Source organism: Bos taurus, chromosome 15 (assembly GCF_002263795.3).
Source record: "Bos taurus isolate L1 Dominette 01449 registration number 42190680 breed Hereford chromosome 15, ARS-UCD2.0, whole genome shotgun sequence".
NCBI classification, from domain to species: domain Eukaryota; kingdom Metazoa; phylum Chordata; class Mammalia; order Artiodactyla; family Bovidae; genus Bos; species Bos taurus.
In genome coordinates, this window is record NC_037342.1 from 15,379,805 (window position 1) to 15,507,548 (window position 127,744).

Genomic DNA, 127,744 nt, shown 5'->3' on the forward strand with positions numbered 1-127,744 from the left:
ATTACTTTACTAGTGTGTGAGATGAGTGCAATTGTGTGGTAGTTTGAGCATTCTTTGGCATTGCCTTTCTTTGGGATCGGAATGAAAACTGACCTTTTCCAGTCCTGTGGCCACTGCTGAGTTTTCCAAATTTGCTGGCATATTGAGTGCAGCACTTTCACAGCATCATCTTTCAGGATTTGGAATAACTCAACTGGAATTCCATCACCTCCACTAGCTTTGTTCATAGTGATGCTTTCTAAGGCCCACTTGACTTCACATTCCAGGATGTCTGGCTCTAGGTCAGTGATCACACCATCGTATACCTGAGTATGTGTTTATATATATATATATAACTGAATCGCTTTGCTGTACACATGAAACTAACACAATGCTGTAAAGCACCTGTAGTCTAATATAAATTAAAAAAAAATTTTAAAGGGACCTCCCTGGTGGTCCAACGGCTAAGACTGCACTCCCAGTGCAGAGGATCCGGGTTCAATCCCTGGTTAAGAAACTAGATCTCACACGTTGCAACTAAGATCAAAGATTCTGCATGCCGCAACTAGGATCCAGTGCAGCCAAATAAATAAACCAATATTTTAAAAGAAGAAGAAGTGGCAGTATAGGCTTTTCATTCGTCATTCTCCTTTCAAGTACTTCAGCAGGGACAACCCCAGGTCTATTACCTCTAAGTCCAAAAGTAGTAACTGTAATGAATAATGTAATTAAAGTAATGCAAAGTAAGTAATAATAATAGTACCAATAATAGCTAGATTTCGTTATGTGCTTCTCACCACTGTGCTAAAATCACCCTTTTTAAAAAATATTCAACCAGATGTGAAATAAGAGCTTATTTTCACTTCACACTGGTTACTACTCCGAGTTTCTTATTTATATTGAGCTGAGCTTCCACAACCACCCTGCTGTTGTGAGTACTGTTGTTATCATGCCCAGAAGCAGCTCACGAGGTCACGTGGTTTATGAGCGCAACGCTAGTGTGTGACTCAGGGTGTGTGCTGGCCCCTGCTGGCTGTCCCTGGAGCTGGGGCCTCTGTGTGCTGAGTCATTTGCCAGTCACCCTAGCAAAAGGCATTGCTGGGCTTCCAATCTCCATCTGGCTGACTCCGCAGACTGAGCCGTTGGAATGAAAATGTATGTAAACCGAAGTCAGGATTGTTGGCACGTTGTAGACTCTCATGACATGGTAATCATGTTTCCTGTCTCTAGCCTCCTTGTTTCCTCCTTACTCCTAGAATAACCAATGTGAACTATAGACAAGCTGTTAGGGCAGTGTCTTTGTGCATTTGGGCTGCTATCACAAAATACTAAAAACTGGGGGGCTTAAACAGTACTTTTTTTCATAGCTGTGGAGGCAGGAAGTTCAAGACTAGGGTATCAGCACTATCAAGTCCTTGTTTACGGCTCTTTTCCTGGTTTATAAACAGCCACCTTCTTGCCGCATTCTCGTGTGGTGAAGAGGTGAAGGGCATTAATCTCATTCATGAAGGCTCCACCCTCGTGATCTAATTACTTCCCAAAGGCCCCACCTGCAATTCCATAATTGTAGATTATGGTGTCAACATATGAATTTTAGGAGGACATATTCAGTCCGTCGGATAAGAAAATGGCAACCCACTCCAGTATTCTTGCCTGGAGAATCCCATGGACATAGGAGCCTGGCAGGCTACAGTCCACAGGGTCACAACTGAGTGACTAAGCATAGCACAGCACAGCAATGGGGAGAGAGAGTGGGAAGATAGAATAGAACGCGGGAAATGGAATTTAAATGACCCAACTCCCTAAACGAGCCAACGAATGTCAATGTCATGGGTGGAGGAAGGGAGGAATTTGACAAAAGCCACACGCGTTTCCTAGAGTGAAGCAGGCAGTGAGGACATTCAAAGCCAGCCCCAACCTCCTGCTGACTTGGCAGGAAAGGAATGCCTGAGCAGCCATCATACTCCCAAAAAGGTGACCTGTGTCCATTTGTCAGATGTGATTGAGAAAAGTGATCAAAAGACCTGCCATGAGCCCAAGAACAGACTGAAACAGCTCTGAGAGCCTCCTTGGGCTTTGGCCCTGAACTTGAGGCTGACTGTTTCCAATAAAAGATACATTTCTTCAGGGCTTCTAAAACCTGCAGTTTGGGGAAGAACCTGGCTATGATTATGGTTGCTGGGAAGAAATTGTGGCATGGTGAAGCTGCCTAATTGCTAGTCTGTCTCCAAGCGGATCATAAACTTTGTATTATGTTTCTTTAGTATGTTGTACTAGTCTGGCACAGTGAGGGAGCTTAACAACATTTGTTGAGTCAATGAATGAAAGTCTTGTATGGAATATGAGAAATAGAGGTTATTCTTTGGGTCTGTAAGTTATGTCAACCCACAGCTTAGAACTGGATGTCTTATTTTAAAAGATAATTAACATATAGGCAATAATGCTATAACAGGAACTATTCATTTATTTTAGCTGTTTCTTACGATGAAAATTCTTTTATTTGTTTCTATTATTGGTTCCAGGTCATTCACTCAATCGGCAATATTCATTGCATTCTCACTATACAGAGAAAGCCAAGAGAGATAATTACCAAGTGTACTAACCTGGTTCAATCCATGAGCTAACCACAAGTCAACAAAGTACTCAGGGTCCCAGAAGGTCATGGTGATAAGTGTAGTCAAGGTGATAAACCACAAGAGAGGTGAAATTAGGACACCTGGTTACTAAGGAGTTTCTCAGGAAAAAGACACTTAAGCAGTAAACCCTTGACATCCACAGGGAGTGGACTCTGAGCTCTTTCCTTGCACATTTTCAGTCTTGCTGCTAAGTCCCTTCAGTCGTGTCCAACTCTGTGCAACCCCATAGACGGCAGACCACTGGGCTCCGCCATCCCTGGGATTCTCCAGGCAAGAACACTGGAATGGGTTGCCATTTCCTTCTCCAATGCATGAAAGTGAAAAGTGAAAGTGAACTCGCTCAGTCGTGTATGACTCTTCACGACCCCTTGGACTGCAGCCTACCAGGCTCCTCCGTGCATGGGATTTTCCAGGCAAGAGTACTGGAGTGGGGTGCCATTGCCTTCTCCATTCTCAATCCTAGCGCTTTCCTAAAAATGATCCTTTCCTGAAACCAGGATTTCCCATGCATATCCACAAACTCTAAATCTACCACTTGCTGTTCAACTCACCCCTGATCTCTCACCTGACAGCTGTTTTTCCAGAGAATTTCTTCTGAGGTCTCCTGAGGAGCTTCTTTCATAGCCCTAATCTTCATATAATCCATGTTTGGGCCTCAGCACAGTTCTAAAATATTGACCACATGCCATTGCTTTGGGGTCTTTCATAAACAACCCAAATGGCTGCTGTCAACTTAGTGAATGTCAGAGACCTGCTGGGTCTGTTTGAGTTCCCATCCCATTCTATGTGAGTCAGACATGTGCCAGGCCATCTGATAGAGCAGGAAACCAGGGTATCCAGACCTCCTGCTTCCGGGATTCACATCTGGGAGAAAAAACAGAGCAGTGTTCAGAGATGGGTGTAAATGGAGAGTGCTTTCAAAGGCTCTGGGCCCCAAGCTCCTCCTGCCCCAGCTCACCTAAAACACCAACGGCCCCAGTCACTCAGTGGCAGGAGTTTTCATGAACTGAGTTAAGACCTTTGGTTTCCCCACCAACCAGACCCCTGTCTCAGCTCCCACTGCCTCTCCCACAGCCTCTCTGCTAACCTGGGGGCGCCTGAGGGTGCCCCCGCCGAGGGTGTTTTCACGTGTCACCCCTCGGACTGGAATGATGCCCCCACTCCCGTGTCCACAGGCCACACTCTAAAACCACACCTTCAAGAGCCGACTGTCCCCAGGACAGCCGCCCTGTCACTCTTGAACTCTGCTTTATTTTTTTCTCATAGTTCTTATGACTACTTGACTTGCTATGTCTCTCTGTATAATGAGAATAGAAGCTCCGGGAGAATTGGAATGTTGCCTTTTTCACAGTGTGTCTCCAACTCCAAGAACAGTGCCTGGTACACGGTTAGTGCTCGGTAAAGCACATGCTGAATGAATGAATGAGTGAACGGGCCCTGAGATACAAAGACTCCACATGAATCCTTGAGAAGAGGCACTGAGAGATTGGACAGAGAAAAGATGCTTCCTGAGGTCTACAAGCCTGGATGTAGCCCTTTTTAGCTCTCCCTAATAGGCAGAAAATGAAAGTGAAAGTTGCTCAGTCATGTCCAACTCTTTGCAACCTCATGGACTATACAGTCCACAGACTTCTCCAGGCCAGAATACCGGAGTGGGTAACCTTTGTCTTCTCCAGGGGATCTTCCCAACCCAGGAATCAAACCCAGGTCTCCCGCATTGCAGGCAGATTCTTTACCAGCTGAACCAACAGGGAAGCCCAAGAATACTGGAGTGGGTAGCCTATCCCTTCTCCAGAAGATCTTCCTGACCCAGGAATCGAACTGGCTGTCCTGCATTGCATGTGGATTCTTTACCAGCTGAGCTACCAGGGAAGCCCTCTAATAGGCAGAGGGGCCTGACAATTAGGGTTCAAGGATGCTGAATGCCAGGGACCAAATCCAGAAACCAAGCCACACAAATACTCCTTTTTAGTAGGGTGGCACCTTCAAAATGCTCCCCATGCCTAGCAGAGCTCAGCTCTGCCATCCTCTGTCCTCCCCATAACACCCACCACTCACTGAGGACCAATGAGAAGGGTCTTTCTATCACCCTGTAGTCCCTGCAGGTCGGTGACAAGGAGCTTGTGAGATATTTCACTTTGAGAGGCTGGTGAGCAGAGAGTGATGGGAAAGGGCTATCCTCACCAAAGACTGTTCAGTTCAGATCAGTATCCTTTCCACTTATCTCTGAAGCCAATTCCTAGCAACGGTTTGCAGTTTCCTATTTAAAGTGGCGATAGGTAACACAAACCCTGGGGGGAATGGCAACTTCAAAACCCACATATGGCCAGTCTCATGACATAAATATCAAGGTGAAGTTATTTCTAAATATCTGGAAAGGATTCCTTACACACACAGAAACTGTATTGGTATAACAGTCAATCTCTATGAACAATTCGGCATAGCCAGATAGTCAGACAAATCCATGACTGAAGCTTTTTATAAATCTTAGAGTCCCAAGAACTGACACCAGCCTCTGTAAGTTACATTTAAGTACAGGTTCTAATGTCTGTCTTACAAGTTTCAGCTTCTAAGTAACAATGATACTAGCTAATATTTATTTACCACAAATTATGTTTGCCCTGGTCTGAACCTGTTACATGCAAACTTTAGCACAGGTGCAGTGTGGTTAAGGGCTCTTTTTGCCTAAACTGAGAAGTGGAGAGCCAGCAAAAAGACCTGATTTGTTGAAAGACTACCCAACAAATCAGTGTAGGAGTCTGAAAAAAGCCTGGCTCCTCTGGCTGTTGACTGACTGTGAAACCTTGACCTTGCCTTGGGACCACAACAAAGACAAACATGACAAGGAGTGGAAATTGCAAATACGAATGTGTGACCTTTTGTCCAAATATGTGGTAGATCATGAAAGAAAAAAAAAAAAAAACAGTTTTCTACTGGTAACAATCATTGCAATTGTGACTCAGCTGGTTAAGAATCCACTTGCAATGCGGGAGACCTGGGTTTGATCCCTGGGTTTGGAAGATCCTGTGGAGAAGGGAAAGGCTACCCACTCCAGTATTCTGGCCTGGTGAATTCCATGGACTGTATAGTCCATGGGGTTGCAAAGAGTCAGACACAGCTGGGTGACTTTCACTTTCACAAAACTAAATATAGTCTTACCATGCTGCTGCTGCTGCTAAGTCGCTTCAGTCGTTTCTGACTCTGTGCGACCCCATAGATGGCAGACCACCGGGCTCCGCCATCCCTGGGATTCTCCAGGCAAGAACACTGGAGTGGGTTGCCATTTCCTTCTCCAATGCATGAAAGTGAAAAGTTAAAGTGAAGTCGCTCAGTCGTGTCTGACCCTCAGCGACCCCAAGGACTCCAGCCTTCCTGGCTCCTCCATCCATGGGATTTTCCAGGCAAGAGTACTGGAGTGGGATGCCATTGCCTTCTCTGATAGTCTTACCATACAATCCAGCAATTGTCCTCTGTGGTATTTACTCAGATGAGTTGAAACTTATATTCACACCAAAACCTGTACACAAATGTTTGTAGCAGTTTTATTCATAACTGGAAAAAAAAAAAAAAAGCTTGGAAGCAACTAGGAGAGCAAACTGTGGTACATCGTGCAGTGGAATATTATTCAGCAGTAAAAAGAAAACCACAAAGACATGGAGGAAACTTAAAGGCGGATGACTAACTGAAAGAAGTCATTCAGAAAAGGCCACAGACTGCAGGAGTCCAGCTAATGACATTCTGGAAAAAAACAAACTATGGTGATGTAAAAAAAGATCAGAGATGGTCAGGGGCTTGAGAGGAGGGCGAGATGAACACATAGAACACAGAGGATTTTCAGGTAATGAAACTATTCTGTACGGTACTCTAAGTCTAGATACTATAAATGTCATTGTACAATTGTCAGATCCACAGAATGGACACCAAGAGTTGAACCATAAATTAACCTACGACTCTGGGTGATAATGAGGTGTCAGCATGGCTTTTTCGGTTGTAACAATTGTGGATGCAGGTAGAGGAGTCTGGGGAGGAGCACATGGAAATTCTCTGTAGTTTCCACTAATTTTGCTGTGAACGACTCTTAAAAAAGAAGTCTATTAATGAAAAGAAAAGCAATAGGTCAGCCTGTGTGGATGGTGAGGAAAACAACAGTAGAACTGAGCATCAGAGAAAGAATATGAGCATATGTCCTTGGCCTCTGGCTTGCTTGAGGTCGGGAGAGTGCGTGAGGATACACAAGCCTCCACGCCCGTCACATTCACATGCCCCAGTATCTTCACAAACTCTTGCACTGTAATTTGGCCTCAGAGAAAATCAATGATTTCTTGCTGAAGATCCCACAACTACAAAGCAGCAAAGTGCCAGTCTGAATGCCCTTCTGCTGGCTCTAGTCCAGCTCTCCCCTCTAAGGAACTGCTGGAAAGGTCAAAGCAGTGACTACAGAAAGGTTTTCTTTACTAAACATGTTATGTTTCAGAATCAACTTTGCACATATGCATACAGAGCAAGTCATCGATGGACTGAGTCTGAAGATACAGGGAACACACAATACCAACAGCATCGCGTTTATTGACTTCACCATTAAAAGGAAAGAAGAGGCTGTGGGGGAGGAGATAGGGAAGGAATAATGAATAGAGAACCATTATTACTCTCCAGAGTAACAGCTTTTCTGGAATTTCCCACACCAAGGACAAAAATTCCTAAAGTACAGAGTCAGGCTCTCTCGGGAGTCACCCTCTCTGCCTTGGTGAGGAAGGAAGAAAAGCTTCAGCAGCTCTGGTACAGAGCTAGGGGAGGTGGCCACGCAGCCTGGTGACAAGGCAGGCCTCCCCAAGTCTCCTTGCTCTCTACACTGCGTCCCTGACGCCCTATCCACCTCTCTCACCTCTTCATGGACATGCTCATCTTATGCTTGTACCGCCAGGTCTGGCTGGAAAGGAAGACAAACTCTCCCATCTCCCTACTTCTTTGCTGCTCCAAGAAAATAAAGTCTTTATCCCTTATTGCTGCTGGAAAACAGAAGGCACTCTTCCCCCCACCACACCCCCTAACCCCCCTCCATCCTGGCCAGGCGTTTTCAGTTCAGTTCAGTCTCTCAGTTGTGTCTGACTCTTTGTGACCCCATGGACTGCAGCACACCAGGCCTCCCTGTCCATCACCAATTCCCGGAGTTTACTCAAACTCATGTCCATCAAGTTGGTGATGCTAGCCCCCCATCTCATCCTCTGTTGTCCCCTTCTCCTCCCATCTTCAATATTTCCCAGTATCAGGGTCTTTTCAAATGAGTCAGCTCTTCACATCAGGTGGCCAAAGTATTGGAGTTTCAGCTTCAACATCAGTCCTTCCAAGGAACACTTAGGATTGATCCCCTTTAGGATGGACTGGTTGGATCTCCTTGCAGTCCAAGGGACTCTCAAGAGTCTTCTCCAACATCACAGTTCAAAGGCAGCAATTCTTCAGCGCTCAACTTTCTTTATAGTCCAACTCTCACATCCATACATGACCACTGGAAAAACCATAGCCTTGACTAGACAGACCTTTGTTGGCAAAGTTATGTCTCTGCTTTTTAATATGCTGTCTAGGTTGGTCATAACTTTCCTTGTAAGCGTCTTTTAATTTCATGGACGCAGTCACCATCTGCAGTGATTTTGGAGCCCCCCAAAATAAAGGCTGCCACTGTTTCCACTGTTTCCCCATCAGGGGCTTTCAGTACCTTACAAAGTTCCGCTGTTAACGTCACTAGCATAACGTCGGATTCCCTTCCCAGCTGGTAATTGCAGGTCTCCATCTGACTTTCCCCTCGATTTTTAATCTCTTAAAGGTGCTGGCCTGAAATCGCCCTTATTCTGACCCAGATTTCCCCCCAAAGTCATGCAGAGTCCCATTCCCAGGCCGCTTTGCCATAATCGATCCAGCGCGGGGTGGCGAAATTGATGGCCTCGGCGCAGTTGAAGCCGTGGTTGAAGCCCGAGTGGTAGCCGTAGGGGAAGGTCATCATGAACTTGCCCGCCTCCTGCGTGACCCGACCGAAGGGGATGCCGTTGTCCCGGAGCACCGTGGGCGAGATGAGCGCCGCCTTGTGGCGCAGGAAGGCCTCGCAGCTCCGCGAGCTCTCCGGGAAGAGCGCGCTGGCCAGGCGTTCCAGGCGCCGGCCGTGCTCGGGCGGCACCGCGTACCAGGTCAGGTCTTGGGCTCCCCGAAGTGCAGGAAGTTGATGCTGTAAAGGTCCATGTCCTCCGTGTGCCCGGCGAAAGCGATCTTCCACATGCCGAAGTACAGGTAGGGGGTGTTGACGCCCTCGATGACCACCCCGCACTCCTGCTCCAGCAGGTCCACAGCGCTTGTTCTCATAGACGGACTCATCGATTTTAACACGATAACAGAGGCATATGCGTGTGTTTCTTCGAATGTTTTCCATCCAAATTTTCAAAATCCACGTCTGCCCGAGTCGGATGCTTTCAGCTCTTCCCTAAACCTGGCGATGCTCGCTCACTGCCAGGGCTCTGCTTTTCTCCCTTTTAGTAGACACACCTGCCTCCCTCTCACCCTCTGCTGGACTGACCGGCAATTACAATTCGTATCAGACACTGATTTTTCCCTTTCTTCCCCGGGCCTGTCCTGTGCCTGTCTTAGGATTCCTTGTAAGCAATATATTTGTGAAATACTTTCCCCCACCGCCCCCCAAGACTGGACGATATGTCGTTATTTGAAAATTTAGATTCTAGATGTCATGTTCCTCACATGCTATGAATTTAAATTAATAAGCCTCATAAACTCCGAAATCCTAAATTCTATTCTGCATATATTCTGACTCATTTGAAAAGACCCTGATGCTGGCAAAGATTGAAGGTGGGAGGAGAAGGGGACAACAGAGGATGAGATGGTTGGATGGCATCACCGACTTGATGTATGTGAGTTTGAGTAAACTCTGGGAGTTGGTGATGGACAGGGAGGCCTGGTGTGCTGCAGTCCATGGGGTTACAAAGAGTCGGACACAACTGAGCAGCTGAACTGAACTGATTCTGCATATAGCTGAAGTTGCTAGAGATCCTTGTGAATCATCATAGAAAACATAAGCATTAAGTACTACAACAGTTGTTGTTTTGCTTAGTTGCTAAGCCGTGTCTATCTCTTTGGGGGCTCCAAGGACTATAGCCCAGCAGGCTCCTGCATCCATGGGATTTCCCAGGTGAGAATACTGGAGTGGATTGCCCTTTCCTTGTCTAGTGCATCTTCCCAACCCAGAGATGGAACCCTTGTCTTCTGTATTGGCAGGCAGATTCTTTATCTCTGAGCCACCAGGGAAACCCTACAATAACAGCAAAACCTCCCAATATGTCACTCACCACCAACAGTTCTCACCTGAACTCCAAGGAACTAAAATTATAAAAATATCTCCCAACTTTCCAGTTCATTCAGGAACTGAATCCTAGAGTCAGCAGTTTCTCTCACAAAGGAAACAGGATTTCAATTAAAAAAAAAATTAGTGAAGATTTTATATTATGGATATGACTGAGGGAATAATTTCATTTAGTCAGCTCTGATATAATTCCATTGCCAGCAGAGCAATCACAGACTCAAAACTGTTCTTTTCAGTTTAGTCAGTTCAGTCGCTCACTTCTGTCCAATTCTTTGAGACCCCATGGACTGCAGCACACCAGGCCTCCCTGTCCATCACCAATGCCTGGAGTTTACTCAAACTCATGTCCATTGAGTTTGATGGCATTGATGCCATCCCCCCATCTCATCCTCTGTCATCCCCTTCTCCTCCTGCCTTCCATCTTTCCCAGCGTCAGGGTCTTTTCAAATGAGTCAGCTCTTTGCATCAGGTAGCCAAATATTGGAGAAGGAAATGGCAACCCGCTCCAGTGTTCTTGCCTGGAGAATCCCATGGATGGAGAAGCCTGGTAGGCTGTAGTCCATGGGGTCGCACAGAGTCAGACACGACTGAAGCGACTTAGCAGCAGCAGCAGCAGCAACCAAATATTGGAGTTTCAGCTTCAGCATCAGTCCTTCAGAATTGATTTCCTTTAGGATGGACTGGTTGGATCTCCTTACAGTCCAAGGGACTCCCAAGAGTCTTCTCCAACAGCACACTTCAAAAGCATCAGTTCTTTGGCGCTCAGCATTCTTTATAGTCCAACTCTCACATCCATACATGACCACAGGAAAAACCACAGCCTTGACTAGAGGGACCTTTGTTGGCAAAGTTATGTCTCTGCTTTTTAATATGCTGTCTAGGTTGGTCATAACTTTTCTTTCAAAGAGCAAACATCTTTTAATTTCATGGCTTCAGTCACCATCTGCAGTGATTTGGAAGCCAAAAAAAATAAAGTCTGTTACTGTTTCCACTGTTTCCCCATCTATTTGCCATGAAGTGATGGGACCAGATGCCATGATCTTAGGTTGCTTAATGTTGAGTTTTAAGCCAACTTTTTCACTCTCCTCTTTCACTCTCATCAAGAGGCTCTTTAGTTCTTCTTCACTTTCTGCCATGAGGATGGTGTCATCTGCATATCTGAGGTTGTTGATATTTCTCCCAGAAATTTTGATTCCAGCTTGTGCTTCATCCAGCCCAGCATTTCTCATGATGTACTCTGCATAGAAGCTAAATAAGCAGGGTGACAATATATACAGCCTTGATGTACTCCTTTCCCAATTTGGAACCAGTCTGTTGTCCCATGTCCAGTTCTAACTGTTGCTTCTTGACCTGCATACAGATTTCTCAAGAGGCAGCTAAGGTGGTCTGGTATGCCCATCTCTCGAAGAATTTTCCAGAGTTTGTTGTGGTCCACACAGTGAAAGGCTTTGGCATAGTTGATCAAGCAGAATTTTGTAATTCTTGTGCTTTTTCTATGATCCAACGGATATTGACAGTTTGATCTCTGGTTCCTCTGCCAGCTTGAACATCTGGAAGTTCACGATTCACATACCATTGAAGTCTGGCTTGGAGAATTTTGAGCATTACTTTACTAGTGTGTGAGATGAGTGCAATTTTGTGGTAGTTTGAGCTTTCTCTGGCATTGCCTTTCTTTGGGATTGAAATGAAAACTGACCTTTTCCAGTCCTGTGGCCACTGCTGAGTTTTCCAAATTTGCAGACATATTGATTGCAACACTTTCCACTGCTAGCAAACCTCAGTTTGTTATCATTTCACTAAAAGAAAATATTTTGATTGAAAATATTTCTTTGAAACTGGAACATGAAAAGATCTCTTAATAAAACTTTTAAAAATTTAATCACCAAAATAAAAAGTAAAGATTTTAAAAAAAATTTAATGGCACCATGGACTCAATAGACATGAGTTTAAGCAAACTCCAGAGGGTTGCAAAGAGTCGGACTTGACTTAGTGACTGAGTAACAACAACAGTGAAAGTGTTAGTCGTGTCCAACTCTTTGTGACCCCGTGGACTGTAGCCCACCAGGCTTCTCTGTCCCTGGAATTCTCCAGGCAAGAATACTGGAGTTGGTTGCCATTACCTTCTCCAGGGGATCTTCCCGACCCAGGGATTGAGCCCATGTCTGCTGGGTCTCCTGCTTTGCAGGTAGATTCTTTACAGTCTGAAACACCAGGGAAGCCCAACAACAACAACTCCATCTCAAAAGTAAATAGTTCTTGCCTTAATTTCTTTTACATATTTTTTATTTAAATAAGAAACAAGAGTGGAGAACTAAACAGGCAATTGTTCAATAAATGTGAAATCCTAACTTCACACGAACATTTTTCAAGAGCCAGAAGTATGCTTTCCCTTTTGGACTCCACCTCAAAATGAAGAAGCATGGACTGATGGTCTGCATCTGTGTCCCACCAAAAATTGGATTCTCTCAGCACCGTTCCTTTCCAATTCCTCAGCATCTTCCAAAATCATTCAACTCTAGCTCTGGCCCACTCCTTCAGTTTCCCATAAGAAGAAAATATTTTTGCCTGATACAAATCTGTTTTTAAAACATTTAACTTGACAACATAGCAAAACTATCTATCACTCATGAGACCACTGTATATTACATACATATTTGTGTATATTCATGTGTAAATAATATGTATTTGGGGTTTTCATGTATATTTATACATATATACTTTTTTTCAATCTAGGAGAAATAAGAACTCCATTTATCACAGCTTCTGATGTAGAAATCATAAAAGATATTCCCAGAACTGAAAAACAAATGCTTTAAACTTTTAACAGAAAAGCTTCTCCCTATCAATTTCACACATTTAGCAAGAAAATAAGAATATAATTAGGCAGCAAATCTTCCACGAAGCTCAAATCCTAATTTCAAATGAGACACTCCCAGCTCCATAAAATGTTTTCTCCCAGTCCCGTAAAATGCTTTCTCGGTAGTGTTTCGTTCATGCTCAGTAACTAAGTCGTGTCCAACTCTTGGTGACCCTGTGGACTGTAGCCTACCAGTCCAAGGAATTCCCCAGGCAAGAATACTAGAGTGGGATGCCATTTCCTTCTCCAGGGGATCTTCCCGACCCAGGGATTGGACCTGAGTCTCCTGCTTGGCAGGCAGGTTCTTTACCACTGAGCCACACTGGAGCTATTCTCAAAATAAAAGAGAATGATCTGATAGGCCAAAATATTTTAATTCAATCAGATATATCCTAATCCATTTCCATGACTTCTCACTAAAATTCAAAATAGAATTAATCCTAAAATTGAAAGCCACAGAAAGATTGAAAGGTGAGGACTCAGAAAAATGTTTAGTAAGGAGAGAAAAAGATAAGAAATGTTAGCTAGATGATTTAACTTAATCATTTATTCAAATAAATATGAATCGAGTGACCACTATGCTTAAGGTAACACAACAGGCTCAATGGGGAATATAAAAATCAATCAAGACTTAGACCTTCCTGAAAAGAGGTTTATTTCCATAGGGATGATAATTCAAATGCAGAATTAGCCTTAATCAATAATCTGGATTTGAATATTCAGCCCAACATTTACTACATGGAGACCTTAAGTATTTTATTCAATTTTTCTATATTCTATATCTTCATCTCTTTAAAGAGAATATTAGTAGTTTCTGCTTCATAGAGTGAGTTTGTGTATTGTGCTGATCTTGAGGCTTGGTGTGGTGCCCGGCATATTGTCTGTGCTCAGTGGAGTAATATAATATCCATAGTGCACCACACAAGATCAGAGAGGGTGGGACAATGAGAGAATCTTGCCCGGTCAGTAGGAGTCATTATCACCTGCCAAAAGAGAAAGAAGTGATAAAACGGAAGTTCCAGGAAAGGTAGAAGTAGTGACTATGTATGGGTGACGGTTGACATAAGCAAGAAAAATGTGAAAGGTCTCTATAGACAGTTCTTACATTGTTCAGCAAGGTGACCTCTGTTTCTTTACCTCCTCTCCTTCCTTAAATGATTATCCTCCTCACTCCAACTAAGTCACCCTTGTCCTCTGACCTTTTCTGAAATCTTGATTTTAGGAACCCTCCTCATGAACCAACTCTGACTACCCTTCTGCACACAGCAGTGCCCAACAATTTACCCAGATGAGACTTTCTGAATGTCTGGCCCTTCTTTCCTTTTATTTTTACTCATTTTAGATGGACAAAAAAGTTCTGATTCAATCCCACCCTCCTGATTTAAGATTAATGTCTGCCTCTTCCATGAAGAAGTGCCCTTCACCATTGGTAAAAAGTCCCAAGAAGTAAAATCTAGGCAGCAATGAGCCCTGCTAGGGTCAAGAGTGGAGAAGGCAATGGCACCCCACTCCAGTACTCTTGCCTGGAAAATCCCATGGGCGGAGGAGCCTGGTGGGCTGCGGTCCATGGGGTTGCTGTGAGTCAGGCACGACTGAGCGACTTCACTCTCACTTTTCACTTTCCTACATTGGGAAAGGAAATGGCAACCCACTCCAGTGTTCTTGCCTGGAGAATCCCGGGGATGGGGGAGCCTGGCAGGCTGCCGTCTTTGGGGTCGCACAGAGTCGGACACGACTGAAGCGACTTAGCAGCAGCAGCAGCAGGGTCAAGAGAAGGAGAAAAAAAGATAGGTGTAAATAGCCGCTTTCTTGAGTTTTCCAGGAACCAAGGTTTTCATACCAATTTTAATAAAAGGAAATATTGTTTCTTCCTTTCCATCACTTATAACTCTAGTATTTTGCATTGGTTAATACCTCTAATTCTAATTACTGGCAGAAATGTCTCAATTATTTCCCGCTTAACCAAAATGCTGGCTTTGGGGATAAAATATTTAACTAGATAAATAGAGGAAATGTTTTCAGTTTAAGGAAATATTCAGTGGGGCCATGTCTTAAACATAACTGTTGAATTCTGTCGTATGTCCATTTGAATTTATGAAAGCGATCATATAACTTTCCTTCTTGGATCTATTAGTCATATTATCAGGTTTCCTTATTTTAAACCATCATTGTTTCCCTGCAATAAACATTTAATCATTGTTATTCTCTAAATAGGGGCTTCTTGGGTGTTGAAGTGGTAAAGAATGAGCCTGCCAATGCAGGCCTCACAGGAGACGTGGGTTCAACGTGGGGTCAGGAAGATCCCCTGGAGGAGGAAATGGCAACCCACTCTAGTGTTCCTACCTGAAAAATCCCATGGACAAAGGAACTTGGTGGGCTAATGTCCATTGGGTTGCGAAGAGCTGGACACAACTGAGCTAATTTTAATTTAAAACCTGGTAGCTCAGATGGTAAAGAATCCACCTGCAATGCAGGAGACCTGAGTTCAATCGCTGGGTTGGGAAGATCCCTTGGAGAAGGGAAAAGCTACCCACCCCAGTATTCTGGCCTGGAGAATTCCCTGGACAGAGGAGCCTGGTGGGCTACAATCTATGGGGTCACAAAGAGTCAGACACTACTTCGTGACTTTCACTTTCATCTAATTTTAGAGCTTTGGTGGTGGCTCAGTGGTAAAGAATCTGCCTGCAAGGCAGGAGAGGCTGGTTCGATCCCTGGGTCAGGAAGATCCCCTGGAGGACGGCATGGAGACCCACTCCATTATTCTTGCCTGGAGAATCCCCATGGACAGAGGAGCCTGGCGGGCTATGGTCCATGGGGCCACAAAGAGTTGGAAATGACTGCAGCAATTAAGCACAGTACAGCTAGTTTTAATTTAAAACTTTAACATCAATATTCACAAATAACTTTTGACTATTACATAATTTGTCAGGTTTTTCTATCAATATTATGCTTACTCTAAAACTTTGAATTTTTTCTTCTTTTTGAATGCCTAAATCAATTTGAAAAGATCTGTGGGTTAAAGGTTTCACACACTTTCCCCATGAAACTACCTAATACTAGTGATTATTGAAGAGACATACCTTTTGACATCTTTCTGCATGTCTTACTTGGAAATTTATATCTTAGGTTTTCTATCTCTTCTGAAATCTGTTTTAGTTAATTAATTTTTCCTTAAAAAGTATCCAGTTGAGCTTTTTGTTGATTTAGTTATATTATATTACAATTTTTCTAATTCATTTATTTCTGCATATATATTTATTTATTCCTTCCTGCTACTTACTTTCTGTTTGTTTTTCCCTAACTTTGAGACAGGAGCAAAGTCAATTGAATTGCATTCTTTTAATTTTATTGATTAAAAAAATTAATCCTGTAAATTTTACCCATTACTATTTCAATTGAATCTCATATATTCTTATGTATTTCATTCATTTTTATATCTAAAAACATTCCAGTCATGCTTATTATGTCCCAGGCATCCTTCGTAGAACTTACAAATACTGATTCATAGAATCGTATCAGGTACTATTACTATCTCATTTCACAAGTGAGGAAACTGATTCAGCATGAAGTTAAATAATTTAGGAAGGTCAGTCAAACAAACTGGGAAGAGGGAAGCCGGGATTCAAAATCAGGCAGTCTGGTTCCAGAGTTTATATAGTTGCTATGAGCTGTGCTTAGTTGCCCAGCCATGTGACTCTGCAACCCCATGGACTGTAGCCCACCAGGCTCCTCTGTCCATGGGGATTCTGCAGGCGAGAATACTGGAGTGGGTTGCCATGCCCTCCTCCAGGGAATCTTCCCAACCTAGAGACTGAACCCATGTGTCCCACGTTGCAGGCAGATTCTTTACTGGCTGGGCTACCAGGGAAGCCCCAATCTTTAGCAGCTGAGCTACCAGGGAAGCCCGTTTATACAGCTAACAAATATTTATCCTGTGTCCTTGTCTCCAGGGAATTTAACTATTGTGGTTTATATCCCTCTAACCTACAGGTCTTTTAGTTGAGAATTTTTTACTTTCCAGGAAAGACTTCTGTATTTCCTGATTTTTACAGTTAATTTCTAGTTTTATTGCGTGATAGAGTTTGACCTTCTTTCTTACTTAAGAATTTATTAATGTTTTCTATTCACCTAAATGTATTTATTGTCAATTTTTGTGATTGATCCTTTTGCATTGACAAAAGGGAGTCCTCTATTACTAGATACATAAATTCTACCTTATGGTTAATGCTGTTGAAGTTTTCTACATCCTTGAAGTGAAGTCGCTCAGTTGTGTCCGACTCTTTGCCACCCCATGGACTGTAGCCCGCCAGGCTGCTCTGTTTATGGGATTTTCCAGGCAAGAATATTGGAGTGGGTTGTCATTTCCTTCTCCAGGGGATCTTCCCGACCCAGGGATGGAACCTGCATCACAGGCAGATGCTTTACCCTCTAAGCCACCTAAGTCTGTCCATTTTTTTCCTCTCTTGCACAACATAAGGTGAAATGGGGTTCCAGGCCCTCTCTAGGTGCAATACTGTCCCCAGTTCTCTTTAGAGAATTGCTGGGTTTACTGACCCAGCAGCTCCCCAAACTTTGTCCTTTTTTGGTGGGGGTGGGGGGTTATGGAGGTTTTATTACATATGCATGATTGATTAAATGATTGGCCATTGGTGATTGGCTCAATTTCCAGCCCCTCCTCCTCCCTGAAAGTCTAGGGTGGGGCTGAAAATTCCAATCCTCTAATTGTAGGGTTGGTCCCCCTAGCAACCAGCTAGGGGAAACATGCTTAAGTGACTTAAGGGCAGTTTAATAGCTACCACAGTAAGGTAACAAAATCATAAAACGTAACTTTATTTACTTCGGAAATTCCAAGGGTTTTAGGAGCTATCAATCAGAAACTGAGATGAGGACCAAACATATATTTCATATTATAAATCAAAATATCACATTAAGTAATTTAAATTCTATTTTTAATGTTTCTTCCAACTTGTTTGATTTTCTATAATTTAAACTTTATCAAAGTTGCCTGGGCATTCATGACTGTTATACATTTATGGTGAGATGTAGCCTTTAGAGCCCTTTCATATACCTTTGAGATTCAATTCTATTTTCTCTGACACTAAGATTCATGACTTCTGCTTTCTGTTTGTATTTTTCTTGGTATAATTTTGTTCATTCGTTTACTTTTAACTTTTCTGGATTACTCTGCTTTAGATTGTTGAAAGATAAACTGAGGCATATTAAAAAATTGAAGAGTTTACTTATGCAAAATACAATTCAAACTTGGCAGCATTCAGTCTAGCAGAAAGCACCAAGAAGCTGTACAAAATAAAAAATGTGGGCAGAAGGGAGTGTAAATAGGGAAGTTATACTAGGCAAAAGAGGGGATTGAGTTACTGAAAGAGTTATTGAAAGGTCACTTTCCTTTAGGAGATAATGCTGAATTTAAAAATATATTTTAAGGATTGTACCTTTGTTTTGTGGATATACATCGGGATAACAGCTTTAACAAATATCAATATAGTTACAAAGGGCTTCCCTGGTGGTTCAGACAGTAAAGAATCTGTCTGTAATGCAGGAGACCTGGGTTCAATTCCTGGGTCAGGAAGATCCGTTGGAGAAAGGAACAGCAACTCACTTCAATATCCTTGCCTGGAGAATTCCATGGACAGAGGAGCCTGGTGGGCTACAGTCCATGAGGTCACAAAGAGATGGACAGGACTGAGAAACTAAGCAGACAGACACAGAGTTAAAAAAAAATCCCCGAGAGTCACATTTGGCAAATTCTTCAGTAGTCATGGGCTCACAGATTGAAGACCATCCATTAGTGGAGAACTCGTCCCAGGACTCAAGAGATGCAAGTGCCTCCAGCTTTAGCCCCAGGGGATCACAGTCAAGGGTGCTGGAGACTCTGGTCTCTGCAGCTGGTGCCAGACTCCTAGAGGCATAAGAGTGGTCCAACCTTACCACCTCACCCAGGTTTATGGGGGCCCTGCAGGTCCTAGCAGCGTCTCTGGGGAACGCGGTCAGAGTCTCACTGACGTTGGGAGGAATCAAGGGGGCGCCATAAAGGTCACCGGCCGCAATACCCTCCAGCGATTGCAGGCACGGGCCGGGGTGCATTGGATTTCCAGGATCCAAAGGGGGACCCAAGGGTTGAAGATCAGGAGCACAGCAGCATCCGGAAGCTTTAGCAGGATGCTGGAGCCAAGGGCTCAGCAGGGCAGGGCTGTCCATCGAAGGGGCGTCAGCAAACGGGAACTGAGCTTCGAGCTCCAGAGATGCGTGCGCCGTGTCTGATGAGAGGCTCCTCCTAACCCGGGCCCAGACAGTCGCTTCCCTGGGTCCCTCTTCCCGAGGACACTGATGAGACCCACACCTGGGTCAGAGTACTGAGATCCCACAGGCTGTGTGGCTCAGCCAAAAAACAAAAAGGAAATATATGAGGTAATTGTGTTAACTAGATGCCGGGGGTAATCCTTTCACAATGTATATCAAATCACCACAATCAAATCTTGATATTTTACAATTTTATATGTCAATTATAGAGTAATAAAGCTGAAAATTAAAAGTAATGAATTAGGGCAAATCATAAGACAATAAAAGAGAAATATCTAACTGAACTAAAAGGAAATTAAGCAAGTCTGAAAATAAATGAGTTAAACCCTCAATTCAAGAAATTGGATGGTTTAACCTGAAAGAAATGAGGGAAAAGAAAACAAAGATATAAGCTGAAACATTTGCAAAAGAAAACATAAACCCAATAGAAATAGATGACTGAAACCAAAAAGCAATTCATAGACCATTAAAAGTGTAAAACCATGAAGGTGAAGAATAAACAGAAAAGTACAAGCAAATCGCAAATCGTATTATGGTAAACTAGGGGATGCAGCAAAAATCTACCATGAACAGAAAGAGTGCCTATGTCAACAAAAGCAGGCAAAACAGTACAGAACACAAATTTATACATTCCTAACTAGCATTATCCTTAATGGGTACACATTTGAAACATTCTAATTAAAATCTAATCAGTAATTTGCTTTGTTAGACAAATTACTAGAAATAAAAATTCAACCAAGTTTCTAGATACTGATTAGCATTCAAAATCTATAGATCATATACTCCAGTTAATAATCAATTATAAAGTGAAACAGTAAAAAGATTTCAATCCCTTTAATAATAGAAATGCATAATTCCAATGAAGAAATCTAAAAATTACATGCATTTAATACTTGTACTTTAAATGCATAAATAGATGCGAATTTTATCAGGGAAAAAGTTGCTTTCTGATATAAAATGTCATCTTTTCCATCTTTATTCTTCAAAGGAAAAAAAGATAGTCAAAAAGTTCTTGCTTTCGTCTAGTCTAAAATCTTAATTCCAAATGATGTTACACTACAACGCAGAAAATGTTTTCCTTGAAGGATTCGACCTTTAAATGAAACATGCTGAATTCTATATGCCTCACTCCAATTTCAATTCAATCAGCACCACCCTAATTCTAATACCCTTATAGCCAATCTCTAATTTGATCACACATGTTTTTCAGAAAGTGTTAGTCAATTCAGTTGTGTCTGACTCTTTGCAAAACCATAGACAGTAGCCTTCCAGGCTCCTCTGTCCAAGGAATTCTCCAGGCAAGGATACTGGAGTGGGTTGCCATTCCCTTCTCCAGGGGATCTTCCTGACACAGGGATCGAACCCAGGTCTCCTTCAGTGCAGGCGGGTTCTTTACCCTCTGAACCAGGGAAGCCACATGCTTTTCAAGTCTCTTCCAATTGACTCACCCCTTGCCCAGTTCTTGAAACCCTCTTATTCCCATTGGATCAACAAATCAGGTGTTTTTTTTTTTTCCTGAAAATCTTTGCAATTTACTAGGAAAATATTAAGAAGAAAATTAACTCCACAAGTTGGAAAATTGTTTAAAAATAAAACTCAAGGAAACAATATCCCAGTGTATAATTTTCTCTTTCCGTCTATGTGCGTGTATGTGCATAACTAAAGTTGCTTTTTAAAACTTGTGGTAAGAAAATAACTCCTTCCCTCAGAAGCACAAATAACACAAGTAAAGGGACCTACCTTCTATCAACAAAATCCTGATTCCAACTGCAGCTATACAAGGACCCAGAGAGACTCTTCTCCTGGCAACTGGACTCCAAATGCAGGCCCATGTCCTGATGGCTCTAGCTTTATACCTGGGAAACAGTATAATTTCATCAGCAGCAATCAACAGTAATTATGTGATTAGGGCTCTGATTGGTCAACACTTTTTTCTGTCCCTTTTTGATTTTTAAACCAATCTTGCCAGGAACAAAGAAACTTGGTTAAAAGTCAAACCAAGCAAATATCCTAAGAAATAGCAAAAAAGAAATTAGCAATTTGTTTAGCAGCAATTGAAGAGTACCTTATAGTTAGTCTTACCTGATGACTCAACACAAGCTGGAATCCAGATTGCTGGGAGATGTATCAACAACCTCAGATATGTAGATAATACTACTCTAATGCAAGAAAGCAAAGAGGAATAAAAGGGCCCCTTGATAAGGATGAAAAGGGAAAGGGAAAAAGCTGACTTGAAACTCAACATTCTAAAAACTAAGATCTTGGCATCCTGTCCCATCACTTCATGGCAAATAGATGAGGGAAAAATGGAAGCAGTGACAGATTTAATTTTCTTGGGCTTCAAAATCACTGCAGATGGTGACTGCAGCCATGAAATTAAAAGATACTTGCTCCTTGGAAGAAAAGCTTTGACAAATCTAGAAGAAAAAAGTGAAAGTGTTAGTCACTCAGTCTTGTCCATCTCTTTGTGACCCCATAGACTGTAGCCTGTCAGGCTCCTCTGTCTGTGGAATTCTCCAGGCAAGAATACTGGAGTGGGTAGCCATTCCCTTCTTCAGGGGATCTTCCTTACCCAGGAATCAAACCTGGGTCTTCCATATTGCAGGCAGATTCTTTACTGTCTGAGCTACCAGGGAAGCACCAGGGTAGGGGCTAGACAGTGTACTAAATAGCAGAGATATTACTTTGTGAACAAAGGTCCATATAGTCAAAGCTATGACTTTTCCAGTAGTCATGTACAGATGTGAGAGTTGGGCCATAAACAAGGCTGAGCACCAAAGAATTGATGCTTTCAAATTGTGGTGCTGGAGAAGACTCCTGAGAGTCCCTTTGGACAGCAAAGAGATCAAACCAGTCAATCCTAAAGGACGTCAACCCAGATGCCCAGATTGCTGGTAAAGCATCATTTCTGCTGTGTCCACCTGGCTGTCCCAGGAAGAGGTTACCATTTGCAGCAGTAGACTGAGTAAAGATTGCCTTCACCAACAGATGGGACCATGAGAGCCTGAAACCACAGAGAGCCTGAATAGAACCACAGAGAGCCTGAATAGAACAGAGCAGAAGAAAGGCAAGTTTGCTCTCTCTGCTGAGCAGACACATCCATTTACCTGCTGTGGGGCACTTGACATGGGCACTCCTGGTCCCCAAGCTTTTGAACCCAGACCCAGGTCATATTCCTGGTACGGCCTGTTGCAGATGATCCATCTGACAGATCAGCGGATGTCTCGTACTGGGTAAACACATTCCTCTAATAAGAGCTGTATGCATCTCATATCAGTTTTACTAATCTGAAGAACCCTGACAAAACGACGTAAAAAAATTAAAAGAAATTACATTCTAGAAGTTTTTCATCATACATGAAACTGACAGTGAATTAGTATCCTAAATATCACATATGTCTTACATAGCAACAACAAAATATAGTCAAACCAAGAAAAAATTGGGCAGAGCCATGGTCGTTCACAACAGAGGAAATCCAGATGGCCAATCAACACAAGGTGTGCAGTATCTCTAGTAGTCAGGGGAAAGCAATGAAATGCTATCCGTTGCCCATTTAGATTAGGTCTGACAGTGTAGAATGTGGGTCAAGAGATGGAGAAACCAGAACCCTCCTGTACTGCCAACAGTGATGGAAACTGGAGGGTAATCTGGCTTTTCCTAGAAAGTTCAAGATGAGCATGAATACAAACCAGTAATCCTAGGTACAAAGCTGTTGTGTAAAAAGCATTGTCTGAATTCACAAAGCTTTAGAAATTATCATCCTGTCTATCAGCAGCACCGTGAATAAAATTTAAAAAATTAAACCAATCTAGTTGACTCTATTGAACTGACTAGGATCTATATATAATAATTTAGGCCTTGTAACTGTAATATTGACTTTTAAAAATATTTGTTTAGTATTTTTGGCTGCACGGGGTCTTCATTGCCGCATGGGCTTTCTCTAGTTGCTAATCTTCACTGCCCCGTGCAGGCTTCTCAATGGGCAGGTTTCAGCAGTTGGGGCGCATGGGCTTAGTTGCCCGGTGGCATGTGGGATCTTCCCAGACCAGGGACTGATCCCGTGTTCCCTGCATTACAAGGCAGATTCTTAACCCCTGAACAACCGGAGAAGTCCCTGCAACACTGACAGTTTAAAGAGGTGATGGTGAGGATACATTGACAAAACCATGTGAAACATACTGCTTTTGATGTCCTAGACATCTGTTAAACATCTGATAAATATACACTGAATTCGTGGTTATTTCTCAGAAGTGGCTGCTGCTGCTGCTGCTGCTGAGTCACTTCAGCCGTGTCTGACTCTGTGCGACCCCCATAGACAGCAGCCCACCAGGCTTCCCCGTCCCTGGGATTCTCCAGGCAAGAACATTGGAGTGGGTTGCCATTTCCTTCTCCAATGCATGAAAGTGAAAAGTGAAAGGGAAGTCGCTCAGCTGTGTCCGACTCTTCACGACCCCATGGACCGCAGCCCACCAGGCTCCTCTGTCCATGGGATTTTCCAGGCAAGAGTACTAGAGTGGGGTCATTGCCTTCTGCAGGAATGGAAAGGAGCCTAAAAGATCATGGCAATAAGAACAAAGGTGGCTCTATTCTTGCTTGTATATAATTTCATTTTCAGTGGTCTTGTTTTTCCAAGATTAAGTTTAGCAAAAACCTCTTGGACATGGAGAAACAGCTGGCTATGGGCATCTTGTCCTGAGAAGAGCAGTCCAGATTGAGAGTGTCCAAATTGAATGTGTCCATCCACATGAAGTAAAACAGAATTTTGAATAGAATCACTTGATGAGTCCCATTCATTACCACTCCCAGCTCCTGATCCTTTCAAGATTAATTTTTTTAATTTAAATGTAATGGTTGATGTGCAATGTTGTGTTAGACTCACATGTACAGCAAAGTGAATGTTATACATGTTTTTTTCAGATTATTTGTCTTCATGTTATTTCAAGATATTGAATATTGTTCCCTGTGTGTGAGTGCTCAGTTGCTTCAGTCGTGCCCAACTTTTTGTGACCCTATGGACTGTAGCCTGTCAGGCTCCTCTGTCCATGGGATTCTCCAGGCAAGAATACTGGAGGGGGTTGCCATGCCTTTCTCCAAGGCATCTTCCCAATCCAGGGGTCGAACGCACAGCTCTGAGTGTCCTGCATTGCAGGCGGATTCTGCAGTACAGTTCCAGGTACTATGCAGCAAATCCTTGTTGCTTATCTATTTTATGTACAGTTGTGTGTATCTTTGACCCCGTACCCCTAATCCATCCCTCTCCTGCTTCTTTTCCACTTTACTAGCGACAAGTTTGTTTTCTGTTTTGTATATAGATTCACTTGTATTGTTTTTATATTACACATGTGATATATTTGTCTTTCTCTGTGTGTTCACTTAATATGATATTCTCGAGGTCCATCCATGTTATTGCAAGTGACAATACTTCATTCTTTTGTGGCTGAGTAATATCCCATTGTGTGTATATATGTGTCTATACACACACTACTTCTTTAACCTTTCATCTGTTGATGGGAACTGGATTGTTTCCCTGTCTTCTGTGCTTAGTCGCTCAGTTGTGTCAGACTCTTTGCAACCCCACGACTGCAGCCTGAAAGGTTCCTCTGTCCATGGAAATTTTCCAGGCCTGAATACTGGAGTGGGTTGCCATGCCCTCCTCCAGGGGATCTTCCCAACCTAGGGATCGAACCCAGGTCTCCCGCATTGCAGGCAGATTCTTTACCAGCTGAGCCATGAGGGAAGCCCTATCTTGGCTATTGTAAATAGTGCTACTATAAACACTGGGGGGCATGCATCTTTTCCAATTAGTTTTTCTCTTTTCTGGATGTATGTTTAAGAGTGTGATTGCTGGATCATATGGTAGTTCTAGTCTTGTTTTTTTAAGGAACTTCCATACTGTTCTCCATAGTGGCTGAAGCACTTTACATTCCCACCAAATGTGTAAGAGGGTTACACTCTCTCCAGCTTTTATTATTTGTAGATATTTTGATGATGGCCATTCTGACAGGCGTGAAGTGATCTCATTGTAGTTTTGATTTGCATTTCTCTAATAAACAGAAATGTCGAGCATCTTTTCTTTTGCCTATTGGCCATTTGTATGTCTTCTTTGGAGAAATGCCTACTTAGGTCAGGAAGACTAATTTAGGAACCAGTATATTGGTAAAGCTAAACTGTATTTTTTATATTTCTTGTCTTCATTGGGCAAGGAAAATTGTCTTTTAAGTATGAGAGTGAAAAACATAAGGAGTACAACGGGAGCAATATTTTCTGAAAATCGCTTTTGTTTCTTTTCCTTCAAAACTCCCAATTTTGTTAGCTTAGGTTTTCCAGGATATGCATCTACAGGGGAAGAGATCATAATATTCCTGAAATATAGCAAGAGAATTTCAGCTTCTAAAGTTTAAAATAGCAATATGAACCAGGCTCATAGAGACTTTTCAGAATCCCTTATTACTCTGCAGTACTGTATCCAAAACTTTCCTACATTAAAGGACCAAAATCCCTCAATACTGCAGTTACTTATCACATCAAAGTTTACTCCCTGCTCATAAAGATCTACTCTGGTCCTGCTGCTTTCTAGGGCTGCTGTCTTCCAAGTAATCCCAGTCTGCATCCATCCTGTGGTTCCACCATCTCAAAACAAGCCTTAATCATCTTGTCAGCCAAGCATCTTACTACCATCCTTCACTGTGCCCGGGTCCATGAATTCACTCTCTCAACTTTCACAGAACAAGCAACCACAAAGTTGCCTAGCTGCATGTTGATAAGAATGAAACATGGGCTTTTGTGCATGCGTGCTCAGTCACTTCAGTCATGCCCAACTCTTTGCAACCCCGTGGACTATAGCCCACCAGGCTTCTCTGTCCATGGGATTCTCCAGGCAAGAATACTAGAGTGGGTCACCATGCCCTCCTCTGGGAATCAAACCCGCGTCTCCTGCATTGCAGGCTTATTCTTTACCACTGAGCCACTGAGGAAGCCCTATGGGCTTTTGCTACTCCTCAGAGTTTCAAACAAGCCTTACTTTTTCATGACTCCCCTTTAGTTTTATATGGTGCTTCAAATTCCAAAGTCTTACTGAAATTCTCTGGGGCAGAGTGGGAGGGAAGAGAGCTGTGGTTTGTATCTCTGAAATGTTTCCTTCTGCATCCAAACTACCATTTTCAATTTCCAGGAATGATTCTGACCACTTCTGTACGTTTTCGTAATTAGGGCCTAACTGAGTAAACATCAACTACCACCTGTACTATTTAGATGTTCTAACTACATTCTGGACTTCCCAGGTGTCTCAGTGGTAAAGCATCCACATGCCAATGCAGGAGACCTGCTCCAGTATTCTTGCTTGGAAAATCCCATGGACAGAAAATCCTGGAAGACTCCAACCCACAGAGTGGCAAAGAGTTGGACATGACTGAGCATTCATACACTCACAACTACATTTTCCTGCCCCTAACATGGTCCACAGAACAATGAAGGTGATTATTTAAATGGAGAAATGGTATCATGTCAAGTGCTGTTTTAAACTTCCAATGACTTCTCATTTCAAGTTAAACAAACTCAAATACTTGACATAAGCTACAAGGTCCTACATACCCCAGATCCTGCCTCCTGCTTTGTCTGCCCCAGATACAAAGGAGTGTCCGATAATTTTCTATCCTGCAAAAACAATACCAAGCTCTATGGTAAGTCTGTTACACGGCTGTTTCTTCCAAGTGGAAATCAGCTCTGGATCTCCCTTCTTGTCATTTGGGACTGGGAAATGTCTCCTGCTCTAGGAAGTATTTCCTTACCACTCGAACTAGACTTTCATTGCTGGACAGAATGTATGCCCACTTGAAACTGTCCTGTTCATTTACGTGTGGATTCATTTACTGGGATGTATCCATGACTTAACCACGTGAAATAGACACACAGCATTGAAAAGGCAGGGGAGAGTTAGAAGATTTTCAGATGATGGCTTTTTTATCCTATGTTGGCTCATCTCTCCTAGCAACTTGGGTCAGACAAGTACCAGGTGATTTCCACCAAGTCCTCATCCTTAATATATGGCTGCAAATCAAATCCCCCAACCCATCCAGTCAGCCTGAACCCAACAATCAACCCCAAACTCATTCATCAACACCACACAATGCAACAAGCTCATAAAAATAACTTTTACTTAAAATGTTTTGATACAGTAATTCAGAAAAGTGCCTAAACACCTCCCAAATGATTGAACAACACCAGAAATCAAGTCAGATGTTAACATCCTAGTTACCTTTAATATAGCTGCGAACAAATACTGGCAGAGAACACTTTTCCAATATATCAAAGACTCAAAATACCCAGTATACTTCCAGGAGCAACACAGGAGGGACCCTCCTGCAAGACTAATGACCTGCTAATACCCAAAGCTCTGAAATGTAAGTGTTGACCAGTCTTGAGGATCGTCCACACCCAAGAACAGTGGGGTACAAAGGCTTCTCCTAAGAGCAGTCATACTCGGAGGCCTTAGCAAGACGTTGGAGCCCACCGGCTGGGTTGTTCCATCCAGGGTTCCTCTGCAGGGCAGGGCTGCGTCTCATATCTGAGTCTTTGGAGAGGCTCCTCTTCGCCCGGGTCGGACAGTCAGCTCTGGAGTACCCCTTTTCCGAGGACGACGACGACGAGAAACACATCTGCCAGTTGGGTGGTGATCTGGAGGAGATGGACCTGGCGTCCGCGGCGGGGTCTGGCGCGGCTCCTGGGAATTGCAGGCGAGCCGGGTTCCCCAGGGCGAGTGCACCTCCCTCCAGGCACTCAGCTCCTGGCCGCCCGGCGCCGCGGGCTCGGCGTGGTTCACCACCGCCCGGTCCTGCCCGCGCTTCCACAGCTCATAGCGCTCGGGCTGCAGGATGCGCACGAAGGCGTCCATGGAGAAGGCCACCTGCGCCTCGCCGCAGCTGCACTGCGAGGCCACTTTGCCATAATCGATCCAGCGCGGGGTGGCGAAATTGATGGCCTCGGCGCAGTTGAAGCCGTGGTTGAAGCCCGAGTGGTAGCCGTAGGGGAAGGTCACCATGAACTCGCCCGCCTCCTGCGTGACCCGACCGAAGGGGATGCCGTTGTCCCGGAGCACCGTGGGCGAGATGAGCGCCGCCTTGTGGCGCAGGAAGGCCTCGCAGCCCCTCGAGCTGCCCGGGAAGAGCGCGCCGGCCAGGCGTTCCAGGCGCCGGCCGTGCTCGGGTGGCACCGCGTACCAGGTCTTGGGCTCCCCGAAGTGCAGGAAGTTGATGCTATAAAGGTCCATGTCCTCCGTGTGCCAGGCGAAGGCGGTCTTCCACATGCCGAAGTACAGGTAGGGGGTGTTGACGCCCTCGATGACCACCCCGCACTCCTGCTCCAGCAGGTCCTGGATGGTCCCCAGGCGTCCCAGGTTCCACTGCTTCGTGTTTTCATCAAATAAAGAGCCACTGATGTCCGCGCCGTATATTGGGGACTCAAAGAGGCGGGTTTTCCAATATTTTCGCTCCAATTCCTCAAAATCGGAGTAGAATGGAGTCTGGTATTTTTCAGTATTTGCTAAGTGGCGGTACTCTGCCACGGTCATGGCTTTCTTCTTTTTGTGGTATTGAGTAAACACACCTGCCCGCCCAGAGACCACCTGCTGGAGCGGAGCGGCTATTAAGATGTCATCGATATCGTCGTAGGTCTGTCTGGCTTTCCATTCCTTGGGTGGCACTATCTTAGCCAAGCCTGCTCGGTGGGCCCCTTGCGATTCTATGTAAGCAATGTATTTGTTGAAATCCGCATATTCTTCCATAGTTGGGTGGAAGGTCATGATCTTACAACTTGGGTTCTGGGAACCAAAGTGCTTAGCCTGCATGGCTGCAGTATAATCAGCAGTGGCTTCTCGGGGTCTTAGGTATGCTGTGGGTACCTGAGAGTATTAGGGAGTAACCTCTTCCCTATGCTTTATTCTGTAGCCAAAGGAAAGAGGGTGTTTCCCAGAGGGGAAGGCTCCCTGAACCAAGTCCTGCCTCAGTCTGCAGCTCTGTGACTTTCTTTGGTTGGAGATGTAAGTGCCTGGGAGGCCTCCCTGGATTCACAGGCTTGAGTGCCTGGCAGTTTCTCAGCTCACTGTGGCAAAAAGTGTCTTCACGGAAGTTTCAAAGCCAAACCTAAAGAAAATACAGAATATCTGAAGATGAGTAGATGACAAAAGGAACTGATTTAAAGCAAAATTTTATAGCAATCTTAATTTCGAAATCTGAATTTAAGGGCAAAAATATACTTTGTAAACAGGAATGTAAATTGGTGCAGTTATGGTACATACTATGGAAAACTGTAGAGAGGTTCTTTAAAATTTTATATAGAACTATTATATAATCCAGCAATCTCATTTCTGGGTATATATCCAAATGAAATAAAAACAGAATATCAAAATAATATCTGCCCTTCTAGGTTCCTTGAGGCATTACTCACAATAGCCAAGATATGCAAACAACCATAGTGTCCATCCATGGTTAAATGAATACAGAAGATGTGATATAGATATTTGGTGTAATACTACTCAGTGATAAACAAGAATGAAATTTTTCCATTCGCAATAGCATTGGTTGACATGGAGGGTATTATTCCAAATGAAATAAGGCAGAGAAAGAAATAAAGTACAGATACCAATGTGCACATATAATAAGGATAATAACAAGCATTATCCTTAACAGATACATCTGAAACATTCCAACTAAAGTACAATTATTAAATTGCATTCACAAACAGATTATTAGAAATATATGGATCAACTAAGTTTCTGAACACTGATTAGCATACAATATCTATAGATCCCATATACAAATTAACATCAATTATGAAGTGAAATAGTAAAAAGGTTTCAATTCCTTTAATAACAAATAGATGCCTCCAAAGAAGAAGTCAAAATCATATGCATTTAATACTTGTACTTAAAATGCATAAAATGAGAATTTTACCAAGGGGAAAAAGTTGCTTTCTAATATAAAATGTCTTTTTCATCTTTGTATTTTAAAGGACAAACATCAAAAAAAAGTGCTTGCCTTCTGCTAATCTAAAACCTTAATTCCAAATGAGGAAACACTACAGCCCAGAAAATGGTTTCCTTGAAGAATTCAGCCTCTAAATAAAAAAGGTTGTGCTCGGAGTCTGGCTCTGTCTGTCCCACCTTGGTCTCAGCTCAGTCAGCACCACCCTAATTCTAATACCCTCAAATCCAATCAAAGTCTTTAATTTGATCCTACACATTTTTCAAGTTCCTTCTAATCGACTTACTCCTTACCCAATTCTAGAAACCATCTTATTTCCATTGGATCCCAGTTAACTAAATGAGGTGCTTTTTCCTGAAAATCTTTGTGATTTTTACCAAAAAAAAAATTAAGAAAAAAATTAGCTCCTTTTGTCAGAAAATAGTTTAATAATAAAAACACAAGGAAATGATATCCCAATGTATCTCTCTCTCTCACTCTCTCTCTATATATATGTATACAGTATATATACATATATAGTGACTTTAAAAAACTTGTAATAGAAAAAATACCTCTTTTGCTTACAAGCACAAATAGAAATAAAATGACATACCTCTGATCAACAAAATCCTGATTCCAATTGGAGCTATTCAAGGATTCAGAGAGACAGTGTTCTCTCAGCAGCTGGTCTCCAAATGCAGACCAATGTCCTGATGGCTCTGGCTTTATACCTAGGCAAAGGTATAATTTGATTAGGACCAATCAACAGTAATCATGGGATGAGGGCTCTGATTGGTCAACCCAGGTAGTCTGTGCCCTTTTGATTTTTAAACCAATCAACAGATAACTGAGAGGTTGAAAATTATAAGAGTGGCACTTCCCTGGTGGCTTGGATGGTAAAGAATCTGCCTGCAGTGCAGGAGACTGGGGTTTGATCCCTGGGTTGGGAAGATCCCTTGGAGAAGGCAATGGCAACCCACTCCAGTATTCTTACCTGGGAAATCCCATGGACAGAGGAGCCTGGGGGGCTACAGTCCATAGGGTCGCAAAGAGCTGGACATGACTGAGTGAACACGACAAATTCATATCAGCTCACCATACCATCATGGTTATCCAGGCCTTTAAGACCTGTCTTGTATGTTCTTCTGTGTATTCTTTCCACTTCTTAATCTCTTCTGCTTCTATTAGGTCCTTACCGTTTCTGTCCTTTATTGTGCCCATCCTAGAAATTAATGAATGTTTCCTCTCTATCTCCAATTTTCTTAAAGAGATCTACTTTTTCTGATTCTATTACTTTCCTCTGTTTCTTTGCATTGTTTATTTAGGAAGACCTTCCTCTCTCTCTCTCCATGCTATTCTCTGGAACTCTGCATTCAGATGGGTGTATCTTCCCCTCTCTCCCTTGCCTTTCACTTCTCTTTCCTAACTACAGGTAAAGCCTCCTCAGACAACCACTATGCCTTCTTGCATTTCTTTTTCTTTGGGATGGTTTTCGTCATTGCCTCTTGTACAATGTTATGAACCTTCTTCCATAGTTCCTCAAGTACTCTGTCTACCAGATCTAATCCCTCAAAACTATTTGTCACCTCCAATGTATAATCATAAGGAAATTGATTTAGGTCATATTTAGGTGTATGGCCTAGTGGTTTCCCCTACTTCAATTTAACCCTGAATTTTGCAATAAGAGCTCATGATATGAGCTACAGTCAGATCCAGGTCTTGTTTTTACTAATGATATAGGGCTTCTTCATCTTTGGCTGCAAAGAATATTATCTCATTTCGGTATTGACCATCTGATGATATCCGTGTGTACAGTCATCTCTTGGATTGTTAGAAAAGGATGTTTGCTATGACCAGCATGTGCTCTTGACAAAACTGTTAGCCAATGCCCTGCTTCATTTTGTACTCCAAGGCCAAACTTGCCTATTATTCCAGCTATCTCTTAACTTCCCGCTTCTGCATTCCAATCTCTTATGATAAAAAGGACATCTATTTTTGGTGTTAGTTCTAGAAGGTCTTGTAGGTCTTCATAGATCTGGTCAACTGAAGCTTCTTTAGCATTAGTGGTTGGGGCATAGACTTGGATTACCATGATATTGAATGGTTTGCCTTGGAAATGAACAGAGATCATTCTGTCGTTTCTGAGATTGCACCCAAGTACTGCATTTTGGACTCTTCTGTTGACTATGAGGACTACTCCATTTTTTTCTAAGGGATTCTTGCCCACAGTGGTAGATATAATGGTCATCTGAATTAAATTAGCACATTCCCATCCATTTTATGTTGGATCATATGGTAGCTCTATTATTTTGGTTTTTTAAAAATACCTCCATACTGTTCTCCATAGTGGCTGCACCAATTTACATTCCCCCTCAAGGTGTAAAAAGGTTCCCTTTTATCCATACCCTCTGCAGCATTTATTTGTATACTTTTTGAGATGGCCATTCTGACAGGTGTGAGGTGATGTCATTGTGGTTTTGATTTGCATTTCTCTAATAATTAGCAGTGTTGAGAATCTTCATGTGCCTATTGGCTATTTGTATATTTTCTTTGGAGAAATGCCTACTTAGGACAAGAAGACTAATTTAGAAACCAGTTTATTGGTACGGCTAACCTGTATACTTAACACTGCTTGTCCTGTTTGGGTAAGGAAATTTTTTCATTTTCTTTAAAAAAGCATAACACTTTTTTAAAAGATTTATTGATTTTACTTATTTATTTTTGCATGTGCTGGGTCTTCATTGCTGCACAAGCTTTTCTGGTAGTTGCAGCAAATGGGGGCTACTCTCTAGCTGTGGTGCTCAGGCTTCTCATCTGGTTGACTTCTCTTGTTGCTAAGTACAGGATCTAGGGCTCACGGGCTTCAGTCGTTGACATTCCATGGCTCTAGAGCACAGACTCAATAGTTGTGGCACACGGGTTCGGTTGCTCCAAGGCATGTGGGATCTTCCGGGATCAGAAATTGAACCCAAGTCTCCTGCATTATCAGGCAGACTCTTTACCACTGAGTCATCAGGGAAGCCTGGGAAATATTTTAAGTATGCAAGTAACCGAGTGAAAACATAAGGAGTACAATGGCAGCAATATTTGCTGAAAACTGCTTTTGTTTCTTTTTCTTCCAGTCCCTCAATTTTGTTATCCTAGGCTCTCCAGGACATCTGTATGCCAGAGAGGAGACTGGGATATTCCTGAACTATAACAAGGAGAAGTTCTGTTTGTAAAATGGAAAAGAGCAATATGAGCCAGGCTACTGTCTTCATAGAGACTTTTCAGAGTTCTTTTATTTCTCTGCACTGCCATACCCACAACTGACCTATATTAAAGGACCAAACCCCCCAACATCTCAGGCACTAAAAGTTACCCCCTGCTCGAATAAGATCTACTGTTATGGTCCAAGGGACCTCTAGGGCTGCTACCTGCCCAGTAATGCCCATCAGCTTCCATCCTGTGGTCCCACCATCTCAGTACAGGACCTAATCATCTTTTCAGCCAAGCATTTCACTGCCATCCTCCACTGTGCCTGGAATCCCCAAGTTCAGTTGCTCAATCTCAATTTTCCACAGAATACGCTACCACAAATTTGCCTCGCTGCATGGTGACAGGAATGAGACGTGAGCTTTTGCCATTCCTCAATCAGAAATTCAAAGAAGGCTTACTTGTTCATGACTGTCCCCTTTTGTTTTACATGGTGCTTCAGATTCCAAAGTCTTCTGGAAATTCTGTGGGGGCAGAGCTGGAGGGAAGAAAGATGTGCTTTGTATCTCTGAAATGTTTCCTTCTGCATCCAGTTTTCAAAATTTATTCTGTTTGGCCACTTCTGTGAATTTTCAACACTAAGGCCTGAGTCAATAACCATCAACTCTCACCTGTTTGGGGACTTCTCTGGTGGCTCAGACAGTAAAGAATACACCTGCAATGCAGGAGACATGAGTTCGATCCCTGGGTCAGGAAGATCCCCTGGAGAAGGGAATGGCAACCCACTCCAGTATTCTTGCCTGGAGAATTCCATAGACAGAGGAACCTCGTGGGCTCCAGTCCATGCAGTTGCAAAGAGTTGGACACTACTGAGCGACTAACTCTCACCTGTTTTAACTATTTCTCTTGTCCCCATGTGGTGCACAGAACAACGGATGTGGTTATTTAAATATGCAAATTGTATCATGTCAAGTGCTGGTGTTTTTTGCTTAATATCTTTAATAATTCTTATTAAAGATATTAAGCAAAAAAAAAAACACAGCACTTTCTATTATCTGTAAATCCTTCCACAAAATGTGTTACAGTTCTTCAGTTTACTGCAAACATATCTTTAAAAATATGTCAGCCCTACAGTTGAAGCTATAATGCAAAGTTTTAATTATTGGCACTATACTAAAAAAGCACAATGGAAAACATTTTATTTAAATAAAATGAGGATAATATTTTACTGGTGAATACATCCAACAATTCATTTTCCCTCCATATCTACATCCAATAGTAGTGTTTTATAGGCAAATTTTAAACAAATACAAATTCTTAAAAAATAATGAAAGCCATATTTTGCTCAGGGATACTATTATCCACATACCATACAGGTTATTTTATAGCAGATACTAGTCTGCTAAATTTCAGATGGCAAAATGCTAAGCAGTGAGTTGGGTATTGTCCAGCTAGTGGTTTCTTGTCATCCTGGAAAATCTGTCAATGTGTAATGATGAGACCATCTTGTCACCACCACTTCTCTTCTCAGAGGTGACTTCACTGTGACACAACATTCATATTCTTAAGATGCAAGGCCTAGCAAAAAGCCTCCCACAAATCCACTGCATATCACAATGTTCTGCTTGACAAATTCTGTTGCTTCTTCTATTATGTCATTGACTTCAGGTGCTGCCTTATTTGCTCGGTTTTTAACCTGTCGTTTTGCTTTGTTTACATCTTTTCCCACTCTCTTCCAGTCGATCTGCACATAGCCACTGTGACTGGCAATCTGAAGGAGAAGAAAGCCACCACCTACTGCAGTTGCTGCAAGTTTTCCAACTTTCTGGAACAAAAATCCCACACACCAGCCACTCACTCCACCCATTACAATCTGGGTGGCTACCGAGTATTTTTCTACCATAGGTCCGAACTGTGGCCAAACACTCGATTCCACCAGTGATGTCTTCTGGCATACTCAGTTAAATCCAACACTTCATAAGAATCATCATCACTTTCATATTCTTGGGGAGGGGGGTCCTGGGTCACCATGATACCGCTGGTGGCCTGTACTGAGGCGGTCCCAACCCGCCCGCCTCTCGCCCCTCCTTTAAAAACTGCTCTAGCCCTCAAGTGCTGTTTTAAACTTCCAAAGCCTTCTCATTTCAAGTTGAATAAACTCAAATACTCATCATGAGCTACAAGGTCCTATATACCTTGCACCCTGTCTCTCCCCTTTCTATGCCCCAGACACAAAGGAGCTTCCTTTCTATCTCTGTAAAAACAACAACCCCAAGCTCTATGTTACATCTGTTACACTTGCTGTTTCTTCCAAGGAGAAATCAGCTCTGGACATCCCTTCTTGTCATTTGGGACAGGGAAAGATCTCCTGCTCTAGGAAGTATTTCCTGACCACTGGAACCAGACTACGCATTCTGCTGTCTCATCCCACCCCCTTTCATTGCTTCATAGAACATATGCCCACTTGAAATTCTTGTTCATTTATGTGTGGATTCATTTGTTGGGATGTATCATGACTTAACCATGTGAAATAGACTCACAACATTGAGAAGACAGTGGAGAGCAGGCACTCTTCGTCCCATGTTGGCTCATATCTCCCAGGTGATTTCCACCAAGTCATCCTTAACATATGGCTGCAGACCAAATCCCCCAACCCAGCCAGTCAGCCAGAACCCAACAATCAACCCCCAACTCATTCATCAACACCACACAATGCAATAAGCTCATAAAAATAAGTTTTGCTTTAAATGTTTTGATATAACTATTCAGAAAAGTGCATAAAAGCATTCAGCTCAGTTCAGTTCAGTTCAGTCACTCAGTCGTGTCCGACTCTGCGACCCCATGAATCGCAGCATGCCAGGCTTCCCTGTCCATCACCAGCTCCCGGAGTTCACTCAGACTCACGTCCATCAAGTCAGCGATGCCATCCAGCATTACCACCTCTCAAATGACTGAATGAACAATCCCAGAAATCAAGTCAGATGTTAACTTTCTGGTTGCCTTTAATATAGTTGCAAACAAATACTGGAAAATAACACTTTTTCAATACATTAAAGACTCAGAAATATTATATATTGTTATCTGAGCCTCTACTGACCTAATTGGTCAAAAGAGCTTTGTGTGGCAGAACCAAGGGATGGGTGAAAAGGAAGTAGGAAGAAGAACAGGAGAAAAGTTGGAGAGTATTCAAAACTCAGGATTCTTCAGAAGCTATGCAGTATCCAGAGTTGGCCCACAGGATGGGATCTGAGGTAGATCGGCTCTGGTGACCTCAGCAGGACCTAGTTCACGGGTCACTAGAGTGTCCAGTGGATGAAGCTTCAGCTGGTGACACAGGAGTTAGCAGTGTCTGAAGATTCCAGGTTCTGGGAGAAAGAACAAACACTGGAGAATTGGGTAAGCACCATGGACCCAGCACTTCCAGGGGCAACACAGGAGGGACCCTCATGCAAGACTGCACATGTGCTCAGTTGCTTTGGTCATGTCCAACTCTTTGCAACCCTATGGATCCTAGCCCACCAGGCTCCTCCATGCATGGGATTTTTCAGGCAAGAATACTGGAGTGGATTGCTACGCCCTCCCCCAGGCATCTTCCCTACCTAGGAATCGAACCCATGTCTCCAGAGTCTCCTATGTTGGTAAGTGGGTTCTGTGTCACTGTTGCTGCTGCTGCTAAGTTGCTTCAGTCGTGTCCGACTCTGTGCAATCCCACGGATGGCAGCCCACCAGGCTCCCCCGTCCCTGGGATTCTCCAGGCAAGAACACTGGAGTGGGTTGCCATTTCCTTCTCCAATGCATGAAAGGAAAAGTGAAAGTGAAGTCTCTCAGTCGTGCCCTACTCTTAGTGACCCCATGGACTGCCGCCTACCAGGCTCCTCAGTCCATGGGATTTTCCAGGCAAGAGTACTGGAGTGGGGTGCCATTGCCTTCTTCACCAGCCACCTGGAAAGCCCCCATGCAAGATTAATGACCTGAAAATACCCAAGCCTCTGAAATGTCAATGTGACCACTCTTGAGGATCCTCCACACCCAAGAGCAGTGGGGTACAAAGGCTGGGTTATGGGACAGGGCCACAGTCATACCTGCAGGCCTTAGCAGGAGGCTAGAGTCCAGGGCTCGTTGGGGCAGGATTGTCCATCCGTCCCTCTGCAGACAGGGGTTGAGCCTTGGGGTCCTGAGCCTTGCGGTCTAAGGCAAGGCCCCTCTTAGCTCCGATGGGGGCAGTCAGCTCTTGAGTGCCTTTTTCCTGAGGGCGACGACGAGAACCACATCTGCCAACTGGGTGGAGGCACGACGCCACCGACGGACCTGGCAACAGCGGAGGGGTCTGGCTGGGCTTCCGTGAGCTGCTGCCGGCGACAGCGTCAAACTGGGAAGCCGAGCAGGAACCCCGGGCAGGCAAGGGTCGCAGGGACACGGCCCGCACAGGGGCTCTGGGGTCAGTGCCCTCGCTTGAGGACACGGGCTGACGCAGGCGGGCGGAGCGGCGAGGCGGGAAGTACTTGGGGCCCAGCGTCTGCACCTCCTTCCAGGCTCTCAGCTCCTGGCCGCCCGGCGCCGCGGGCTCGGCGTGGTTCACCACCGCCCGGTCCTGCCCGCGCTTCCACAGCTCATAGCGCTCGGGCTGCAGGATGCGCACGAAGGCGTCCATGGAGAAGGCCACCTGCGCCTCGCCGCAGCTGCACTGCGAGGCCACTTTGCCATAATCGATCCAGCGCGGGGTGGCGAAATTGATGGCCTCGGCGCAGTTGAAGCCGTGGTTGAAGCCCGAGTGGTAGCCGTAGGGGAAGGTCACCATGAACTCGCCCGCCTCCTGCGTGACCCGACCGAAGGGGATGCCGTTGTCCCGGAGCACCGTGGGCGAGATGAGCGCCGCCTTGTGGCGCAGGAAGGCCTCGCAGCTCCGCGAGCTGCCCGGGAAGAGCGCGCCGGCCAGGCGTTCCAGGCGCCGGCCGTGCTCGGGCGGCACCGCGTACCAGGTCTTGGGCTCCCCGAAGTGCAGGAAGTTGATGCTATAAAGGTCCATGTCCTCCGTGTGCCAGGCGAAGGCGGTCTTCCACATGCCGAAGTACAGGTAGGGGGTGTTGACGCCCTCGATGACCACCCCGCACTCCTGCTCCAGCAGGTCCTGGATGGTCCCCAGGCGTCCCAGGTTCCACTGCTTCGTGTTTTCATCAAATAAAGAGCCACTGATGTCCGCGCCGTATATTGGGGACTCAAAGAGGCGGGTTTTCCAATATTTTCGCTCCAATTCCTCAAAATCGGAGTAGAATGGAGTCTGGTATTTTTCAGTATTTGCTAAGTGGCGGTACTCTGCCACGGTCATGGCTTTCTTCTTTTTGTGGTATTGAGTAAACACACCTGCCCGCCCAGAGACCACCTGCTGGAGCGGAGCGGTTATTAAGATGTCATTGATATCGTCGTAGGTCTGTCTGGCTTTCCATTCCTTGGGTGGAACTATCTTAGCCAAGCCTGCTCGGTGGGCCCCTTGCGATTCTATGTAAGCAATGTATTTATCAAAATCAGTAAACTCTTCTTTGGTTGGATGAAATATCATTATGCTACAACTTGGGTTCTGAGCACAACTGGGCTTCATAGCTTCCATTAATAAGAAACAAACTGCCAAGTTTTTCTGTATATTCTGGATATGTGAGGATGCTGGAAAATGTTACTTTTTCAAAAACGGTTTGAAGATCTGTGAGTCAGAAGGAATGCCCAGTGGACTTTAATACAACGAGCTGATGGTACTGCTCAGGCCTGCTGCTTCTCCAGGGGAATCCAGTCTGGACAGAAGCTTTGATCAGGACTAATGGCTGAGCCTGCAAGTCTATGATGTTCCTCAGTTGACCTTTAGCTCTGTCCTCTTGAGGTATATTGAATTACCCAGTCTTGGACAGATATCTCAAATGTAGTGTCTTCAGGGTGGTATTGAAAACAAAACCTAAAAAATATATATATATATATATATAATACAGAAAGGTTGAAAACTAATGTTTGGAAAATGTTAATAGAGAACTACAAATAAACTGTATCATCGAATATAATTGCATGCTCAAATAAAGGCTAAAATTTCACAAAACTGGCAATACAAGAAATGGTATTGATGTGGAACAATGGAAATTCTTATATTCTAGTAAGGAGAATGTAAATCATTACACTCACTTTGAAAAACAATTTGGACAGTACTATATTACTGAGTTTACCCTTTTGCTATGATTCAACTGTTACCACCTGCCTAGGATATGTGTATGCCTATGCACTGAAAGTCAAGTCCAAGAATGTTCAAAACAACATTATTTCTAGTAACTAAGCACTGGAAAAGGTCAGTTTTCATTCCAATCCCAAAGAAAGGCAATGCCAAAGAATGCTCAAACTACTACACAATTGCACTCATCTCACACGCTAGTAAAGTAATGCTCAAAATTCTCCAAGCCAGGCTTCAGCAATATGTGAACCATGAACTTCTAGATGTTCAAGCTGGTTTTAGACAAGGCAGAGGAACCAGAAACCAAATTGCCAACATCAGCTGGATCATCGAAAAAGCAAGAGAGTTCCAGAAAAACATCTATTTCTGCTTTATTGACTATGCCAAAGCCTTTGACTGTGTGGATCACAGTAAACTGTGGAAAATTCTGAAAGAGATGGGGATACCAGACCACCTGACCTGCCTCTTGAGAAACCTATATGCAGGTCAGGAAGCAACAGTTAGAACTGGACATGGAACAACAGACTGGTTCTAAATAGGAAAAGGAGTACATCAAGGTTGTATATTGTCACCCTGCTTATTTAACTTATATGCAGAGTACATCATGAGAAATGCTGGGCTGGAAGAAGCACAAGCTGGAATCAAGATTGCCAGGAGAAATATCAATAAGCTCAGATATGCAGATGACACCACCCTTATGGCAGAAAGTGAAGAGGAACTAAAAAGCCTCTTGATGAAAGTAAAAGTGGAGAGTGCAAAAGTTGGCTTAAAACTCAACATTCAGAAAACGAAGATCATGGCATCTGGTCCCATCACTTCATGGGAAATAGATGGGGAAACAGTGGAAACAGTGTCAGACTTTATTTTTGGGGAGCTCCAAAATCACTGCAGATGGTGACTGCAGCCATGAAATTAAAAGACGCTTATTCCTTGGAAGGAAAGTTATGACCAACCTAGACAGCATATTCAAAAGCAGAGACATTACTTTGCCAACAAAGGTCCATCTAGTCAAGGCTATGGTTTTTCCAGTGGTCATGTATGGATGTGAGAGTTGGACTGAAGAAAGCTGAGCGCTGAAGAATTGATGCTTTTGAGCTGTGGTGCTTGAGAAGACTCTTGAGAGTCCCTTGGACTGCAAGGAGGTCCAACCAGTCCATTCTAAAGGAGATCAGTCCTGGGATTTCTTTGGAAGGACTGATGCTAAAGCTGAAACTCCAGTACTTTGGCCACCTCATGGGAAGAGTTGACTCATTGGAAAAGACTCTGATGCTGGGAGGGATTGGGGGCAGGAGGAGAAGGGGATGACAGAGGATGAGATGGCTGGACAGCATCACCAACTCGATGGACATGAGTTTGAGTGAACTCCAGGAGTTGGTGATGGACAGGGAGGCCTGGTGTGCTGCAATTCATGGGGTCACAAAAAGTCGGACACGACTGAGCGACTGAACTGAACTGAACTGAAACACTGGAAACATCCCAAATGTCAATCAACAGTAGAATGGATAAACATGTGGTAGTATATCCATACAGTGTGATACAATACAGCAATGAAGATAAGACAAGAATTACTTGAAAATATAGGGATAATTCTATAAACATAAAACTAATTATCTAGGCTTAAAAGAATATCTATTCTATGCTTCCATTTATATGAAGATAAAAAGGAGGCAAAGTAATCTATGTTAGAAGTCATAATAGTGGCTACCTTTGTGAAAGAGAGAGGTTATGAGTGGAGTTATAAGGAAGTTTCTAGAGTAATATAAATATTCTGTTTGGAACATAGGTAAACACAGCCATCAGAATGGTTCATTGTCATAATTTTCACAGATTTCTGTGAACTAAATTTTCAAAAATGTACTTAAGTTAGTTAAATACATATATTTAAAAATAGAGTTTAGGGTGAAAAGCATTAAAGGAGTCAGAGATATATTATTATAACAAAAGGAAAAGGACGAGTGATTGAAAGTAAATGAACTAAACATTCAATTGAAGAAGCTAAAAAAGAGAAAAAACTAAAAAAGTATATTTAAAAATTTTAAAAAAGGAAAGAAGAATGAAAAAATAAAGAATAAAGATGACATTAATCAGCGATAACACATACAAAACAGAAAACTGATGACCAAAAATATTCTTTGAAGAAATTAATAAGAGCAAAAAACCATGGGAATAACTGAGCAGGAGAAAAGGAAGAAGGGGACTTCCCTGGTGGTACAATGGATAAGAATCCACCTGTAAATGCAGGGGACACAGGTTCAATCCCTGGTCTGGGAAGACTGCACATGCCTCAGAACGACTAAGCCCATGCCCCACAGCTAGTGAGCCTGCCCACTTCAACAAGCGAAGCCCACGTGCCTAGAGCTGGCTCTCCACGACAGGAGCAGCCACTGCAAGGAGAAGCCGGCGCGCCGCAGCTGGAATGGAGCCCCAGTTCTCCGAGCCTAGAGAAAGCCTGCATGCAGCAACGAAGACCCAGAGCCACCAAAAAGAAAATAAATAATTTTTTTAAAAAGTAAGAAGGGAAAAATAAGTTACTAGGAATGAAATAGGGGCCAAAGCTAGTAACAGCAAAGAATTTTTTAAATCTCAAAAGAGAATATTAGGAGCAACATGACAGCAAAACTTTCCAAAGATAAGAGAGAAAAATAATTTTCTAGGGAGGAAACATATCCAAAATGGATCCAAGGAAAACAAGAAAGCTTCAATATCCCAGTATAAAGATCTGGTTCAAAGTATGACCCTTCAAAGTCCAGGAGACACATCATTTTATATGTGAATCTAGAAAATTTTCAAGAAACAGTTAACTCTTATTATTCAAGTTGTTTCAGAGTATAGAAAAAGGTGGAAAGCTATTCAGATGAGACTATTCTCATCTCTGAGAGCAAAATTAAATAAAGGACAATAGAAAATAAAGCTATGGGCTATCTTTGTTTAAGCACTGATAAAAGCATAAAATGGAATATTATTCAATGAAATGCTGTAGCAATACAGTAAAATAATAATACATCATGACTAAATAGAATGCAAGAATGATTCAGCATTGGAAAATCTAACGGTATAATTCAGAATATTAACAAAGGGAATTAAACATATCATCATATTGTAGGTATCCAAAAAAAGGCATTTGATGAAATGCAACATCCATTCATGATTTTAAAATTCTTACTTGCAAAGCATCAAGGGAAACTTCTTTTGTAAGATAAAGAATTTTAATGTAAAAAAATAGCAAGGACCATTCTTCACAGTGAAACAAAAGTAACAGTCTCATTAAATTTAGAAGAAAATAAAAAGAATCAGCAAACTATTCATTAACTCAATTTCAAGTGCTCTCTCTGTTTCCTAATTCTCTTCAGTTCAGTTCAGTCGCTCAGTGGTATCCAACTGTTTGTGACCCCATGGACTGCAGCACACCAGGCCTCCCTGTCCATTGCCAACTCCTGGAGTTTACCCAAACTCATCTCCATTGAGTTGGTGATGCCATCCAACTATCTCATCTTCTGTTGTCCCCTTCTCCTTCTGCCCTCAATATCTCCCAGCATCAGGGTCTTTTCAAATGAATCAGTTCTTCACATAAGGTGGCCAAAGTCTTGGACTTTCAGCTTCAACATCAGTCCTTCCAATGAACACTCAGGACTGATTTCCTTTAGGATGGACTGGTTGGATCTCCTTGTAGTCCAAAGGACTCTCAAGAGTCTTCTCCAACACCCACACTTCAAAAGCATCAATTCTTCGGTGCTCAGCTTTCATTATAGTCCAACTCTCACATCCATACATAACTACTGGAAAAACCATAGCCTTGACTAGATGGACCTTTGTTGGCAAAGTAATGTCTCTGCTTTTTAATATGCCTAATCCTCTTATACTCCCCTAATTTCCACCCTCTAAATATTCTATGTCACCTTCCCTGTCCTCAAACTTCAGGCATACCTACTCCACTCCACTTAGAATCCTTGGAATGTCCTAAAAGTCCCTACATGATCTGGCCCATCATCACCTCCTGACCTTACCCCTTTCTCCCAGGAGATCAGCCCTGGGATTTCTTTGGAAGGAATGACGCTAAAGCTGCAACTCCAATACTTTGGCCACCTCATGCGAAGAGTTGACTCATTGGAAAAGACTCTGATGCTGGGAGGGATTGGGGGCAAGAGGAGAAGGGGACGACAGAGGATGAGATGGCTGGATGGCATCACTGACTTGATGGATGTGAGTCTGAGTGAACTATGGGAGTTGGTGATGGACAGGGAGGCCTGGCGTGCTGCGATTCATGGGGTCACAAAGAGTCGGACACGACTGAGCGACTGAACTGAAATGAACTGAACTGAACTGATGTAAGCATTAGTCTTCAGATATTGAGCATCCAAAGGAAACACTCTGATTTTGTAAGTGTAACTGTGCTCAAATCAAAACTCAGAATTTGCAGGTACAATGACAGTGATCCTTCCGTGCTCCAGACATATGCTTTCTCTATGGGTCTCAGATGGCTGCTTTTACTGTGAGACTGCCTCCATGTTTCTTTGAGTTGGAGTCATAAGTACTAGGTGAATATAGACCTTTTCATTTCAGATACTCTTCCATTTTACCCTTATTCATGGTATTCCCAAGTAACACAGAAATTCTTCATCTAAGGAAACTTGTCAATTCTGACAATTGAAGAAGAATATTTTTATCAGAATAATTAGACTTAATGGATTTCTGGAAATTAGGAAGTCTTTAAAAAATAATTTCTCCAAGATTTCCAGGGGGGGGGTGCGGCGGGGCGGGGTGTGTGTGTGTTTTAAACCGAGAAGGTGAGAAATGAAATTTAAAAATCCCTCTCACTGTGGCCACTGTCTAGATTGCTCACAATAATTTAAGGACAGCAGGAAAGCCTTCTTGTCTTTCATGTTGCATGCATATTTTCAAAGTTATTATTCCAGATGGGGACTGTTGACAAAATGCCTCAGGCATTAGCCACTGTTTCTGCTGACAGTCAATATCTAAATGATGTATTTAATAAATTTCTTCTCAAGTTATAATGTCTGCTAACCATTTATTGAAAATAATTATAACCATAATATTTGACAGCTCAGTAAATTCTATTTGATGGAGATAAGTGACTCAACTTTCCTCCTATTGTTGTACAGTAATTTTTTTACTTTTCCATAATTATTACTCATTTATAAATATCCTATATTTAAGCACTTAGATCAATATATAAAGTAAAATATCAGTTAAACAATATTCCTTGGATTAGATATTTAGAAATGGAATTACCACATTGCAAAGTTTAAATATTTTAAGATCCTTAACTCATATTGCCAAAATTTTCCAGAAAGATATCACTTTACATCCTTACTGTTAACTTTGTTCTGAAAAAAATCTTTTAATAATTTGTAAGTGAAAAAGAGTAGCTCAAGTTGTAAATTATACTTCTTGGATTACTACTAAGATTGATTTTTTTTTCTTCAATGAATGTTAGCCATTTGGATTTTATCATATGCACTGGTTCATATCCTTCGCCCATTTTTCTCTAATATGCTTCTAGTGTTTTGTCTCATCTACTTATGTGAACATTTTACATATTATGTGAACATTTCACATATTTTACATAGTATATGAATATTTTACAAACTGCTCATATGAATATTTTACAAACTGCTCATATGAATATTTTACATATTAAACCTCTTGTTGAATCTAGTTATAGTTTTTTCCCAGTTTGCCATTTCTTAAATTTATATTGTTTTAAATGATTTTTGACATTCATTTCAGTCTTATTAAAAAGTTGAGTCTGTTTTTCCTATGTAATGCCTTTCATGGCTTTTAAGTTTAAAAAGTTATTTCCCCATCCAGAGGCAGATAAATATTGCCTTATGAGTTTTTTCCCTTTTGTATGTTAGTTCAGTTCAGTTCAGTCACTCAGTCACGTCCAACGCTTTGCAATCCCATGGACTGCAGCATGCCAGGCCTCCCTGTCCAACATCAACTCCTGGTACTTGCTCAAACTCAGGTCCATTGAGTCGGTGATGCCATCCAACTATCTCATCCTCTGTCGACCCCTACTCTCACCTTCAATCTTTCCCAGCATCAGGTCTTTTCCAATGAGTCAGTTCTTCACATCAGGTGGCCAAACTATTGGAGTTTCAGCTTCAGCATTAGTCCTTCCAATGAATTTTCAGGACTGATTTCCTTTAGGATAGACTGGTTGGATTTCCTTGCAGTCCAAGGGACTCTCAAGAGTCTTCTCCAACACCTCAGTTCAAAAGCATCAATTCTTCAGTGCTCAGCTTTCTTTATAGTCCAACTGTCAGATCCATACATGACTACAGGAAAAACCATAGCTTTGACTAGATGGACCTTTGTTGGCAAAGTAATGTCTCTGCTTTTTAATATACTGTCTAGGTTGGTCATAACTTTTCCAAAAAGCAAACATCTTTGAATTTCATGGCTGCAGTCACCATCTGCAGTGATTTTGGAGCTCCCCAAAAATAAAGTCTGACACTGTTTCCACTGTTTCCCCATCTATTTCCCATGAAGTGATGGGACCAGATGCCATGATCTTCGTTTTCTGAATGTTGAGCTCTAAGCCAACTTTTTCACTCTCCTCTTTCACTTTCATCAAGAGGCTTTTTAGTTCCTCTTCACTTTCTGCCATAAGGGTGGTGTCATCATGTTATTGCTATTTCTCCTGGCAATCTTGATTCTAGCTTGTGCTTCCTCCAGCCCAGCGTTTCTCATGATGTACTCTGCATATAAGTTAAATAAGCAGGGTGACAATATACTCCTTTTCCTATTTGGAACCAGTCTGTTGTTCCATGTCCAGTTCTAACTTTTGCTTTCTGACCTGCATACAGGTTTCTCAAGAGGCAGGTCAGGTGGTATGGTATTCCTATCTCAAAGAATTTTCTAGAGTTTGTTGTGATCCACACAGTCAAAGGCTTTGGCATAGTCAATAAAGCTGAAGTAGATGTTTTTCTGGGACTCTGTTGCTTTTTTGATAATCCAGCAGATGTTGGCAATTTGATCTTTGGTTGCTCTGCCTTTTCTAAAACCAGCTTGAAACATCTGGAAGTTCATGATTCACGTACTGTTGAAGCCTCGCTTGGAGAATTTTGAGCATTTCTTTACTATTGTGTGAGATGAGTGCAATAGTTTGAACATTCTTTGGCATTGCCTTTCTTTGGGCTTGGAATTAAAACTGACCTTTTCCAGTCCTGTGGCCACTGCTGAGTTTTTCAGATTTGCTGGCATATTGAGTGCAGCACTTTCACAGCATCATCTTTTAGGATTTGAAATAGCTCAACTTGAATGCCATCACCTCCACTAGCTTTGTTCGTAGTGATGCTTTCTAAGGCCCACTTGACTTCACATTCCAGGATGTCTTGTTCTAGGCTGGTGATCACACCATCATGATTATCTGGGTCATGAAGATCTTTTTTGTATAGTTCTTCTGTGTATTCTTGCCACCTCTTCTTAATATCTTCTGCTTCGGTTAGGTCCATACCATTTCTGTTCTTTATTGTGTTCATCTTTGCATGAAATGTTCCCTTAGTATCTCTAATTTTCTTGAAGAGATCTCTAGACTTTCTCATTCTGTTGTTTTCCTCTATTTCTTTGCACTGATCACTGAGGAAGGCTTTCTCATCTCTTCTTGCTATTCTTTGGAACTCTGCATTCAAATGGGTATATCTTTCCTTTTCTCCTTTGCCTTTCACTTCTCTTCTATTTACAGCTATTTGCAAGGCCTCTTCAGACAACCATTTTGCCTTTTTGCACTTCTTTTCCTTGGGGATAGTCTTGATCCCTGTCTCCTGTAAAATGTCACGAACCCCTATCCATAGTTCTTCAGGCACTCTATCAGATCTCATCCCTTAAATCTATTTCCCACTTCCACTGTATAATCATAAGGGATTTGATTTAGGTCATATTTGCATGGTCTAATGGTTTTCCCTACTTTCTTCAATTTAAGTCTGAATTTGGCAATAAATAGTCCAGTCTGTGCCACAGTCAGCTCCCAGTCTTGTTTTTGCTGATTGTATAGAACTTCTCCATCTTTGGCTGCAAAGAATATAATTAGTCTGATTTCGGTATTGACCATCTGGTAATGTCCATGTATAGAGTCTTCTCTTGTGTTGTTGGAAGAGGGTGTTTGCTATGACCAGTGCGTTCTCTTGGCAGAACTCTATTAGCCTTTGCCCTGCTTCATTCTGTACTCCAAGGCCAAATTTGCCTGTTGCGCCAGGTATCTCTTGAGTTCCTACTTTTGCATTCCAGTCCCCTATAATGAAAAGGACATCTTTTTTGGGTGTTAGTTCTAGAAGGTCTTGTAGGTCTTCATAGAATGATTCAACTTCAGCTTCTTCAGCATAACTGGTCAGGGCATAGACTTGGATTACTGTGATATTGATTGGTTTGCCTTGGAAACCAACAGAGATCATTCTGTCATTTTTGAGATTGCATCTAAATACTGCATTTCGGACTCTTTCGTTGACTACGAGGGCTACTCCATTTCTGATTTTAACTATGCCTTTAATACTAACGGCTTTTGTTTCTTTCTTTTTAACTTTTTATCGTTTTGTGAGTATGACATGAGGAGTAAGGGAGTTGCAAATATGATTCCTTGTCTTAGTTCACTGTATTTTCCTTTTTCCCTCTTAGTTTACAGAAGCTTTTATTTGTTCCAGTGTTCTAAAATCTTTTCCATCTCAAAATTCAGGTTCTTTAGTTTTAGAAAAACTTTTTAGTTGCCTCTTTGACAATTTCCTGTAGTTATTCCCTCTGTACATTAACACCTGTATTTGGATACCAGACCTCATGGATTCAACCTCTAATTCTTATGTCTTTTCTTCTTTCAATTTTCTCTTTATCACTATATTCTGAAATTTTTTCTCATCTTTATCTTCCAAACCTACTTCTACTGTCTTTTTCATATCTTTTATCAATTTTTTAATTTTCAACAGTTCGTCTCTGCTCCCTTAGCTCTTTTCTGTGTATATAGCTTCCTTACCCCCACTGTCCCCATGATCCTGTTCTTGTTTCATGGGTACACTTATTTAATCTCTCAGTTCAGTTCAGTCGCTCAGTCCTGAACAACTCTTTGTGACCCCATGGACCACAGCATGCCAGGCTTCCCTGTACTTCACCATCTCCTGGAGTTTGCCCAGACTCATATCCATTGTGTCGGTGATGCCATCCAACCATTTCATCCTCTGTCATCCCCTTCTCCTCCTGCCCTCAATCTTTCCCAGCATCAGGGTCATTTCAAATGAGTCAGTTCTTTGCATCAGTTGGCCAAAATATTGGAGTTTCAGCTTCAGTACTAGTCTTTCCAATGAATATTCAGGATTGATTTTCTTTAGGATTGACTGGTTTGATCTCCTTGCTTTCCAAGGGACTCTCGAGATTCTTCTCTAATACCACAGTTCAAAGGATCAATTCTTCGGCACTCAGCTTTCTTTATGGTCCAGCTCTCATATCCATACAAGACTATTGGAAAAAACCATAGCTTTGACTTGACAGACCTTTGCTGGCAAAGCAATGTCTCTACTTTTTAATATGCTGTCTAGGTTTATCATAGCTTTTCTTCCAAGGAACAAGCATCTTTTAATTTCATGACTGCATTCACCATCTGCTGTGATTTTTGAGCCCAAGAAAATTAAATCTGTCACTGTTTCCATTTTTACCCCAACTATTTGCCATGAAGTGATGGGACCAGATGCCATGATCTTCATTTTTTGAATGTTGAGTTTAAGCCAGCTTTTTCACTCTACTCTTTCACTTTCATCAAGAGGATCTTTATTTCCTCCTCTCTTTCTGCCATAATGGTGGTATCATCTGCATATCTGAAGTGATTGATATTTCTCCTGGTAATCTTGATTCTGGCTTGTGCTTCATCCAGCCCGGCATTTCGCATCATGTACTCTGCATATAAGCTTAATAAGCAGGGTGACAATATACAGTCTTGACATACTGCTTTCCCAATTTTGAACCAGTCTGTTGTTCCATCTCCCATTCTGTTGCTTCTTGACCTGCATACAGGTTTCTCAGGAGGCAGGTAAGGTAGTTTGATATTCCCATTGTGATCCATACCATCAAAGGCTTTATAGCATAGTGAATGAAGCAGAAGTACATGTTTTTCTGGAATTCTGTTGTTTTTTCTATGATCCAATGGATGTTAGCAATTTGATCTCTGCTTCCTCTCCCTTTTTAAATCCAGCTTGAACATCTGGAAGTTTTCAGTTCATGTACTGTTGAAGCCTGACTTGGAGAATTTTGAGCATTACTTCGTCTCTCAGAAAATACTAAAATGTCATTGGCTTTTGGAGGTACTTTCCCCTCCTGCATAGTCTGGTTCTTTGAAACTTCTTTTTCTGTTTGTTTTGGCTTCTTTCAGGTTCAAGGCTTTCCTCAAATGTCTAGTGATCCTTAGTAATAGGCTCAAATATAAGGGTATGTATGGCACAGGGAACTTATTAGAAGCTCTGGGTGTGTGGATGGTTTTGGTGACTTATACTTCCCCTTATGGTGATCTGGCTGGGCTGTTTCCTGACTGAAGCTCTGATGCTGGTATCTCTACAACTGGTGATACTCAACAGTAAAGAATCTTCTAATCTTCCTCCTGAGGGGACAGGCCTGGTTTCCCCACCACACAGAAAATGGGTCCTGAATTTTCTAATATTCAACTGCAGAGGTTCAGTAAATCAACCTGTTTCCCCTTTGACAGCCATACTCCCAGTGGTTCCCCCAAATCCCCAGTCCAGAGAACATCCTTTTCAGCCACTCTAGACAATGAAGCTTAGTGTTCTGTCAGGGTGAGATGGCAGTTTACTCTGCTGCCCAGAGTGGGAGGGGCGGAATGTTAATTGCAAAATCTTAACTGCTTCTGAGACAGACTTCCAACAGATCCTCCTTAGCCCCGTTTTAACTGTCACATCCAGAGGTACCTAGTGCCTTTGAGGTTCTTAGAGGCAACTGAGCTGCTTCTGGACTTTCACTGCCAATTTAGGATTCAGCTTTACAGGGTTTGACAAATCAGTTTCTACCTGTCCTTCTGCTTTCAAATTTTGCTTCTGTATTATCTCCTTTACCATTTTCTTTGTATATTATTTATATATGTATACAAACATATATAATTTTAGTTTTTAGTTTCGGCTGTGCCAGGCCTTCCGTGCTGCATGGGCTCGTTCACTGTGGAAAGCAGGGCTTGCTTCCTGGTTGCGGTGTGCAGGCTTCTCATTGCAGCGGCTTCTCTTGTTGTGGGTTCCCGGGTAAGCAGGTATCAGTAATCGTGGCGTAAGGCCTTATAGTTGCTCCAAGGCCATACGGGATCTTCCCAGACCAGGGATAAACCCATGTCTCCTGCATTGGCAGGCAGATTCCTTACCACTGAGCCACCAGGTAAGCCCTGTTTATTACTTCTTAAAACAAAGATCATGTTATTGTCACTCCAGTGGAGTTTTGGAGGGAACAAAGTAAATGTTTTTAAAGCACCATCTTTATCTCGTTTTCCCAACTGTCTCTCCCAATAGTTCCTAAAACTAACTCCCAGCTTCAAATATACGCACTTTGGCTCTCGCCTTTCTTCTCTCAATGCAATGCTTAAGTCACTCAGTCGTGTCTTACTCTTTGCGAACCTATGGACTGTGGCCCATCAGACTCCTCTGTCCATGGGATTCTCCAGGCAAGAATACTGGAGGGGGTTGCCATTCCTTCCTTCAGCGGATCTTCCCAACCCAGGGATCAAACGCAAGTCTCCCACATTGTAAGTGGATTCTGTCTGAGCCACCAGGGAAGCCCCACTTTCTTCTCTCACTGTTATCTAAATTATGATCTCTGCCTTCCAGACAAGTCTCCTCCTTGAAGGATCCTTCTGAGTGTGTGCTCATAACTTCAACTGCCAGGCTCCTCTGTCCATGGGATTCTCCAAACAAGAATACTGGAGTGCGTTGCCATGTCCTTCTCCAGGGGATCTTCCTGACCCAGGGATTGAACCGGTGTCTTTTGTCTCCTGCATTGGCAGGTGGGTTCTTTAACCACTAGTGCCACCTGGGATGCTCCAAACCTGCAAACCCTAGGTGTTGGTAAAGGCTGTCCTCTACACTCCATGAGCACTGTTTGCCTGCACCATTTATTTGGTGCTTAAACTGTTGTCGTGGGAACTCTCCAGACTGTTTTACTTGAAGCTAGCTTGTACCTTCAATGGGCACGTAAGTAATAAATCCCTTCTATGAGATGTGCTTGCTTCTTTCTCTGAGATACCTGCATGTTTCTGCTCCACAAGCTTCAACATTCTGTTCTTGAGAAGTTGTGTGGAAAAGAAAAGATGAAAAGGTACCTTTTACTGGACCCTTTTAATCTCAAATGCCAATATTTGATGTGGGCTCCCTAGTAAGGAACATCCAGGAGTGTGGACATAAAGGAGAATGACACATGATGGGAAGTCAGGCATGAACAGCGTGGCTCAAATACTGATCCAGTCAAACAGCAGAAATTAAATCATGACAAAGACAATGACTTGGCCTTTAAATCAGCAACTTAAATGTCTTGTAATGATTTCATTGTGACATGTGATAAATTGAGCATGGGAATATTAACCTCAGAAACTTCTCTCTTTACTTTGCTCTTACATGGATGCTGTGGCAATCACAGCAGTATCTGGCAGTCAGGCAGAAGTCTTCTTGAACTCGTATCTTCATGACACAGCCACTCAAATTTTAATTCTAACACAGGCCTCTTTGAATTGTCAATAAATTTTTAATATATTTCTTGAGTAGTATATAATCCTAATTCTTGCAATTCTCCCAGAGATTCCATAAAAACACTGAAAAACAAACTAAACCCAAAACAGAACCAACCTCTTTTGCCTAAAGGTAAATTCTCTAGGCAATAAAGAACCCTGACAAATACACTTCCTATCCCTCATTCCCACTCCTCAAAGGCTTACTCTTACATATTTTAGCTGCTTCTGGTATTTTGTATATCCAGTATTTCTAGACTTTGCAATTTTAGATTCTGTAGATATAAACTATAAAAAACATGGATCTAGTTCTCTTTTGCTCCATCCCACCACACACAGACTTCCCCTACTCCATCCTCCCATATATAATTGGTTATAACTATTGACCAATATTTTGGTTAAGTCTAGTCTGAAGTTTTGCCACACAATCTTAGATACAGCCGAATCATGTAGTGTACCATGATTGCACTGCCTTTCATGTACGAAACGTTATCCTATAGTTAATTAATGCTTTATTTCATTTGCCTAGTTTTATACATATTAAATCATCCCCAAATTAATTCCCAGTAGTGTAAATCTCTTCTAAATACATAAAACACTTCAGGTACCAAATCTAATTTCTCTTTTCAGAAATATTCTTCCTGGAGCCCTCCATATGCTTACTTGAATCTGGACTGGTTAGTCTTTAGGCTGTTGCACAGACTATATCCTGGGGTTTCTAGTCACTGAAATTCTGGGTGTTCTTTTTCTCTATTATGTTAGATCCTCTAATCTAGCCAGCACCACCACCCCCCCCCCCCCGCCCCAACACACATCTCAATCTTCTTTCCTGGTTTATTTTCTTGGGTTGGTGGAGTATCCATCAGGAGTGTCCTTGGAAGCATCATTAGACATTATGAAGTAGCTCACAGAATCTCCAGGAGGACCAGAGAATAGGGTTTGGTGACTGTGTACCCAGGAACAACACCCAAATTATCCAACCATCTATATATTCTATACCTTCTCTGGTCAAAGACCCTGAGCAAGGGACATCACCGGCTAAAACCTATGCCACTGCTGCCTCTGAAAGCTCAGTCTTCACCATCCTCCTCCAGGGACACATCTTGTGCAAAACTGACTTCCACACATTTCTTCAAATTGAGCGCTTCCACGGAAATGTCTGATTGGAAGAGCTAAGGTCATGTGCTTATGTCTTTGCTATAACAGATACTGGATATGTGACTTACCACTTGGCAAGGCGGGGGTTATAATGTACGAATTTCCTCAGATACAAAACAGAATTCTAACGTTACTGGCCACAAATATAACAACTGTCTACCAGAATCTGCATGTCTGAAAATGTCTGTGCTCTACCTTTTTCTTTCAAGATTCTGTAGACAATGTTCCATTGAATTGCAGCTTCTAGAAATCCAAAACCAATCTACTTTCTGATGCTTTTTGTGTAACCTATCTTCCTTGAACACTTTGATGATTATTTCTTTGCTCCTTGTTTTCTGAGATTTCATCAAAATATGGTTCTTTTTTTTTTGCCAGTTATTGTGTTAGATCTTCTGATGTAAATTCTTCATTGCTGAGAATTTTCTTATTCCATCTTTATTTCTTTCCACTATATTTTCAGTTTTATCTCTCTGGAAATATAATTTGTTGGATATGAGACCTCCTGGGCTGATCCTCTAATTTTCTTATTTTTCTCTTGTTTTCCATCTTTGTTCTTTTATTTTCCAAGCCTTCTAGCAATTATTTTTAATTTTCAGAAATTCTTTTGGTTCTCTGAATTCCTTTTATATATCCAATATTTTTCATGGCTGCAGATTTTTCTGTCTCTTTTGAAATCTTAATAGGGTTTTTTTTTTTTTTTTAAGTTTCATTTATTCTCTACATTATGTCAGCTTCCCTCTGAATTCACCCTTCCAGGATGCTTTCCTTGGTTTCTATTTTTTCAGGTTAAATGCTTCCCTCATAAATCTAATTACCCTTGGCTTATATTTAAATAAGAGTTAGGCACTAGAGAGTTGGGTTTGCTATATATGACTGGTAAGATTTGCTGAGAATGTTCTAAGTAATTTCCTCTGGGAATGGGGGCAACTGACAGTGTCTGAAGGTGAGAGTATAATCAAAAGACTGTAAATTAATGCATCTATCTCATTTGAAATTGGGGCCTAGGAATTTATGGTGTCTTGATTTTTTGCTTCTGAGAAACAGTAAAAATAGATAAAATAGAATATATAGGAAAACCCTGCATTCCAACCAGCCAGAATTGACATCTTAATATTTTACCATATTTGCTTCAAGTGGTTTTTTTAAACAGCTTTATTGTGATGTAATTTACATAACAAATATTTCACCCATTTTAAGTGTACAATTGAATGATTTTGGGGGGATATTTACAGAGCTGTGCAGCCATCATCACAATGTACTTTTAGAACATTCCCACCATTCCGCATATAAACCTCATGCCCATTTGCAGTCACAGCCTATTTCCACTCTCAGCTCCAGGCAACCACTAATCGACATTCTGTCTTTGTAGATTAACCTATTCTGGACATTTCACATAAATGGAACATGTGATATTTTGTCTGGCTTGTTTCATTCAGCATGTTTTTGAGGTTCATTCATGTTGTAGGCGTGTTTCTTCTTTTTATGGTTGAATAATATTCCATTGTTATGAATATACCATATTTTGTTTATCCATCCATCAGTTGATAACATTTGGGTTGTACTCTTTTGGCTCTTATGAATAATGCAATTATGAACATTCATATTGAGTAGACATGTTTTTATTTTTTCTTTGTATAGATACCTAGAAGTGGAATTGCTGGGTCATACAGTAACAAAGCTAGTGGAGGTGGTGGAATTCCAGATGAGCTCTTTCAAATCCTAAAACATGATGCTGTCAAAGTGCTGCACTCAATATGTCAGCAAATTTGGAAAACTCAGCAGTGGCCACAGGACTGGAAAAGGTCAGTTCTCATTCCAACTCCAAAGAATGTTCAAACTACCATAAAATTGCACTCATTGCACACGCTAGCAAAGTAATGCTCAAAATTCTCCAAGCTAGGCTTCAAAAGTACGTGAACTGAGAACTTCCAATTCAAGCTGAATTTGGATGTTCAAGCTGGGTTTAGAAAAGGCAGAGGATCCAGAGATCAAATTGCCAACATCTACTGAATCATAGAAAAAGTAAGAGAATTCCAGAAAAACATCTACTTTTGCTTCATTGATTATACTAAAGCCTTTGATGGTGTGAATCACAACAAACTGTGGAAAATTCTTCAAGAGATGGGAATACCAGATCACTTTACCTGTCTCCTGAGAAACCTGTATGCAGGTCAAGAAGCAGCAGTTAGAACCGGACATGGAACAACGGACTGGTTACAAATTGGGAAAAGAGTATGTCAACACTGTATATTGTCACCCAGCTTATTGAACTTATACGCAGAGTCCATCACACAAAATTCCAGGCTGGATGGAGCACAAGCTGGAATCAAGATTGCCAGGAGAAATATCAATAATCTTAGATATGCAGACAATACCACCCTCATGGTGGAAAGTGAAGAGGAACTAAAGAGCCTCTTGATGAAAGTGAAAGAGAGTAAAAAAAGCTGGCTTAAAACTCAACACTGAAAAAATGAAGATCATGGCATCTGGTCCCATCACTTCATGGCAAACAGATGGGGAAACAATAGAAACAGTGACAGACTTAATTTTCTTGGGCTCCAAAATCACAGCAGATAGTGAATACAGCCATGAAATTAAAAGACATTTGCCCCTTGGATGGAAAGCTATGACAAAACACAGACAGCATATTAAAATGCAGAGACATTACTTTGCCAACAAAGGTCTGTATAGTCAAAGCTATTGTTTTTCCAGTAGTCATATATGGATGTGAGAGTTGCACCATAAAGCTGAGCGCCGAAGAATTGATGCTTTTGAACTGTGGTATTGGAGAAGACTTTTTTTTTTTTTTTAATTTTATTTTACTTTTAAACTTTACAATATTGTATTAGTTCTGCCAAATATCGAAATGAATCCGCCACAGGTATACCCTCCACCCTCCTCCCTCCCCTCCCCTCCCTCTTGAGTGTCCCTTGGACAGCAAGGAGATCAAACCAGTCAATCCTAAAGGACATCAATCCTGAATATTCATTGGAAGGACTGATGCTGAATCTCCAATACTTTGGCCACCTGATGCAAAGAGCCAACTCATTGGAAAAGACTCTAATGCTGGGAAAGATTGAAGGCAGGAAGAGAAGGGGATGACAGAAGATGAGATGGTTGGATGGCATCACCAACTCAATGAACATGAGTTTGAGCAAGCTCTGGGGGATGATGAAGGACAGGGAAGCCTGGTGTGCTGCAGTCCATGGCGTCACAAAGAGTGAGACACGACTGAGCAACTGAACAATACTAACCCTATGTTTAACATTTTGAGAAACTGCTATACCATTTTCCCAAAGTGCCTGCAACATTTTCAGTTTCCATCAACCATATGTGACAGTTCCAATTCTTCAGAATCCTCACCAACATCTCTAATTGTCCTCTTTTTTTTATAGCACTTTAGTATGACATTGTATCTCATTTTGATTTGCATTTCCTTAACAATGTATGATGCTGAGCATTTGTCACTATGCTTATTGGCCACTCATATCTTTTTTGAAGAAATTTCTATTCAAATCCCTTGCTCATATTTGCATAATTAATTGAGTTGCAAGAGATCTTTATATGTCCTAATTATAAGTTCTTTTTTAAATATACGATTTGCAAATATTTTCTCCCAGTCTGGGGTTATCTTTTCACTTTCTTAACTGCATCTTTTGAAGTGCGTAAGTTTTTAATTTTGATGAATCCAAGTCATCAGTTTTCTTTATCACTTGTGCAGTTGGTGTTTAAGCTAAGAAATTATTGCCTAGCCCAAGATCATGGAGATACATTTCTGTTTTAAGAGTTTTACAGTTTTAGCTTACATTTAGGTCTATGATTAACTTTGACTTAGTGTTTGTGTATGGTGTGAGGTGAAAAAAGTGAAAATGAACTTGCTTAGTCGTTTCTGACTCTTTGCGACCCCATGGACTGCAGCCTACCAGGTTCCTCCATCCATGGGATTTTCCAGCCAAGAATACTGGAGAGGATCGCCATTTCCTTCTCCAAATATGGTGTGAGGTAGGGATCCAGATTCAGACTTTTAAGGATATCCATTATTCCAGCAAAATGCATTGAAAAGATTATTCTTTCACTGTTGAAAATGTCTTGAAAGTTTTGTTAATTCTATTAAAGTTTACAGTTAGTCATTAAACTATATATAGCTGTCCCTATACCAATGCCTTGATAATTGAAACTTTGCAGTGAAGTTTTGAAATGGGGAAGTATGAGTTCTCCAAATTTTTTATATTTTTCAAGACTGTTTTGGCTATTTTGGGTCTTTAGTATTTATATACCTTTTTCAGGATAAACTTTTTTTCCTGGGGAAAAAAGCCAGCAGGAATTTCAATAGGGAATGCACTGGACCCATAGAACAATTGGGGGAGTATTGACATCTTAACAACAGCATTTTCTGATCAATGAATATGGAATGTTTTTCCATTTATTTAAATCTTCTTTAACAATGTTTTGTAGTTTCCAGTGTAGAAGTCTCATATCTTTTTTGTTGAATTTATTCTTAAACATTTTATTCTTTTTGATGATATTGTTAATGGAATGTTTTCTTAAATTTTCAGATCTTGCTGGTGTACAGAAATCAACTGATTTATGTATACTTATCTTGTGTATCCAGAGAAGGCAATGGCACCCCACTCCAGTACTCTTGCCTGGAAAATCCCATGGACGGAGCAGCCTGATGGGCTGCAGTCCTTGGGGTTGCTAAGAGTCACGGACACAACTGAGCGACTTCACTTTCACTTTTCACCTTCATGCGTCGGAAAAGGAAATGCAACCCACTCCAGTGTTCTTGCCTGGAGAATCCCAGCAATGGCGGAGCCTGGTGGGCTGCCGTCTATGGGGTCGCACAGAGTCGGACACGACTGGAGCGACTTAGCAGCAGCAGCAGCAGTACCAGAGCATCTTGTGTATTGTGCAATCTTGTTGAATTTATTTGTTGTAGTAGTTTAGTCATTCCCTAAGATTTTCTCTATATAAAATCAAGCTATCTGTCAATAGTTTTATTTCTTTCTTTTCAACTTGGATACCTTTTTATTTATTTTTCTTACCTAACTGCCTTGACTAGAATCTCCAGTGTAAGGTTGAACAGACATCCTAAAGGGTCTTATTCCTGGTTCAAGTATTTTTAAATAGAATAAATATTTCAGATGAAGGAAATCCCTTTCAGATTTAAATCCAAAATCCTAATCTCCTTCTCCTACCCAACTCCAAAACAACAGCTATCATGAATTTGGTGCATTTTCTATCTGTGGATGTCTTTTGTGTGTGTGTGTCCAGGTGGTTCAGTGGTAAAGAATCCACCTGCCAATGCAGGAGATGCAGTAATGATCCCTCGGTCAAGAAGATTCCCTGAAGTAGGAAATGGCTACCCACTTCAGTATTCCTGCTGGAATAATCCCATGGACAAGGGAGATTGTCCATGGACAATCCATGGACTGACAGGCTACAGTCCGTGGGATCACAAAGAGTTGGACGTGACTGAGCAACTGAGCACACATGCACATATGTGTGTCTGCTGTGTATCCATATACAGTATTGTTTTGTGTGTTTGCTATTTTTATTTTGGATAAATGATTTTATACCAAATATACTAATTTTTGTAATTTTTAAATTCAACATTAACAGCTTCAAGATGCATTCATCTATGTACATATATAGTCTGCCATAAAAAAATTTTTAATGCATTTCTCTATTGATGAATATTCAGATTACTGTTTTTTATTATAAACAATGCTGCATTAAAAATCTTATTTGTGAGAATATATGTGAGACTTTATTGTTTAGATATTTTGGTCTTATTTATTAATGATATAGAAACTGTACTTTGTAGTTTATTAGGCAATGTCAAGTTGCTTACCTGTGGATTATCCTAATTAACACAGTCACTAGCAGAGTAGGCGAGTTTATTTCTCTGTATCCCCAGATATATTTGATAATGTCAAATTTTTAGTTGTTGGTGATTGGATTGACAAAGTAATTTATCACCTTTATATTTTTGTTAATATTAATGTTGTGTGACTCATGCTTTTTCATTGATTTATTGGCTTTTTGTGGGTTTTGACAATTACATTATATCCTTTGCCCATTTTTTCAGTGTTTTCCTTTGTAAAAGTTCTTTAAATGTTTTAAATGTTTGAGATACTAATTCTATGTCTATTGTATGATTTGAAATATCTTATCCTAGGCACCACCTCCGTTTCAATCTGTTTATTGTTTATTTTTCAGGTGTTTTCAAAATTTTAATGTAGCCTAATTTATTCCTATTTTCCATTATGGTTTGTTCCCTTATATCTTGTTAAAGTATTCACTATTTTGGAGTAACAAAGATTTTATTTTAGTTTCTCTTTTTCATATTTATTTGTTTCAACCATTTAGAACATTTTTGTTGGAGGTAGGGATCTATATTGTCTCCCAAATTGCAGAATATGATTTTTTTGAGTACTATGGAAATTTTGCAAAATTGACTATAAAACTCTGGCCATAAAACAAGTTTTAACAAATGTCAAAGTAGGCAGAACATGTCCTCTAACCACAAAACAATAAAGTTAAAAATTAATATTAAAATGATAGCGAAAGCTCTATATTTTGTAAAATTAAAAATACATTTCTAAATAAAATTTGTAATCATAAAGAAATAAAATACTTTAAAGTAAATGAAATCCTAAAGAAATGAATATCCTACATTTCAAATCTAGGGGGATACTAGTGATCAGTATCAAAAGGAAGATGTATAGGCTTGGTGGCTCAGACGGTAAAGCGTCTGTCTACAATGCGGGAGACCAGGATTCGATCCCTGGGTTGGGAAGATCCCCTGCAGAAGGAAATGGCAATCCATTCCAGGATTATTGCCTGGAAAATCCCATGGACAGAGGAGCCTGGCAGGCTACAGTCCATGGGGTCACAAAGAGTCGGACACGACTGAGCAACTTCACTATAAGAAAAGAAAAAAGACTGGAAAATTAAATGAACTCAGCATCCACTGCAGAAAGTCAGAAGTATAGCAAAGAAAGTAGAATAAAGGAAATAGTAAAAATAAGACCAGAAACTGAGGAAAGAGAAAACCAATATAAAGAAGATGAACAAAACCAATGCTAGTTTTTTTGTGAAAAGTCTAATAAAAACAACAAACCCCTGGTGAAAACGGTAAAGACCAGAAACAGAAGGCACAAATAATCAATATTAGGAAAGACAAAGAAGTCATCGCTATAGATGCTGCAGACATAAAAAAGAAAATAAAGACAGTAAAAACAACTTTAAGACAACATATTTTAAAATTCAGATGAAAAAATTCCTAGAAAAATATAAATAGCAAAATTGACACAAAAAGCAACAGAATGGTGAGTATATCCATAACCAGCAAGGAAACTGAAGCAGTAATCAAAACTCTTTTCCCAAAGAAAACTCTATACTCTTAAATGGCTACACCAGCAACTTTTACCAAATATTCAAAGAAGTAATTCCAATCTTAGACAAATTTTCCTGAAGAACAGAAAAAGAAAGACTATTTCCCAACAAATCTTATGATACAAACTGTACGTACATGTCTCCAACAAGGACATTATGAGAAAGGAAAATAAAAGGCTAATCTCACTGATGAGCATAGATGCAAAAGTCCTAAATACAAACTGAGTAAACTGATCCCTACAGTATATTCATCATGACCAAGACGGGTTGATTCCAGGAATGAAAGGTTAGTTGATACTTAAATAAATAAATATAATAACACACACTAAGATTAAAAAATAATCTTATTAGATGCAAAGAAGTATTTGATAAAATCTGCCATTCATTTAGCAAACTATAAATTGTAGGGAAATTTCTAATTGAATAAAGTGCATCTACCCCAAACCTTCAGTAAACATCACACTTAGTAATTAAAAGTTCAAAGTTTTCTCTTTCAAAGCAGGAAAAAAGACAAGGATGCCTGTGACCTTTCATTCAGTATATCCTGGATGTCTTATGCAATGTAAGAAAGCAGGAAAAAAAAGGGAAGGGAGGAGGGGGAGAACCAAAGCTGTTGTTATTCCTAGAAATGACTTATGTAAAAAATCCAAAAGATCTATGAATGAACTATCTTAGTTAATAAAAGAGCTTAGAACAGTCTCAACTTAAACAGCAATATATAAAAACAATTATCTTTATATATACCAGCAACTAACAATTAGACAACTAAAATTTAAGAAAGATGGCATTTACAATAGCATTAAAAATTAAACAGTATCTAAGGCTAAAGCTAACAAAAATTTGCAAGACTTCTATGAAGATAATATAAATTTTACTTAAGGGAACTTAAAGAAGACTTAAATAAATGGAAAAGACATAACCTGATAATAGATTTGAAGACTCAATTTTGTAAACATCGGGTTTTAAACTTATCTACAGATTCAACATTATCCCAATCAAAATCCCAGAAGTATTTTCATAGAATAAGACAACTTAAATTTTAAAGTGCAAAAGGCAGAGAATAGCAAAGCACTCATAAAAGAAGGACAAGGTGAGAAGACTTGCTTTATCAGATTCTAAGACTCTTCTATTATACCATATACAAAAATGAATTCCTGGTAGAACTGTGAAAGGCCCAAGTATAAAATTTTCAGAAGATAATATCCGAGAATATCAATGTAATCTCAAAGTAGGGAAGAATTTTTTAACCAAGAAATACCATGCACTAAGCAAAAAGGAAAAAAAAATTAATAAATTGAAATTCCCTGGTATTAATTTTTATATGTTAAAATATACCAAAAAGCCAAATGCAATAAGCATAAATGTCTATACACATATTGTTTCTGTGTTTCAATGTTGTTAATTTGGAGTTAATTTCCTAGTGGATTTCTGTGATGCAGTAAGATGCCTATCTTTGTGTCCTTGTTAATGCTATACTACTTAAAGAATGCTTTTGATAATATTGCTACATAAAGCTCCTTGTGAAGAAGAATGAAAAAATTTATGTAAATTTTTACATAAATTTTACATAAATTTTTACATTGCTTATTTTACAATTTATGTAAAATAAGTGACAGAGAACTGTTGCCCAAAGTATTAAGAACTCACAGAAATCAATAAGAAAAAAACATTTCAACAGACTGAACAGACACCTCATAAAAGAAATCCAAATGAACAATAAACACATGAAAGGTAATTAGTACTCAAGGAAATGCAAATTAAGACCCCATTAAGATATCACTATGCACTCACCAGATGAGCTAAAATTGAAAAGTTGGACAATATCAAGTGTACAGTATCAAGTGGGATTATGGGACAAGGAGAATTCTTATCTTGATGACGGGATTATATATATATGAAAAGTATACACATACAGCTCTGCACATTTCCAAGCATGTTCAAGGTGGCATTATTTATAATACACTGAAAACATAACCATTAAAATAAGTTATAGGATGCATTTTTATGCAGTGAAATTCTATATATCACAGCTACACATAATAGACATTAAGGAACAAAACACCAAAGAACATATATGATTCATTTATATAAAGTTAAAAAACTGGCAAGATTAAATACTATCATTTAAAGATAATACATAGGCATTTATTGAAATTTATTCAGGGACTTTATACTTGATTAAATTTTGTACATATTCATTGTTTATCAAAAAGAATGTGTATTCTCTTTTTTGGTTAAATGATTTTACATATAAATATAAATGCAACATATAAATATATATGCATATATAAATGCAATAAGCATATATTCTACACACAATCTTCTGTGTATCAATGTTAATTTGTTGTTAATATCTTAGATAAATATAAATGCAATATATAAATACATATGCATATATAAATGCAATAAGCATATATTCTACACACAATCTTCTGTGTATCAATGTTAATTTGTTAATATCTTAGATATCTGTGATGCAATATGATGTCCATGTAAGTGTCCTTGTTAATGCTACACTAAAGAATACTTTTTATAATTAATATTGCTACATAAAGTTCTTTATTGTTGTTGCTTAGAATTTGCCTAGCATATCTTTTTCTAGCCTTTATTTTCTATATTTTAGTTGTTTGTTTCTTAATGTTTGTTTTTAATTGTTTAATTAATAACAGACTGGCTAGCTAGTGAAGCAGCAAAGTGCTCAGATTAAGTAAGAGGTGATTCAACTATAATATGGTCCAGTAATCTAGTCTGGATCCTCAGCAAATTTCATCTTGAGGTTACTGCTGGGAAAGCATCTCTCTGGTATCCAAAGCATCTGCATTTAAAAACAGGATTTTGTTGATAGAAAGTAAGCTTATTTTTCTATTCCTTTCACTTTTCAAAACAGGTTAGAGCAATAACTTTTTATAAAAATCAGTCATTTTCAGATTTTTTATATTACTTTATTTTTTAAATGTGATTTTTTACATTTTTGATATTATTACATTGATATTTTTATTTTTGAAATGTGATTTCTAACTTCTGACCACTAGGTTTTTTCCTTCATTTTCAAGCAAAAGTTTCACAGTTTGTGGGCTGGTAACTTTGTAAATGAGAGGGTTTACTAGAATTGAGGAAGAGAAGGGAAGTTTGATTGAATTAGATCTGTGATCCAATTAGGGGTGGGCTGATTGAATTAAAATTCTGATAGTACTTATAGAGCCTGTTAATCACTTGATTTTTCATTTAGAGATTCTTTCCTAAAAACAACGTCTTTCTGGGTCTTGGTGTATCTTCACTTTAAATCTGGATTTCAGACTAGCAGAATAAAAATTACTTTTTTCTCCTTTAAAGTATAAGGACATATAAAGATTAAGATAATAACTTTTTGCAGCAAATGTGATTTTTTTTTCCTGTTAAAACTCGTTCACTCACTCTCTCATGGATTCACTCATTCATTCATTTGGAAAACATTTATGTGCACCTATTGGTGCCAGGCACTGTTTTAGGGAAGGCTGCAGGGATCTGGACCCAGAGCACAAGGGAGAGGATTAGGGTTCCCGAACAGTGAATTCCCTGGTGGCTCAGACAGTAAAAGCATCTGTCTACAGTGTGGGAGACCCTGGGTTGGGAAGATCCCCTGGAGAAGGAAATGGCAATCCACTCCAGGACTATTGCCTGGAAAATCCCATGGACAGAGGAGCCTGGCAGGCTACAGTCCATGGGGTCGCAAAGAGTCGGACACGACTGAGCAACTTCACTTTCACTTTCAACAGCGTGTTCACCTCTTCCAATACACGGAAAGCTCAATGTAAGGACACAGTCAAAAGCAGCTCAGTACATCTGCTGGGGAGAGATGAGGAGTCCTCTGAGAAAAAGAGCTTCTATTTTCTCAGGGAAGTCAGATGATTATCCATTCCTGGGAAACAAAATGAAGGAAAGAAGGATGGAATAGGTGTGTAGATTTGAAGAAAGGGGAATGTTGCAAATTATAATAATGCAGAGTGGGAAAACAAGCAATTAGGAGAGTGTAAGAGGATTGCTGGGTAGAATAAAGGGCTCACCTAAGTTTTTGTGTAAATGGGTTTAAAATGAGGATTCTTGGTTATGTATGCTTTTTGCCAGCTGAATGGGCGAATTAAGTTTTTAAATTAATCTTACTTTATCTAATATTTTCAAGTCATTTAAATAAAAAAATTTTAGAGTTTTGGCTTTTCATTAATATTTTAAAATTATTTAAGCAAACTTTTTAGTTTCTTTTCCTTATTAATACTTTCAGACCATTTAGGCTAAAGCTTTTAATTTTGTGGGCTAATTATATTTAAGTTGGTGTTAATGAAACTACAGGGGTGGTTATACAATCATGGTTGGCGACCAAAAGATTATGTGGTTGAATGGGAGACAAACGAATCCAGGTGACTGACTTGGGGCTGATAAGTTGGAATATATTAATAAAAAACCAGGAGTGTTTTCTATATTTGTGTCACCACCTTGCCATTTATGTCATTCCTCCACTTCATTCATTCATTCAACAGATACTTACTCAGAACCTATTATATGCCAAGCACTGTTCTATATGCAGAGGATACACCAGTGAACAAGAGAGACAAGGTTTCTGCTTTCCTGGAACTTATGTTCTAATACAGGAAGATAGACAATAATAATAAAAATATTATTAATAATAATAATTAACATTTGTTTAGCAAATATTGTTTGCTGAGAATTTTAAGCACTAGTATTAATTCACTTAATTCTTATAACATTATGAGGTGGAAACTAGAATTATTCCCATTTAATACATGAGGAAACTGAGGGCACAGAAAGGGTAAATATCTTGCCTGAAGTTAGTTAGGAAAGGGCAGATCTAGATTTCAGAACCAAAACAGGCTGGCTATTAGGTTCCTTTCTCTTAATGACTTTGCTATGCTGCCTCTCAGACAAGAAACAAGGAAATAAACAATGAAACAATAAATTCAGAAGTGTTTAGTTAACATAGGGTGATGTGATGCTATTTGTGTACTGGCAGGATGGGGGTGTAGATGTCAGGGGAAACCTGAGGAGGTCGTCTTTGAGTTGAAACTTGAAGAACGGTAATACTGAGGCACATACGACAGAGAAAAGCTAGTGCAAAGAAATCTACTTTGTGAAACAGACACGCAGTGTTGCCTGCGGCTAGAGCTGTAGGACGATGATCAGAAGTGAAGCCAGGGAGGTAGGTAGGAACCAAACCCTAAGAACTCTCAGGTCAGGTCACATTAAGAAATTTGATTTTCATTCTAAGTGCAGTGAATTTTTATGCAGAACAGTAACATTACCTGGTTCACGATTTTAAAAGATCACTCTCACTTTTATATGCAAAGTTAACTGTAGGAGAAAAGTGGGAGCAGGAAGATCATTAGGGGACAATTACACTCCAGGTAGAAAATGATGGTGGCTTGGACTAAGGCAGTGGAATGAAATTGGGGGTATATGCTGAAAGTAGAATTGGGAAGACTTGCAAGTAAATGAGATGAGAAAAGTGAAGGAAAAGGAATTTAAGCAGGAGCCCTGGGATTCCGGGTTGAGTAACTAGCCTGATGGTAGTAGTGTCCTTTACCGAGATGTGGCAGGTTAGGAGAGTAATTAATACCTTTGGTAAGAAAAATCAAGATTAGCAACTTGAATTTTATGAGGGAAGGGACTTTTTCTAATGCTTTGTTTCATTTAAAGTTCAAAGAAAGAGTTCTGGGGGCGTGAGTGGGGGAAGCTTTTTTCTGTTCGATGTTATGAGCTCTTTACATTTGAAACTAAGGTCGGGGGAGTTGAATTTTCATTTGTTTAACAAATATTTACTGAGCACCTACTGTGGCCAAGGATTATGTGATTAGATACCAAGTTGAACTAAAAAGGCAAACAAAATCCATGCTCCCAGAGGGCTTTTGGTGGGGGAAGGAGTTAGGACGATTGGTGATTTTTTAATTTTCCTGTTCGTTACCTTATGAAAACTTCACCTAACTCATGAGTAGCCATCTTACAATAGTAACTGCGTCTAGGGCTCCTGGCAGTTGGGCCACCGTTCTAAACGTTCAATGTCGGTTAGTATATAAATGAATCTCGATAAATAGTGACACCTCCCCTCCCACTAGAACTTAGGCTTTTTTTAAAAGTAAAAGTTTTAACGAACATTACGAATACAACCTTCGTTGTGAAGACTAATATTTTTGCAGGAATGGTACCTTTATAAAGATCGTGGTTGCCCCCGTACATATTTGTTCTTTCTTCATATCCAATTAAATGCAAATACTACTTTCCGTAGCCCAACTCTCTAGGTTTGTTGGGTCTAGCTCAGGAGAAAGGAAGCAGGAGCCGTTGGATTTAAACAGTTTGGTGTAATCCTTTTCTATGCTCTCTCGCTAGCCGGGGACTTGGTGTCCGCTACCCGGGGCTCTCCGTTCACGCAGTACCGGAATGAAGGAATCTGGGAGGGGGTCGGAAAAGGAAAAGACGGAAGAGACATTAATTGGCTCCCGAAGCTACAAAACGACGTTCAGGGTCTACTCTAAAGCACTGATTTCAAACGCCCGCCCCCTGGGCTGTTTCAGCCCCGCCCCTTGCGTCGTCACTTCGACTTCCATCTTGGTCTCCACTGATTGGTCCTTGTGTCCGCGGGCGGCTGAAGAGCTTGGGGTTTGCTTCCGGGTCTTGGGCTCTTTTTTTGGCCGCGGGTGCAGAGGTTTCTGGGAGCGGAGAGTCATGATGGCGTCTGTATGATCTCCGGGGGTAGCGGCGTCGGAGTTCGGCCAAAGTGAGCGGCAAGAGGAAAGCACACTGTGGGTTGGACCGTAAGGGGCAGTTGGCGGCGGAGGCAGAGAACCCGGTGTGGGCCCTGGAGGCGCCAGAGTTTCAGACGAGGAAAGTCGAGTGTGGGTGGGACCGGAAAGGGGCAGTTGGGGGCGGAGGCAGAGAATCCAGTGCGGACCGAGCAGGCCCCAGAGGGGCCGGACGGGGAAAGCGGCCTGTGGGCGGTGCCGGAAAGGGCAGCTAGGGGCGGAGTCAGCTAACCCGGTTTAGGCCGCGGAGGCCCGGGACTGCCGGTGGGGAGAGCCGGCTGTCAGTGGGGCCGGAAGGGGCAGCTGGGGGCGGAGTCAGAGAGCCCGTAAAGGCGGAGGAGGCGGAGCTGCGCACTAGTGGTGGGGCTCCGCGCCTAAAGATCGTGTCCGTGGTCTCCGGCCGGCCGCCGAGAGCGCAGCGCCAAGGCATCTTTGCAGAGGGCCACCCCTCGCCCCCTGGGATAGGGGTGAAGAGTCAGCGAGTTCCTTGTGACAGCCCGGAGGTGAATTCCCCGCCCCAGGGATGACTATCTTTGGAGGGAGGTGGCGGTGCTCCCCAGCGGCCTGCAACGCTGTTTCTGTGTCTCTCTGGATACATCGCTCTCCCTTTTTTTTTTTTCCCGGAAAATCTAGAGAAGTATATCATTTCCCCCAGTTTCCCCGACACTTGCTTTTCTGACGCTTGAGGATGTTTCAGTAACCACAAACGGGTCCCTAATTTTTGGTTATTAGCGTCCTTTGAGGGTGGGCTCTTGTGTTTCCAGCATTTCTTAAATTGTAACTTGGAAAAGATCTGATTTATATTATGTTGGCTGCTGCTGGAGGAAATTTGATCAACAAAAGATTGTTGGAGATATAGGCCTATGTAACTGTCACTGAAGTTTAACACACTTTTTTCCTAGAACACTCAGTAACTTTGTCGGTGATTTTTTTTTTTTAAGATGTCTCTGCTTTTGTAGTTGTTAGCCTGTTCTGCTGTGTGAGGTTTAGATGAAATGAGAGTAAGGAGTCTGGTGGCATGAGGTTGAGTGGAGATGTTTAAAACTCAGACATGGCTGTACTGTATTTTACAAGGGTTTTGATGTGTCAAGTCTCCTGATTTAATAACCTTTTGAGGAATATCCCCATTTCACAGATGACAGAAACTTAAACTTGGTGGATTGCCAGGGGTCACTGATGTTTGAGGGAATGAGCTAGGGACATTATTTCACAAGGATGGATATAGATTAATGCTTTTCAAAATGAGAGTTTGTCATATTGAAAATAACTTGGCACTGTTTTTCTTCAAAGCATAAAAGATGACAACAGCAGCTCGGCCAACTTTTGAACCTGCAAGAGGTGGAAGAGGAAAAGGTGAGGGTGATTTGAGCCAGCTCTCAAAGCAGTATTCAAGCAGAGACCTACCCTCTCATACAAAGATAAAATATAGGTAATGAAGCCTTTTATTTTTTGTTTCACAAACAAGACCAAATCTGTTAAATGATGTGGTCATGAGATAGCGTGTTTGGGTTATTATCACTCAAGTTATCTGTTTTCATAGGAGTAGAATGTAGTAGTGTTTCTGACACCCAAAATTATGCTTCATGATTTTAAGATGCTACCAGATATTCCTTAAGCAGAAATTCCAGTTAACCAGGAATTTCTATATGTTGATTGAACAATGACTAATAATATATTCTCTCAGGAGGAACAAGCACTATCAATACTGATCAGTATGAGATTAAAAGTGTTGCTGTAACAAGCCCTGAGTTAGCATACTAACAAAAAGTAAAGGCGTTTTGATCAACCTGCTGCCTTACTATGGGAAAGTATGTTGATTTAGTTTGAGGTTCTTAAAGGTTGTTGATTTAGTTTGAGGTTTTTGACATCACAGGATGCCTCTTAGTAACCTTCGGATAATGATTTTGTTGATTCCCCTAGTGGAGTTTTCTGCTTTAGGGACTGAGGATGAAGTTGCGTTTCTTGAATTGTCTTCCATTACTACAGCTGTGTGTTTTTTAGAAGTGACTTTGCCTTGTCTTGTTTCTACTTTAGACAGACCACTCAGGATGCCCCTGAAGAGGTTCGAAACCGTGACTTCAGGAGAGAGTTGGAGGAGAGAGAGAGAGCTGCTGCAAGAGAAAAAAACAGAGATCGGCCAACCCGAGGTACCAATACTATCTTAGACATCTCTCTCGTAACATTGTGTTGACAGTAGTTTTTCTTTCATGTGGTAATAGGAATGGATTATCATTTTTGTTTGTTTGCTTTTAAATGTGGGGTGAAAGCTATAGCAGTTTCTTTAAAGATTGGATTGGATTGATTGGATTAGATTACATTGGATTGGATTAGAGATGATAATGAAATTGATACCAATTTCATCTTTTTATGTTTCTGTTTTAGAAAGAGCTAGGGGATATTTAGCAACTGTTATTTCAATTCAGATTAAGGAGGTTTTGACTATTTACAGCAGCCAGACTTTTTAAGGCCCCATGGTTTCTGTCTTTGAAATTCTTCCATTTTTATTTCTAGCATGTGTAAACTATATCCTAAATTTCCTGAGGCTACAGTTCCCATACTAAAATCAATACTTTTGTTAACTCATTCAGCAAATATTTGTCAAGGACTTATTTGCCTGCCACTGTTGTTATAATCCTTACTGTCATGTTTAAGACCTAAAAGCTCTTTGTGCCCCCAAGTCCCTAAAATGTTACAGGAAATGCAGGATTTGATTCAGTGAGTTAACTAATGTTTGTTTTCTCCCAGAACATACAACCTCCTCTTCAGTGTCAAAGAAGCCTCGACTGGACCAGATTCCTGCTGCCAACCTTGATGCAGATGATCCACTAACAGATGTATGTTTATTTCTTCCTCTTATCTCCATGTAGTAATTTACTTACCATTTTTCTGAAATACTTTTTTTATTCTTTTAGTTTTAAGAAGCAATTTGTATTTACGTACTGTTATTCAGTTACAACTCTGACTTCAGTGCTAAACTTTATAGTCTATTTTAAAACAAAGAAGGCATTATCTTGTTAATCACATTTCAAGTTTGATCTCTGGAGAGCCAAAAAGGTGTGCTTCCCTAAAAAATAATTCCTGGTATTAAACCATGGAAATTGGCTAGCTTTACCTCTTCAGACTGGGCTCTTCATCAATAGCATCCCCTCCAGTGAACGTAGGGACCTTTCCGTATTCCCAACCAGTGATGCCCCTTCCACATGTTCAGTGAGCATAATGGCTCCCTCTGTGTTTAGGGAGACATGTGATCTAAGTGGAAGGCTTTTAAGGATTGGCACTTTCATTAACATTCAAATTTAGGTCCCACTAAGTTTGCAGTTTTCTATGTACAGGGAAAAGTCTTCAAGGGTAGCATCTAATTAAGCATAGCATAGCACAGCATAGCAAGCTAGCAAGTGACTGATCAGATCAGATCAGTCGTTCAGTTGTGTCCAACTCTTTTCGACCCCATGAATCGAAGCACGCCAGGCCTCCCTGTCCATCACCAACTCCCAGAGATCACTCAGACTCACGTCCATCGAGTCAGTGATGCCATCCAGCCATCTCATCCTCTGTCGTCCCCTTCTCTTCCTGCCCCCAATCCCTCCCAGCATCAGTCTTTTCCAGTGAGTCAACTCTTCGCATGAGGTGGCCAAAGTACTGGAGTTGCAGCTTTAGCATCATTCCTTCCAAAGAAATCCCAGGGATGATCTCCTTCAGAATGAACTATATGTTAGTAATTCTAGAATTGATTGACTAAATTAAAAATTAACATAGTAATTCATATAAGGAACTCAGTTTTAAGTGAGATTTAATGGTTATTCATTTGAAATTATTTTACTCTGAGAATTTAACACCCTTTTTTGTACTTTAAATTATCCTGATTTCCTAGTTGTTTTGAGCAATATAAGACTATTTTGATCCTCAAAGTATGTAGTTAGTGTGTGTCAGTAAAAAGTGTTCTTTTTCTAGTTTTACAAATATTTTCGTATGTAAATTCTTGTTCATGTAAATTTGAAAGATACTATTTGCTGCTATAATGTTTAAAATATATTTAAAAATACATTTTAGTAAGTAGTCACAAGCTACTTGTGAGGTTTTATTTTACTTTTTGTTTGGTTGCTGATTCTAATTGTATTTAGCTACATTTATCTTTCCCAGGGAAAATTCCTGCTCCAAAGATTGGATAAGTGCCATTTTTATGGAAAACATATGACTTATGCCTTATGTCTAACCTCCTGGGCCATCACCATTCTTTTTTAGGAGGAAGATGAAGATGAAGATTTTGAAGAGGAGAGTGATGATGACGATACTGCAGCTCTTCTTGCCGAGCTGGAAAAAATTAAAAAAGAAAGAGCTGAAGAGCAGGCCAGGAAGGTAAAACCAACATATTAAATGTTTTTGCATCTTCTTTACTACATAAACTATAGCAGAAATGTTTTTTAATTTAAGTAGTAGCACCTTATATTAGAAATCATCCTTGCCAGGTCTAGATATTACAGCACCTGTAGGTCTATAAATCTGGTAAATTCAGTGACATCCTAAGTCTCCTGCTGCTGCTGCTAAGTCACTTCAGTCGTGTCCGACTCTGTGCGACCCCAGAGACAGCAGCCCACCAGGCTCCCCCGTCCCTGGGATTCTCCAGGCAAGAACACTGGAGTAGGTTGCCATTTCCTCTCCAATGCATGAAGGTGAAAAGTGAAAGTGAAGTTGCTCAGTCATGTACGACTCCTCGCGGACCCCATGGACTGAAGCCTACCAGGCTCCTCCGTCCATGGGATTTTCCAGGCAAGAGTACTGGAGTGGGGTGCCATCACCTTCTCCCCTAAGTCTCCTAGTTCTGTTAAAAATTCTTTTGAAATGGTTCAGACATGCTTTAGGCCTAATCATTAAATTATTCTTCACTCATTTATTTGTGAAAAATAAATGAGTTATTTATTTAGTCAATGTCTGTTAAGTGTCAGAAGAATCAAAGATGACTAGATGTAGTCATTAACCTAGGAAGAACCCACAGATATAATGAAGCCATCTTTACCTCTGTCCTTGTCTTCTGCCCCAGCCTTCTTTCCAGGTACTTGCTGAGGCTATCTGTCAATAAATTTTATGTAACCTAGCTTTTCTGAGTCCCCACTCCATTTGGAAGGAAAGAATGTCTAACTCAAAAACAGATAATTAAATAGGATCCATGGTATGTACCTTTATTGCATAATTACCCATAGTAGTAACAATAGTAGTATTACCCATAGTAGTAACAAATCTTTAGAAAGATTACTCTGGCCAAAGTGTGGAGGATGCAAGAAAGAACTCATTAGAGGGCTGTATCAATAATCCTCATATCCTATTCCGAGATTCTTGCATGCTAGGAGTTGAATTTGAGAGACATTAACTATCAGGGAGATAAAATTGACCAAAGAAGAGTGACCAATTAGCTATGACAGTTCCTGGGTCTGTGTGAGTGCCATGCACTAATTCAGGGAACACAGAAGGATGGGCATGTTTCAGTGGAGAGAAAAGAAATGATGAGTTATATTTTGAACATGTTGAATTTCGCACACTCTGAGACCCTCAAGTAGATCTATGTGCCTCCACTTTGAACCAGAATAGAGCACATTTTTTTTTTTATTAAGTGGGCTTCTGTGTAAGATTTTATTTGAACCAAGAATTGTTCTGTTTAAAAAAAGGAAAAAGACTGATGTAGGTTAATGCTTGGAACCTAGGGAGGTAGAATTCATGTGGGTCAGAAGGGCCAGGGAAGAATTGAGGAAAGAGGTAGAATTGGGGATAGGCTTTGAAGACAGCTAGAATTCAGATTGGAAGAATAAAAACATTAAAGATACAATTCGTGTCAAAATTTGGTATAGGATAGCAAAACTCCAGGAGAACTATCAGACCATTCTTACATCTGCGCACCACAAGAGGGCAGTTATTCTATTCCAAATTCTTTTGGCCTTCCTAACAGCTGTGGATATAGAAAGAGACAATTAAATGCATTTGGAGCATAAACATATCAGACAGAAATTCTTGGCAATTTTGCAAGATCCATCTGATTTCTTTGTAGAAACATGTGTTGGTGTTTTTTAGAGTCAGAATGACAGTTTTGTACCTATTTCCTTGTCTCGCTTTCTAGTGGCACCTCTAGTGGCTGAGGTGTTTGAAAACATTTTCAAACCAGTCAGCCTATGTTAGGGGCTGGGAAACTTCCTATAAAGGACTGCTGCTGCTACCGCTTACATGTCCGACTCTGTGCGACCCCATAGACGGCAGCCCACCAGGCTCCCCCGTCCCTGGGATTCTCTAGGCAAGAACACTGGAGTGGGTTGCCATTTCCTCCTCCGATGCATGAAAGTGAAAAGTGAAGGTGAAGTCGCTCAGTCGTATCCGACCCTTAGTGACCCCATGAACTGCAGCCTACCAGGCTCCTCCGTCCATGGGATTTTCCAGGCAAGAGACTAGATAATAACTATATTAGGCTTGCAGACCACATAGCCTCTGTCGCAACTTTTCAACTCAGCTGATTGTAGGATAAGCAGCCATAGGAAACATAAATAAATGAATGAGACTGTTCCAGTAAAATTTATTTACAAAACAAGACAGTTGGATTTGAGTAAACCACAGGCTGTCCATCCTGTATACCTGTGGTCATGAAACCATGCACCTGGTACTTGAGTCTGGAAAGAGTCGGCACCTTTTTTCCCCAGTGCTATGTGTGGCAGTCAACCAGTAACTCTAAAGGAAATAATAGGAAACTGCTCTTGGTTAATAATAACTTGTCACCAGTCCTAGAGATGCTAGTTTACATTGTTATTGAGTCAAAAGATTATTTATAATCTGCTGTATTAACCCTTCTTTAGAAATTGAGATAAATTGCTTTGCCTAATGTGTCTTTTTGATGTTTAAACATGTTCTTAAATGATTAGAATGTTTAGTGATATACTCTCTAAGCAATTATGTAATTTTGTATGTAATTCAAGAAAAAATATGTTTAAATAAATATGCAACCCAAGAATTTCAGAGTCAGAAAGAAACTAATGAGTGATAACAAACATGAAATATTTATAATGAAAGTCCCAAATTATTTCAGTAGGACTTTTTTGGTATATCTTTAAAAACAAAAGCAATGCTATCTTGATGCGTATTCCATCTCCCTCTAAAAATCCTAACAGTCTTTTAAAATATGAGTTATGATAATAAGATTGACGCTAGAGTTAATATAAGTAAATGAATCTTTTCCTTATAAATCTTCCCATATTATTGATAGGAACAAGAACAAAAGGCTGAAGAAGAAAGGATTCGTATGGAAAACATTCTGAGTGGAAACCCTCTTCTTAATCTCACTGGCCCATCCCAGCCTCAGGCCAACTTCAAAGTTAAAAGAAGGTATTGTACAGTAAATAAGTTTGGGATTTTATATATATGTATACAGTACAGATTATATATAAATACAAGTTGTATGTGTAGTTTTCTGGTTGTATTAAACTATATGGTGGTTCTACCTTGTTTGGTACAGACAGAAATGTTTGGAGGTTGAAACATCTCTTAATATGCAGATCATGTTTGACCTAGCTCTGCTCAGCTTTTCACATTTCTCTGCACTGCACCAGTGATGACTTAAAACACTTTTCAAAGATGCCCATGTTCTTTGCTGATTTTCCATGTGCAGTTTCCTCTGACGTGCGTACATCCACACTCACACACATTGTGTAGCCTTTCATTTGATACATACTTATGAGAACTCATATATTGCATGTATGAGTTTGTGTTGTATATGCTAGATGATATTTTGAAATAATAGTCTTTATTTTCTCTAAAATATGTGTTTAAGCCCATCCCGGGCTGCCTGTTTGTTTTTTTTTTCTTTAAGTTTATACATTATGAAAGCCAACCAAGAGAATCTTAACTAGAGTTCTGCCCTAAGCTCTTCAGCTGCTCTTTCCTTATGGTTAATGTAGATGTGGGCCAACATATGAGCCTTAATTATTATACCCTAATAATTTCTTCTTTTGTCCCTACATTGTTAAATGGTTACAGAGTATATATAAAATCCTTAAAACCACATAATCTAACTATAGTGACTTGCCCAGTTATCCTTGAGACCTGTTCATACTAATCAGGGTAATGCCAGGTTGCTGCGTCTTTGTTTTAGACCTGAAAACATTAAATATTTATGCAACTTCTGCTTTTTTAACTCAAAGTTTCTTATACTGGAAGAATAAGAATGTTGTGTGTATTCTAAAATAGGGATTACTCTTCCTGTTAAAAAAGCAAGCCAACCGCCTCTTAAAAATTACTTATTCTTTTGGGTATAATTGCAGCATCAAATGATGTGCATGTTGAGCATGAGGAAGCTTTGCAGTTCACATAATGTTTTTAGCTCTTGATACAGGTATTGTTCTATTTTTTTCTTTCAGGTGGGATGATGACGTTGTTTTCAAGAACTGTGCAAAAGGTGTAGATGATCAGAAGAAAGACAAAAGATTTGTAAATGATACGCTTCGATCTGAATTTCACAAAAAGTTCATGGAGAAATACATTAAATAGTACAGTTTTATGTGCTGAATTGAAGGCTATAAAATGTAAACGATCTGACTTCATTTTGATTTATTTTTCTCTCCCACCCCTATCTAAATTGTGTATAGGCTTCCCTAATTTTTAGTTCCAAAGTATCTTTTCCTTTATTGATTAATTACTTGATAAGGACTTGGGAATTGGTTTAACCCAGTTTCCATCTCAATATTTCCAGTCATGTGTTTTCTCTTAAATATAGGAAAAGAAACCTTGTAATAAATATTTTTAATAATCCAAATAGCCAAATCTGTGTCCCCAACTTGTTTGTTGAAATGTATGCAGCTAGTAAAACATTGCATATTTTCTTCTGTGTGTGGTATTTCTTTGTAAACTTTTTCTCCCCATACCTCAAGTCAGTTAATTCATGATATCTCCTATCTTTTGAAAAGTGTGATGAAAGATTAAAGGGATTCCATTTTGGACCACTGTGTTGGTACAGAGGAGTGTTGTCAAGCGGAAAGCACCCTGAGTGCGTGTGTGAGGGAGCATGGGGCCCCTCTCACTTTGGGATTGCCCCTTTTCTCTCAGCCCCAGGTAAGAAAGAGCTTCTTAAGTGTGCCCAGGAAGCATGTGGCATTCACCTGTGTTGTGGATTCGCAGCTGCCATGTTTCTCTTGAGGGAGAGCGAGTTTGCACACTGATACTCACTAGATGCAAAGCCTGGGAGAGTTTAACATCAAACAATATATGGAATAAAACTTTTGGAAATACGAGGATATGGATACAGGAAGTGGGAGTGTTTACACAGCTGGGAAATGAAGTTTTCCTAAACCTTGGCTAGGATTTTTAAGGTTATCATTTTGATAGAAAATGTAAGACTGGAAATTGAATCTTTACAGATAGAGACCCATTCATAGGATTTCTCTATTGTAAATGATGTTGAGCTTGGTAGGGTTAGAGGTAAAACCTTTAAAGCAAAAATAACTTATTTATCACTGGCATTTATTTAAACTCCCTTCTCTAGGATCCTCAGTGGAAGCTTGGACACAGGTTAACCTGAGTCCAGAGGAGAACTGGAATTACAGCCCAGGTCTAGACCAAGTTTATGCCCTGTGTTTTTGGGTTTTTCCCAACTGAGCAATTTACATTGATGTTTGAATACTTTGACAAGTGTTTTTTGTTTGTTTTTTTTAATTTGGCTGTGCTGGGTCCTAGTTGTGGGATCTAGTTCCCTGACTGGAGATCAAACCTGGGCCCCCTGCATTGGGAACATGGCGTCTTAACCACTGAACCACCAGGGAAGCCCCTTGACTAGTGTTTTTTAAAAGCCTCTCATAATACTGAAATGTTTTTATCTCCAACTTTGAATTTCTAAAATGCCTTCACATTCATTTTCAATTTTCTTCATAGCAATGTTTATATAGGAAGGAAATACTGGGTTATTCAAAGCTAAGGAAATTCAGGCTGTGAGTGATTGGATCAGTAATAATACGTGGTGGGACACATTTGAGTGCTAAAACTACGTGAAAATGTGCTTACAGAGGTGAGAAGCATTATTTAGATTTCCAAAACTAGTTCTTGGGGTAATGGGTAAAGTCTTGAGGAAAAGAAGTAGCAATTAATCATAATAAAACTTTTTAATATATAAAGGGCTTATAACTCATACCCAAGGGCCCAATCTAGGTGCATACACCCTTATTCTGAGATCCAGTTACTTCAGGTAACCTATTGGAGCCCAATAGATTCAGGAAGAATCAAAGTAAAACTAATTTCAATGATTTCTTTATCCATTTTCCCAATATTTTCCAATGTGAGACATTATGTAACTGGTCATAGATCAAGGGCACACATAAATGGTAGTTTCAGCTCTCAGATTTATAAAGGCAGTATCAGCCTTCCTAGCAAAAATGCCTAACGTTCTTGCAACACATCTTGCATAGGTGTGGCTGAGGAAACCGTCTAATCCTGCCAAGAGCCGGGACTTGGAAGCAAGATGGACCTGAATGTGAAGCCCAGCTCTGTCACCTCGGGTTCCACTAAAGTGAACTAGCTAATATTGGCAAATGTGCTACATGCATGTAATCAACACTGCTCCCTGTAAGGCAGGTGTCATTATTTTCTGGGTTTTATAAACAAGGAAATTGAAGTTTATAAGAGAAATTTAAAAACAAACCAAGTCATAAATCTTTAAGAGAATAAAGCCAAGATTCAAACCTTGCAGTGTCTATTTGCAGCCCATCCTCTTTACTGCTTGGAGAAGGAAATGGCAACCCACTCTTGTGCTCTTGCCTGGAGAATCCCATGGACAGAGGAGCCTGGCAGGCTACAGTCCATGGGGATGCAAGAGTTGGACACAACTTAGCAACTAAACTACCACCACCACCTCTTAACTGCTACACTTGACTTACTCTTCGTGTGAAATAGCCCTTCTGACATTTCTCACCTATGAAAAAGCAGTAACCAGGGTGATGAGTAAGGCGATTTGATGGGAATCAATTTAAGGTTGAGTACCTGGCAGATATATAGTAGGGATTTCACCCATGTTTTCTTTCTACCTGCCTCTTCTAGCATGTAGCATGGGCTGCCGAAAAGTTTGAATGCCTGTTGTTTGTTCTATCATAAAAATGTGTGTGTGTGTGTGTGTGTGTGTATGTGTTAGTCACTCATTTGTGTCCGATGCGACCCCATGTACTGTAGCCCACCAGGCTCGTTTGTCCATGGGATTCTCCAGGCAAGAATACTGGAATGGGTTGCCATTTCCTTCTCCTACAGTTTTGAATTAAGAGGTTCCCAATTCCTTCAGTGGAGAAAGCAATGGCAACCCACTCCAGTGCTCTCGCCTGGAAAATACCATGGACGGAGGAGCCTGGTAGGCTGCAGTCCATGGGGTCATGAAGAGTCGGACACAACTGCACGACTTCACTTTCACTTTTCCTTTCATGCACTGAAGAAGGAAATGGCAACCCACTCCAGTGTTCTTGCCTGGAGAATCCCAGGGACGGGGGAGCCTGGTGGGCTGCCGTCTATGGGGTCACACAGAGTCGGACACGACTGACTCGACTTAGCAGCAGCAGCAGCAGCACTGTGGTAAAGAATCCACCTGCTAGTGCAGGAGACTCAGAAGATGTGGGTTTGGTCTCTGGGTCAACAAGATCCTCCAGAGAAGGAAATGGCAACCTACTCCAGTATTCCTGCAGGAATAATCCCATGGACAGAGGAGCCTGTCAGGCTACAGTCCATGGGGTCACAAAGTGTCGGATGTAACTGAGCACCCTCTCTACCCTTCAGAGTTTACCTTGGGTTATAAGTATGGCCTCAACAGGGATTGATTGGTTTTGCTTGGTTACTAGGGTTAAAAACCCACTAGGGACTTCCCTGGTGGTCCAGTTGTAACACTATGTGCTCCCAAAGCAAGGGGTCCAGGTTCAATCCCTGGTCAAGGAACTAGAGCCTACATGCTGCAACTAAGACCCAGGATAGCCAAATAAATAAATTTTTTTTTTAATAAAGTAATAGAAACTCAAGTGAAATAAAGGTTTATCTTTTTTATTTTTTGGAATTGAAATATACATGATTTACAAAGTTGTGTTAGTTTCAGGTGTATAGCAAAGTGAATCAGTTACAACCTTCTGACTTTGTCACAGGGAAGGGTTCTCATGTCTTCCTGAAATTTCCTCAAGGCTCACACCTCCTTGAAAGTCTAACTCTTGGCCTCAGAGGCCTATTTCCAGAGTGTAGGTTAAATCAGCACTGGGCGTTGAGTCACTCTCTGGAAGCCTTGACTTCAAACAAGCCCCAGTGGAAGAAAAAGCTGTGGATGAGGGAAAAACTGAGATAACAGAAGTGGCAAAGCTCACAGAGCATCGACGTGCGAGCCCTGGGTGGTGGGCCCTACAGACCGGGCTCCCTGCCTCCCTCCAGCCCCGGAAGAGCTGCTCCCTTGCCACTTTACTGTTTAAAGCCTTCGACAAACAATGAGGAAAATGATGGAAAATCATCTCTGTCAAGATAGCTACAGAAAATGTAAAACATATAGTCATAAACCTAATAGGAAATGTGGGTATATTCCACTGCAGGGCATTAATAAAATACAATAAATGTAGCAAAATATATATTCCTGGATGGGATGATTCAATAATGGAAGATACAAGTTCTCCAACCCTTAAAAATTTTATGAAATTTCAGGAGGTTGGGATATTTTTAATTTATATTTTGACTAAATTCTTAACATTTTTCTGTTAAAATAAGTTTGTAAGAATAGCCAGGAAAAAACCTGGCAAAGAAATATAGTGAGAGGGATTTTCCCCACTAATAAGAAAAAAAAAAATGTACAAAGAAACCAAAACAGAAAAAGACACATGTACCCCAATGTTCATTGCAGCACTATTTACAATAACTAGGACATGGAAGCAACCTAGAGGTCCATCAACAGAGGAATGGATAAAGAAGCTGTGGTACATACACACAATGAAATACTACTCAGTCATAAAAAGGAACACATTTGAGTCAGTTCTAATGAGGTGGATGAAGCTAGAGCCTATAATACAGAGTGAAGTAAGTCAGAAAGAGAAAAACAAATACCATATGTTAATGCATATATGTGGGATCTAGAAGGATGGTACTGATGAACATGTTTGCAGAGCAGCAACGGAGGTGTAGACAGAGAAGAGACTTATAGACACGGGTGGGGGAGAAAAGGGAGAGGGAGAGATGAACGGAGAGAGCAGCATGGAGGCACATACACTAACATATGTAAACACACAGCCAATGGGGATTTGCTGTATGACTCGGGGAACTCAAACTGGGGCCCTGTGATAACCTAGAGGGGTGGGGATGGGTGGGAGTTGGGAGGAAGATTCAAGAGGGAGGGGACATATGTACACTTACGGCTAATTCATGTTGATGTACGACAGAAATCAAACCAATATTGTAAAGCAATCATCAATTAATTAAAAATAGATAAATTTTTTTTTAATGTATTGGAAATTTACGAAAATTAGTGTGGTGCTGGCAACAGAATAGAGAGATGGAAAAAAATTGAACATAATAAAAAGCCCAAACACAAATGAGGTACCTAAAATAATTTTGTAGATAAAAAAAATTTTAACAAGAAAATCAGTGGAGTCATTTGCAGCAATATGGACGGACGTAGAGATCATCAGTACTAAGTGAAATAATTCAGAGAAATAAAATATCATATAACATGATATCACATATGTGGAATCTAAAAAAAAAAATACAAATGAACTTATTTACAAAACAGAAAGACTCACAGATATAGAAAAGTTTAGGATTACTAAAGGGGAAAGAGTAGGGGAGGGATAAATTAGGAGTTTGGGATTAACATATACACACTACAATATATAAAATAGATAACCAACAAAGACCTGCTGTATAGCACAGGGAGCCATATTCAATAACCTGTAATAGATAAGAATTTGAAAAATAACAGATATATGTATATGTATTAATATAACTGAATCACTTTGCTATATACCTGAAACTAACACAACATTGTAAATCAACTATATTTCAAAAAAAAATCAATGAAGAAAGAATGAACTATTCAGTAAACGGTGTCAGTAGAGTTAATGAATAAATTAGGTAGAAAATACACACTAGTGTCAAACACAAGGCCAGAGGAAGACAGATACATTCAGCCAGTAGAGAAAGAAGCCCTTTTTAGATTGAGAGTTTAGTACTTTCACAGGGGAAGGAAGTAGCCAAGGGTGCAAGCCCTCTGGGCCCCTTGTGCAGGGAAACCCTGAAACAAAAGGGACCAGGTGATGGCAGCACTAAAGCCAGACAGCCTGGTGCAGAGAGGCCAACGTCAGTCACATTTTGTTCCAGAGCTTCCAGCTGTGCTCTAGGGAGGTGAGGCAGAAAGCCTCTGGCCTCATCAGAACTGGGAAGCACCCCTTAAAAGACAGAGAATCAGGTGATAAATAACCCTGTAGCAACTCAGGCCGGAGAAGGCAATGGCACCCCACTCCAGTACTCTTGCCTGGACAATCCCATGGGCGGAGGAGCCTAGTAGGCTGCAGTCCATGGGGTCTTTAAGAGTTGGACACAACTGAGCGACTTCACTTTCACGAATTGGAGAAGGAAATGCAACCCACTCCAGTGTTCTTGCCTGGAGAATCCCAGGGATGGTGGAGCCTGGTGGGCTGCCGTCTATGGGGTCGCACAGAGTCGGACATGACTGAAGTGACTTAGCAGTAGCAGGCATCTTAATGGAGGGAAGACGTGTGCTGTCCTGGGGGCCAGCACAGAGCTGTTCCCCTAATAGCTGCTTCACAGTCCTCCAGGATAAATTTCATGCAGTTTAAAGACTTAAAGGAAAAAACTAAATAAATGTACGGGTGAAAAATATGGCTAAAATATGTGTTTGAGTTGAGATGGACTTTCTATGAATGACATTGAAAGCAGGAAATATTTTGTAAAAAGCTGAATTAATTACTTTAAAAGATTTGATAGCTCAAAGAACTTAAAATGCCAGTATTGAATTTTCTTACTTAGCATTTTTGTTTTCTTAGAGTTTCATAGTGACTTTCTTTTCTTCTCTATTGTCTTCATTTAAACAAAATATTTCATTATATAAGATAAGCGGTCAAATTCTCTCTCTCTTTCCCAGAGTCTTCCAGATGGAGTAGTAGTCCCACCATGAGTCAGCTTTTCATTCTTTCCCAGATAGAGTCCCCTATTTTCAGTGTCCCATGTCTACTTCCTTCTTAATTTGTGCCCCCCTTTTTTTTTTTCATGGAGTACATCCTGAAATAACTTCCTAGGAAAGGATGAATGAGGGGTAACATATCTTGAGTCCCTTATGTAGACAGCTAGCTTTATTCTACCCACCTCACCCTCTCCCCCCGTCACACACACACACAAACCCTCAATTGATAGTTTTCCTGTTGCTGTTCAGTCACTAAATTATATCCGATTCTTTGCGACCCCATGGACTGCAGCATGTCAGGCTTCCCTGTCCTTCACTATCTCCCAGAGTTTGCTTAAACTCATGTCCATTGAGTTGGTGATGCCATCCAACCATCTTATCCTCTGTTGCTCCCTTCTCCTGCCTTCAATCTTTCCCAGCATCTGGGTCTTTTCCAATGAGTCGGTTTTTTTCATCAGGTAGCCAAAGTATTGAGAAGTGTGGTTTGAAACAAACTTCTCTTAGAATTTAAATGCTTTGTTCCATTTTCTTCTAAATTTCAGCCTTCTTGAAAATGCTGATGCCAATTATTTTTGTGTTCTTTTATATATGTCCTAGTTTGAGTTTTGTTTTGAATCTCTGCAGTCTCTTGGGATATTCTGTCTTTCTTTTCTGTTCCAAAATCCCCCAGTGATATATCTAGTTGTGTGTCCATCACCACTTATTATGTTTGATTCTCAGTGAGTCCTTTGGCGATTCACAGCCTACAGCTCTAGGAAAATTTCTCATCCCTCTGAAAATCTGTTTTCTCCACTTCCTCTGTTCATCTTGTTCAGAATTCCAACTCCTTGGTAAACCAACACTTCTGTCCTTCATTTTTTCTCATAATTTGGTCTCTGTCTTTTTTTTATACCTTCTAGGTCATTTTCTACTATTTCTGTTTCAATTATTTCACTGACAATTTTATTTTTTTGCTTAATTTTGGAAATCATGTCCTAGATTTTCAAGGTGTCTTTTTATTCTCTGAACTTCCCTTCTGTATCCTCATGATTCTCATCCTTGGCTGCACATTAGAACTACCTGGGACCTTTGAACACCACTGATGAGGCCATGCCCAATCCAGTTAAATCAAAATCTTAGGGGCTAACTCCCAGGCAGCCATACTTTTCAAAGCTCTCCAGTAGATATCGATTTTTGTCTTAGTTTGGGAAACATTGCATTATCTTGTTTCTGTCTTGACCTAAACTATCTTTTTCACCAATATCATATTAATATTAAATGTTACATAGTTAATTACCTATTTATCTATTTATTCTATACTGTCTACTCATAGATAATCCTTGCCCTATATTTAACAAGTATAACTCTCAGGCAATAGTCTCAGGCATACAAATATATAAATAGCCATAATTCAATTTAATTTCTATTTCCAGCCTCTTGGGCAGGTTGAAGAAACTCAAACTGAATGAACTAAATTTATTTCAGTTCCAGGTTTAGACATGTAGTATCTATTGAATCTCCTTTGGGTTACTTATAAAGGAAAGGAAAGAAATGCGTCTGGTCACTGTTTTTAAACCAAGGTACCTCTTGAATAAATTACTAGATGTCAAAATGAAGTGATGTCAGCAAATTTTGCCTTTCCTCTCAGCCTTCTTTATGCTAAGAAACAGATGTCGTTGGTTCAGATAACACACATATATCAATACACATATCCTGTCTTTTTTAAAAGTTCGTTTGTGCCTTTGTCTTATCCCTTCGGTAGACTGGATTTTTTCCTCTAAAAAGGAGGAACTTCATGTTATGCATTTAAAGTCTCCAGTATGTTACATGTAACAATCATTTTTTTCTACATTGAATACTGTCTTTGTGACAGGCTAGGACCTGGGACCCTCTGTTGAAGTGCTGCAATGCTTGAATCTGGACAAATGTCTCCTCAGGCACCAAAATATAAAGAAACTGTAAGGGACAAAACCTAATTGTGTGCATGCACAGTTGGGGTGAATCTGGACAATAAGGTATAAGGAGACCAAAAAGTCCAGCTGCCACTTCAGAAGAGTAGGGAGCAAAAGCAGGATACTGTGCATGCCCCCTGCATACACACCACCTAAAGTGGCGGGCAGACCCCTTAAGCCACCTCTCCAGTCTGACCCGTGGGCACATCCCTACCTTCATCCCAAATCAGGAACCAACTCAGCCCTCCTCAGGGAGCAAGATAACAAGGAACCTGTCAGATGTTCTTGTTCCCCTCCTCCTGCAGCAGAGGTCCCAGTAAAGCCTTGCCTGAATGTCCTGTCTGGTCTCTGATTACTTTCTACTGATTAAGGAGGCAAAGAAAACTGGTCAGTAACATTTGGTGTAGGTATCAGTGTGGATGTTCATAAGCTAGTCTGTGCTCAAAGTAGCTATAATAAAATGCTTTTAAAGTCAAGCACACACACCCACAGACACACTTTCTCTTAGACACACACACACACACACACACACACACACATCTTTTTTCCCCAACCAATTCCAAACTTAGTGCATGATGCTTCTACAAGCTTCGCAGGTGGCTCAGTGGTAAAGAACACACCTACCAAGCAGTAGACTCAGGTTCCATCCCTGGGTCGGGAAGATCCCCTGAAGAAGGAAATGGCAACCCACTCCAGTATTCGTGCCTGGGAAATCCCATGGACAGAAGAGCCTGGCGGGCTGCAGTCCAAGGGGTCACAAGAATCAGTCACAGCTGAGAGACTAAACAACAACAATAATATCCCAATTGCTGCTCCATGGTCCAGGAGGGGGCATGCTGTTATGACGGCATCAACTGCTCCCTCTATGAACAATGCTGTAATAAATTCAGGGAAGTTGAGCAGGGCTCTACTGAAGACATTTGGGCAGTTGCTCCAAAGTTATGATGAGTCCACACAGGGCAGGATAATGGGAGTATGGGCATCAGACCCTGACTGAAGCTGCCTTATTGTCCCCTGGCTGCCTGCATTTTTGAGAATGCCCTACTTGGATGCTTCTTGTATGGCCTCCCAGAGGGTTGACCGCTCATCCTTCCTTCCATTCCATAGTCACCTCTATTTAAGCCTCTCCTGCCTATTGCCTTTAGCAGCCTCCTCCACCCTTAACATTCTGAGGAAGACTCACACAGAATAGCTAAGGCACAGTCCCCTGAGTTTTGAGAGTTCTGCAGCTGATGGATCATGGTGGTGTGGAGCTGGGTACAGAAAGAACAGAGTTGCTCCACTGGGTTACACTCTTTTAGGAAGCCACAGTACGGCTTTATGTGGCTGATCCCCACAACTCCATCTCTGGCTTATGTATTTCTACTTCCCCTCATCTACATCTATTTCCCAAGCTTCTGTTCTTTGTTTCCAGTCATCTGCTGAGCAGTCAATCAGAATCTCACATTCAACAGACATATCCAACCCAGCACCCTGCCTTTTGCCAACATCATGGCTTTGGGCAGTGCTGCCACTTCTTCATTAATTTCTGTGGCATTTAAATGACATACATGTAAAAAGCCTAAATGTTCGCTAAATATTAGTTCTCTCTCCCTCCTTCCTTTCCTTGATTTCTTCTCTCTTTTTGGAGGAAGAGAAGTTTCAGTTTAGGGGGAACACTCTCACAAAGTTGCCAAAGACAATGTACTTGCCCTTAAAAGTAGACAGAAAAGCCAAGCTCCAGAGTCTCAAGAGGAAAGTGACACTCAGAGTTGATACATTTTACTGCCCTTTTATTGACCAAGACTCAAGGAAGAGGAGCGATGAACTGGGTGTGAGGAAGGAAGGAACTGGGTTCATCCTGGCTGTCCTGTCAGTAGCTACAAGGGGGCTCCAGCCCAGAGTCCGCTGGAACTGATGCTGCCCCTCAGGACGCTGGTCAGGCTGCAGAAGGCGGACTTGTTTGAGGCCGTCGAAATCAGAGGGGAGAAAAAAAAGTCAAACTCCTCTTGAGTTTCAGTGTTCTTCCACTTGAAAATCACCAAAGGCTGCAGGCCCATCTGTCAGCCCCTGAAGAACCACATCTGTCCTTCCATTATCTCCTGAGCTGGGTCATTGGGAAAAATCTCATAAAACATGTGAGGACAGAACAGAACTATTTAATAGGCTGTCAGAAGCCCTAGAGCACCAGGGCCCGGCAGGAAAGCTGGAAGATCACTCAAGGAAGGCTGGGAGAGGGAGGAGGTGGGAGGAGGGATGTTTGTGGTTTTGAAGTGGAAGAGAAACAAAAAAAGATATGCGGGAAATAGAGCTAGAATATGTTTTGCTTATAATAAATAGTGAGGCAGTGCTTTTAGAGAGTATGTCTAAAAACTGCTTAAAACTGAGCACCTACTGTATGTAAGACGCTGTTCTAAATTTGGAGATTCAAAGGTGTTCAAGACCAGGGCTGGCCTTCTGACACAGCTGTCTGTCTGTCTGGAGTCAGACAGAGGCAGGCTCCAATTAGAGTTTCACTACTTACTTGACTTTGGTTGAGCAATTTCATTTCCCCGAGTCTCAGTTTGCTGATCTGCAAAGTGGGAGTAATGGTCCCATTTGGGAAGAATAAGACATAACGTGTGTAAATCTCTTTGCATCCTGCCCTACTTGGTAAATGACCAACACACCTCAGTTTTCCCCTGCCCCGCCCCAAGTTCCCCTTCCCTTTCCATCAACAAATTGTCTACTTACCTCACTGCTGTGTTCCCAGTACCCAGAGGAGTACTTACTGGCACTCAGAGAAGGTGGGCATGGTGGGTTGTCCAAAGCTGCACTTTGGGAGAAATAAATGAACATGTTCAGAGGAGAACAAGAGAAAAGTAGAAAAATGGGGAACGGGAACTGGTGGAAGAATTCCACAGTCAAGAGAAGGGAAGGTGTAGGGCTCGGTTAGAAGGGCAGGAATCCTGTGTTCATTCGTGTAGATGGCTGTTGTGTGCCTGGGGAGGGAGCCTTAATGGTTGCAGACCCAGGCACAGATTTCAGCATCGTGCCAGAGCCGTCAAGGTGCAGCGATGCTCCCTCCAGTGGGGTAAGGGGTGAGCTGGAGGGTGGCGGGTGGAGTTATAAGGAGGGGGGCCATAGGTACTGCAGGCTGGCAAAGAGGAGAAACGACCTTTAACTTTTACCCCTTTCAGCACTGAAGACTCCGAGTCTGAAAATCCTACTCTATTAGAAACACTTACTCAATATCTTGTAATAACCTATAATGTAAAACAATCTAAAAGAGTGTAGTGTGTGCTAAGTTGCTTCAATCGTGTCCGATTCTTTGCGACCCTGTAAACTACTTTGGGATGCGCTTCTCCAGGCAAGAAGTGGCCAGGCCCTCCTCCAGGGGATCTTCCCCACCCAAGGATCAAACCTGTGTCTCATGTGTCTCCTGCAGGGGCAGACAGGTTCTTTACCACTAGAGCCACCAGTGCAACTCTGTCATTCACGATGATGATAACCACCGTTTAACTCGCCCCGTGTTGGTCTGCTCAAAGGTTCCAGCAGGCTCCCTGCTTCCAGCCCTCACTCACACTGTCCCCCCTCCCTCGAGGGCCACTTCCCTCCTCCCAAACTGTCTTTCCAAGTCATGCCCGTCCCTCGTGGTCCAGCTTATGTCTATCAGGAAGCTTTCCAGAGCCCCACAGGGGCAATCGGCATGTTCCTGACCCTCTGTCCACAGCATTATCTTTTTAGGTGCAGTAGAGCTCTCCAGGGATAACTCCCTCCCACCCTAGATTAGGAGCTTCGGGCCTCTCACAGAAGCCTAGTGTTACTAATTCTCACTTCCTGACCCCTTCAAAGTTAATGGATGCTCAATATTTGACTTTTACTTGCCTGCAGGGCAAGTAACTACACATTATCCTCTCCCCTTTAAATACAATCAAACAAAAGAAAATGAGAAAGCAAAACCAAAAATCTGGCTTGCGTGACTTTCTGTGTGTCTACTTCATAGCCTCTTCAAATTCTGGGTCTATGAGAAGGAGCTATTACTGACCAAAAAAAAAAAAAAGTACGGACTAAAAGCTGGAAATTAAAATTTGTTCAGTGGCCTTACTGATGACTGTAGCCTGGCATGTCAGCCTCTCAGATCACTCTGAGGGACTGTTCCAAAGAGGTAAGGGAGGAGCAAGAATATATAGGAGCTTTTGCAAAAGTAAAAAGCAACAACAAAACCCCAGGTAGGAAAAACGAGAAAAGATTTCTGCTAATGACACATACTCAAAAAGACAGACGTCTCAAGGTAATGAATCTAGTACTCTTCTGTGTCTGGGAAGGTGCAAGAGTCTGGGCATTTAAAAATCATTCTTTTGATATGCGTCGTAACTAGCTAGGGCCAGTATCCTGTTACATTCCATCCCTCAGGGCGCACCTTGGGGTGGAGGCAGGCACGGCAGTGGCAGATGGCTGATGGCCAGACATCTTCTATTTTCTGAAATGGCAGGTGACAGCCTTTGCCCACACTATGCAACTGTTAACTGCTTAGATTGACTGCCAGACCGCGATTACTCCCTAGTCTCACGTTCCCAAATACCACCTTTACTCATTTGTTCACTGTAACCCTGACAAATCTCCAGCGGTGAGGAACACAGTTTTATGTATTTGGGTTCAAGTTCTGGCCCCAGCACATTCTAACAGGGTGACCTTCAGTAAGAGAATAGACCGAGGGGACTGTGCCCAGGTTTCCCCCGCTGTCACACAGAGCAGATGACAAACTTGCTCTCAGGATGAGGTGAGAATCCAATAAAATGCCAAGTGCTTTATAAGTGTTGGGAGCTAGTGTCAGTATTTGGTGCAATCATCCCTTCAGTGTTGATATCAGGCAGAGCCCTCTGGGGCTCCTGGGCACAAAAGCCTTTCTGTGTCCCCCATTTCTTTGATTACAGGAAACAGGCTTCTTTCAGCCTCTCTGACCACCCCAGGGTTCCAAGTTCCAACTGGCAGAGTCAGGCAGTTGTTAATTAGGGAAGGGAGGGGCTGCAAGACCAGGGAGAAACAAACAATCAAGGGAAACAATGGTACCGCCTTGGAGCAAAGTCCTGGTTTCCCATCAGGGGATACTCAGGACAGTATCTTTCAGCTTTTTTGCAGATACGGAAACCCCAGCAGGTGGGAGAACTTATCGGTTAAAAAGGGCTTGCTGCCCTCAAGCACAAGAGACCCCAGACCAGCTGGAAACAGACCGATGAATTCGGACTCCTACTTAACCTCCCCACCCACCCATCAGAAGAAAGTCCCTGAACTGATCAAGCCTCCTTTGAACCATTACTATAAAACTTCTCCAAGGCGGGGGTGGGGACAGACAGTTTGGAGGGCCTTAGCTCTCTGTGACCCCCTTTGCGTGGCAAAGCAATGAAGCTATTCTTTTCTACTTCACCCAAAACTCTGTCTCAGAGATTTAATTCGGGTACAGATTTGCTTTAGTGTCAAACACATCATCAAGCATATGCTTGGAAAAGGGCAGGGGTCTACCCAGCCCATGGGCCTTGACACCTAAACAGGAGCTCAGAAAGGAACGTTGGGGCTGCTCCCCCTCCCCACACCCTATGCCTGCTATTTCTGCGAAGTTCACTTCCTCTCCTGGGATGTCTTGTTCTGAAAAAAGAGAGAAAAGCCTTGTGTCCTGCAAAGCCAAAGCATCATTTAAACTCCCTCTTTCATCTACTTTAGATCTTACCAAAAAGAAAGAACTGTCCGTTCCCCACTGCGGAAGCCTGAAGGGAGATTAATAACAATAATAGTTCATGTGGAGCTAATGGTCCGTGAAAAATACCCCTCCGTTCTAATTCTTTCAGTTCAGAGAGATGGGGCCTGAGAGGCATTTTAGAGGCAGTGAAATGGATATGACGATGGCATTCTTGGAGAGATACAGAAATAACTCAATGGCCCCAGATTCCTGTCACTTTCCTTCCTTGAGTTCTCCATCAAACTGTTTGTTGCAGGAAGGGGAATCTCTTCCAGGGCCTGAGAGTGGGCTCTTGTCTAACACTTAGAAATGAATGATCTGAGGAGACATGTACTGACAAAGTGGGAGACTTTGTTAGGAAGGGGAGCCTGGGCAGAGGGCAGCAGGGTCAGGGAGCCCAGGAGGACTGCGCGGCCACGTGACTTGCAGTCTCGGGTTTTATGGTGACGGTGTCAGTTTCAGGATTGTCGCTAACCAATCACTCTCAGGGTCCTTCCTGGTAGCATGCATCCCTCATCCAAGACGGATTCCAGAGAGAAGGGTTCTGGGAGGCTGCTAGGATATGCGGTGTCTGGTGTCTCCTTTTGACCTTTCCGAATTCTTCCAGTTGGCAGTAGCTAGTCAGCTCTGCGTTTCTTACCAGGACCTCCTGTTGTAAGACGACTCGTACAGATGGTTACTACGATGCCTGGTGAGGGTGGGTGGTTTCGGACAGTGGTGCCCCTCACAAATTTGCTTTTCTCAAGCCAAATTTTTAGTGATGACTAAGCCAGTCCTGAAATTTGAGCCCACAGCACATCCATACCTTTCCGTACGCCTGATCTTATTTGAATTAATGGCTTAGATATTGTCTCTGCCCCTTCCTGGCTGGGTGAGCCCAGGCAAGGCACCAGGTGATGCTGGGCCATCCCCTAGAACCAGGGAGTAGCAATGAGACTTTGGTTGTCTAGTCCTTGGCATAGGTAGGTCTTGGCAGCTGAAGAAGCAGTGCCTCTTCTGAAAGAAATGGGTTGGTTTTACCTGACAGACTTCGTGAGTCCTGCAGAGGCCAGGAGCCGCTCTTTGCTGGGTCACTAGAGAGCTCCGAGGCCGATCTGTGCCCCACCTGCTTCCACCTGTCATCTGCTGGGCACTCACCAGCCCTATTTTCCTTTGCCTGAGTTCCTCTACCCTTTTTTCCCCCCTTGGGGGTCATATGTATTTTTGTAAGCACTATCCAGCTTTTCTAGGAAAAAGAGGAAATTCTAAATATATTTACATTTCACCTAGATGTCCATCAGCAGATGAATGGATAAGAAAGCTGTGGTACATATACACAATGGAGTATTACGCAGCCATTAAAAAGAATACATTTGTATCAGTTCTAATGAGGTGGATGAAACTGGAGCCTATTATACAGAGTGAAGTAAGCCAGAAAGAAAAACACCAATACAGTATACTAACCCATATATATGGAATTTAGAAAGATGGTAACAATAACCCTGTATACGAGACAGCAAAAGAGACACTGATGTATAGAACAGTCTTTTGGACTCTGTGGGAGAGGGAGAGGGTGGGATAATTTGGGAGAATGGCATTGAAACATGTATAATATCATATATGAAATGAGTCGCCAGTCCGGGTTCAATGCACGATACTGGATGCTTGGGCCTGGTATACTGGGACAACCCAGAGGGATGGTATGGGGAGGGAGGAAGGAGGAGGGTTCAGGATGGGGAACACGTGTATACCTGTGGTGTATTCATGTTGATATATGGCAAAACCAATACAATATTGTAAAGTTAAAAAAATAAAATAAAAATAAAAACAAACAAAATATATATTTACATTTCAGAAATCATAGGATGTCTTAGGTTGTTTCTTAATGGTTTCTAGTATGTCCATTTAAACACAAGTAGATTATAGTCAAAACAAGAGAAGGGTGGTATGGATTGAATATTTGTGGTCCTTCAAAACAACTGTCAACATGTCTTAATGTGACATGTGATGTATTAGGGGTGGGGCCTTTGGAAGGTAATTAAATCATGAGCATAGAGCCTTCGTGAATGGGATTAGCACCCTTATAAGAAGAGGAGTGAGAATGAATACACATATGATTGGTTGAGTCCCTTTGCTGTCCATCTGAAACTATCACAACATTGTTAATTGTCTATCCTTCAATCTAAATTTAAAAGTTTTTTTAAAAAGTAAGCATGAAAAAAGTTTTTCAAAACATTATTTGTATTGTTGTTATGATTATTACAATATTCATTATAATTTTGTATATACTTTGGCTCCCTTAAATAAAATCTCAATTCTTTTTTATAACTTTTTATTTTATATTACAGTATAGTTAACAATGTTAATAATTTCAGGTTTATAGCAAAGGGACTCACCGTTACACATAAATGTATCCATTCTCTTCAAAATTCCCCTCCCATCCAGGCTGCCACATAACGTTGAACAGGGTTCCCTATGCTGTACAATAGGACCTTGTTGGTTATCTATTTTATTTTTATTTTTTTAAACATTTATTTATTTATTTGGCAGAACTGATTTTCTAAATTTATTTTTAATTGGAGGATAATTGCTTTACAATATTGTGTGGGTATCTGTCATATATCAACATGAAATAGCCATAGGGTTATCCATTTTAAATATAGAAGTGTGTACATGTCAACACCAAACTCAATAACTATCCCTTCCCCCTATTCTTTCCATATGGCAACCGTAAGTTCATTCTCTAAGTCTGTGAGTTTTGTAATTAAGTTCATTAGTATCATTTCTTTTCAAGTTCCACATGTAAGGGATCGCATATGCTATTTCTCCTTCTTTGCCGGTCTTCACTGAGTGACAATCTCTACGTCTATCCATGTTGCTGCAAATGGCCTTATTTCATTGTTTTTAACGGCTGAGTAATATTCCGTTGCATATATGTACCACATCTTCTTTATCCATTCGTCTATCAGTGGACATTTAGATTGCTTCCATGTCTTGGTTATCGTAAACAGTGCTGAAGCACTGAACATTGGGGGTGCATGCATCCTTTCGGACCGCGCATTTTTCTCCAGGTATATGCCCAGGAGTGGGATTGCAGGATCATAAGGTAACTCTATTTTTTTGTTTCTTAAGGGGCCTCTGTACTGTTCTCCACAGTGACTGCACCAATTTACATTTCTACCAACAGCGTAGGATCGTTCCCTTCTCTCCATACCCTCTCCAGCATATATTCATCATAATTTTGTATATACTTTGTATCTTCTAGGTAAAAATCTCAACTCTTACAAAAAGGAAGAGGAATGAGAGAGACGATCTCAGGGCCATGTGAGGGTGTACCAAGAAGGTCGCTGTGGCAAATGAGGAACAGGATTCTTGCCAGCTGTTGTTGCAAACCAGGATGACGGTTCTCACTGAATCTGCCAGCATCTTGATCTTGGACGTCCCAGCTTCCAGGCCTTTGAGAAATAAATCTGTGCTGTTTAAGCCATATAATTTAGAGTATTTTGTTATAGCCACCCAAGCAGACTAAAAGAGTCATTTTCCCCAAACTTCTTTTACTTCTCTCATTGTGTCTGCTTGGATCCTCTTAGAAGTAAATGCCAAGACAGAATCAGACGGGTATAAATAAATCAGACAGATTTATTGGGGGGAGCACCTGTGAAGGATAAAGGGGCAAAGGTGGAGGAGTAAGAGGGGTGGGCCGTCAGCCCTGATGCTGGTCTGACACCTGGGGAAGGACAGCGGGAAGGCAGGAGCACTGGGTAAGAGCAGAGAGTCTTGTCCAGGCTGACGGGGAGCCCCACTGAAATGTTCTCCACCAGGGGCATCGGAATGGACCAGGGATGTCAGGCTGCGGTATTGTGCTTAGTCACTGGCTGTCCACAGCCTGGGGAGAGCACGGCCTCAGCCTGAATGCTTGGGCAGATCTAATTATGTAGCAGCTGGAGGCTGTTCCCCTGTTCCAAGGGGGTTCTCTTGAAAGGAGATCTGAGCTGCACCGCTGAGTGGCCGCCTCACCCACAGTGTCCAGCTGACTCACACCAGGAGCTCAGTGTGCTAACTCAGAAGTTTCTTAGAGCTGTGGTCATGTTTCACACCTTCCGGCTCCTTTTCCACATCAATACACAGCTGTTTTGCATACTCCCCTCTAAGAAATCATGTCCCATTTTCTTAGGACTTTGATGTCCTCTCCAGGAAATGACTGTCACAGGAGAGTGGTCAGGGGTGTATGTTCTGGCGCCAGATTGCCTGGGTCCATAGTCTGGGAACCCATCACCCACTAGCTGTAGGAACTAGCACAAACGATTAAACTTTTTACCTCAATTTCATTTACTGAATTATGACAGGAATAATACCTGTCTCATGGGGTTGCGAAAAATGCTACCTGTGAAGCACTTAAAACAGAGCTTTGGAAATAATAAGTTCTCAAACAATATTAATTAACAACCAAGAATATGATTTGCATATGAATGTGAATAGTATATAAACGTGTCCCCCCAAATTCTTATGTTGAAATCTAATCCGCAAAGTGACAGTATTAGAAGGAGAGGCCTTCGGGAAGCCATTAGCTCATGAGGTGGTTGTTGTTCAGTTGCTAAGTCATATCCAACTCTTTGTGACCCCATGGACTGCAGCACACCAAGCTTCCCTGTCCTTCACTGTCTCCTGGAGTTTGCTCAAACTCATGTCCATTGAATTGGTGATGCTACCCAACCATGTCATCCTCTGTTGCCCCCTTCTCTTTCCCACCATCAGGGTCTTTTCCAATGGCTCTTCGTATCAGGTGGCTAAAGTACTGGAGCTTCAGCTTCAGCATCAGTCCTTCTGATGAATATTCAGGGTTGATTTCCTTTTGTTATGTGAGGACACAACCAGAAGTCTGCAACCATGATGAGGGCCCTCACTTGATCATGCAGGCACCCTGATCTTGGGGCGTTTAGCCTCTAGAACTGGGAGAAGTAAATTCCTCTTATCTATAAGCCACTTGCTGCTGCTGCTGCTGCTAAGTCACTTCAGTCGTGTCCGACTCTGTGCGACCCCATAGACAGCAGCCCACTAGGCTCCTCTGTCCCTGGGATTCTCCAGGCAAGAACACTGGAGTGGGTTGCCATTTCCTTCTCCAATGCATGAAAGTGAAAAGTGAAAGTGAAATCGCTCAGTCGTGCCCGACTCTTAGCAACCCCATGGACTGCAGCCTACCAGGCTCCTCCATCCATGGGATTTTCCAGGCAAGGGTACTGGAGTGGGGTGCCATTGCCTTCTCCATAAGCCACTTAGTCTGTGGTATTTTGTTATAGCAATCCGAATGGACTAAGACCACTCATTAATTAAAAATGAATACATTCTCAATCAAAATTAATATATTAACATTAACATGGCCTATGTCTCATGAACAGTTTTGTCTTTCAATTTGTCCTATTTGAAAGTTCCTCATAGGCATTTCAAACAGACTGGCAGAAGGCTTTCAGGAACCCTTCACATCATTCCATGTAGGCTGCTATCTATCTGTCTGACTTTGGAATCAGACATAAAGTGGTTAAAGCTCACCACATAATGAGCACTGGAAATGGGAGCTATTTCTACCATAAGCACCATTAAAGGTAGTCTTTGCCTTAAGTTTTCTTTTCTTTTACCCAGCAATTATTGAGTATCTGTGGGTGTCAGGCATGGTGACAAATACCAGGGAATCAGAGATTAGCCAGACAGATCTTGCCCTCCACAAAACCAAACTCTAAGTGAAGAGAAGTTAGAGGCACCAAAAGTAACTAGAATAAAGGAGAGAAAAGAATTTTCTACTAAAAAGAATTTTAGCAGACAGCTGGATAAAGAGCAGAAAGAGAGAGACACTGCTTCTACCTGGGCACAGAAAAAACATTCTGGAAAAGTAGATCCTTCACCTGGTTTGTAAATGCCAAGACCTAGACCCTCAGGGCCTGGAGATGTGCTGAAGAGCAGGAAAATGATGAACTTTGTACTTTTTGTCTGCTGTAGCCTATCCTTAGGGAGACCATATATGTTTTCAGGGAGATATCGCTTTACAAGGACCAGCTGCCTCTCAAATCATATCAGAAATATAAATGGCAGAGCTATACAGCGGAGCAGAAATAACAGCAATGAGAGCTTCAAGCCTGTCACCTGCTCCTTTTAAGTGTTCTATGATGAGTGCTCATCCCAGTGCCTTTCTGGGATTCTGGGAAGACACATCTAGGCCCTTTCCTTTCCTTTGTTCCAGGTCCTTAGCAGAGTCATTGGCTCAGGCGCCAGCACCCTGTTGAGGATGGTGACTGCACCCTGCAGGGGAATTGTCACCTGTCTCTGGTTCAGCCTGAATTCCATGTTACTCTTTTCTAAAAAAATTATTATTATTATTTTGCCTGTGCTTTGTGGCATGCAGAATTTTAGTTCCTTGACCAGGGAATGAACCCCCGTCCCCCACATTGGGAGCACAGAGTCTTAACCACTGGACTGCCAGGGAAGTCCCCCACGTTACTCTTTTGATTGGTTCACATTCTACCATCACAACCTCCATCTCACGCATGTCCCCCACTCGGCTTCTCCTAAGATAAACACAACCCATCGTCTCACATCACTTGGGTTTCTGTTCCTCCAGGCCTCCTCTGGGAGACCGCCATGGTTGAGATTTCCAGTAAGACGAGCTGGTCGCTGGTCACATTTCAACTGCCCCAATTTGGGGTCCATTTTGTGGAATGGTGGGCAACTCCAGGTTGGTTTCTCCACCCCACCTTTAATAACCACGAAAGACATGGGACTAGCCAGGTGATCTCACTTAGGCTCCCAAATTGATAGTGGCCATTCTGATTCTAAAGTAAGAGAAAGAATTCCTTGGCAATCCAGTGGTTAGGACTCTGTGCTTCCCCTGCCAAGGGCACAGGTTTGATCCTGGATCGGGGAACCAAGATGCAGCAAGCTGCATAGGGAGACCAAAACAAAAAACACACAAAACCCCAAACTCCCTAAGTGTGTGTGTCTATTTCTGTTTTGTAAGTAAGTTCATTTGTATCATTTTCTTAAGATTCTGCACATAAGCAATATCATATGATACTTCTCTTTCTCTGTCTGACTTACTTCACTCAGCATGACAATCTCTAGATCCATCCATGTTGCTGCAAATGGCATTATTTCATTCTTTTTTAGTGGTTGGGTAATATTCTATCATATATATTTACATATGGCACCCCACTCCAGTACTCTTGCCTGGAAAATCCCATGGACAGAGGAGCCTGGTAGGCTGCAGACCATGGGGTCTCGAAGAGTCGGACACGACTGAGCGACTTCACTTTCACTTTTCACTTTCATGCATTGGAGAAGGAAATGGCAACCCACTCCAGTGTTCTTGCCTGGAGAATCCCAGGGACATGGGAGCCTGGTGGGCCACCATCTATGGGGTCGCACAGAGTCGGACACGACTGAAGCGACTTACCACCAGCATATATATGTACATATATATCTACATGGACCACATTCTTCTGTAGATGGACTTTTAGATTGCCCCTGTGTCTTGGCTTTTGTAAACAGTGTTGCAGTGAACACTGAGGTGCATGCATCCTTTCGGACTCTGTTTCCCTCCAGGTATATGCCCAGGAGTGGGGTTGCAGGATCATATGGTAGCTCTATTTTTGGTTTCCTAAGGAACCTCCATAAAGTCTCTGTAGTGACTGTACCAGTTTACATTCCCACCAACAGAAGGTTCCCTTCTCCCCAGAATTTTATTCATTGTGAATTTTTTGATGATGGCCATTCTGACTGCTGTGAGGCGATATCTCACTGTAGTTGTGATTTTCAGTTCTCTAATAATTAGTCGAACATCATCTCATATGCTACTCTGCCATCTGTATGTCTTCTGATTTAAAATGGATAAACAACAAAGACAGCACAGGGAACTCTGCTCAATATTCTGTAATTGGGAGAAGAATTTGAAAAAGAATAGATCCGTGTGTATGTGTAAGTGAATCACTCTGTGGTACCCCTGAAACGAGCACAACATTGTAAATCAACTATACTTCAATATAAAATGAAAAGTTAACAAAAGAAACAAAAAATAAAGTAGCAGAAATGCAGGGAAGCATGTGGTGTCACATGAGGCAAGAGAAGGTTCTGGATTTCTGGCAACTCTTGCCCGGAGGTCCCTTTCATTGAGATGGGGAGCCTAGGGGAGGAGTTGATGGGGAAACGGGAGGGCAGGGGAAAGAAAACTTCAGTTTTGGAAAGTCCGAGATCCCTTTTAAGTCATCCAAGGGGAGTTGTAGGGTAGGCAGGTTTGTATTTGAATGTGGAATTCTGAAGCACTGTTGGGCTTAGAGGTATATATAGAGAGAAATGTGAGAACCTTTATGATGTAGGTGTTATGTAAATCTGTGGGACTGAATACTGTCACCAAGGAAGTAAATGTTTATAGAGAATAGAAGAAGAGCTCTAGAAACTTCCAACGGTTAGAAGTCAGGGCGAAGATGAGAACTCAGCAGCGGAGGCTTAAGAAGGAGCAGTCCAATGAGGCAGGAACCATCTAGGAGAATTTGTCCTGAAAACCACTAAAGGAAGCATTTCAAGCGAAAGGAATGATCAGTCAGGCCAGCTGGCTGATAAGTCAAGTTAGGGGAATACTGAGAACTGATCATTGGATTTAGAAGTTATTGGTGACCTTGACAAGAGCAGTTTCAGGCAAGTTTGCTCTGACTTCTGGGCCCATTTTCCCTCTGCTTTCTCTCCCTGAGCCTCACTCTCAGCCTCAAGTGTCTGCGAAGTCCTTTGCCCCTGCCCTGATCTTCTGTCTTCAGACATCGCAGAGATTCTTCACATTTTATGGTCAGGAACTCAGTGAAAAACCTATTTAAATATGTGATCTTCTTCCACATACACATATAATCATGTATTATAATTTCAGGGGTTCACAGACTCCCTAATCCCTGATCGCAGGGTAAGAACAACTTAAGATAGGTTACTCTAATGAGTTTCCTTTGGGACTTCCCTGGTGGCTCAGATGATAAAGAATCTGCCCACAATGTGGGAGACCTAGGTTCAATCCCTGGATCAGGAAGATCCCCTGGAGAAGGGCATGGCAACCCACTCCAATATTCTTGCCTGGAAAATCCCAAGAACAGAGGAGCCTGGCAGGCTACAGTCCACAGGGTTGCAAAGAGTTGGACATGACCAAGTGATCTTCACGTTCACTTTTTTTCAATGAGTTTCCTTTAGCTCTGGCCACACAGAGGTCTTGAAACCCATTTGTCCATCCCAGGCCCACACCCTTCTTTAGATCTTTATTAAAATCGGAGACAATGAGAGCTAAGAACAAATGTTTTTATTACAAGCTCTTGGGGAGGCAAATTTAGGACAAACACGAGTAGACATGGTAACCAATTCAAGCAGGTATTGAATGGTATGATTTCACCTATATTCATAGCATCTTAGCTCTGCTTTAGATCTGATCTCTTCTGGTAGTTTCCGTAGGTGGTTCGGCTAGGGACAGCCACATTCTCTACATTAAGGATCATAAACTCAACATCTGTGAGAAATGGGCACATAATGACGTAAGCTGAAATGCATGGGAAACACCCAAGTGACAGGGTCAATGGTGAACAGGGAAAGTGGGGTCTACATGGTAGGTTTAAAAAAGAGAAGCTGAGGGCTTCCCTGGTGGTCCAGTGGTTAAGACACCATGCTCCCAATGCAGGGGACCCAGGTTCCATCCCTGCTCAGGGAATTAGATCCCACGTGCCAAAGATCCCATGTGCCGCAAAGAAGATCAAATATCCCACAGGCTGCAAACTGAGACCCAGAACAGCCAAAAAAATAAATAAATAAAAAGATGATACTCTTCTGGCAAATGTTGACATACGAGAATTTCAGCTCATATTGCTGAAATTTTTCAAGATAATGGAAAATATCTTGATTTTTCAAGATAATCTGTAGATTTGATTCCTATGCAGTCTAAATAAACTGGAATATATGGTCTATAGAAGCTGGGGCATGTCCGAGAGAGAATTAAATTATGTTTATAGATGAGTTTTGGTGTAGAGTCTACTTCTTCTGTTCATTGTGACAGATTGTGTTTTCCAAAAATTACCAAAGTTGTATTTCCAGTCCCACACAGTTTCCAGGATATTGCCAGTTGTATTAAGTGAACCTGGAACCCAGGCTGGTCTTTGTAGCTGGCTCCACAGCAGACACTTGGATGTATGACTTCCACGACCGAATCATGAAAAGCAATATGGTTTCCACGTGGGTCTCTCCTCTCTCCCAGGATGCTCACCCTGGGAACCAAGCCCTCAGGCTGTGAGTAAAAGCCCAGACCAACCTAGCAGAGGTCTCATTTCCAGAAGCGAACAGGCATCAACCACCCAACAAGTAGGAGAACAAACCTTCAAATGACTTAAGCCCTGAGCCTTGAGTCACCCAGCTGAGGCCATCAAGGAGCAACGACCAGCCGTTCCTGCTGTGCCTTGTTTAAATTCCTGACCCTCAGATTCTGTGAGCACAGTTGCTTTATGTCACTAAGTTGGAATGATTTCTTAGTCTGCCTCAGTAACTGAGTTTCCATTTATAAATATGGAAGTGCTTTAGCGAATCCACCTGAGGAATACACCTTTTAGAAAAATGCTTTCGCTCTGGAATCTTTTTTTTTTAGAATTAAAAAAAAATGAAGGACAGTTGATTTACAAGGTTGTATTAATTTTTGTACAGCAAAGTGCTTCAGCTGTACATATATATATACATTCTTTTTTAATATTCTTTTCCATTATGGTTTATCACAGGATATTGAATATAGTTCCCTGTGCTATACAGTAGGGCCATGTTGTTTATCCATCCTATGTATAATCGTCTGCATCTGCTAATCCCAAGCTCCTACTCCATCCCTCCCCAGCCCCACCCCCTACTCCCTTGGCAACCATGTCTTTTCTCTGTCTACAAGTGTTTTGTAGGTATAGTCATTTGTGCCACATTTTAAATTCTACATGCAAGTGATATTATATGGTCTTCCACTCTCTGACTTACTTCACTTAGTATGATCAGCTCTAGGGAGTCTTTTTCCATTTTGATGTCCTTTAACTGATGTCCCTTAGGATTCATGCCCTTCTGTGATTCAGACCTTGGGAATCGGGAACTCTAGGAGTGGACCCCGCAGTCTGTATTTGAGCAAGGCCTCCGGTGACTCTGATGCTTGTTCAAGCTTGGGAACGGCTGATCCAGACCACACGTAACGAGGTATTAAAGAGTGACAGGGAAACGGCGAGGAGGGGCGTGGAAAGTGAGGCCATGAGGTTATCTGGTGAAGTAAAGCCCTGGGGGACCATGAGGAGTGCAGGGGCTGAGGGCTGCAGGAGGAAGGGAAGGCCTGGAGGGGCCGGGCTGGAGCGGACTGTAAAGCTTTTGAGGAGCCCTCAGCTCGGACGTGGCCACTCTGCGGGCTCACTTCAGCGAGACTTGTAAAGTCCCTCCGACTCCACAGTAATCCTGATTTTCCAACGAAACAGCACGTGGAGTTGTGTTCAAGAGGGCAGACCAAGCAGCTCGGGCCGAGGGGACGGGTTGCCCAGGGCCTCTGCCTCCGTCCCTGTGGTATCCCTTGAGCTACTTGCAGAAACCACACATTCAGCTTCCTTGTAGCTGTGGTTCTCTAAAGCTGTGAACAGGGCGCCTGGTCATGCCTTAGGGCTGAGCTCAGGGGAAGCCACTAAACTTGTCAGGAGCGCGTGGGAGAGTGTTGACAGGGGCGGACTGCTGCTAAACCCCTGTGTGCCTGCAGGGGGCGCCAGCGCACAGGGCCCTGGAGGCCTGGTCCCACGTGGAAGCCGTGTGGGGGTCGGATACCAGGCCAGCCCACCTGACTGCGAGGCCCAGGCCGGTGAGGGGAGCGGGAAGACAGAAACCAAGGGTCAGTCTCCCCCAGGAGGCAGGAGCTGACCAGGACACAGACTCCAGAATAACCATAGGTGCTGGGTCAGCTGGGACAGTTTCTCCAGACAGCCTTCCAGTGGGAGGGTATTTCGGTGGAACATCATATTGGGCTTCCCTGGTGGCTCAGATGGTAAAGAATCCATCTGCAATACAGGAGACCTGGGTTTGATCCCTGAGTTGGGAAGATCCCCTGGAGGAAGGCATCACAACCCACTCCAGTATTCTTGCCTGGAGAATCCCCATGGACAGAGGAGCCTGGTGGGCTACAGGGTCACAAAGAGTCAGACGTGACTGAGCAATGAAGCACGCACGCACACGCGCGCGCACACACACACACACAGAGTTTAGAAAACTAGCCATGATTCTTGATCCTCAGAGAGTTCAGTCCCTCTCACCAAGGCATTTTGTTGCAGTTATGAGATGCATCACAGTTACACACCATAATGTTATTTACCCTTCCACCTTTGCTCTTTCTGGAAAGCCTTTCCCTCCCTGAAGATTCCGATCAGGTATTTCCTCTTCCTGGAAGTCCTCCTGATTGCCCTCCCCTACCTTCCATTCCTGCTGCATGTATTTCTGCTGTATTAAATTGCTTGTGGACTTATTGCTTTAGTCTGAGAACCCTTGAGGACAGGCTCTGTGCATTCAGTGAAAGCCAGCCCCACCCTACTGCATAACAGACACTTGTAAAATCCCCACGGAATGACTGCCTCAGTCATCTCCAAGCCCAGCTGACGGTGGAGGTCAGCACAGTGGCCTGGGCTCGGGGGGGGGGGGGGCAGCGGGACATCACACCTGCTGGGGGTGGGGGGTAGCCTTCACATCCACGGGGAGCCTCTGGTTTCCCTCTTTCCTGCTCCGAGAGAGCAGCTGGTGAGACAGGGAAGGCACAGATCCAGAGCCCAGGAAAGCTCAGCATCCCGTTGGTGGTAAACATCACTGCTAACACCATGGGACTGAAGTCAGTTTCATTGGCCCCCAGACTCAGAAGAGCGAATCCTTTTGCCTACAGATTTGCTGGTGACTTGAGTTTTCTGCCCAGTTGCTTTTTGTTGTGGCTAATTTGAAGCTCCTTCTTACTGCCCAGGCTGTTAAGAAGGAAGGTTGGTGAAAATCAGATGCTATTAATTAATTTGACCAAGTGGGCTCTTTGCCTTTTTTCCTTCCTATCCCAGGAGAGACAGTTTCCATTCGTGGGATGGATGCTTGCCTGAGCTGAGACGAAATGCTTTCTCTTTTATCTGGATATATATTATGGGGGCTTTGCTCTGCATTCAAAAATGAATTAATGTCCACAATGGGGTTCTGTTTTTAAAGCTGGCATTTTTAATATTAACTAAAATGTTCTCAGTACAGTCCAAGTAATTGTAAAGTTTGGATGAAAGAAGACAAGTCTCCTCACCCAGGAAGGAGCAGGGCAGTCAAGGACTATTATGGACTGACTCTTTGTATCCTACCAAATTGAACTGAATTTCTCAGTCTTCCCAATGGCAAGCACCAAGGAAAGACCATGTGAGGACACAGCGAGAAGCCTCTACAAGCCGGGAGCGGGCTCCTCACCGGGAACTAAGTCAGCCAGCACCTTGATCTTCCTTTTCCCAGCCTCTAAAACCATGAGGAAATACATTTTTGTTTAAGCCACCAGACTACGGTAACTTGTTCTGCAGTCCCCAAAAAGCAAAAGTGTTAGTTGCTCAGTCCTGTCTGACTCTTTGCGACCCCATGGATTGTAGTCCGCCAGGTTCCTCTATCCATGGAATTCTCTGGGCAAGAATACTGGAGTGGGGTGCCATTCCCTTCTACAGGGGACCTTCCTGACCCAGGGATCAAACTCATGTCTCACGCATTGCAGGCAGAGCTCAAGCTGAATGAGAAAAGGACAAAGATGGAAGAAAACAGAGAAGGCTGGAGCCAGGTCCCAGCTCTGATGCTATCTTCCCCCAGGGCTTGTGTGAAACCAGGCTCCCTTAGCAGATGTACCAGCTGGTTGCTACGGCAACAAGGCTGTAGCTGGGGTGATGCCTGGGCACAGACTCCCTCATCTCTGCCACAGGACCGCCTGCTAACCAGGATTGTCACGTGCTAGGCACACTGTGGCATTCAGGCCTACACCCAACCTCAAGTGTCCCGACAGTCCACCCCTCACCAGCAACCCACTCCATACCCCCACGGTGGAACCACCCAGAGCCATGCTCTCTCGGGGCTTTTCAAGCCAAGGAGCAAATAGCATGTGTGTTTGGGAGAAGTAGGAGGTCAAAGAGATTGCACATGAAATTGGCAACTTTCAACTCCTGCCTTTGCTCCCCACAGTGAGGCTGGCCAGTGGTTTGTAGGGAGGCTGATAACCTTGAATGTGGGTTTGGCATGTTGCTGGAAGCCAACAGCTGTTCCAAGGGAAAGACAAATGTCCCTCTCTGTCACCAAAAGGCCATATCCTGCACTTCAACCCCGCCACCTGGCCAGATCCCCACATCAAGGTAGAGAGGAGGGTGGGCTAGAAAGGTTATGACCTTATTTACTTTAAAGAGAAAAGGTTTATGCAAGCCCATAACCATAGTCAAAGGTATGATTTTTTTCAGAGTCATGTATGGATGTGAGAGATAGACCATAAAGAAGGCTGAGTGCTGAAGAATTGTTGCTTTCAAACTGTGATGCTGGAGAAGACTCTTGAGAGTCCCTTGGACTGCAAGATCAACCCTGATTATTCACTGGAAGGACTGATGCTGAAGCTGAAGCTCCAATACTTTGACCACCTGTTGAGAAGAGACAACTCATTGGAAAAGACCCTGATGCTGGGAAAGTTTGAGGGAGGGAGGAGAAGGGAGCAACGGAGGATGAGATGGTTGGATGGCATCACCGACTCAATGGACATGAGTTTGAGCAAACTCCAGGAGACAGTGAAGGACAGAGAAGCCTGGTGTGCTGCAGTCCGTGGGCTCACAAAGAGTTGGATATGACTTAGCAACTGAACAATAACAAGCTCAGTTTATTAAATAAGAATTCTTATCCATAGTAGACATTGAGTTCATGCAAAAACTGTCAGAGACAGTTCCTTGTGTCAGATGCTCCTTGCAAAACAAGTAGCAGATTTTTACCCCATCTCCTGGAGCTGGACTGATCCATGCTGAGCTCTCCAGGGAGTCAAAGATCCTGGGGTCAGGGGAGCAGATGGTGACCCAGACTTGAGGTGCAGGCAAGGAATTTCTTGTTTTCTTGTCCCAAGGGGCTTTCTCTTCCCCGCTGAGACCTGGGTCAGAGATACTAGGTCAAATAGCAGCAAGAAAGACAATTTTCAGTAGAGAAAAGGGAAATTCAGACACAAATATGCTCTTTCTAGAGCTCAGGTCACCTGGTTTGGAGAACTTCTGGGTCCACTTGAGGAAGTCCTGTGTTCTGTTTGAAAAAGAACTAGAGGTACTCTTTCTGCCCCCTTCTGATGCCTATGTCAGAAGCTTTCTCTATCTCCTTTATACTTTAATAAAACTTTATTACACACACACACACACACAAAAAAGAACTAGACCAAGACCCAGGAGAGTGAGCTGTGGTTCTGCTATTACACCTCTCGCTGTGCAACCCTAGATTGGACAAGTCACTTCACCCCCAAGGACACAGCCTCCCCATCTATGAAAAAGCAACACGCGCTGTTCTGCCTATTTCACATAGCAGTCAGAATATGATCAAATGAGAGAAAAAAACCTGTGCAGGGGCTCCTTGTGCACATGAGTCATGAACAAAACGGACTTTTCAAGCACTTTGGGAATCCCTCAAAGAAAACATGTTGTGAAAAACAGACAGTAGTAAGTCCATAGCAGGAAGTGAGGGCCACTCCCCGGGCAGTCACTGGTCGTATCGCCCAGGCATTGGTCTGGCCTCACTGTTCTGTTCATGGGTTTGTGCTCAGTCAGTTCAGTCATGTCTGACTCTCTGTGAACCCATGGACTATAGCCCGCCAGGCTCCCCTGTCCATGGGATTCCCCAGGCAAGAATACTGGACTGGGTTGTCATGCCCTCCTCCAGGGGATCTTCCCAACCCACAGATTTAACCCGAAACTCCTGAGTGTCCTGGATTTCAGGCAGATTTTTTTTTTTTTTTTAACTGCTGGGCCATCACGGAAGCCCTGTTCTGCTCATGCTGGTCCCCCGGTCTGCAGTCACTGACTTGCAGCTCCACAGGGAATATGCATCAGTCTCCTCATGGGAGCTAATTTATTGGGCCAAGTCAAGTCTATAGCTCTTCATACTATGGACACTATCGGTAGAGCTGGATTTGGGGCAGAATTGAATGGAAAGGTTCTGTGTCGGCCAAGAAGTCTCAGCTGACAGCCCTGGGCTGAAAGTCAGGCATCTGGTAGGTGAAGCCACAGACAGAAGAGCGATTATTCCAAAAGTACAGGGTGTGGAAAAGACCGCTGGCCACTACTGGCCCAAGAACAATAGCTATTGTTATTTTTGGTATTTGCTATACAAAGTTCTTTACAAACACTACCTTCTTCAGTTCTCTGAACCCTTATAAAGTAGCTATCGTCATTTCACCTATGAGAAAACCGGAGCTCAGAGAGGTTAAGTAACTTGTCCAAAGTCACACAGGAAAAGAGCTGAAATTCACATGAAGGTATACCTAAGATACCTAAGACTAAGCTCTTAACCATGTGCCGCTCTGTAGTGGGCCTCAGTTTAAGCTGTAAGTCCGGTTGACACATGGGATTCTGGGCCCCATATCAGAAGTGTCGGACTCAGGAGGTCCAGAGAGGATCTGAGATTTCTAAGGATCTGTATTTCTAACAGGTCCCCAGGTGCCACTGCTGGTGCCAGGGAGCAGCGGGAGAGAACTGTGCGCTTTACCGGCCGTCTCTCATACAGCTGGGAGACCTGTAGCCTGCCTGGGGCCAGGCAAGTGAAGGAAACCCACCTGAGTGTACGGGCTGCCGCCAGGACCCGCCTGTCCTTCACACCCTTCCTAGAAGGGAGTTTCCGCATTCGGGTGCCTCTCCTAAGCTAGCCACTGCAAACACTGGGCCTCTTATGTTTGTAGACAGAAGCCCCAAAGAATTAATGCTTTTGAACTGTGGTGTTGGAGAAGACTCTTGAGAGTCCCTTGGACAGCAAGGAGATCCAACCAGTCCATCCTAAAGGAGATCAGTCCTGAATATTCACTGGAAGGACTGATGCTGAAGCTGAAACTCCTATACTTTGGCCACCTGATGCGAAGAGCTGACTTATTTGAAAAGACCCTGATGCTGGGAAAGATTGAAGGTGGGAGGAGAAGGGGACAGGATGAGATGGTTGGATGGCATCACCGACTCAATGGGCATGAGTCTGAGTAAACTCTGGGAGTTGGTGATGGACAGGGAGGCCTGGCGTGCTGCAGTCCATGGGGTCGCAAAGAGTCAGACATGGCTGAGCGACTGAACTGAACTATGTTTCTAGACAATTATTTGCCAGCTTTCACTCAGTTCCTTACTCACCCGATTTCACGATCTATTCAAAACAGTCATCAGCCTTAGAAGTGCCAGCATGTGGAAGGATCTCTTACAGAATCTCAGAATGGGAAGGGACCTCTGGGGTCCTCCTACTGCGTCCTGGGTGGTAACAGACCCAGCACAAAGGGCATCAGTGATTCCCGCAGCAGTGTGTCCAGCTTCGGCAGAGGGCAGTTCTTGAGCCTGGAGAAGTATTTCTTTAGAGGCTCTTCCCTGTCTTGTTGACTTGTGGGCTCCCCTCCGGGGGTTCACATCAAGCTCTTTCACCCCTCCCCCATCCACACATGCTTGATTTCCTGACTTAGCCTCCTATAGGGGGTTAAAGGTTGACCCCCCAAAACATAAAGGTCATAGATACAGGACTGTAGTCAAAACCAAGCCTGCATAAAAAATGGCAGAGTGCTCCAAAGATGAGCTTTTCCTATTTTTCAGTTTTCTGAAATACCAGTTGACATCAAGTGACATAGTATGGTCTTCAGAAACACAGACATACACATACACACACACTCCTAGAGGACTTCACCACTGATCCTGGGTCTTCATTGCTCTCATCCTGCCATCACCAGAGACGCCCCATGACACAGTGGGCAGGCCACCCAACCTCCAGCTCCCTTCTCTGCCTCATCACCATTGAGCTGTACCCTACCTTAGTCCTTTCCTGTGGCTGCACCTAGACCTGGTCACTACCTGGAACTCTTCTACAAAAGAAACATGACAGCCCCTAGCTGTTAAAACCACACAGTGAGTTCTCATCCCAACCTCCATCCTCCCTGAACTTTCCCTTTCTTGTATACATCTTACCTGTTCTTGAAAGTGAAACTGTGAGTTGCTCAGTCATGTCTCTTTGCAACACCATGGACTGTAGCCTGCTACTCCTCTGTCCACGGGAGTATCCAGGTAAGAATACTGGGTTGGGTTGCCATTTCCTTCTCCCCAGGATCTTCACAACCCAGGGATCTGTTCTTGGGCCTTATCAGATCTCCCTGTCCACTATTCCTTTATTCTCCTCACTGCTCATCTGTCACCCCGTCTTCACATCCTCCCCTCTGCACTGATCCCATGGACCATCACTAAATTTCTTGTTACACTCCCAACCCTTTTATCTCGTTGACATTATTTTTGCACTCACCTGGCACAACTGCAACGCTAGCTGATTTCAGCCCACCTGATTTCTCCTGTCTTCTTCTCAAACTTCAGAGCATGGCAAAAAGCCATCATACTCATCTGCAGACTGAAGTCATTGCTGGTGAATACAAGGTCAGTGGCTCTGGTGGTAAAGAATTCGCCTGCCAGTGCAAAAGACAAGAGACATGGGTTTGACCCCTGGCTCAGGAAGATCGCCTGGAGAAGAAATTGGCAACCTGCTCCAGTATTCTTGCCTGGAAAATCCCATGGATAGAAGATTCTGGCAGGCTACAGTCCATGGGGCCACAAAGAGTCAGACATGACTGAATGACTGAGCACTCAGCACTCAAGCCTTTTGCAGGTCCCTAGTCAGCAGCCCAGTCCCAATCCACAGCCATCATACCTGAGACATTGGGGCAAATGAACAAGGTCATCCCTTATTCTGGGCTAGGCAGAACTTAGGGCTGGGTGCAGGGCTTTTTGAGCTTTGGAGGACCATCTTTGCAACCTCCACTTCCTCTGCCTTTCTTGTTTCTTTCTATAGCTGCTCTAGAACTTTCCTCCGGCCATGATTCCTACTGCAAGATTTTGCCTTTACCTGACAAAGTAAAGTCAATCAAGAGGGATCACCACAATTTTTATGGTCCTCATCCTTCTCAAAAATGTACGTCTACTCATTAAGACAATTCCTTCACTTTGTGTTTTATTCCACTCCTCTTTTCTTCTCCTTTAATCATCCTTCTCACCCTTTCAATTTCCATCCCTATCTTTTTACCAGGATTTAAATATGTTCAAGCCCTCTCATTAAAACAAACAAATCCTCTGCCAGTCGTATATTCAACCTACCCACTGCTCTCTTGCTCTTTTTTTCTTCAGCTGGTACAAGTTGTAGTACGAATCTTTTCAGACAGGTAGAGAATAGTACAGAGTTCACCTGTGGATCCTAGTCACCCAGATTCAAGATTTTGTCATATTTCCAGCTAGATTTCTTGAAAGAGTGGTTGATGTTTACATCACACTCCACTTACAATCCCTGAGGTCTGGGTTTCTCTCTCACCACCCAGTGAAATTTCTCTGAAGTATTTCCATTGATCTGATGGTCAAATCTAGCAAACACTTTTCGGTTTGTAGCTTCCTACTGATCACTCTGCCCTTTGGTTTTATCCTTCTTACTTGCTTACACATTCTATTTTCTCCTGTCCCTTAAATATACCACTGGATTTTTTCTCGTTTGTATTATTAAGCGGGGGGGATTGTTTGTTTTGCTTCCTTGATTTGCTTCAACAAAATAACCTTTTTTTTAGTTGATTTATAATATTGTGCTGGTTGCAGATGTGTGTATATATATATATATATATATATATATATATATAACACATAACTGAATCACTTTGATGATTCTATATTTATGGCTCAGATGGTAAAGAGATCTTAAAGGTGGTAAAGATCTTAAAGACATGGGAATACCAGACCACCTTACCTGCCTCCTGAGAAATCTATATGCAGGTCAAGAAGCAACAGTTAGAACTGGACATGGACATGGATTGGTTCCAAATTGGGAAAGGAGCACGTCAAGGCTGTATATTGTCACCCTGCTTATTTCACTTATATGCAGAGTACATCAATAGAAATGCTGGGCTGGAGGAAGCACAAGCAGGAATCAAGATTGCTGGGAGAAATATCAATAACCTCAGATATGCAGATGACACCACCCTTATGGCAGAAAGTGAAGAGGAACTAAAGACTTGATGAAAGTGAAAGAGGAGAGTGAAAAACTTGGCTTAAAGCTCAACATTCAGAAAACAAAGATCATGGCATCTGGTCCCATCACTTCATGGCAAATAGATGGGGAAACAGTGGAAACAGTGGCTGACTTTATTTTTCTGGGCTCCAGAATCACTGCAGATGGTGATTGCAGCCATGAAATTAAAAGATGCTTGCTCCTTGGAAGAAAAGTTATGGCCAACCTAGTCAGCATATTAAAAGGCAGAGACATTACTTTGCCAACAAAGGTCTATCTAGTCAAAGCTATGGTTTTTCCAGTAGTCATGGGTGGATGTGAGAGTTGGACTGTAAAGAAAGCTGAGTGCCAAAGAATTGATGCTTTTGAACTGTGGTGTTGGAGAAGACTCTTGAGAGTCCCTTGGAATGCAAGGAGATCCAACCAGTCCATCCTAAAGGACATCAGTCCTGAATATTCATTGGAAGGACTGATGCTGAAGCTGAAACTCCAATACTTTGGCCACCTGATGCAAAGAACTGACTCATTTGAAAAGACTCTGATGCTGGGAAAGATTGAAGGCGGGAGGAGAAGGGGATGACAGAGGACTAGATGGTTCACTGACTCAATGGACATGAATTTGAGAAAGCTCCAGAAGTTGGTGAAGGACAGGGAAGCCTGGTGTGCTGCAGCCCATGGGGTCACGAAGAGTCAGACATGACTGAGCTACTGCAATAATAGCAACAGTATTCTACCACATCGGAAAAAGAATATATATTCTTGTATATATATGGGAAAAAAGAATATACATATATAGTCTTTTTCAAATTGTTTTCCCTCATAAGTTATTATAAGATATTGAGTCTAGTTCTCCATGCCTACTGTCCTTGTTGTTCATCTGTTTTATACATAGTAGTGTGTATATTGGAGAAGGCGATGGCACCCCACTCCAGTACTCTTGCCTGGAAAATTCCATGGATGGAGGAGCCTGGTAGGCTATAGTCCATGGGATCGCAAAGAATCGGACACGACTGAGCGACTTCACTTTCTTTCTTTCTATAGTTCCTTTTGGAGAAGGAAATGGCAACCCACTCCAGTGTTCTTGCCTGAAGAATCCCATGGACAGAGGGGCCTGGTGAGCTAGTCTATGGGGTCAAAGAGTCGGACACGACTAAGCAACTAACACACACACAGTGTGTATATGTCAATCCCAAACTCCTAATTTATCCCTGCCCCCAATCTTTTTGGTTTTTGAAAACACATTTTGGGGGATTTTTTTTTTTTTTTTTTAGATTTCGATGGTGGTTGCTGGTGGTTTAGTTGCTAAGCTGTGTCTGACTCTTGCTACCCTTTGGACTGTATCCTACCAGGCTCCTCTCTCCATGGGATTTTCCATGCAAGAATATTGGAGTAGCTTGCCATTTCCTTCTCCAGGGGATCATCCCAACTCAGGAATCGAACCCAGGTCTCCTGCACAGAAGGCAGATTCTTTACCAATAACTATGGCCTTATTTGGGCATGTAACTAATATTCTGAAAAGTTTAAATTAAAAATTTCATAGAATTTTTGTGTTATGTTATTTCAGAGATAGCAAAATGCAACCATTCCTTTGCACTTTTATGTAAAGAAATGGGAGTTCACAGAGATGGAGAGATCCCAGGGTCAAACATGTAATTGTGGTGCTGCTGGAACCTATCTTTAGCTTCTTCTTTCTCACTCTTCACTTGAGCCTTTCCTGACAAACATCCAAAAATTGTTTTAAAAACCTCTTTCTCTTGTTTCTAGAGCTCCTATCCCATTGAATTGCACTTTCCTAGCCAATTATTAGCATTCTCTAATTTCTTAAGGTCAGGCACCCTATTTTTATTGACGTATTCCCAGAACCCAGCTTAGTTCTGAGTTCAAAGTAGGGCCCAATAAAAATGTGTTGCATGAATGTTCTCCAACCCTGGAACACCAATGTCATATAACAGGCCCGTGACCACCCCCAAATCACTTCCCCGGTTCTTGTTTACAGATGGCCCCAGCTTGGCTATGAGGAGCACACAGAAACAACCCTCAATTATCCCTGCTAATTGGGGCATGAATAGGGAAAATTCCAGAGAGTTCCCAAAGCCTCATTTAAGCCCAGGATTGCAAAGCCTTTGAAAATAGTAAAAGCCATGCATGCCAGAAGTATGGATTTGTGATCCAGACATTTCTGCTGTCCCTGTTCACTGAGCTACACTAAGACCTACAGGCAGGGAGGAAGAGGAAGCAGTGAAGACAGAGATTTTCCACAAACCCCCAGGAGCTGAATGGTATTGTTATTTCATGGTATGAATTTTGAGACTAGGAGAAGTCCCTTTGAGCCCCATGGACCTGGTCTCAGGTCAGCTGGTCTCTATAAGGCCAGGGGGTGTGGATCATCATTCCACCGACCTGTTAAATTGGCATTTTTTTTCCCTCCAGATCTCTGCTACCTCCATTTGATGTTAGGGATACCTGATCATCCTGGGGGATATAAAACTGGGGACCAAATGGGGAATTACTGATTCACAGCACATAATAAAAATAGTTCTACTTATTGAATACCTAATACATGCCAGGCCATGAAACAGGCTCTCTGCTCAGTCCTCCAACTAGTCAGCAAAGTGAGCTTATATGCGTAGTCGCTTCAGTCGTGTCCAACACTCTTTGCGACGCTATGGACTGCAGCCCGTGAGGCTCCTCTGTCCATGGGATTTTCCTGACCCAGGGAGCAAACCTGAGTCTCTTACATCTCCTGCATTGGCAGGTGGGTTCTTTACCACTAGCACCACCTGGGAAATCCAGCCAGCAAAGCAGCTGTTCCTAATAGCAATGGCATGCCTAACAATTCAAACCATCCCCAACCCTCTATACAGCTGGTGTGCCATTTCTGAAAGCAACTCTCCTTGGCATCATCTTGTTTGACTTTTACAAAATGCCATCATCTCGGCACAGGGCCTTGTTCCTGTTTGGTAAAGAGAAAAACTGAGCCCTAGACAGCATCTCATCTGGGCTCACACAGATGGTAGAGTCTGATATGCACCTCCCTGTGCTGTCTGCATCCCAAGTTTGGGATTTTTTTTGCGAGGTAGCTGCCCAGAGGGTGCTTGTCCCCCAAAACCACATGGCTGTGCTGACCCACATGGCTTCCTATATAGAAGAAAGAACCCTGGGATGATTTTATTTCTGTTACTGAGGAGCTCTATGAAATGCAAACTCTCTGAGCTTGTGTTTCTTCATCTGCAAACTGGGGCTGGTAATACCTGCCCTGCCTGGCTACTTTGTGGTGTTTTGAGAACATCAGAAGAGATGAGGTCAGGGAAAGCATTTCGAAAGAGAGACAAGTGCCCAGGAGTGTTATTATTAGGGACACAGCGTTCCGAGGAACACCGAATTCCTTTGCTTGTAAAGATTTTAAGGTGACCTTTAAAGGAGCCAGCAGTTCTTAGTTCACGGTAGTTTAGAACATTTAAATTCAGAGGTTTGGAAAGTGCAGATGATTCCAGAGAGAAATATTTGCAGGCGCAGTTCCCAGAAATAGAGAAGAGAAACCAGAGCTCCCATGGGGTGTGGGGCTGGGGGTCAGGAAGCAGGCCCAGATCTGCTCTGCCACCAGTTTCTCATCCTCGGATCGGGAGACCCTTGCTACTCTGGAGGCTGTTTCCCACACTGAATTTCCACTTCCTCCTGCGAGGGCAGGGGCTTTCCTCTGCCCCTCCATCCTAGCCTGAGTGTGGGGAGGAAGCTGGAGGGTCTGTGTGAGGAGTGCCGGCCTGCGGGGAGGGGGCGTGGGAGAGGGGAGAGAGGGACTCTCATTGCCAATGATCTTCCCCTGTATCATTCCACCGTGCTCCCTTTATCTTATGTCATATGTTATACACAAAGGCCGTAGACGGGAGATATGCCAGTTTCCGTTTGAGAAATGAGGAGACGGAGGGTTGAGTGTCATTTGAGAACGATCCCACAGCTCTGAAGTGGAGGGGCTGGATTTAGAACACAAGTCACAGTTATAGCCACTGCTTTCTCCCGAGGCACCTTCTGCGTGTTCATTTCACGGATGTGCAAACCCAGCTCTGCACGTGGCGTGGAGGGTAACTCGCTGACTGTGAAGGCGCATGCTCCGCGCCCCAAGCCCTGTGCTTACCTCTTCAGTCATTTTCCTAATTGCGTTATAGTTGATTTACAATGTTGTGTCCATTTCTGCTGTACAGCACAGTGATTAGATGTATGTATATATCCATTCTCTTTCATATTCTTTTCCATTGCGCTTCACCGCAGGATGTTGAACATAGGTCCCTACGCAGTAAGTCCCTTACCTGTGAATCCAAGTTGCAGACTTTGAGAACACGCGCTCACAGGTTCAGTCATGGAAGTCAGTTCTGTTTGAGGAGGCACTGTTAGCTTTAGAGACACAGGACCGGAATGTAGAGCTGTACATGAAGGTTGCAGCAGCCATCCAGAATGCAGTCCAGTGCAACCGTGTCATCTATGATGAGAAATAAAGGAGCCACCGCCCAGACATCACTGGATCCTTTATTTAAGAGGGTAGATAGAATTGACTCCAGCTGTGGCATCAACGTCAGGCGTGAGTGAAACTATAGCTTTTCCTCCATCTCCTTTTGCTGAAGATCCTTTGGCTCTACCACCTCCCACCCCTCCTCCCTCCTCTAGGGTGTAACTCTAGATTGTTCACTCTATGCCAGCCCCTGGATGCCAGCTGTTGTGCTGTGCTACTTTTCAAGGTCCTGTACTATAAGATTAAAAATGTTTTTTTTTTTTCAGTCTATTATTCATGTGAAAAGAATTATAAACCTGTTACAATGCAGTACTACATAGCTGAGTTAGTGGAGTATCTAGGCTAACTTTGTCGGGGTGTGTGAGTGTGTGTGTGTGTGTGTTCAGGCAAGAACAGAGGAGTGGGTTGCCGTTTCCTACTCCAGGACATTTTCCCACAACATCTCTTGCATCTTCTGCATTGGCAGGCGGATTCTTTACCGTGCCTTCTGGGAAGCCCCTAACTTCGTTGGCTTTATGAACAAACTGGACTTACATGGGTGTTCTTGATGAGGAACTCATTCATATGTAGGGGATTTATTGTACCTCTTCAGTCTTACCCTCTGTCTTCCCTGTTTTGAATATCTGGCACAGCCACAAAATCCCCAGACACCCCAAACATGCCTCCTCGTCTTTGTGTCAAGGTCCCCTTAGTCTGCAGCTCCCCTCCAGCCTGGCTCCCAGGGTTCCCCACTGTTCCCTGGACCACATGCCAAGGGCCTGTCAACTCCCGACTGTTAAAAGATAAACTGAGGCATATTAAAACATCAGAAGGGTTTATTTGAACATTTATTGATTTGAGTCCGGCAGCACCAAACCAGCAGTGGTTAGGAGTGCTTCAACAACAGCAGGGTAGAGACTTTTACAGAGAAAAGGTGGAAGCAAAACAAGGACATTTAAAAAAATTCCTTTTATTTTATTTACTTATTTTTGGCTGCACTGGGTCTTCTGTGCTGCCTGCAGGCTTTTCCTAGTTGCAGTGCACAGGCTTCTCTTGCTGCGGAGGCTGGGCTCTAGGCGTGTGGGCTCAGTTTGATAGTTGTGGCTCAAGGGCTGCAGACCACAGACTCAGTAGTCGGGGCCCAATGGCTTAGTTGCTCCACAGCGTGTGGAGTCTTTCTGGAGGGAACCCACGTCCTCTGCACTGGCAGGCAGATTCCTAACCAAGGGACCACCCGAGAAGTCCAGCAAGAACATCATTGATTAGTTATAGCATAAAGCCCAGTTATCTCTGATTAGCAGTCCTTGGGTTTTGATTTTGTAACCTTGAAGCCTCTGCAAGCTTAGATTTTGGCTTGCTTATGTAGGTGGCCATGACATTAGAGCCACTTTAGTCTATAGCCTCAAGGGTTAATTAATTTAACATGACTCATCTTTTAAGACAAAGCTCAAGTGTTGCTACCTCCTTGATGCCTTTCTTTATCCCAACCATCCTTCCAAAGGTGGCATTAATCTTCCTCCTTTGAGCTCCTACTGTGATGTGTACAGATTTCCACCACAGTATGAATAATATTTTATTGTCCTTTTTTTTTACAGGTCTGTTCCATGCCCCCCCACCCCCCATCAGATTACAAGCCCTTTAGAACAGGGACCATCTATTCATTTTGGACTTTTCACAACTTTTCCTAGTGCCTGGGACTTAGTAAATGCTGTTTTAATTTTAAAACAAGTGTTAGTGCACAAATACTATACTAATATGTTGCCATTGGAAACATTCTAAGCAATAAAGATCATGAGCAATAAAAATCATGAGAGTCCTCCTTGACCCCAGGTCAATCTCTCTGCTCTTCCAAGAATAATCAATGTATTAATGCATCCTTTCAGGCCTTTTTCTATGCCCTTACATATCTGCAAACATGGAGAAATATACAATTTTGAGAAGGTAAATAAAAATAAGATTTTGCAAGCAATTATTTTACAACATATATATATTTTTTCATTTAAAAACATATTCCAGGGCTTCCCTCATGGTCCAGTGGTTAAGAATCTGCCTGCCAATGCAGGGGACACTAGTTCAATCCCTGGTCCAGGAAGGTTCCATGTGCCATGGAGCAACTAACCATGGGCACCGCGCCACAGCTACTGAGCCTTCACTCTAGAGCCCATGCTCTGCAACAAAAGAAGCCACTGCAATGAGGAGCCCACTCACCATGCAACCAGAGAGTAGTCCCTGATCCCAACAACTAGAGAAAGCCCGTGCATAGCCAAAAATAACTTAAAAATAAATAAAATTATAAAAATAGATAAGTAAAAATATATTCCAGACATCTTAACAACTCGGTATGTATTAATCTATCCATTTTGTTTTAACTGCCGGTATTTTGCAATATAAGTGTACCACACTTGATTTGGCTAGTTCTTTATTAGTGGACATTTATATGTTTTCCAAGATTTGCTACAATGAATATCCCAGGACTTACCTCTCAGAATACATGATTGAGTATTTCTCTATGTCAGTAGCTCTCAACCAAACTCTATAGGGCTCACCTGGGGAGCTTTTAAAAAATGAATATAGTTGCAAAAATCCTCAACAAAATATTAGCTGATCAAATCAAACAATGTATTAAAAAACTGGTTGAACATTTTAAAATCAACTAATATAATCATATCAGTATAAGCAGGAAAAGCATTTGGCAAAATCCGATACTCATTCATGATAAAAAGTTTCAGAAGAGTAGGTATAGAGGGAAGCCTCTTCAACTTGACAAGGAATATCTGCTATATTGTAAATCAACAATTCTATTTTTAAAATTTAATAAAAAGAATATCTACCAAAATTTGGGCTTCTCAGTTGGCAAAGAATCTGCCTGCCAATGCAGGAGATGCAGGTTTGATCCCTGGGTTAGGAAGATGCTCTGGAGAAGGGAATGGCAAGCTGATCCACTAGTCTTGCCTGGAGAATTCCATGGATAGAGGAGGCTGACAGGCTACAGTCCATGGAGTCACAAAGTCAGGCATGACTGAGCACGCACACACCAAAAATCTATAGCTAATATCATACCTGATGGTGAGAAACTAGATGCTTTCTCTCCACGACCAAGAACAGGACAAGGTTGCGCCCTCCCACCACTTCTTTCAACATCATCCTGGAAGTCCTGGAATCAACCAAAACACTCCTAAAACTAATAAAATGACTATAGCAAGCATGCAGGACATAAAGTTAACTGCTTTCCTATATACCTGCTAGTGAACAATTGGAATTTAAAATAAAAAACACAACGCCATTTACATTAGGTTCCTCAAAATAGAAATACTTAGTGATAAACAAAATTTCTATAAGGTCTATACAAGGAATTAGGTTCCTCAAGATAGAAATACTTAGTGATAAACAAAATTTCTATAAGGTCTATACAAGGAAGACTATGAAACACTGATGATAGAAGTAAAAGAACTAAATAAATGGACACATATTCCATATTTATGAATAGGAAGACTCAAATATGTTACAATGTCAGTTCTTCCCAGCTTAATCTATAGGTTCAGTGGAATTGAAATCAGAATCTCAGCAAGTTATTTGTGGTTTGTTGTTTAGTGGCTCAGTCTTGTCCAACTCTTTTGGGACCCCATGGACTGCAGACCGCCAGGCTCCTCTGTCCAAGAGAGTCTCCAGGCAGGAATACTGGAGTGGGTAGCCACTCCCTTCTCCAGGAGATCTTCCCAACCCAGGGATCATACTCAGGACTCCTGCATTAGCAAGTGGATTCTGTACTACTGAGCCACCAGGGAAGCCTTCGGTGAACAATTCTAAAGTTATTACTAACAGGCTAAACATTGAGAATAACTAACACAGCACTGAGGAAGAACAAAACAGGAGGACTGATACTACTTGATTTTAAGGCTCAGCTACAGTAATCAAGAGAGTGCAGTATTGGTGAAAGAACAGACAAATAGATCAACGGAATGGAACAGAGAGTCCAGATAAAGACCACACAAATATAGTCAACTGCTGTCGAATAAAGAGCAAAGCAAGCTCAATGGGGAAAGGATAGTCTTTTGATCAAATGATAGTGGACAAACTAGATATCCACATACAAAACAGTGATACATAGACTTTTCAATTCAGTTCAGTTCAGTCGCTCAGTCGTGTCCGACTCTTTGCGACCCCATGAATCGCAGCACACCAGGCCTCCTTGTCCATCACCAACTCCCGGAGTTCACTCAAACTCACGTCCATCGAGTCAGTGATGCCATCCAGCCATCTCATCCTCTGTCGTCACCTTTTCCTCCTGCCCCCAATCCCTCCCAGCATCAGAGTCTTTTCCAATGAGTCAACTCTTCGCATGAGGTGGCCAAAGTATTGGAGTTTCAGCTTTAGCATCATTCCTTCCAATGAACACCCAAGGCTGATCTCCTTTAGAATAGACTGGTTGGATCTCCTTGCAGTCCAAGGGACTCTCGAGAGTCTTCTCCAGCACCACAGTTCAAAAACATCAATTCTTCGGCGCTCAGCTTTCTTCACAGTCCAACTCTCACATCCATACATGACCACAGGAAAAACCATAGCCTTGACTAGCTGGACCTTTGTTGGCAAAGTAATGTCTCTGCTTTTCAATATGCTAAAAATTAACTCAAAACAGACCGTAGACTTATAAAACACTAGACTTATAAAACACTTATAAAACACAGAACTATAAAACCTCTAGAAGATGATATAAGAGAAAATCTAAATGATCTTGCATCTGGCAATAGCTTTTTGGATGCAACACCAAATGCACAATCCATGAAAGAAAAACCTGGTAAGCTGGACTTCATTAAATTTTTAAAAACTTCTCTGCAAATGACACTATCAAGGGAATGAAAAATGACCCGATTGAGGGAATGAAAAGACAAGCACAGACGGAGAGAAAATCTCAGCAAAACACATATCTGATAAAGGACTGTCAACAAAATACACAAAGAACTCTTAAAACTTAACAATGAGAAAACAACTTAATTTTAAAATGGTCCAAAATTTTAAGTGGACAGCTTGCCAATGAAGACATACATATGGCAAATAAACATGAATAACTGCTCAACATTATATGTTGTCAGTGGATTGCAAATTAAAACAAGATACTACTGCAGACCTATTAGAATGGCTTAAATCCAAAGCAATGGCAACAGCAGATGCTTGTAAGAATGTGGGTACAACAGAAACTTTCCTTCATTGCTGATGGAAATGCAAAATGGTTCAGCCATTTTGGAAGACAATTTGGCAGTTTCTTACAAAGCTAAACATAAGTGCCTCATATGATCCAGAAATCATCAGGCTCAAATATTATCCAAGTGAGTTGAAAACTTATGTCCACACAAGAACTGCACATGAATATTTATAGCAGCTTTAAACTTGGAAGCAACCAAGATGTCCTTCAATAGGTGAATAGTGTGGCATATCCATATAATGGAATATAACACAGCCAATAAAAAGAAATGTGTTATCAAGCCATGAAAATCCATGGAGGAACCTTAAGTGCTAAGTGACAGAAACCTATCTGAAAAGTCGATACATTGTCTGATTCCAGTGTTAGGGCACTGTCACCACCACCGCCATCATCACCGTGTGGCAGCCCCCCACCACGTCCAGAAAGCACCTTCACATCAGGGGTCTGAAGTGACCCTCACCACAGGGATCTCAGAGCAGGCGGGGCAGAGGTCCTGAGCACAGTGTGCAGATGGGAAAGCTGTGCTTGGCAGCTTGCCCTGCCTGAGTCACACAGCTGGAAACAGCATCACATCTTTTTATCCTAAAGCTTATACCTTAGTTCCTCCAGTCCAGCCTCCTGGGCCTTGATGGACCTTGGACTACAGTGGTCGGGGGGGATGGGGTGTGTAACTACAGGAATTGATGTGTCGTTGTGGACAGCAGTGTGGAAGAGGGGGTTCTGACAAGTACACTCAGTGGCCCTTGCTCTTTCTGGGCCCTGGACCAGCTCTTTCCTCCCTCAGTCCCTCCCCATATCTTTCTCTGTTACAGGCATTGACATTCACAGCACGCAGAGTGCTGGCAGCAGAATGCTTATTATTAATTCATGGGAAGTACATCAGCTGTCCCTCCTCCATTTGCCTGGAGGAAGCAGGTCAAGAGGTGCCAATTAATGCCCTATATATCCCAGGGCTGGATTCACTGGTCACAGAGATGCCCACTTGCAGAAAGCAGAAAGAGGACTTTTTTTTTTTTAGGTGGAAGAATGGCCCTGAAATATCCATAGATGAATGCAACGGAGATTTGCTGAAGGGTGGGTACAGAGGGGTGGGAAATGGGAAAGAGGTGAGAGAATCTCTAGCTTCTGGTCACCATGACAATGACAGCATCCTAAAAGAAGCATAACAGATCATTGTAAGCAGAAGGGGTTTTTGTTTGTTTGCCTTGTTTTAACTTCTTCCTTAATGCTGGAATAAATGAAGGGAAAGGTGAGTCTGCACCTCATCTAGGCATAAAGTACTGGGGACAAATGTGGATCTGAGCCTGGAAGTCCCTAATTTAGTCACCCTGACTCAGAACATCCTTTTGAAAATAGCTGAGCCTGTTGGTGGGAACCAAAAGAACATGCTTGGAGTGATTATGGAAGGGGGACAGGCAATGGCTTTTTTCAGAAGAACCAATGGGGCTTACCCTCCAGCAAGGAAGACAGGTACTCTTCACAGGAATAAGCAAGGATGCAGCAGCTGTGAGAGACCTGTAGGAGGCTGAGTGATGACCCCTGAAGTATGTCCACGTCCTAATCCCTGGGATTTATTAATATATTACCTTCGCAAAAAGCCCTAAACAGATAGAAGTTCAGAATCTTAAAATAGGAGAGATTATCACTGTCCTGGTGACCCAGTAGAGTTACAGGATCATTTTAAGAGGAATTAGGAGGATATGCGTTAGAGAAGATGAATGCAGGTAGACCCTGGGTCTGAGCCTTGGGTCAGGAAGGTCCCCTGGAGAAGGGAGTGGCAACCCACTCCAATATTCTTGCCTGGAGAATCCCATGGACAGAGGAGTCTGGCGGGCTACAGTCCATGGGGTTGCAAAGAGCTGGACACAACTGAGGACTAACACTTTCGCTTTCACAGGAGGATAAGAGTCAGAGAAGCTGATGTGACAGTGGAAGTGGAGGAAAATACAGAAATACGACAACAAAAGCAGGGACCACAAGCCAAGGTATGCAAACAACATCTAGAAACTGGAAAAGGCAAGAAAAACAGACTCTTTGCTAGAGTCTCCAGAAGGAGGCAGCTCTTTCAACGCCTTGATTTTAGACTTCCAACCTCCAGAACGATAAGAGGATGAATGTGTGATGATTTAAGCCACTAAGCTTGTGGTCATTTGCTACAGCAGAATTAGGGAAATCTTGAAGGACTGATCAATAAGGGCAACAACCATTGTCACAAAAGGAAAAGGGCCAGAAAACAAGGGCCCATCAGTGAATGAACAGATTCTCCAAACCTCCGTGTGCCAGGCATCTGAAAACAGGGCAGGCCCCTTGGAATGGGTAAGGTATATAGGATCAGGGAAAGAAGGACACCAAAGAGTAGAGACAGGGGCCTGGCCCTCAAGAGAAGCAGGCAGCATTGAGAAGCACCACAGCACAGGGCCCACCCTTCTTTTCCACATAATCGTGGGGATTGGACGGGGAGGAGGCAGGGAAGGGAAACATGAACTTCAGGTTTTTGAGAACATCAGCCATGGTCAGGAGTGTCAAGTATTATAACTTTCCTAGCTCATGCAAACAATTGGAGAAGGAAAACAGAACAGGTAAGGAGGTAACTGTGGTCAGTACTCATCAGCAAATCCAGTCCATGAGTAGAGTTACATTCTTGTATTTTAATGTGATTTGAAACTGTTTATGCACATATATGTATCTACTTCGTATCTCTGGAATCTCTCTTTCTTCCACATGCACAGGTCTCTCCTGGTTCAGGCCATCACTATCTGCCATCTGGGTTACCATAACAACCTCTACTGGTCCTCCTGCCTCCTCTCTTTCTGCTCTCAAATCCAGCCTCTGCGTGCTTTCCACAACGCCAGTCATACTCTATCACCTCCTGAATAAAGCTGTTACATGGCTGCCCTTAGGATAAAAGCCCAAATCCTTCACTTCTCAAGACTAAAAGCTAGTGGGTTCAGGTAGGACTTGCCAGCATGGTAACAAGGCACAGAGCCTGGTAGACACCTAGTGGGTATCAATAGGGGGCTTCTCCAGTGGCTCAGTGATAAAGGTAAAGAATCCACCTGCAAGGCCGGAGCTGCAAGAGACACAGGTTCAATCCCTAGGTTGGGAGGATCCCCTGGAGGAGAGCATGGCAACCCACTCCAGGCTTCTTGCCTGGAGAACCCCATGGACAGAGGAGCCTGGCAAGCTCCAGTCCATATGGTTGCAAAGAGTTGGACATGACTGAAGTGACTTAGCGCACACACACACACGTATCAATAGGGGGCCTTGTAAAAACTTCTGTGACTCATCTTTTTGACTTCCTTTTTCAGACTACTCCAGCCGTACTACATCTCTCAATTCCTTGAGAGATCTATTTCTCCTCCAGGTCTTTGTATATACTCTTCCCCATTTCCTGGGTCTCCCATCCCTACTCCCTTGTGTTGCAATGTCCTACTCATTCTTGGGGCTCATTCTTGGGGATTTAGTTTAAACATCCCCAGTTCTCAGAGACCTGCCCTGCTCTCTAGGTTAAGTCCTCATAGTACAGATTCTTGCAGTATCTTGAGCTTCCTCTACCTTGACACTAATCACACTTTACTTGTTTGATGATCATAGACTTTATACTTAACGACAAGTCTTCTCAACCTCAGCACTGTTGATATTTTTAGCCTGATAATTCTTTGCTATGGGTGCTCCCTATGTATTGTAGGATGTTGATAGCAACCCCCTCCCAAATCATGATAATAAAAAATGTCTGCTGCTGCTGCTAAGTCACTTCAGTCGTGTCCGACTCTGTGTGATCCCATAGATGGCAGCCCACCAGGCTCCCCCGTCCCTGGGATTCTCCAGGCAAGAACACTGGAGTGGGTTGCCATTTCTTTCTCCAATGAATGAAAGTGAAAAGTGAAAGTGAAGTCACTCAGTCATGTCGACTCTTAGTGACCCCATGGACTGCAGCCCACCAGGCTCCTCTGTTCATGGGATTTTCCAGGCAAGAGTACTGGAGTGGGGTGCCATTGCCTTCTCCAAAAATGTCTGCAGACATTGCCAAATATCCCCTGGGTGGGAGGGAAATCGCCCCACGTTGAGAGCCTCTGCTCTATGAAAGTAGGGTCTATGACTTTCTTGATGACTTTGGCATTTCTGATGTTTAGCAAAGTACCTGGGCCATAGCAGGCACTAATAGGTACCTTAAAAACAGGACTTCCTACTATTGGTGGGGCAAGTGGCCAGGTTGCGCATGTCTGGATCTGCACTCCCTCCCTCCATTGTCTGTTTCTGGATCACCCTCATCATCCAGACTCTATTCAGGGACACTGCAGGGATGACTTCCTTGAGTCATGGTGGATCTGCTGCCGTAGAAGTTTTAGGCTCGGGACACTCACAGAGTCGCTGTCTTTGCAATTGCCGATGCTGTCAGCTGCCCAGACTTCAACTGTTCTGGTTCTTGTTATTCCTCTTTGCAACTGTGCAGAGTCACACGTTAAAAGGGAAAGTTGGAGATGGCTGTAACCATCCTAGTGCCTTGTCCTATGCTTGGATCAAAGTAAATGCTCCATAAATATTTATGGAATGCATGAATAATGCTTCTGAAAACCACCTCTTACTAAATGCCTACAAATATGCTCACCCAAAGTGTCTGCTGCAGCGCCAGTGGGAGAAATTGCCACTGCCCCATTTTCCAAGAGCCTTTTTTCTTTCGTGGGCATCAAAACTATTCTTAATACAGTAGCTGGAGCCAAAAAAACCAAAACACCACACTTGTTCCTTTCAATAAAATGTAGCTTTGTCCCCTCTTTTCAATTTAACTGTTTTATCTTCGCTGCATGAAGATTTCAAATGAGGCTTGAAAACTGGGAAGACTCATAAAAGCAGAATTGCTACTGTTTCATGTGGAGTAATAAGTTATTCAAGGTTTAAAACAAAAAGAACCTGACCTGACTCCCTGGTCCTAATGTTCTGAAGATATAACTATATTTAAATGGGTTCAGTGTAGCAAAATTGCATTCGAAAGAAACAGAGAAACATAAGATCAAAAATTCTTTTGAGAGGCTCACTGAAACAGTTTGATTGCTAGGAGTCTCTTATTCCTACAGGCAGCAAACCTCAGTTACATCAGTTAAACAGTGAGACAGAAAGAAGTGCTCAGGTTTCAGGCTTTTTTTTTTTTTTTTGGTGTGGCTAAAGATCATCAGGAAAAAAAATTATTCAGAATAAAAAAAAGCACACCTGCCCCATCTGCCTGACTCATCACCCTATGATACAGGGGCCACAGGGGTCCCTCTAAAAGATCCAGCTTTGTTCCTGGAACACCACTCTCTTCTGGTTTTCCTCTGATCTTTTTGGTTTTCCCTTCTCTGTCTCCACTGAAGGCTGACCTTCCTCATCCTATCCTCCCATGGAGCTCCTCAAGGCTTCAGCATAAGTCCTCTCAGTACTGACTCTGTGTGATCTCCCCCGACAACCTTAAACATATTTGCAGGTTTAATTCCCACCTACAGACCTATGACCGGGATATTTACTTCTCTAGTGCAGGTATCTCCTCTGACTTCCAGATGAATTCATTCGATTGCTTCCTTGATATCTTAAACGCCATTTCAGTGGCGTTTCAAACTCAGTTCAACATGAACACGTGATCTTTGCTTTTTTGCACTGTCACTGTGTTGGCCAATGGCCCTGCCAGCTGTCTGGCTGCACAAGCCAGATTCAGCTGTCCTCTCCAACACAGTCCTCCTCCTCCAGCCCCATGTCTATCACCGAGTTTTCCTTCCATCTCCATCATTACTACGTAGGAACAAGTGACCACAACATGTCACCTCGATTATTACAACAGCCTTTCCACAGATTTCTGTGGACCTTTCGGTTCTTCCAAGTAATTCCAGTCCACTGAATTGCAGATCTAACTAGCTCCCCACTCCCAACAACTTTAAAAAGTCAATGGCTTTTCCCAGGAGTCCCAGACTCTCCTGAAGATAAAGATCACCTGGAAAATCTTTGAAAACAATTTTCAGGGGCCCAATACAGAGCTATTGAATTAGAATTTCCAGAAGAGATGTCTAGTAATCCGGTTACTAAACAACAATTCCAGTGATTCTTATCATTGGGAAAAATTTTAAATGCCCCATACATTCTCTCCTTCCCTTCTTTAATGCCACCTTTCACGTCTACCAGGCCTTCAAAACTGAACATATTTATTCCTTCTGGGGCTGGGGGTGGGAGCAGAAGTCAGCACCCAGGATACAACTGAACCAGACTTCTCCAGGTTTCTAGGACTCTCCAGAGAGCTTGTCCTTCTGCCCTCACTCTCCTGTATGAAATACAGAGCTGACTGATGTAGAGATGACCTTGCCACCAACTAGGGCAGTATCTTTTCCCCTACTGCTCCCCCCTCAGCTCCATCACCCTTTATTTATGGCTCAGAGAGTTCAGTTCAGATGCCTCTCTCCTTGCCTTCCTGATCGAGGGGCCAGAGTAACTTTTTTTTTTTAAAGAGAGCTCTGTAGAGCTTTCTTCCCTTTTGGGTACTGGCTGGGTGAGAAAATACCTTAAGAGACCACCTCTCTGTTGGGATATGAAAGTGAAAGTGTTAGTAACTCTTTTTGACCCCATGAACTGTAGCCCACCAGGCTCCTCTGTCCATGGAATTTTCTAGGTAAGAATACTGTAGTGGGAAGCCATTCCCTTCTCCAGGGGATCTTCCCAACCCAGGGATTGAACCCGGGTCTCCTGCATTGCAGACAGATTCTTTACCATCTGAGCCACCAGGCAGGTTGTTGGGATGGAGCCCAAGGAAATGGCTTCCCCCAGGTGAAAAGAAGGTGATAAGATGGGACTGGTCCTGGGGGCAGAAGGATTTATGCAGGAAGAAGACAACCTGTACTGCCTGTAAGAGTTGGAGAGATTCTGGCATCTTTGTACCTTCCCTGTCTTTGCTCCTTCTAATGTCTAGCATAGTGTATAATGTGGGATTAGGCCTGGGATTCAGACCACCTGGGTCTGACTCTCAGCTCAGCCACTTACTAGCAGGGTGATGTCACGTAAGTTACTTAACTCTTCTACACCTCCATTTCCTTATCTATAAAATGGGGACATTGGTGCATATACCACAGAGTTGTTGTGAAGAGTAACTGTGTTATACTCAGAACATACGAAACAGTGACTAGCCCAGATTAAGAGCTGCTGCTTCTGCTAAGTCGCTTCAGTCGTGTCCGACTCCGTGCGACCCCATAGATGGCAGCCCACCAGGCTCTGCCGTCCCTGGGCTTCTCCAGGCAAGAACACTGGAGTGGGTTGCCATAACCGTGTTATACTCAGAACATGTGAAACAGTGACTAGCCCAGATTAAGAGTTAAGAGTTCATTATTCCTGTTACTGCACCATGCTGGGGTCCACTGAGACTCCACAGTGTCTACCTTGTTTAGGGACAAAGAGTGTGGGGAGCAGAGAAGGTGGCCAGAGGACTAAAGGAGAAAGATGAGACCCTGGAGTGGCCAA

General features: G+C 42.4%; 3 protein-coding genes, 3 long non-coding RNA genes and 1 pseudogene across 9 annotated transcripts; 3 read left to right on the top strand and 4 right to left on the bottom strand.

The window, feature by feature from the left end:
* Positions 1 to 13,467: 13,467 nt before the first annotated feature.
* On the bottom strand, positions 13,468 to 18,771 carry LOC132342305 (uncharacterized). Its single transcript, XR_009490625.1, has 2 exons — positions 18,447 to 18,771; positions 13,468 to 13,812 (listed from the first exon to the last, which is right to left on the bottom strand). It is a non-coding gene; the product is annotated as an uncharacterized lncRNA (long non-coding RNA).
* An 8,512-nt stretch (positions 18,772 to 27,283) lies between these two features.
* On the bottom strand, positions 27,284 to 65,375 carry LOC524768 (lysine-specific demethylase 4D). Its single transcript, XM_024975626.2, has 3 exons — positions 65,296 to 65,375; positions 30,716 to 30,833; positions 27,284 to 29,283 (listed from the first exon to the last, which is right to left on the bottom strand). Exon 3 carries the CDS (start codon positions 28,986 to 28,988, stop codon positions 27,705 to 27,707), a length of 1,284 nt encoding a protein of 427 aa, XP_024831394.1. The 5' UTR covers positions 28,989 to 29,283; positions 30,716 to 30,833; positions 65,296 to 65,375; the 3' UTR covers positions 27,284 to 27,704.
* LOC100295831 (FUN14 domain-containing protein 1-like) lies at positions 34,442 to 36,207 on the bottom strand (annotated as a pseudogene).
* Positions 36,270 to 65,381, bottom strand: LOC107133150 (lysine-specific demethylase 4D). Its single transcript, XM_015474601.3, has 3 exons — positions 65,296 to 65,381; positions 37,380 to 39,238; positions 36,270 to 36,662 (listed from the first exon to the last, which is right to left on the bottom strand). Exon 2 carries the CDS (start codon positions 38,900 to 38,902, stop codon positions 37,400 to 37,402), a length of 1,503 nt encoding a protein of 500 aa, XP_015330087.1. The 5' UTR covers positions 38,903 to 39,238; positions 65,296 to 65,381; the 3' UTR covers positions 36,270 to 36,662; positions 37,380 to 37,399.
* Positions 49,704 to 59,564, top strand: LOC132342304 (uncharacterized). Of its 2 annotated transcripts, XR_009490623.1 has the most exons (4): positions 49,705 to 51,239; positions 51,322 to 51,497; positions 55,011 to 55,174; positions 57,929 to 59,564. It is a non-coding gene; the product is annotated as an uncharacterized lncRNA (long non-coding RNA). The 2 variants fall into 2 exon arrangements; XR_009490624.1 differs by lacking the exon at positions 57,929 to 59,564 and having other exon boundaries at positions 49,704 to 51,239; positions 55,011 to 57,543.
* A 2,089-nt stretch (positions 65,382 to 67,470) lies between the features above and the next one.
* On the top strand, positions 67,471 to 76,409 carry CWC15 (CWC15 spliceosome associated protein homolog). 3 transcript variants are annotated; one of them, XM_005215765.5, is made up of 7 exons: positions 67,471 to 67,561; positions 68,852 to 68,990; positions 69,596 to 69,708; positions 70,307 to 70,395; positions 71,804 to 71,917; positions 74,799 to 74,917; positions 75,949 to 76,409. In XM_005215765.5, exons 2-7 carry the CDS (start codon positions 68,860 to 68,862, stop codon positions 76,076 to 76,078), a joined length of 696 nt encoding a protein of 231 aa, XP_005215822.1. In that variant the 5' UTR covers positions 67,471 to 67,561; positions 68,852 to 68,859; the 3' UTR covers positions 76,079 to 76,409.
* A 13,202-nt stretch (positions 76,410 to 89,611) lies between these two features.
* Positions 89,612 to 93,806, top strand: LOC132342306 (uncharacterized). Its single transcript, XR_009490626.1, has 2 exons — positions 89,612 to 89,767; positions 93,589 to 93,806. It is a non-coding gene; the product is annotated as an uncharacterized lncRNA (long non-coding RNA).
* Positions 93,807 to 127,744: the final 33,938 nt, after the last annotated feature.

Excerpts from the sequence above, each read along its gene's own strand:
- LOC524768 (XM_024975626.2), bottom strand. The coding sequence starts at position 28,988 with ATGCAGGCTAAGCACTTTGGTTCCCAGAACCCAAGTTGTAAGATCATG.
- LOC107133150 (XM_015474601.3), bottom strand. The coding sequence starts at position 38,902 with ATGGAAGCTATGAAGCCCAGTTGTGCTCAGAACCCAAGTTGTAGCATA.
- CWC15 (XM_005215765.5), top strand. The coding sequence starts at position 68,860 with ATGACAACAGCAGCTCGGCCAACTTTTGAACCTGCAAGAGGTGGAAGA. Across the intron at positions 68,991-69,595 it reads CATACAAAGATAAAATATAG|ACAGACCACTCAGGATGCCC; the intron begins GTAATGAAGCCT and ends TTTCTACTTTAG. Across the intron at positions 70,396-71,803 it reads CAGATGATCCACTAACAGAT|GAGGAAGATGAAGATGAAGA; the intron begins GTATGTTTATTT and ends ATTCTTTTTTAG.